Source organism: Coloeus monedula (genome assembly GCF_965178545.1).
Source record: "Coloeus monedula genome assembly, chromosome: 2".
NCBI classification, from domain to species: domain Eukaryota; kingdom Metazoa; phylum Chordata; class Aves; order Passeriformes; family Corvidae; genus Coloeus; species Coloeus monedula.
Window position 1 is genome coordinate 46,137,389 of NC_138782.1, and position 144,179 is coordinate 46,281,567.

General features: G+C 45.3%; 1 protein-coding gene across 1 annotated transcript in view; it reads right to left on the reverse strand.

Annotated features, from left to right (window-relative positions):
• Positions 1-141,830: 141,830 nt before the first annotated feature.
• Positions 141,831-144,179, reverse strand: part of RHOU (ras homolog family member U) — a 7,240-nt gene continuing 4,891 nt past the window's right edge. The window contains exon 3 of the mRNA XM_082302130.1: positions 141,831-144,179. This exon is cut by the window's right edge and continues 666 nt beyond it. The gene's annotated coding sequence lies outside the window, so the exon portion shown is untranslated.

The following is a 144,179-nucleotide window of genomic DNA, read 5'->3' on the forward strand; positions in this document are numbered from 1 at the left end:
AGCAGGAGTAGTAAACAGTATCTGAAAAAAGCAGGAACAATAACATCAATAAAAGCAATAAACCAAATCATATCCATGCATTAGACCTCCTATGCTCATAAAGAATTCATTTACGAGTGCTTTTAAAACTCAGCACACAGAGTTTCCTTCATCTAAAATTGTTGCACGTGCACTTCTGGTGTGCAACACAGCAACAGCAGGCTTCCAGTGAAATCTTTAGGGGAAAAACAAAAAGTAACATCAAATAGTGTCACAATTGAAACAGAGGGGGACATTCAAGCAACGTGTAATTAACCCAGCTGGAATTTGGTCAGGATATCCAGGTTAACACCTCATTCAGTTAGTGGGCTGTGTAGTAAATTGTTGAATATTGTTGTTTAAAAGTCAAATAATTTACTGAGCTCTTTTCATGTGTGGAATATACAAGAAGGTCAACTGACTTTTTAACATCTGGTAGCAGAACCCTGGTGATTTACCTGCACTCTGGTGATTGTAGATAGCCAAGTGATGGATGACTTTGCTAGAAAGCTCACTCTGTTAACTCATACGAGCCCACAAGGAGCCTGATAACTCTGCTTTGAGGAAACATTAAAGGCTTTGTCTGCAGCTTGTGTAGATTGACAAAGCATCATAGATGTCAGCGGGATTCTGCTGATTTATACATGCTTTGGACATATCTCTGAACCAGAAGGCCATTCATTACTCTATCTTGCTGGGGAAAAAAAAAAGGGAAAATAAGAAAAATGGAAAGTACCTTTATTAATTACTTACTTACTAGAAAACATTTTCCTCAGGTTTTCAAATTACTGCTCGAATCAAGTCTAGGATTTGGACATAGCCTGGATGAGGAGAAGACTGGATGAGATGATGCCAGGCTTACCTTAACTGCTTTGCTGCCCGACACATGTGTCTGTAGGAAAGCCAACAGGAAAATTACAGAAACAGCAAGCAGAGCAGTAGATAGTCTTAAGGAGGATCAGAAAACTGATTAGGGGCTAAATCTCCCCTCAGCCTAATGAACCATGCACAGGGGAGAGACTGCCTGCATCTCCCTGTCCCTTTCTGGCTTCCCGCATCTCATGTCAGTTTAAGCACAGCCTAACCACACCAACTGTGCTGACCCTGTAGAGCTGACCTTCCTCTCTTATAGAGGTCTCTCTTTGATCAGCATGTCTGTATTCTGAGACACTCTGAGCACATTGCATTTACTGACAAAAAGTAGTTTTTCAGTCTTGCTGGCAAGAGGAAGCTAATATGGTTAGGGAAAAGGAAGGTGAGTTCACTCTGTTTTCTGCCTTATCAGCAAAACTGTCAGTCTGCAGTCACAGCATGGCAGCTGATGGAAACTGAAGACAGGAAAGGTATAGCATTGCTTAATTTCTTCCCTATCCATAGGCTGAACCTGTAGAATCGGCAATTAGAAAATTCATCTTTTGGCTTAAAATTTTTGCTTCAGCTTCATGCTAGACTTCAGCAAGAACAGCACTCAAGTGTAGTTCTCCACTGTGGCTGACTTGGAGGCAGCATGGGGGGGATGAGTGTCCAACAGACCAAGGGCAATAGTTTTACTGCACGATCCCCCTCCAGATTGCTCTTGTTTTCCACATATCTCAGGATTACCAGAGGATGCTCAGCCTCCACTGATTTACTGTCTTGGCAAATATTGAGCAGAGCACAATCTATGCTGTATGTTGCAAGGAAGCTAACAGGGGATGAATGAGGGTAATGTTTGCAGTCAGGACTTTCCTTTACAAACACTGAATCATGCTGTTGTGAAACCAGGACCGAGTGATGAATGACTCACTGTTGGCAGCACACACTGCCCTATCAGTAGGCTCTGTTCAGGGGATGTGGGGGCTGGTGTTTGATATCATCTCTGAGATCCCAGCTCAGAGCATACTAATGAGTAAGGCACACTGTGGCCTGTATTGATCTGTGATTTGGTTATTCATGAGGCTCTGCACAAAGACACCCTCGTTGCTGGAAGTCCTGCTATTCTCCAACACAAAGATGTTGCTTTGGTGATGTTTAAAAACATCTCTCTTGTTTGGCTGTGATGTTTTCAGCTTGGATCTCTTTTTTTTGAGGATTTTTTTTCCCAGTACGAATGCTTTGTAGTAATAAAATGCAAAACTTCATTGGTAAGGGACAGAATAAGCATGTTTAGATGATTCAGAGAAATGAGAGTGAGATAGAGATCCTTGGGCCAGTGGTTCAAAGTCAGTGCCTGCAGGTTATGAGGTAAAAGACACATCCCCTATTTGAGTTCACGTGATTATATCATATGAGCCGATGCTGAGGCCGGAGAGGACCTGCCTGTTGGTAGTGCTGGAAATGGGTACAGTGCCAGGCTCAAAAAATGGAGAGGGAGAAATGTTCTTTTCAGTGAAAAGGCATCAAGCTGCTTATTCTGCAACTCTTTCTAAGCTATGACACTGATTCACTTCCCAAAGACTCCCTTCAGGTTGTGAGGAAAAAGTCTGCATGTTGAGATAGGCAGGATTGAGAATGGTATTACAGGAAGTCTCCATACTTAACTTGAGATGGTAAGAATCCCTACTAAACCAGCACTGCACCCACTTTTTACTGAGGCTCGGCACAAGGGCTGAAGTCCCAGAAAGTTTATAGAGTGATGTGTCCTCTCAAGCTGAAAGGAGGTGTTCACAGATGAACAATGAAGCATAAGGAAGGTTGGCCTGCCTCTGCCAGCTCTCTGGGATTAAACAGGAGACTTCAGTCACCAGTTGCTGCTGCTGGGTCCATAAATACCGATCCCAAGCTCACTGCAAGGCTCCCACTAACTTAGGCAGACTACCAATCAGGCTGTGAATAAGCACCATGTTTGCTTAAACAGACTGAATGGAATCTGAGAGATAGGAGATAAGAGCTCTTCCCAGGACAGGGCAGAAACAGACGGCCTGGTTTCCTTCACAGAGAAGTCCTGCACTTAAAAGGTTCAGCATTTGCACCAAGGATGGGGAAGGCAAACACACAGGAGTACCTTTATGCAAGGACAGAGGTTAGAGTGTCATTGCAGACCAAGCTGTAGGGACGTGACAATCCTGTCTTTCCATTAAATAGCTGCAAGTTGGTTTAAGAGGGACAAGCCTTACTTTTCAACTAATAATGTAGCTTAATTAATCAAAGAGAAGACGTATGCATTCAGGCTCCAAAGCAGTTTTTCTCTGATAACAGTCCCCTCCCCACGAGTCTGTGTCATGTGGTAGTATAAGTATGGGCTAAACGACACTTAAGACTGAGTAAACAATATGATTGCAAAAGCAACTGGGAAAAGGAGCATGGAAATTGAATGAAGCCCAGAAATATGTTCTGAATCCCCACCCCAAGCACACTGTGGGAGGAACTTGACATTGCCATAAATAAAAATGCATGTTAAAAACCTTTCTATAGTTTCTGCAGAGCATGCTCGTGGGGCCAAGATGGCTGTCCATAGCCAAGAATGCCTTACACTGAAGGATCACATAGGATTCTGAAAAATCCTATCAAATTTTATGGAAACCGATAACATTCCTGCCAGCTTAATGAACCATCACTTCAAGGCTCTTAGGAGCAGTACACCCACTACTGAAATATATGGATGGTGCATGCAACCTTGCAGAAGAGATAAAATCCTCCAATACTCCTGTGGTGCTAGCCAAGCTAAACTATGTTCCATCTCTGACAACCACACAGCAATACTCCTGACATGTTCCTATAAATATTCTGAGCCTCTACAGAAACCTACTGGCTTCAGCCCCAGCCTGTTCTGTAGGTTTTCCTGAAAGGCTTTATGGCTTTACTAATAAGGCAGACCCCAGATTAACCCCCATTCTCAGATTTTCCTTTAAAAAGCCCCCGCAATCAGCTTGGGAAAGCAGACAGCAAAATAATGGCTATCTCAAAACCTCCACACTGCACAGAGGTCTCTGCCCAAACCATGGGCTCATTTGTTTTCCTCAAAAATGTGAAGGCTCTGGGAAGGGGAACTTTGGCACAGAGCTGTTTTGGGAAGAGGTGAATGTGGTTGTGAAGCCAGGCAGCTCAGGAGGAGAAGTGTGGAGTGGGTGCACGACCAGACAAAGGCAGATGTCTGAGCAAACACAGTGTGTGGCCCTGGGAAGAGCCCAGCGAGAGGGGGCTTTTGGGTGGGGGGCTTGGCCAAAACAGCAGGGGAAGTTAGGAACAGAGAAACCCTCTCCTGTGACTTGACTCCTGCTGTGTAACACAGGACTTTGTCTCTCCTTTGTAAATAAACAAAGCTGCTTGCAAAAAACTACTTAAGCCCTGCACTGACTTTTCTTCCTGACTGGAACTACCTACAAGCTTGTGGATTTTAGACAGCCCCATGAGTGGAAAAGGAACAGCAGGGTTTTGCAGACAACCCAGCAATACATTAAAGACATGTATTTAAGGGATATGGGGCAGAAGTGAGCAGAAGACACAGATGGCAGCAGGGGTAATATTTCGTAGAATTCATGAGATCCTCTTTCTTCTTGAAGAAATGGTATCTGATGTAGATAAATGCAAATAGGATTTTCCCCAGTTTTAATTCCTGACTGTAAGTATAGGCAAATTCTTCTGCTGCCTCTCTTTCTTGTGTGTACACACCGAGTTAATGGGGAAGTGTTTGTGTTCCTTCAAATATCTAGGAGGTGGGTTACCACTGGCTTCCTTAATCCAGGTACCTTGTTATCTTAATTAAAAGCCAAAATCAGCTTTGATCTCCCTACAACTTCATTGCATAACCAGTTTCATTTACTATTGTTTAAACTCAGTTTGCTTTCCATGATGAAAAGAATTTGTATTTCACACTGAGCAGGAAGTCCTACTTAAATGTTTCCTGGTTTTGATCTCCTTAAAGGGAATTAAATTATGTTCCTGGTTAAAAAAATTCATGGCAAACAGATTACAGAGTCACCAGACTTGCCAACCATGAGCCAACATGGCAGCAGGCTGGACACCTGGAGGCTGAAGTTGCTCCATTCTCTTGCTTTAAATGTAAAAAGGACTGTGGAGATGGTCCAAACCTGTTTTTTGACCCCCTTTTGTTGCAGTTTTTGCTGCCTTTCCGGTCTGGCTTCTTATATCTGTTAGACTGGACCTTTACACCTTCTCACCCTGCTCCCTCGAGCAGGGAACACAAGCAGGGTTAGTGACAACTGCTCTGGCCACTATGTGGGGTGTGGGAAACCGACGCCTCCTCCTGACCAAGCGATTCTGAGGGGACTCTTTCGACTCCTTTGATTGCTGTAGCACTGGAGATTTTGGGAATGACCAGGCTGGAGCAGCCCAAGAGCTATTGTCGGTTTCTGCATCCCCAGCTTTTCACCCAAGGCGGTTTTGCTGTGTACCCGACCTGCCCTGACCCTCCTCAGTGCTGGCATGCCTGGAAGCTCTGCTGCAGAGCTCTGATCTGGCCAGAAAGGATGTCCCACCACCTTGCTGTCCTTCTGCACGTGTAGAGCACCAAGGTCTGTTGGCTGCCGTGCCCTGGTAGCACAGCCAGGTTCCTGACAAAATCTGTGTTAAGACTGCTGCCATGAAGATTTTTTGCCTTTCCTTTTATACCCGTTACACCTTTTTACAGCTTCTGTATTCTTAGTGCTTTTTGCCTACATTCTTGGACTTGTTTGTCAAGCTGAGAGACTAAACATTTCAGAAGCTTCATAAGTAGGAGTTAGTGTGCCCCAGACCCCAAGGTCCTCTCCAGAACACATTTTGTAAACGAAGATAGAACCATCCAGGGGAAGGTTCCTTGGGGAGGGGGGCTCATTCCAGCCTCTCATTGGGGAATTTTTGATAGATAAGCTAATTAGTAAAACCTATAATGTTATACCCGATCTTTTGGGGTGGATTGCGGTGGGCATTGAGGTGCATTTGACCTGGACATGTGCACCTAAGGATCCTTAAAATAAATACCAAGGTAAAATCCCTTTTTCCCTTCTAACTGTGTTTGACTCTTGATTTTAAGACCAAGAAAAGGCATCAAGACAATCTGCTGCTTTCTGCAGGAGTCTGAAGGGAGCAAGTTTGCTACTGATGACACAGGAAAAAGCTTTCTAGGTTGCTGAGTGGCATTTTAGATCGTTTAAGAACATCGATCTTTGCCCTGCTCTCCAAACATGCTTCAGACTGTATCCCAGAGATTATGTTTCATTTTGCATGGGATCTGGGGAGATCTACTTGTTGATAGCCACACTCATGGCATGGTAAAGCCTGGTAAAGCAAATGGGACTAACGTATTTTCTCACTATGCACACTATATAAATCCAAGGAACTAGCTGCCACATAAAGCACTCAGCTGCCTGTTTTGGACAGCAGAGGGGATCAAATTGCTTCAATTCTCTTCCCTGTTTGCCCTGAGGCAGGTAAGAATCAGCTTTTGTGACTCTGGGAGATGCCTCTGGTTTCCTGCTGCTGCCTGGCAAGAGCTTTTGGCATTTGTGGGGGTGACCCAGGAAACCCCGGTGCAGGGGGAAGGGAAGCCGAGCTCTCAGGGTCTGAAGTGTTCTTGCTTCTCATCTTACCACTCAAAGGAAGCAGGAAAGAAAATGTTGACACGTTTTCCCCACCAGTTGCCCTACATAAAATCAGTTATCTGCTTAAATGGTTACAGAGAGGCTGAAGTTTGCAATGCGTTGTCTCCAAGTTAATCTTCTGTGTCTCCATCAATTGGTGGCACAGGAGTTAACAAGAAGCCAGAAAGAGACAGCAGGTAAAATTTAGCCACTTAAAAAGGAAGTCAAACAAATGTCTCTTTTGAGTGTGCTATAATTTTACAGGATTTGCTTCCTTTATACCCTCCCCTGCCTAGTATGTGATAATCTTTGCCTGCTGTTCCCTCCTCTTTTATCCCATTAGCAGATTGGCCCTCGCAGTTTTCCCCGAGAGGGCTTTGCTTGTGCTTGTACATTGTATTATCTCTTTCTTCCCTGCAAACCCTCCCATTTCCAACCTGTTTAACATGCAGTTAGAACAGCAGCACTCCTAAAGAAGCTCTGGCATGCCAGTGCCCTTGGATATGCTCTGGGTCACACAGTGAGCCTCCTGAGATGTATTGGTGCATGACTGAGCTTTAGTGGGCTAAAAAACCCCAGACCCATTTATAGACCAAGTTCTTCCCTAAATCACTGCCTGATATTGTGGGCTGTTTGACCTTGGGGCAATTAATAGGGAGTAACAAGGTGAAAACAGTGTCTTGGGTGACTGTGGGCAGTGTCCAAGCCATGGGCTAGTCCTGTCTTAGCCGTCATTGTGACTGGTGTGGCCTGCTCCCTGCCTTATTCTGATGAGACCCTGCATGTCCTAAGGCCCTGTGCAATTGCCTTGAGAGCTCATCCCTGAAAGCTTGTCCCAGCCTCAAATAAAATTTGGAGTAGGACTGGGCCCTTAGGGGCAAACACTTGGCTACTGTCTCCTTCCTGTGATGAATTCAGATGATGTGATTTTGTGCACTAATCTCGTGAGAGAAGTAGAGTCCAGTATGCCTGAAAGAGAGAATTTTTGGCTAAATGAGGCAGGAAAGGCAAGAGCACATACAGCAATTATGTCTGCTTGTACAGCCTACACAAATGCTGTGGGCCAGCTGGACAAGACTGCACACAAATAAGAAATTTACACAGATATCTACCTGGCTCACAGACTCAGACAAGTATCTGCACGTACGAGTTCATGTGTATACAGCAGACCGATTCCAAGCCAAACACAAATTATTCCACGAACTCCAATGGGACAAAATTTGTTTGTGCAGTTTCAGAGGCCAGTCAGAAAACTTGGAAAGAACATTTTCCAGGCACTTGACCAGTTTCTGGGTAATCTGAAAAATGGTATCTTTTACAGAGATTTATATAGCTATGAACACACCCTCACATATGAACACGTATGTATTTGATTGCTTTTAGCTTGCTTTTTTATTTGTTTTACCCCCATCCTACTCTAATTGTTAACTCACTCTGGAATGTGATGATTAAGGGAAGTTAACCTGAGTTTCTCAGAGTAGAGTTTTTGGCCTACAGAATGAATAGGAGCGGTTTTTGGGGAAGGGAGGATGCATTTTGCTTCCTACATACACTTAGCACCAGCAGTCTTTAGTTCTACTTAAATGTAAAGGAAACATTAGCAAGGAGGGAAGTGCCTTGCATTTTTTGAAGTCTATTATTAAAATATAACAAAAATCAGACGAAAGTTTGCATTGAGACCCCTTGAAAGATCCATGTCTTTTGGACTGCTCTTGGCAGGAAAAAGTAATTTCTTCCATATGGTTGGGGTTACTCCATTGTGCGAAGGCTGCTGAAGTGGTGGCTCACATTCTTTGTGTTTGTTTTCTTGTGGGATGGCAGATTGCCCGGCACCTGAAGGCAGCTCACCGCATCACCGTCACTTAGGGCCTGGAGCGTGTGGCTGGTGCCAGCAACTCTCCTGTTGCCACCTAAACCATAGAGTGAAAGGGTAACCGAGTGGCTGCTTGCAAGGCTGGCATCCTCACTTCCCACAGGGCTCTTGTGCCCTTGGGTTGGCAGTGTGTGTGTGCCCGGGTGGGATGCCCTTGGTGTAGCGGATATCAGGTTTTTTCTCCTCACCCTAATCTGGCTGGCCTGTGCTCTGGGGTGATGGAAAACAGCAGAGGTCCTTTGAAGCAGGGCAGATTTTCATCAGCAAGGAGGCTGCCCTCCCAAGGTAATGTGGCAATATCCCAGCCATCAAAGGGTCCATACGGGCACCTGGTTTACCTTTCTCACCTCACCTCCAGTTACCAAAGCAAGCAGGACATGACAGTACTGTGCACTCCTGTTGGAAATCCCAGAATAAAACCAAGGCTTCTGGAGACAGCTCCTCAAAAGGGAGATTTGAAAGAGCTTGTGTGCTCCCCTCCAGATGATTTTATCTCTGACTCACCACATGAAAACGAAAGATACCATTGGAAAGAATCCTTCCTTCTTTCCATGTGCTATTTGCTTATTCGTTTCTATGTAGATGGGGTTAGGTTAGGGTTAGGGTTGGCCTGGTAACAGAGGCCACTGTGCTCCACAGCGTCCCCTCCCCTTGCCCAAGTGCATGAAAAAGGTAAATTTAGCTCCTTGCTCATCCTTCTATTTGTGTTAGAGCTAGCACAGTCATCTTGACTCAAAAGCTGAGATATTAAAAAAAAATTATTGTAGGAAGGAAGCATGGCTTAATGGATTGACCAGTGACTTACAGGTCAGGCATTGAACTTTCAGCTGTGGCTACTCATGGCTGACAGTGACCACCCTCTGACATGGCTTTTGGGAGCTGAAAAAGCCCTGCTGAGCATGGCAACACCTGGGCTTGGTGTTGAACACAGGGCAGACTGTCAGCCTCAGTGCTGCTGCCCACGACTGAGCAGCCAGAGCCCAGCAAAGGTCTATGCCAGGGCAGTCAGTTGTTTGAGCTAAAGCAGTGAAAATAGGAAGGGAGGAGCATATGAGAAATAGCTTTAAAAAATGAAAGAGCTTTTAATACATCTTATCAGGGGGTTGATTTAAATAAATAAATAAAGGGTGAGTTCAAATCAATAAAACTGCTGGAAAGGGTGCTTTCCTTTCCCCCTCACTTTTGTGTTTATTTCCTTCTTTTTAATTCCCCTAGCTCTGTCTGGCAGAGTGGAAAAATAGGTAAATGACACAAGGAGAAAAAGAAGGCACACGGAATGCAAAATAAGAATTTTTTAATGGGAAAAAGTACCTAAAAACCAGGGAGAGAGGATTTACCCAGAAATTGTTGTTTTAAAATAAGCACCATTTTTAATGGGGGAGAAAAAGAAAGAAAGAAAGAAAAAACCCACTTAAAACAAATAGTTGTAGCCACAAAACGAGATAGCAGAACTGCGGTTTGGCTTTGCTTAAGGCCTTTTATGCCCAGAAGCACATTCCTGGGGGTGACAAGGAGGAATTCTTGGCCCAGAGGCATATGAAGGTACCTGAGGAAGTCAGAGCTGGTAGGGAGATAGTTGCTGGATTAACATGAAGTTGGGAACACTGAGTCCTTCATACCTGCACCAAGGGCTTCAGACATACACTCAGCAAGACTGCAGGAACTCGTGGGATGCTGTTTTTAATGCAGTGTCATCATATAAGCCCTGATTTTCAGGCAACATATGCACATGAATGATGGGGTAGGTCTGTGACCCCTCTCCTGGGAGGTAACCAAGCAGTGCTAAATGCCTGCATCCACTTGGAGGATGGAGAGGATTTGGTGACCTCCTCCGGGCAGAATGACAGATAACCTCCTTCAGCCCAAGGAGAGCCACGGCTCACTGTCTCAGCATGCTACCGAGCCATTGGCAGCCCATCCTGCTGATAGCAGAGCTATATACAATGGCCAGTTCATTACTATAGCAAAAATGTTTTACAAAAGCTAGAGCCAAATAAATTGAAGCATTAGGATCTCATTTTCTACAGCATTAAAACTATGATGAATGTGAAATCTAATCCCTGCTGGCATCATCAATACCAGAAGACAACAGTGCTATGTGTCAAGAGGTGTTGTCAGAGTCCCTCAGGAATTGTATGCAGTGATCAGAAAACCTTGTGTCTCTTTCCCTCTCCTCACCAGCTGTCTCTGCTTACAGGAGGCCATCTCATTTCCCACCAGTGGAGGACCAACAGTACAATGGCAGGCACATGCTGAAGAAAGAAGCAAAGATTTTTCTTCAAAATTATTTTGGGAGCGAGCTGTTACTTGGAAGCAGAGAGAGAAGCTCGTGTTAGAATAGCTGCTCCAAGAACAGTAACTCTGCCTGGATGAATTTATAATAGCCACTTTAACTGGTGCCAGGAAGACACCGAACTTCCAGTGAGTCATTTTTCCACAGCCTTGAATAGGTCAGGATGAACTTCAGGTATGTGCTTTGTTTTTTATGATCTAACAACCACAGCAAAGTCTTGAACCCCTCCAGTTTTACCCACAGGGAGTGGCTATACCCATCTTTCTTGGGTGGTTTTACTTGAAACTTTCTGTATTCTGCAAAGAAAAGGCTAAGACGTTATCTGGAAGAGCACTGGGTTTGGGTTTTCTGTCTCTCAACACCTGCACACCCAAATTCCACTCTGGTCTAAGGAAAAGCCTTGTCATTGACAAGGGGTAGGGGCATTGGACAGCTTCAAGGAGTTGAACCTGCAGAACTGTAGGTGCCACAGAGTCGAATGGCCAGGTTTGCTGCATATATCAAAGCCTTCTTGCAATCCCTTTTTCTGACTAGAAATTCTCCATACAGATGTACTCTGGGGCTCCAGATCTTCTCCTGTCTTTATGCCTTTCCCCATGTGCTTCCTTCAGCTCAAAGTTACCCTTTTCTCCACGTCAAGGAGAAACCTGTCTTAAGGTGTACCCCGATTTCCTTTACTTCCCTTCATTTTTTGAGCCTTACTTTTTATTCCTTTCTATCACTCCTCTTTTCTTTCTCTTTCAGGGACACAAAGTTTCAGGCAATGCTTGATTTGTTGGGTATTGTCTGGGAGGTATGGGCCACCACCACCTGATAGCTTTGGAGGTGTCTGTGCCCGTTTGCTCTCATGCTTCTGTTACATCCTCTGGGCTTTGCTAAATGTCACCAAAACCTGTGCAGGGAGGGGAAAGTAGAGCAGCCCCTGAAACTTTGGAAGCAGTGTGTCAAAATGAGTCAAAGCTGTGCTTTAATACCCAAACAGTACTGCCTAACTGAGCATAATATTTTGTGAACTCTGACAAGCAGACCTTCATGGTAGTAAAAATCCCACTGCTTTTGCTGAAGCTAGGAGCTCTCATCTCACATCAGGCCTTCTTGTCATGTGCTCTAAGGAATGGGAACTAGCAAAACGGCTTAGATAAAGCAAGAACTGCTTTTAAACTGAAGCTTTGTTGTGGCCCAGAGATTTTTTCCTAATTAGCTTTGGAAAAGCTACGGTTATCTTTCAGTGCTTTTTCTGGTTTCATACACCTGCGGCTTTGCTGTGCATCCCCAAGGATAAGGATCAAACTATCAGCAGCTGGATGCTGCTTCTTCCAATTTAGGCCTGCCCCAACAAAGGTGGGAAAGAAACTTTTTGGGAGAAACACATTTTTGGTGCAGTTCTTGTGCCTGTGGTTTAGCCTTTGGGCTTGGGCGTGACCTTCTGGGTGGAGCTCACAGACTTTCTGGGGTCACTAGGGTGGTGCACACCAGCAACTGGAGACCATCAGCACTAGGAAGCGAGGATGAAGAGGTAATCTTCAGCTCCCTGTTTCTGCCCTGGTTTGCCCATATTTCATGGCCTATCTCCATCTGATCTGTACATTCCCGGCGGCATACCTCCCTGAAAAAGTATCCCTTTGTTTGTTTTGTGCTATACTCTTGAGGAGGGTCCTCCTTATTTACTGAGAGCAGCATCTGCAGCCTGGCAGACAGGAGACACATGCTGTGCTTTCCCCTCCACCCCACTTGGGCCATTCCTGTGCTTCTGTGATCACCCAGAAGGAAAGGACATGATATGCTCTGCCAGCACAGGGGCCAGGCTGCTGGCAGCCAGGACCGGCAGCCAAAGGCGAGGCGTCACATCGTCGCAGGGACTGTAAATACACCACGCATCTTTTCATTGTTGTGTCATAATCACAATGTTCCTTTAATGTAGTTTGTTTAACTGGATGACTTCAGTGCTAAAAATAAGTGGATCTTGCTGTTTCCAGGACAACCGCTATCCCAGTGGCTTATCTCGGCGCCTCTCCTCTGTCAAAAGGATGTTCTAACCAGAGCTGGCCATGAATATTAAAAATGAAGCATGCACACAATAAAGCATTCCCTGGGAAGAGCCCCATGTTTTAATGCTGTACATTATGCAAATAGGACAGTTGCCTCTCAGAGAGGTGCTTAATTCAAAAGCGGCACAGTGTGGGGTGAGATTGCAAGTAAGCAGGAATGTAATGTGTATTTCTTTATTCTGTTTTCTTTTTTTTCTTTTAATTTTTTTAATTCAATTTCTCTCTGGTGCTTGAAGTGGCTCACTAGGAAGCACTTTCTGCCTCTAGCCCAGAAATCCATAAATTGAAACCTTGCATGTGTGTTCTGAGCCCACACAGTGAGATGGCTGCAGGGGGACAGAGAGCTGTTGCCTGGCAGGTGGCACCTGGTGGCAGGGACAGCCTGGCTGCCTCTGTGGGCACGAGAGTGCTGGTGCCTCTTATATTGAGCCAGGGAAGTAACAGCTTGCACAGGTGATGCCTGCCTTTTCTGAAACTGAAATTCAGCTGGTCTTCCCAATAGGAGTAGAGATGAATTGCTCATTTGGAGAAGTCAGGGAGATTTAAAAAACTCTCCTAGCGAGGAAAGGGTTGCATTATTACATGTCTGCATTCCTCCAGCTTTTTATTCTCTATTCCTTTTTCTCCCTCCTTCCCTCTCAAACAAAGAAAAAAGCCTTTAAGAAAACATCAGAAGAAGCCGTAGGAAATCAAAGGGGTCATTTTTAAACTCTGTGTCTGGACAATAAAGAGGAGATAATTTAGCCAGTAGGATTGGTTTTCAAGTACAGGATGAGTGGAGGCTGACAACTGAACAGTAGTGCTCCTGCAAGAACTGGTGAGACCCTTGTCTAGATCATATGTTTTGAGTGAAGCAATTGGTTCACTATTAATCAAACAGTTTGATTCCAAGATTACAAAGAAATGTTCAATGTTACTGACGCAATAGAGCAAAGTATTATACAAAGACAGCCATCTCAGCAAATGCAGCCTCATTTCCTCCATCAGTATTTACTGAAAGAAAATAGTAAATTAGCTTTAAAATATTGCCCATTTATTTCTATCTCTTCAGTTACATTTTTAACAAAACTTTCTATTTACCTGAAGGCACATTTATGCAGTAACTGGCATGAGTGCAGTGAGCTAGACCCTCAGATGTTATACACTGACTAGGATTCACTGCCCAGAATTTAATTTTAATCAGATGACCATCAGGCCCATTGTTAGGAGACCTTCTGAAAACCATCAGTTGTTTATGAGAGCTGACAGCAAATACAACTGTTCAATCCTTATGCACTGAACCTACAAATTTTCAAGGTGATTGACTTGGCTGCAGGACAGCTGCCGTTTTATGAAGTTAGTACAGAAGGCTTCAGAAAAGAAGTGGATCCTGAGCTCCCACGGAGACTTATTGTCTACTTCTTAATATTTTGTTTTTTTTATTTTTGCTCTCAAAACTGATTGTGACTCCCTATGGATATTTAATTTTCTTCATGAACACAATGTAGCAAAAATACTTGCCCTCCTTTGGTCTGAAAATTTGGACTGTGAATCTCATATAAACCAAGTGACTGAATTTTTCTGATGCATTTCAGATTTGTAGTTCTAGCCCAACCAGAGCTCAAAAAGTGAAGGTATGTTGTTGAAAATAATGTTACCTGGATGCTTTAAAATGTCAGAAAAGGCAAATTCCAGGGAGGTGCAAAGTCCTCTGGAGGTAATGCATATCTCAGCTCACTGAAAATATCTTACCTTGGCAGGCTGTGTCATGTCAGAGTAAATAATGCTGAAATGCATTAAAGAATCTGAAGACTGGATCTGTCTTCAATAAGGAAGATCTGTATCACACCACTATTCCCTTTTATCTGTGTTGCTGTAGTAGAGGCCAATTCTTCTGCAAACCTCAGAAATGTATGTCTGGGCCCCCTAAAAAGAGACAGTTCTAGGGAGAGGTTCTTGAAGGAAGATGGTTGGTATAGCCCAGGCTGAAAGGAAGAAGAATTTCACTTTCAGAAGTGTCATTCCATGTAATTTGTTGCAGGGTGGGGGAGAATAAGGGAGTTGCAGATATTGACATGTCATAGGTGATGATGGTAGGAGGGTACAACTTTGGGCACAAAACTATTTTTTAACATGCCGACAAAAATTTCTGGTGCAATGTCCATTGTTTTTCAGTGAACTTCTCTCACCTCGGAATAAGGGGGATTTTGACACTCTGGTTCTAGTGCAGCAGCAGGACCATGGCAAGAAGAGGTATCTGCACGTGCACACACACACACATATACACACACAGGTACAAAAAGATACATATGAATATTTCTATATGAATGCAGAGGGAATCCCAGCAACCCTGTGAGAGCCAGTCAGCTTCAGGAGGGATTAACCAAGTGAGAAAGAAGAAGGAAGAAGAAGACAAAGGACGAGACAACATTGCGTCTCGTTCTGCCTGTTCTGCCTCTTCCTGAGATTCAGACAGATTTGAGACAGTCCACATCCCCCATCACTAAGCAAACGACCTGCTCCCTCAGCTGAGATATTAATAAAGTCAACTTGCTTCTTTGGAATTAAGGAAAGAAATGCAGATGTTGAGTTGAACTGACAGCCCTTCGGGAAGCCTTAAAATCCCCCAACTTTTTTTAAAGAGGAAACAAGGTTTGCAATTAGTGAACTACAGCAGGTTAAAGCATCCAGTTGCTATTAATGTAATTATAATTAAGGTTGTGATAGCTCTAGTGTCCTCTTGAAGACTCAGGCCTCCATTTCATTAAGCCATTCAGTGTTTTTTTAATATTGCTTCTAGCACTTAGTAAAAGGAAACATAAATTTTGGACTGAAAGTCCTGCAGATACGGCTCATATGCTCTGGAGTGTGACTGTACATGTGTCTGGGGTGGGACTGGAAGGTATTTGAGAAACCTTTTGGTATGTCCTGGAGTGAGAGAGTGCATAGCTTGGTGCAGCAGAGGAGCAGCTTCAGCAAAGGCGCTGTAGTGACTCTGCTGTGCAAATCAGTGCTTACACATAAATACTGGGTTAATGCATCTGACAGGAGCAGTATAGAATAACAAGACTATCTCAGTACTGTTGTCTCCAGTGCTTGTGCTGCAGGAAGGCATGTTGTTGCTCTGCACCTTCCATATGGCAGACAATTTAAGAATACAGTGGTTTAACAGGTTCTACTCTTTCCACCTAAATTCCTCTTCTCAAGGGTAAGGAGTGACCCTTTGAATCTTTCAGCTGCAAATAGCAAACCAGTGTCCACCTCAGGCTGCAACCCTTACCCTCTAGCCAGGCAGCACTTTGAATCCTTTCCATCCAGTCACTTGTTTCTACAAAATCCATAGGAAACTAAGAACTCTATGACCTGGGACTAGCTGGGCTCAAGTATGCATGTGGGTTCCGTGATTCAGGCAGAAATACAGATGGACAGAAAATACTGAGCTTTGCCATCAATTGCATTAAATATTGAGTGCAACAGCTTTATTTCTCAGGCTTTCTCAGTAAAAAATATTAGAGTGTTTTGAATCTTCTGATGTTTGGGCCATGCCCACCATCCATTACTTCTTCTAAGCCACTGTCCTTTAGAGCAAAATAAGTTCGCAGAAGTACTCTCAATGGGTGGCTAATATTTGGGCCTAGGGCTTCAGTGCATTTGGGGTTTGGGTCCTGGCTGGGTTGCTGACGTGATTTATGGTATTTACTGTTCAGATTGAAATGTCAAAGACATCCATCAAACTGTACAAAAAGGCCATTCCATCCCTTCTCTCTCCAAATCATGTCTGAAGAGATATTTTTTGGCCAAGTATGGCAAGCAACACACTGCTTAGCTGAAAAAAATGGGACTCCATACATAGAAAAAAGGATCATTGAGATCACAGCATGTACATCATAAATAATAATTTGCTTTTCCTACAAAATGCAAAAGAAATGCCAGATAAACTTATTTTGTTCTATTAATCTCAGCTGAATTCTGCAATTATTTTCCTGTAGTAAGTTCAATCACTTTTTAATATCTTTACTTGTGCAACATTTTATCTTAGTGCAGTCAGTCAGATAGGTAAAAAGACTGATTGATTTTTTCTCTTTCTATATTGAATGGCAAGTAGAGGCATAAATGGACAAAATCATCATTGAAATAGAGACACAAACAGTATTTTCCAAGCTAAGTCCAAAGAGAAGCCAGAGTATCTGCATTTCAAACGAGTCAGGGAAATTACTGTGGAAGGACTGCTCTAACTGTCATTCCTGGGAAAGGACAAAATGGAAATTGTTGGTTTGCTGTTCAAGTGCATCACCTAGCAGAGCAGGGTCTTAGTCCTCTCAGATATTCTCAGAAGGGCTACCAAGCAAATAAATATTCTTTGCCATATTTATTCATTTTCCTGAAACTTCTTACATCCAAAGGCTTTTGAGGGCTACATCCTGACCACGTAGCAGAAACATCCTACAGGAGGGTGCTCCAAGTGTCCAGTGCCCTGAAAGTCTGGGCTGGGAGGTGGGCAAGGTGTGGAGCAGCTGTCTAGCTGATGAGTTTCAGCCAGGTGCCTGTGGTGAGAGGTGGCCTAACCAACCTGGCTGCTCCTGTTGTGGCTGTGTGGCCAGGAGCAGCAGATGTAAGGAATGTGCTTTCTTTCTGTGTGCTGCTGCAGATCTGGTCCCCCAGAAATGATTATTCATCCTACACTTCTGACTTAAATTTTGTCTTGATTAGGCCAGTTTTCAAATCCAGAGCAGCACCACTGGCAAAGAGACTTTTGAAGGTCAAAATTCGTCAGCTTTGATTATAACTTCTGTGTGCCGTATGGCATAAGTATATACAGACACCCCCAAACACCTCCAAATACAGCATACTACCTGCTGTGATATTAAAGGGGCAGCTTGCTAACAAAATTTTATGATCACATTTTAACGAAAGGAGTAAGTTCTTTACAAGTTTCAAAGCACACGAAGCAGTTGCATAGTGAAATCTGTGGGCTACCCATCTGAAATGCCAAGGCTTTTTGTGCCTTACCATGCATGGCAGCTACCTGGCTATTCTGCCTCTGGAGCCAACTTCACTGCCCACTTCCCAACAGAAGTCAAGTTCTACTCAAGCAGGCAGGATAATATAGCCATGATCACACAGCCTTGTAACAACAACAACACGAATGGTGATGGGGAGCATCTCATTTCCTCCCCCTTCCCGAGTCTGCAAAGATGAAGAGGGATGTGGATAGGGACACCCCATGCTCCCATTATCCTGGTAGCTGCACCTTGCTGTTAGGGTCATCACACTGGTAAAAGGCCATGGACAAGCAGGAACTGGGAGTCACACAGAAGACATGCAGGCCCTTAATGGCATGGTGGGGAAGTGGAGCCAGGAGCTAACCGTGTGTTAAAAATCTGTCATGCTCCTTTTACACTTGGTCCTGGAGCTGGGAAACCAGAGCAGGCACTCAGGCTGTTGTCACAGCCCGTGGAGATGTAGTGTGGTGAGGTAACAGCAATGTAGGGGAAAGCCAACCTTGAGAAACTGCTTTAAAATATGGCCTGAGATCAGATGAAAGTCCCTAAGCCTTGCTTGAAAGCCTGGGCTCACTACTGAGGAACATTTATGGGTCATATCCAGGGCTGTGGTGGCGATCCCTACTGCACATGCTGTGAAGGGGAAGACGAGTGGTGTGCTCTGCCATTCCGACGGATGTGTGAGATTTCACTTACTCACAAGTGGTGCAGATGAAAATACAGGGTATAGACATGCCTGTGGTGTGTTGAGGCCTATTGGCAATTGATTTGGGAAAACGCAGGTTTCCAGATGTCTGCAAGTTCTGGTATGTGTGCTGTAAACCAAAGGTACAATAGTGGATGAGGTGTCTGCTCTCAGTGCAAACATTTTTCCTACTTGCATTGTGCCAGGATGCTTTACTGGCTTTAATCATCACAAGGTAGAAAGCCGGTGAGTAAAGTCTTGCCACTTTATGGGTTTGCCTGAAATTGAAAGAAAAGAAAATGTAGCAGGCCAAAACCATTTAATCTGGAGCAAAGTTAAGAGAACGAGTTAACGAAAGAAAGGCAGTTATTTAAAGGTGTGAAACTGCTGAAGAGAGCCAAGATACAAGGGGTTATCCATAGACATGGCCAAGTTAAACAAGACAAGCTGGTGACTCAGGGAGGCTCCACCTCCAGTGTCATTCATAAACCCAGCCTGTCCCTGGGCGGTCACTCAGCTTTGATTTCGTCCTGTTTAACTTGGGCTTTGGATGACTTAACTCTTCCAAAACTTGGCTCTTTGGTTAGGTATCACACCTTAAAACATCTGATCCTCTTTTATAGGTGCAAAGCACTCTTTTATTTGATTTCTTTGTGCTGCCTGCCTGCATCATTGGGTTTGGGTTGGTCCTACCAGACACAGGCATGTTTCTCACTGGCAGAAGATGGTAGTTCCAGCAGTGACTAAGATGAGAGAATTGGACAAAAGTCCCAGAAAGCTTCATCTCCTTTGTAGCCTGCAGGTTATAGCTGGCATCTGGAAGACAGTGGCAGAGGTTTACCGAAAAAACACAGAGGGGAGTCCAATTGCAGAACTGAGATCCAGATGCCAAGGCCTTGAAGACTTGTGTCAGGTGATGTCCGTGGGAAAGGTTGTTTTGCAGTGTTTTGGTAGCCGTATAGAACAAGTAGTGTCGAATGTCACCAGCACCTAAGAAGTTGTTTTCCCTCCCAAGATTATGTGATAAAAATGAAGCTATTTCATTTTCAGTGGTATTTTCCATGAATTTAATGAGGAGAGGTTCTATTAAGCGCAAATTGAAAAGCACTGTCCGGAGCTCAGCACCAGCACTCTGCTGCTCCCCAAGTTTGCAAACTGTTTTGAGCTTTTCCAATGTTTTAACTAAGCCGAGAAAAACGAGGGTGAACTTTAGAGCAGCAAGTTTGAAACTTACACTGGATGTTGCCATTTTGGGAGCAGTTTATCACCTCCATAGGGTGGCTGCCCAGGCTCCTTGATATTCATATGTGAGCAAAATCCACTGGCGCCTCAGACTGCAGGTGCTGAGCCACAGCTCTTGGCATCAATGCTGGGGTGGACCATTGCCTCTCCACTGCCACTGAGAACTTGCGACACGGCTGACTGTGACCTCGTTCCTGCAGCTCAGTGGTGTCTGTCAGGTAGGTACTAGCTTAGCATGAAAGTTGTCTTAGCCCTCTGCTACATTACTTAATTTATATTGCCATGGCAGTGAGAGGAATAATCTTTTATCCACACTGATCTTGGCTCTAGAAACACCCACTGGCTGGATTTATATCAACATTTTGGCAGGGCACAAGGGTGCTTGAGGTGACCTTCTAGGCAGCCTTGCCTGCTGAAGGCGAGTCCTGTGCAGGCTCCTTCCTCTGCCCTCATGAGGACAGCCACAGGCTGAAAGATGACTTGAGAGCTCCCCATGCAATGTTCCTTCCCTGGGGGTCTGACATAGCCTCCCTGGCTGAAACCAGGTACAAAAAATCCCCTTTTCTGTGAGACGAGAGGAGCTGAGAGCCACCGGCGCAGAAATGCTCCAGTCTGTGAATCACCACTAGTCGCTTCTCAATGCACTTGTGGAGTGAGAAGCAATGACAGCCCCTGTGCCCCAGTCTCAAGCAGGAGCTGGGGGATTGCTTGCACATGATGTTGTCATTCTGGGTAGGTCAGACTCTATCATGCTAGCAGCGGGCAGGGTCCATCCCGGCTCAAAGCTAAACCTGTGATGGGTGACATCATGCGGGAGGCACTTCGGGATGCAGCTGCCAGCATGTGTTATTAAGCTAATCATGGTAGAGGAGGAGCCCCCCGAGGCTGAGTCGATAAGGTGAGGAATGCATTCCACTAAATGGTAAATGGTAAATGAAAAGCCCTCAGCCACCTTCGGCTTGATGTCACAGAGCTGCATGCTGGAAATGGTGCAAGTGAGATAAAGTACAGCCACCCCCACGGTCTGGACTCTGCCGTTTTCCTGCCTTGGAGCAACCTGGTATTTATGTTAGGAGCAGACAGCTGTAGAAAGCACAGAAAAACCCAGGACCGTGCTGGGGACTGCTGAAGAAACCACTGCCACAGACTGAGACACCCTGGCTCTGGGGAAGGGTGTGAATGCCTCCCAGTCTTGCCCTGAAGGCCAGCTTGCCTGCCCTGGTTCCTAGTTTGGGCTGTAGTCTGCATGTAATTCCCCTCTTTCACCCTTCTTCCACGATGATTACCCGATGCCTCTTTCCACTGGTTATCAGAGTAGGTGCTGCTCTTGTCCAGGAGGTCCCATCTACAACAGGGCATTCTTACGGTTGGAAAGCTTGAGGGCAGCAGCCCTTCCCCTGTGTCACCTTCAGATGTCACAGGCCACGAGCTTTGCAGAGTCATGGTGCTCAGGAGAAGGGTTGATAGCTCAACTGCCCTGGAAAACAAGTCCGCATACCACCAATGCTGGCATTGGCCCTTCAGGAGAGGAGGGACCCATGCAGAGGATCCTGCCGTGGGCAAGGGAATGAAAAGGCAGCTATATATCAGGCAGTCTGGGAGGCAGAAGTTCAGATCTCAAGAATCAAACTAAAAGAAAACAAGCAAATAAAAAGCCATTGCTTTGGCTTCAGCCAGGAACCCAGGACAGTAAACAGAGGAGGCTGGAAAGCCAATATATTCTACCCTGGGGGAATCGACTTTGCTTGAGCCAAAAGGAAAGAAATGAGTATAAAATAAAGAGCAAAGATGAAAGCCATATATCGCAAGCCCAAACTGCCACAGCCATGATTGGCAGTTTACATATTACATTCTATAGCATTCCTTTTCTCCTCCCTCCATATTTTCTTTCTCCCCATTTCTCTGCTGACAGCTCATACACACGCCTTGCGCTGCACAAATAAGTGCTCTGCTCCTCCCTCACATCCTGCTCAGACCTCACGCCAGTCCTTCCCAAGTTCACAGACCACCCCACCATCCTGACTGCGTGCAGAAGAGACAGCAGGTCAAGGTCTGAGTTGTCACAAGTCCACTGAAAAGATTTCCTGTCATGTGCAAATAAACCCAGCTCCTCTCCTCTGGCTTATTTGGTTTTTACTGAATCCGGTCAAATCATGATTTCCCCCTTCTCTTTCAACAAACAATCAGCCCGTGTCAACTTGATTACGAGCTGCTGATGCAGCATTGTTGAATCCAAGCCCTGAGTGTATGTTTTGGCAAAAACAGCGCTATTTTCAGCTAGGCGTGCAAGGTGGCTTGCCAAGAGGCTCAGCCTTCCCAGCAGACCCAAGGTGGGTTGGAGGCAGGGCTCCCACTGGCTGCCTGGGCAGCAGGACTGGGGAGCCAGGTCCACACAGCTCAGCACTGGCATGCCTGGCAGGGTGTGCACCACCTTGCTGCTCCTCCTGAATTGATCCAGAGCAGGATCTCAGCAGGATCAGATACACCGAGCAGGAAGAGCACAAAAAACCCACCCCTGTGCCTATTCTGACCACTCTGAGGGCAACCACTTGGCACGTCAGCTCCCAAGGAGGTTTACTTTGCCTACATGAAATTCATGGAACCCTTTTGCCTCTCTGTCCAGTGTATGTTCCTGGTGTAGGAGCTCTGAGAGCCCTGAGCTGTGCAGAAGTTGAGAGGCAAGGTTTACACTTTCTCCATACCAGGGCAGGTACCCTCTAAGTCAGCTTGCTTACACTCAGACAACACAGCCTTCATGTCATTCCTCTCTTTAAAGGGTATTTATTTCTATCCAGGGCAATGGTGTATCCCTATCCTCCATTTTTCTCTGGGACACTCATGCTTTTGGTGTCTATTTTTCCTGTTGCTGCTTTCTTTTGGACGGTCTTTTTCCCATGGATTCAGTGGCCGTAGGGGCCGGGTCTGTGAAGCACAACAGTGAAGGCACAGACAAAAAAATAAAGTGTAACACAATTTGGGCAAAGTGACTTCCCGCTTCTCCCATGACATCCTTCTTGCAGAAGTGTCTTTTCCCCATGTGGAATGACAAACTTGCTCCCTATTTATGTTGATAGCATGCAGATTCACAACCTGGCTGTCTATAGCATTCTTTTTTTTATTTCTAACCAAATTACCTTTTATTTTGCCAGCAGTGATGCCGTAGCAGCAGAGGCCCTCGGGTGGTCTGCAGTGGGCAGGGCTGGCAGCTGTGGACAGTGGCAGAGCCCGCTGGTGGAGGGGTGCTGCCCTCAGCAGAGCTGTGCAGGGGTGGCCAAGCACGTGTGTACCTGCACACGAGTGCCTGGCTGTGCCGGAGGCTGCCTGTGCCTGCGCCTGCGTCTCCTCTCGCTGAATTCCAGAGGCGTTACGTGTCCTGCGGAGAGAAGGAACTATTTATGCCACAGGCATAAATAAATCCACCGAGCATTTGCAGTAACACAGGTTGCTCAGGGCCTGAGCTCGATCCCACTCTGGACAGGGACAAAATCTGCCTTTGGTGGGAGGTGGGTGGGGGCTGTGGTGTGGGGATGCTGCCGGGAAGGACACAAGCACAAACATACAGGCAAGGTGTCTGTAATCTCCCTATTAAATGATAAGTTGTGTTATTTGCTCGTGACTGCTGGCACAAGCCAGGGGAACGTATTTCTGCCTCCTCATTACACAAGAAGCTTGAACCAGTGAGTGTTTGCATACTGCTGAGACAAACACACCAGCACCTCTTCTTGTGTGCAGGCTTGACTCAATAGAAAGCAGTGGCTTATTGGTTCATGAGAGATACGGTGGTACAATTATCAAAATGAATTTTTAAAAAATATATTTGCTACACAAATAAATATACATTATCCCATGTTTCAAAGGAAGGAGATGGTACCACTGCTTTTACCAAGGGCAACAGGATACCACCAAGTAACACCTGCACAGAGCTTATGTGACTTGGTAGCTGGTGTTCTTCTTTAGAAACAGCAGGTGCAATTTATTCACTGGCCTTTAGATACAGATGATGTAGGTATTCAACAGCTGAGCTAGAGTCAGGGGAGAGAAACATGCATTTCTGTGTATGGGTTACCCCAAACTGGGACACACCTCTAACATTAGGTGAGTGAATTGCACTTTAGTGGTGTCCTCTTCTTTCTCCTCACTCTGAAGGGGTTCCCAAAGTCAAGTTCAGACATAATATTGCCCATTTGAAAATGTGCATGAAGCAATTTTATTCCTGGTTTTTCCTGGAAGACTTTGATGACCATAAACCTGTGACATGTAAAACCTCCCTCATTTTTCAAACCTGTCTTTTTTTTCCCCCCTCTTTGTTGCCTGGGTGACACTCTGGTGTTCTGGCTGATTCACCACTCCCCTGGCTATTTCCCAGCATGAAATTGCTCTCAGGGAGTGATGAATGAGTGCTCTGCCTTAACTCTGCCAGAGCAAAGGGCACAGCTACCATACACACCACAACTTTCGGAGTATGATGGATATGAGCTTTTACAGAAATCTTTATTACCTCACCTTCCTCACCCTTGGAACCAAACTTCTCATGAGCACTTTTCAATTTAATTTACTTTCTTAAGAAGAAAGAAAAAGGTAGCAAATCAAGAGTGATTCTGTTACAGTGATTTTAAGTCAGTGTCAAACCCAGCAGTGAGGTGCAATGGGCTTCACAGCCAGACAGAGTATTGGCACATTGCTGTACAAGCAGGCAAGGCAATGGTGCTCAGACTGCTTTCAGTGCAGCTGTAGGACTGCACCAATGGCAAAGGCTGTTTGGGAAACAAGCTGGCTCTACAACCTCTGTAAGCATTTGCTCTTCACTGGAACTTGGTATACAAAATCTGGCACACTTATTAAAAAACAAACAAAATTAAAAAAAAAAACCAACCAAAACGGAAAGAAGAGACTAGTCTTGTTTTCTGTTGTTGTAATAACTACAGAACTTAGTAAAACAAAAGAAACAAAGTCCTCTGGTATTTAGTGACAACAGCTCCTTAACAAAATCTGGATGAGATTGTTGCACTTTAAAGTTAGAAGGCAGGGCTAGGATGGGTGGAAAGCAAGGGAAGAAGGCAGCTGTAGAGGAAAAGCATGACCAGGCTAAAGCTTTTGAAGATGTCAGATCAGTTCTTGGCACAGCTGCCAGTCTTGTATAGGACTGTGGCCCTCATCTGTAAAGATGAAAAAAATTTTTAAGTTCTTTAGGGTCTGAAGTCAGAAAGAGTCCTATGTGTGTTTTCTCCAGGGGAAACCTGGCCCTGGAGAAAGCTACTGTGGTTGAGGGTTGATGCACAGGGCTTATGCTGTGACACTGTAACCTGCAGAAAACTGCTCGTATTCTCCAAAATGCATTTATAAAGGCTTTGCATGGCATGTGTCTAAAAATACGGGTGAAATTTTGCCTTTCACCCTCCAAAAATGAAGTGCAAGGGTCATTCATGGGTGGGACTGGATTTTGATAGCCGCCTGCAGCCAGGATTTGGGTTTACTGCAGTAGAAGTGGGAAAGAAGAGGAGCTTGAAGCACAAAGGGACAAGGAATGGACAACTATGAATCTGAAGGCAGGTAACACACTAACATCATAACATGATGATGTTAACAAAGCCCTGAAACCCAGTCTCACCTGGTAACTGGGGCCAGATGCCTAGGACAGGCTGATCCTCCTGGCCATGCTGTGGAGTTGATGGAGCACTTGCTGCAGGATTCAGCGCAGAGGCGTGGGCCCAAGGGAGAATGCCAGCACCACGGGAGCCAGGGATGCTGGAGCACTGCTGGTGTGAGCACACAGTGGCACCCGAGTCAAGGCTTTCTCACTATAGGAAAGGATCTCTCCTGCAACAATGCATCTGTGGATCCTCAGTGGAAATTTTGTGTCCAGCACTGGCAAGACAAAATACCACAAATGGATTAAGTGGTCAGGCCGCTCATTTATTTTCATATACACAATGGCTGTCTTGAACAAACCCCATCCTGTTTAAGCTCAGGGGCTGTGCTGCTCATTCTCTGCATTAAAACTAGATGAACTGAGGAAGTGTCTAGCCTTCCATTTAGCTAAGAGTGAGCTTCTGGACAATGCATCAGGTGCTAGGACATTCTCAGCTGCATTAGTGGATTTGTCAAAGCGTATATTCTGCAAAGGGTTCAGGAGTTTGCATCAGGGATAGGTGACTTCCAGGAGGCTGTGCAAAGAATTTGGTGTTGAAACCTCTCTGTACTCCAAGGCTGAGGTAGGGGGGCCAAGACATTGTCTTGGGTCTTTATTCAAAGCTGTTCAAAACTCTTGGTCAAGAAATCATAGAATCATAGAATAGTTTGGTTTCATTTGGAAAGGACCTCACAGATCATCTACAACCAACCCTTGCTCCCATGGGCAGGGCCACCTCCCACTAGACCAGGTTGCTCAGGGCCCCATCCAACCTTGAACACTTCCAGGGGTGGGTCATGTGTCACTTCTCCAGACAACCTGTTCTGGTACCTCACCATCCTCTGAATAAAGAATTTCTTCCTACTATCTAATCTAAATCTTTCCTTTTTTAGCTTAAAACCATTCCCACTTGTTCTATCCCCACCTGCCCTTATAAAAAATTCCTCTCCAGGTTTCTTGTAGGCTCTTCATCACATGACAGGGCTTTCTGCTTGGCTGTCCAGTGTTTACAACTTCCAAGAGTCTGGATATTCTGCAAATCAAGTTTCTGGATGAGAAAGGCACCTTTTGGCTCACAGCTGTGGCTGTACTCAAGCGCTACAATGATGGGTGTGGGGAAAGAGTTGAGTGATGAGCAACCAAAGTAAAGTTGGCAACTCATCTGAGTTTAGGTGAGTTAATGCACTATTAATGCACTGTCAGGCCCAGAAATATTATTATTGAGATTCCTTGAAATATCTTATATGCTTGGCTCTCTCCCCAGCCAGTGGTGTGAATGCCAACCACTAGGGTCAGAGTTATGGACTGATTTTGTCACCCCTGACCTTTTGTTTCCTAAACAACTGCCTGGTCTCCAGGGATTGGCCTCCAGGATTTGCTAGAGAAAGGAGCAGAAAAGAGCATCTAAATCGTACCCCAGCCTTGCTACTCAGCCGTGCTAACTCAGATCTTTTTGTTAATTGGCACTGTGCACAATCAATATCTTTGTTTAGAAAAAGGCAGGTAAGGAAAAACTGGTAAAAGTCCCTGTTTAACAAAGAGCACTGATGGACCAGCTAAATGAACAAACAAAGAGAGAACAATCTCATTCTCATGCAAATTTTTGCCCTGAGAGATGAGTCCATGAGCACAAAACCTAATTATTGGCTAATGGTCATTTGCATACCCTAGACTATCTCAAAGCACCTCTGAAACATGAGTTCAAAGCATTTTGCTAATCAGGACTGGTCCCTTCCACCCTTTCCCGTGGAGGTAAGTGGTATTTGCCTGCAGAAAGGGAAACTGCAGATTGCAACCTCTATCGAATGAAGAATCACAGCTTCCAGAGGGGAGCACCAAGTGCTCTCACAGCCACAGAGTGCTTGAGAGGAACGAGGAGAGTAGCAAATGACTTGCTAGAGATCATACAGGGAAACAGCAGAAAGGTTTGAAAGAGTTAACCAATGTTCTGTCACCCTCTCAAATGTCTCTCAAAGCTGGTCTAAGGGCATCTCCTTAAGAATTCACTGGGATTATTTCCTTAGTCTGAGATGTCAGGGTGGTACAGCTTCATGGCTCCAGAGATTCAGCATTTGGAAGCCAGGTTTGGTTTCTGAGTTGTGCCAAGTCTACCCATCTCTCCTGTGTCTGACTCCAGGCGTGCCTTAACTCCCTCTCCTCCACAGCCTGCAGAGTCTTGGCTTCCCCCTAGAAGCAGCCAAGTTAGGGTGCAATCCTTGCTAACTTGGTGAAAATTTGTAACAAACTCCTGCTTTAGTTGCTTGAGGAATAGGTTGCTTTCCAGGACTCTCAAGCTGGTTTCTGGACACCTCACAGGAAATGTGAAGGGTGATGCAGACAGCAAAAATCTGAATGAAATTGCTGGTCTTTACCAAAGATATTAAATGATAATAAGCAGAAAGCCACTCCAAAGAGGTGTTCCCAAGGATCTAGTTCACTTGCTTGATTCCAAATATGTATTTTCCCACTGGTAGAGTTTTTATGATGTGCATAACAGAGATGTAATTTAAGAGTCACAGGAACACTAGTGATAATGAATGATGCCAGCCCCGGATTGAACAGACCCTCCACGCCTTGTGCCAGCAGAGTGGTAAGGAACAAACTGCTCCCCAGAATGGCTTGTCACACTGTGGGCTCACTGGGCAGTGTGGGGACAGCATGAAGACGTCGTTCATGGGGTACCGTGATGGCTTTTCTCCTGAGGATCAGTGTTTGGGCTGTGGCATGGCAAATTGTGGCAGTGGCATTGATCCATTCATCCTGGGTTTCAACTCATGCAACCAGGGATCAGGAATACCCCATTACATTGCAATATGCAAGCAGAAGCAAGGCCACTTAGCAGAAGGGGGCTTTGTTTTTGGCCTTTGCTTGTTCTGCTCTCAAGGACCTCCCCCTGAAAAGTGTGGGCAGCAATTCCTCCCCTTCTCTTCATGCCTGTCTGCAGCTCAAGGACAGAAAGAGGTGGGGGTGGCATGCTAAAATCCCAGACTTTGCTTTGGGCAGGTTTTTTATTTGGTCTGTTGCTGCTGTAGAGCCCTGTGCTTGAATGTTCCCTTCTTCTCCCAGAGATGACATCCTCTGGTATCATGAAGGGGCTTTTCTGTCTTCATGGTGGCAGTGACGGGTGCTGGCTGGATCTGACCCCGAGGGAAACAGGTGCTGGCTCAGAGCTGCCCATCTCCAAGCCAGGGTGCCCTTGGCCAGCATCACCCTGCTGCGCTTCCCTCTGCATCTCAATGAGCACCTTGGGATGTCAGGGGCAGATGGGATACACTGATTACTTGGATCCTTCCTATTTTGGGACATGACAAGCAGTTCATTTCCCCCTTTCCTTTCATGTTCTCACAATGCTTTACACTGATCTCCCCTGCACACATTTATCTGCCAGGCAGGGTAATAGAGCAGCACCCAGGGAGTCTCCAAGGCTTTTGTAGGGGTTTGATATTGCTGAGCTGTGAATGCAGCAAGAGGCAGCATGTGTAGCTAATCCTGTGATACAATAACCAGTCCTTCGTGGTGGATGTGAAATTTACTAAATGCATGTTTGTTTATTGTTTGCCTGTGTAATGATGAGCGTGGGACTTGGGCTGATTTGAAAATATTAATAAACATGACAGCATTTCAGTAATGCACCAGACAGAATCCTCCCATTGCTCCCAGGAACACTAACATGGTATGTTCATAGATGGAATGAAAGGGAGTTTTCTTCTGAAATTAAAAAAAGGGCTTTCTATTATCTAAGCTAAGTAGCAAAAGAGTTCACTAGGTTATTCGCACTGGCACACTCCAACTGCAGGTGGGTTCATAAGCTTCTCTCTGATGTAGCAAAATTAGATCAGTGTAAGGGACAAGGAAGCTGACATTAGCCTGTGCTGTCACTGAAAGGACTGCTTGTCTATGAAGAGGAACGCACTGGTGATTTACAGGGCACTCAGCTCAGGCAAAACTGAGCAGTCAGTTTTATCTCAGCCTTTTTTCCTTCATGGACCAGGAGCCTTTTGCTGTGGCTCTTTGATTCCTCTAGGCCCTCTGTGTGGTGGTACGTCTGTTGCCAGCACTGCAGAGAGGATATTCAAAAGTAACCACGCGTGAATGTTTATTTCCCAAAATCAGTCTATTTGACCTGCACCAGGCAAGCTCCCTCCTGCCCTTCCAGCTTGAGTCTGTGACATCACAACTTTTTGGTAATGGCCTATTAATCACCTGCTGCCTGATGCTGTGAATTCTGTCTGGTTTCCTCCAGGATACTTCATCTTCTGCAAGCAGGACTTGGACCAGGCAGGGATGCCCTCATCCGAGCTCCTCCAGATGCTGGTGCGCCGAGCTTTGCCAGAACTGCACGATTTCTGTGCCTGCCATTAGACTGGGATGATGAACAGCTTGGCTGTGAGCACGTGCAGTGCAAACCCTGGTGAAAATCTGGCTTGGGGCCCTGGAGAGCAAGCATCCTCACTGCCATGCAGAGCTGCCATCTGGCAGGTTGGACCTGGTGTCCTCACCACTCCAGCTTCCCAAGCCAGTGGCTTTTTGTTTCCTTTTAAATGAAAACAAATATTAACCTTGGCTCATGGATGACGCAGCCCATGGCTACCAGCAATATCTCTTTGTGCAGGGGTTGATGGGATGAAGGAGCTTAACTGCACACCACACAGTACCCAAAAATAGCCCCAGTGGGTCAGCAATGTGGTCTTTGCGAGGGAATGCAAGTAAGAAAATGATCCTACCTCAGGGAGCAACAAGGGAACCAGGTTGCAGTTTGAGGTGCAAAGCATACTACAAAGTGCTCCTTGTCAGTGGGTGCAAGGTGAGGCACAGTCTATGTGTCCCTATGGCACTGCCTGCTGCATCCCAGGAGCTGTGTGGGATCCCACTGTTGCATTTTGCAGGAAAGGGGCTGCTGTGCTCTCTGCTTCCCCACCCGTGAGACTTGCACTGTGGGGGCCTTTGTGTGGTATTAATGTGATGCACCTATTTCTTGTTTCAGCTGGCTTCATGGGGAAAAAAGTACAAGGAGAATCCAGCTGGGTACAACTGGAAAAAATTTGGATGAGGTTTGTTTAACTGTAGTGACAAAGTTTTCCATTGCCACATGGTGTGGCCTCATATGTTCCTTCTCCATCCCTTCCTTACAAGTTGGTCAAAACTTGGAAAGAAAGTATGTGCCCAGGAGCAGCCTCCAGCTGTTCCATAGGATGGTTATAGCAGAAAATCAGAATGTTTGAGCCTGAAACCAAGTTTTTGGTAAGAAGAGCAGCTGCCCCTTCTGGCTCGCCTTGTTCATTTCACTTCAAGACACAAGCACAGTCCTGGATGGTAGGAATGAAGACAGACCACAGCAGCTACTTTTGCAGCTGAGGGTAGAGAATCCAGGCAAAACTCACACATGGGTTTTTGGAGGGATCATGTCAAAGCGAGACAGTGCCAGGGGCTGTGGCTGTGGTACACACCTTGCAGGCTGCAGTGGCATTGAGTGACTTTACCATTGCAACTCCACCTTGCGAAATGCTGCCAGAAGGAGAAAGGCTCCTTCCTTTTCACCTCAGCACTGATGAAGCTTTCCGGGAAGCACTTTCCAGCATGGAGAGTGCCATCTTCCTCCAGCAGTTTCCTGCAGGGGTTTATTAGTTTTTGGTTGTCCTGACACAACCACATCTGCCCCTTCATCATTCTCACCAAGGGCCCAGCAGCCCTTTTCTGGTATCATCATCTCACAGGTTCAAGCTGTTCTGCTTTTCCATGAGGAGGCCAAAATTCAGGCTATAGGAATTCAGGCTACAGGTCTATACACAGTAGGTACAGCTGTCTTCCATGCTTCTTCCACAACATGCTTCTTTAATTTTACTGAAGAAAATTTTGTCTGAATGACTTTAGCTTCCTAATTGTCTTCATTGTCTGGGATCATCAACCCCCCCTCAGCTTCCTGCCTGTCCCACCTGCTAATTCTATCAGTAGCAATAGTTGCTCCTTCCAGATCACTGGAGGAAGATGCTGCTAAGTGTCAGGTCTAGAAAAGGTCACCAGGGAGCACCACCAGAAGTGCTCCCTTGTGTGCCACCTCCATTTGTGCCTGTCAGCCATGCAGCCCCTCAACTCTTTTATACACTGTCTGGAACTGTTGCAATATTGTCATTCTCCCTCAAAAGTGCTGTGTGTGGCCTAGTGGTGCCTCACCCAGGGATTGCCTCCAGGCAGCTACATGTATCAATCACTTTTTATAAAATCAACAGAAAATAAATGAGATCTGTTTTCCATGAAACAGCGTTAGCAGGCACTGATGCTCTCTCTCTTTTATTTTTGTTGTGCTTGAATCCTGTGTCATATTCTCTGTTGTTTGGTCTGGGGTTCATGTCAGATATTTCCACCTTGTCTTTTTCCAAACATTAGCATACACTTAGACCTTTTCCAGTCCACTGGAAATTTGTTGGGACCCCTGGGGTTATTAAAAATGAATGCCTACAAGCTAAACATCTCCCAGACAGTCCTTTAAGGACTTCAGGGTATAAGATATCTGCATTTTGCAATTTAAAATTGTTTATCCCTAACAGCTGTTGCCTGTCATTCTTCTCAGTGATGCACTGGAGAGCACTTTATCATGCTTATGTCATCTCAACATGTCATCTATTTCTTTTCAAGTACAGAACAAAAATATTAATCAAACTATTCTGCATTATCATTAGCTATTTCACCAGCTCCATCTAGAAATGAGCTAATATTGTTGTAATGACTCATTTTTCATTTCTTAATGGATATCTTTATGGGAATTGTTGAATTTATTTATCTACATGACAATTGTCTGAATGTTTCATGACTTTTGAGTATGTATAATCAACACTGTCTTTTAGATACATCATTCAGATATATAATTTGCAAAACATAAATAATTCAGCATGTTGCTCAGCCACACAAATGAAAGCGTTTTCTTGTCTGGGTCATTAATCTCACCTAGATGAGGTCTAAGGCACAAAAGATGCTGCTCTTTTCACTTTTACTAAGTCCAAGTTAATTGAAATATAAAATAGTTATGCCCACACAGCAATGCTGCCTACAGAAAGGCGATGCAGCCTGATTGGAGAGATAATCCTCAGGTTCAGGAGACATAGATTTTGTTGCTGCCTCTGTTACTAAGTTTCCTCATGCAAATCACTCACCAGTCCATGCCCAAACTCTCCTGCCCAGTAACTGGGACTCAGTGCTATTTCATCTCCTCTGGGAAGTACTCAAGAGTCCATGGAGGAGCAGATCTTCCCTGAGAGAAGCCTTCTGACTTTGGGGAGCTTTAGAAAGGTATTGAATGGACAGGATTAGTGCTTGTTTTGTTCTCCTTGGTTGCCATTCACCTGGCCATTCACATTTGGAGCATTTCATTTCACTGTGATTTACTTTTGGCTTGAAATTTCTGGAAAAGCTGTTCAACGCAAAGCTATGACTTCAGGGCAAGAAAACTTGTTGATCTTTTAATAAACTCTGTCCCCAGAGAGTGGGGTTTAGACCTTCACAATTTCCAGTCTCTTCTCCTGGCAAGTGAGAGGAGTAGGTGGAGAGGAAAGCTGAAACGAGGAGCGATCTGTATCCAATATGTGATTTGTTCTTTGTGGAGAGACCAGCTTTGGCTCGGACTGCTCCAGCTGGTAAAACTTTCACTCTGTAAATTCAGTATGAAACCAAATGTGTTTCTTGAAACAGATCCTTTTCTTTCAAAGACTTTCAAAGACACCGGTAGGTCAGATGTATCCAATTAGTAAGGGCCTGTGACAGCAGGCGAGAGCCCTGAGGGGCAGGGTGGGGAATCTTCCCAGAACATCTTGCCTGCACCGGGCTGAACTTCAACTGAGGTCACCCCGTGGGTTAGAGCACAGCGAGTTCATGGTGGGGTTTTGGTGGCAGAGCCTTCTTTGAGCAGGGCTCATACAGGCAGTGATGTCACAGCCTGTCAGCTCCACTATGCATCTACCTGCACACCTTCACGCGTAGTTAGGAAATGGGAATCGAGGGACATTTCTATTCCTAGCTTTTTAATGTTTCTGTCTTTGCTGGCTGCTGTTTTGTAAACGTCCCCTCACAAGATTTTTAAGCTTGGCTTCTCTTTAGCCATGCTCTCTATCACCTGGGAAGGTTTTACTCCTTGTAGTGTATCTCACCTTTTTCAAAAAGTCTCAAAAACAAGTTTAGAGTCCCTGCAGGCTATGAGTTCAGGACCCTGTCTTGGACCCCAGTGCTGTTGGGGGAATAGCCCTGATACTTGACTCTAAGTACAATTTTTCTCTAAATCTTGGATCTTTGGATCAGCTGTCATTACAATGCAAAGACAGTCCAAACTTTCTCTGAGTGTTGCTCACATGGAAGGCTTGAGACGTGACTTCTATTCATTACTTACAGCCTCCATGCTGGATTACTCACTGGTTAAAATAACCAGGGGGAAGTTTCCCACAGAGATAGCACCCAGGGCCTTTCCCCTGAGAGGGTCCTGGGGCATTTCACAACTCACAGGTGTACACTGCTGCTGTGGAGAGGCAAAGGGTGGCCCAGGGCACTGCTCAGGAGAAGGGTGTGCGGTTGCAGTGGGCAGCTGGGCACAACTCCTCCTGCTGTTACAGAGCTCGGCAGCAGCCACACAGAAGCAGAGATAGGCTTAGTTTGTAAAGCCCCAAATGAGAACTAATGAGAGGGAAGGCGACCTTGGTTTAGGGGGTGAGACAGAGCTGTCAAGCAGCGCTACTTTCCAAAATTACTATGTGAAATCCCCAGTCATTTTCCAAGCTGAAAAGGGGAAAAAGAACACATCCCTACTGGCTCCTGAAGGATGCTGGGATGCTAGGTGTAGTATGAAAAGACCTAACCCTCTAAAGTGGGGATCAGGTTGAAAACTACATCAGAAACAAAATTATCCACAGTTACTATCTATGCTTAATTATCTGAACCTCATCTTTACCAAGTGCCAAATGTTCAATTATAAAAAAGCACTGGGCAATTCCTCAGTCCTGTTCATAAGCAGCACTCAGGTGCTGAGGAACAGGGGTGTACCTGAGCTGCTGGTAGGACTACTTTAGCAGTATTAATTTTGCAACAGCTGCCAGTGACGCAGGAACTGCTCCAGATGTGGGGTGTTTATGAGCTGATTTATGAACCAGAGTAGGATCACAGCGGCTATCTATGTTATGTGTAAGCATACAGAGGATGATGGCTGCCTCCAGCTTCTGTCCCTGAAGATGCACCTCACTTCATAGCTTTCTGTCAGCAGAGGACAGGAGGAGGAATCAAAGTGCAGGAGCCTTTGAGGAAAGGATGAACAAGGCTTTGCATTTTAGATGGGCTTTAGGTTAGAAAAATAATAAAACCTGAGCATTTTAATAGAAAGATCAGCTCTAATGTTGGTAATCTAGACAGACAGCAGTGGGATGAGGAGAGACAAAGGGAATGTTTGATGTAAAATCAAGGTCGTGCCCTGAAAATCAGACACAGACGTGGAGAGAGGTATGTGAACCATTAAAATGAAAGGAAACCTGAGATAGTTGCTCTACCAGCTGCCAAAGACACCATGCTCTGTTTGTGCATGCTGGAGCCTTCTCTCCTCCACATTTGGCAACGTGGCAGATGCCGCATTGTGGTACCATCAGAGGAGAGGAAACCCAGAGGATAAACCAGAAGTGACCTAGGAACATACTTTAAAAATTCCTTTCTACTCATTAATCTGATGCGGGAGAGGGGATTCAAAGCTCTCTGTGGAAGGGAAAGTCCTGGCCCACAAGCTAGGGGGCTGAAGCCCTCTGCTCACTTGCTGAGCTGACACAGGGAGCTCCTCTCCTGCTCAGAGGCACCAGTGAGCAAGGAGCTGCTCTGTCCTTACATGTGACTGGGCAGCAGTGTCTCTGCAGATGCTGCAGAAGTCTTCAGTGGTTCTTCTTGGGAGTGCCTAGGCGCTGCAGCGAGACCAGCAGGTTCTTTACATGCAAGCTGGTACGTTTCTGGAGGAGCATGAAAGTTGTGCTCCTTCTCAGTTTTTTACACCCAGGCTGAATCTGACAAGACCCTGGAGCTGATAGCATTTTTACTGCTGGTTTTACTGGGTGCTGTGACGTCCATTATCCTTGAAACATCTGTTTTTGCAGCACCAGCCTTCACTAAGCTTTCTGCTCTCAGCTCTCAACATGGGAAACTGGCTCCTCCAGCTCAGCACCGCAGTGCAGCCTCCCCCCCACCCCCTGGCCAGCACCTGCCTTTGCTCCTGTGGGTGAGGCTGACAGGCTTCTGACGAAGACAAAGCAGACACTCAGGACCAGCGCCCACCAGGCACTTGCAACTGCATCTGGCCTGGACCTCCCACTGTAAGGACAGCGTTAGATGCTCTGGGAGAGAGGCACAGGCTACCCACTAAGAGAAATGCAGACCTGTTTGTGTTTACATTACTGCAGGGATCACCTGGTGCTGCTTCTAGATTCAAAGCTGTGCAATCAGTGACAGAGTGGCTGAGCCAGAGTGCAGCTGGGGCTGTGGCCTTGTGCCACTGCCTCCTGCAGCTCTGCACTGCCTGACAGGACTGTCACCACATCCTAACAGCACAACACTCAATCCTAAGCAGCTGGAGTGGAACAAGGTTTCCGTGCCCAACTTCCAGATCAGAAAATCCAAATCCACGTGCAAAAGGACAGAGCATGGGAGTGGCAGCATTCAGTCACTACAGTGCCATCAGACACATATCAGGTACTCCTGAGACACTGAGCAAGTTGCAGAGCATCATAAGGGCTGGAGAACCACTCCATGTCAGCTGGGACCATGCAGACACAGTCTTTGGCATGTCTTGGCTGGAACAGATCCTTTGATACCCAGGCTGGGAGGCAGGAAGGCGGCAGGTGGGGAAGGTAACGAATTGCCTTTATACCTTCCTAAGTTCCTCATCTGTCACTGTGTGTCCCCATGTGCCACCAAGGGTTGCCTGAAGCCTGAGGAAGTCTCCATGGGAAGGCAGCCAGCAGCACTGCCTGCAGCGGAAGGACAAATTTTTCCAAGGAGCACCAGTACGAGGTTTCTTCCTCTTTGTACTTGGTCATCTAAACAATGGCTCTGATTAAAACCAGGAGCTGTTGTACACTCAGCCGCGTGTGGACATCAGCCCAGCTATTTGGTCAACAAAATAAAAATTAAGATACTTAATTCTGAGCATCTGTTTTCTTGCTTTGTTCTTTTTTTTTAATTTTGGCTGAGTCCCTGTGAGATTGGACTGTTTTCCTGATGGGTCAGCACAACTAGATGCCTTAAAGCTTTCTAAAGACTGGTTCTTTTACTTGATGATGGCCCAGAAAGCCACTGGGGATGTACAGTCAGCATCCACCCTTTTTGGGAAAAGGAGAGGGTGGAAAGGGAGAGGCCACGGTTCTGATTTGCTTGGCTTGGCGCTCAGGCTTGCCGAGCTGTGCCTTATGCTGCAGCCACGTGATTCGTGTAGCTGTGACACAAAATCATAAATCAATCCAGTTGGGCTAGAAAAGTTCATGAACCCTTACTGAACTTTTGGACGAACATGGGTCGAGTTTCAGGCTCATAAGGAAATCCAAAACCAGGCAGGCTTCAGAAGGATTTGCGTTTCATCACAACCCTTTTGTAGAGCTTTGCTAGAAAGGTGATGGTCAGGAAAATGCTGGGTTTGGTCAAGAAAAAAGGTGTTAGCATGAGAGCCTTTAAGTAGAGCAAGGCTGGCTTTATGAAATAGTCCTACTAACAGTTAGTGAAAAATAATTATTTTTGAAAACTGCCTCTTGTACAGCCAGGAGTTATCTTCATTTCACAGAATTGTCCAGCATGGCTAAAACACCTGCCAGGAAGATCCATTCCAGCATATTTTGCAGATTTTCAGAGAGGTTTCAAATCTCTTACTCTTAAACCTATTAAATTGTGGTGATCTGTTTGAAAACTCCTGCTTTTTTTTTTTTTTTAATCCACCTCATTTTATAGGCATGGAAGTTTCTCAAAAACACCTTAACGCAATACTAGCAAAAGATTTCAAAGAGCATCTTCATTTTCAGATGGTTCAAAAAACATCTGTATTCCTCCCTTAAATCTGAATGCAGAAATGAAGCCAGAAAGGGCTTCCTTGTCATGTTCATTATTGCTTTTCTGGCTGAGGGGGGTTTGGCTCTCCTGCTGCATCTCCTAAGAGAGCAAATATCTTCAATGGATTAGTTTGAGTTCAGATTTTAAATCAGCCTTTGCAGTGTTGCTTATTGCAAGTGGGTCAGGGCTGATAATCAGGAGATTTTAAGATAACAAGATTTCAGGTCCAGTTTATATGCCCTCTTCTATTTGAACCTTCAGGTTCCATATTTACAACCTTTCCCTTCCCAATGCACAGGAGTGAGAAAGCTGAGATCCTCAAGCCCTCATGGAGCTGTACAGCCAATTTCCCAGAACAGTAGAAACACCACAGCTCTTTCAGAAAACAACTCAAGAATTGGCATCTGTGCCTCCAGATGACCAAATGAGCTTCTGACTCCACTGAGCTTTGTTTTTCACCCATTCACAGTACAAATTAGTAGAAGCCTTGTTATACTTTACAGTTTGTATTTCAAATAAACATATTGCCTACTAAGAAACTGCTACGGCTATTCGGTCCAATGTTTTCACTGTGTTTAGGAAGACTCTTGCTTTTGGATTAAATTGACCCTGGAGCAGATCCCAAATTAGCAAAAACAAAATAAAAGCATGGAATTTCTGTCAGTTTAAACACCAGAGATACACAATAAATACTGAAGCTTAACCAGCACTTTGTGACGTCTGTGTCTCTCATAAAGCAAATTGTGTTTGTGCAAACAACTGACCTGTGTGAAAAAGGACCAAAAGGGTCCAGTGTTCTCCTTATTGACAACTTCTTGTGATGATTCAGAGGAAAGGGCTAAAAAAAAGGGAGGATAGTGAAGTGCCTTTCTCAGGAAGGAATACTTTGACTGCCAGATTCTGAGCAGTGATTTTTATTTGGCCTGGGCAAAATTCAATTTGGAAGTTAAGGGGAATAATGAGCTGAAAATCTCTGAGCTATGTACAGCTGTCCCAGCAAAACCAATGCTCTGGGCTAACTTCTGCTTCCACGGAGATGGATGCACCTTGTGTAGGCTGCTGGGAGACTGGACACCCAGCATCAAGAGCAGCATTTTGGGATGCTCTGGACCTTGCTGGACCATATCTGCATTCTTGAAAATCTTCCTTTCCATGAGAGAGTCCTATGGGCTCCCTCTCTGACCTCTGCCTGGTGCATGTAAGTCCTGAGGGTCTAAGGGAAATCACACTGGGCTTATAGACTTACAGCTGAGTTTGGAAACTGATTTGTGGCTTCAAAATATGAGGTCTCAAATATGAGAACTATTTTACTCTGTTTGTCAGAGCAGTGGATTCAAGTCCTTCCATGCCAGAGGGACCACAGGAGTAAGAATGGGAGAGAAGTCAGAGAAGGCAGAAAAACAGGACTGGGCTTGATAGATAATATATGGCAGAAAGACAGTGCTGTTCCTCAAAGAGGACAGGGAACGTGAATTCTTAATGTTCTACAACAGGTTGCCCAGGACCACGTCTAAAATGCTTTTGAATATTTCCAAGTATGGAGACTTTGCTATCTCCCTGGGCAACCTGTACATCAGTGATACAAAATAGGCTTCCTGCCTTTCATGCACCCTGTACACATCTTATCCTTGGACAAGTTTTGCAAGTAAGAGATCACCATGTACTTCGAGCAAGGCCAAAGCAGATGACTCACTGGAGGCAGCTTTCATCCCAAACCATCCATGTTTCAGCACAGCAGCATGGCTAGAAGCTGCTACCCTAATTCACCATTTTCCAGACTTGAAGTTTTCCAGATGGAGGCAATTATTTAATTTCCTTCTACGCATGAAGGAGCCAGAGCTGTGTCTTTGACATTCAGGTGAGCTCCACTTCATCAGAAGGACAGGGAGCACCATTTCAAACATACTTCCACTGGGAAGAACTTAATATGGAGAAAATTGCTCCCAAGGAGCTATAAGAGTGAGAACTGTGACATGAGAAGCTGTAAAAGTTATTCTTTTGCTTGGGTCAAATCTTGGTGGAGAGTAAACACCATTTGCAGTATAACTGATAGCAGCAGGAACAGGAACAAGATGAAGGTAAATACTGCATTTCGTAATGGAAGACTTTCTTCTCTTCAAAATTCAGAGTCCTGTGTGCATGGGACTTTCTGAATGTGTGCATGTGTGGTCCACAGCTCTTTGTTATATGCTGTGATTTTCCCCACTCCTCTACAGAGATAAGTAGGTAGGAGGCAGCTGTTTGTATAAGTCAGCAGCAGGCGATAAGATTATAACAAAGCCATTGAACAGCAGTGGAAACTTTCTATGCCACACGCAGGGTTTTTATCAGGGGTCTACAAATTGTCTTTGTTTCATTTTAAGGGCTTAACTTAAAGCTCATCCTCAAAGCAAAATGGCCTCATCCTTCCTGTCATCTTCCAAGATAGAGGAAGTGGTGAGATGTGTGTGTGTGTTCCCTGTCACTTGATATCACCTTACAGCAGAGCCTGGAAACAGGCTTTTAAATCAGCGTTTTGGGTTTCCTTTCCTTGTTTCCCTCTGTCTTTGGTTACTTTGGCAAAAAGAGCCTCCACTTCCTCCTTTGCTCTGCTTAAACAAACTGGAGGATTCAGAGATGGTGTGAAATGAGCCAACCCTGATGGGACCTAGGCACAGCCCTTCCCGTCCCTGTAAAACCCCAATGCAGGCAGTGTTCACGTCCCCTGCCTTGGTGCCAGGGAAATTGCACATGTATATTCCATGTGTAACCTAAAAAGCCTGAAGGTCACTGGGCAGCTACCAAGGTGGTACCTCAGCCAAGGCTTGTGGACTGGCTTGCAACTACTTAGCTCTCAGCCACTGCAAAAGCGGAGAGACTTTGAGCACAGCTGTGTCGGCTCATCAGAGAAGGCGATTCAAGAGAACCAGTGTCAGAAAACTGATTGGTGGAAGAAATCTTTTAGCTGGGCCTTTCAGATGCTGGAGATGAGCATGAAGGGATTGGCTTGGTAAAATCAGGGAGTGACCCACACTGGAGTTGGGTACAGGCTGGTCTGGAAGTCCCATGCACTGCTGTATGTGTGATGAGCACTTCTGCCCTGTCGCTGAGGGGACCACAGAGCGGCTAGCAGTACATAACATAGCATTTCCTTAAAAAAGTTAAAGTGTCAAACCAAAATTAAAACAGTATCAAACAAAGCAGTAGCTTGAAGTTGAGCACTGTGCCTCTGGCCCTAGGGACCAACATGTCTCTGGAGTTCAAAGCTTCCTTGCAAGGCCAGTCACTGCCCCAGAAGAATTTGCAGAGTATATTGACAAGACACACAATGAATGGGAGAAAAAGGGCTAAGGGCTCCTTATTATTGTATTTATTGGCCAAGAGGACTGAAGAAGCAGAGGAACTTAGATGTGTTCCTGATTTACTTCTTGTGTGTGTTTGTTTTTCAGCAACCATAGGTCTTCCAGCCAGCTCCTTAGCTTGTGCCAGACACAGGCTCTTCCTCTGCCACCAGGACAGTCACTATGAGGTTCTTCAGGAATGCTACTGCATGTCAAATCCTCATCCTCTCTCAGTGAACAAGCATTGCAAGCACAGACAGGCTGTTTCAACCTGATTTAACCAGGTCAAAGAGGAAATGCATAGCAGAACAACCTTACTCCTTGCCCACTGACAGCCCAGTGTTTGACCTCAGGTTGCAGTTCACTGAAAACCGTGAGTAAGAAGACCTATGCCAAATGAAACCTACCCAACACTAAATGCAAATTTTGTAAGCAAGAAGTAAATTAACCAATTGAAAAAAATGGAGAAATGTCTAGACCACTTAGATGGGTTTATGCATTTAAGAAAGAGTTGGCTTATGCTAGCAACTCACCAACCTCAGAAGAAAATACTTTAAATCTTCTGATATGACTTTTTTCTGGGAATGAAGAGATGAAACAAAGAGTGCATCTCACTGAAAACCCCAATCCCAAGCCCTAAATAACCCATTAATAGTCTACAGACCACTTTAAAGTTCTAAGAACTTTTCTGCCTGACATTTGTTCATGCTTATTAGACATGTGATGAAAAAGATGATTTATAACACAATCCTTATATATATAACCTTTCTTCCAGAAAACAATCATTGTTTGTGCAGTGCTGGTAGAAGCATCTGAGTTGTGAAGTGGTTTTGGCTGCAGGGAAGTGAGAGGTTGACTCAGTTAAAAACCTTTCAACATCTTTATTTTAATTCCCTAGTGAAAGGTCACCAAAGGCACACTGAACAAAGGCAGGAGAAGACACTCTTTTTCCTGCTGTTGATGGCCCTCAAGCTACCAGTGGAGAGGAAAGATGCTCTGACTTGCCCAGGTGGAGGAAGGTGCCCTCACCAATGCCAGGGTGAGTGGCCTGCAGCCCCATGGAAGCTCTGCACCTCATTCACTGACACGGAAGACTTTGTCCTTACATTTTGGTGGAGAAAGCAGTTATAATTCATCCTCACAAGCCAGAAGGAGATTCTTTCTATGAAAGACGACCCTCAGGGATTACTGAAAAGATCTGGGAGTTCCAGCAGGGTGTGGTGTTAGGAAAATGGGCAATGAGGGAGTGTCAGGACACCAGTGATCCTTGTGGTCTTCCTGCTCCCTGAAACGGCAAGTCCAGGCCAGCCTGGGGCATCCCTGGACATACCTGCAGAGTCCAGATGACTCATTTTAACCAGGAAAATTGCACTTCCCAAATCTGCTTAGAGAAAGGAGTACTGAAGGGGACAGATTTCTCACAGCTATAAAAATGACCCTACATGGAAACTTCTGTGGAGTATGCATACATGTACACAACTACATGTATATAAACTAAAATGATCTAAAACTGCTTACAGATCAGTCTAAGTGCCAAGAAATGATTTCTGATTTCAAAAGTAGTGTACTGAGAGGGTGGGAAGAGGTCAGGCTAGTTTTAGGAAGAAGGAAGCTCCCATCTTGCTTTTTAGCTCGATTTTTTTTTTTTTTTTTCATTTATTACTATCAGCTGGTAGTTTCATACTTCTGAATGAGCTTTGGCCAAGGAATTCTACACATAGAAATCAGTATTTTTAGTTATGAAGCAGAGACATCGTGGTATTCACATTCTTTGGATCTCCTCTCCTGAGGTATAACCATTGAATCTCTATTAATTGCAGTTGAAACAAGCACAGTACTGCCATTACTTTCAGTAAGGTCAAGGCTGGGTCCATTGCAGACAGAGATCCATTAAGCCCTTTATGTACTGGCCAGGCCTTACAAAATTGGCCTGGCGTTCTTGTTGTTCATTCCTCCTGGCTGCTGTTAATCAATTAATATGTGAAATTGCAGAGTCAAATGGAGACAGGATATTAATATAGAGTGTGCACTGTTTCCCTGCAGGAATCCACGTAAAAGCTGTCATTAACATCATGCATATACATTAGTCCAACAGAAAGCTATTAACTTATGTATTCGTCCAAGCAGGCTCAGTAAGTGCTTTACCATCAACAGTCTTGCTGCACTTGAAATTAAATATGCGTGTCAAGGTTAGCACTTCCTGGGCTGAGAAACTGAACCAGAAGAATATTAACAGATGTTAGCAATATGTGTGTGTGGGAGGAGAAGATCACACCTGAACCTAGTCAGTACTGAACAGTATTTGGAGCCTGGAGCTAATAATCTAGAAAAACCCCACTTTTAAGGAGCACAGACAGAGTCAGTGCTCTCTGCTGATGCCTTTCTCCCCTCAGTATGCCCAAATGGACTTTCTGACACAGTACTTAAACACTGTGACTGTGTTAAAGCCTGACCTTGGGCACCCAGGAACCTGCATGGTCTTTTGCAGCAAGACAATCCAGCTAAAGAAATGTCTCTGGCTGATGCAGAATTACCTATTGTCTCCACCTCCCTGCTGCAGCCTGGTACCTGGGGGTGGGACAACAATTCCTGCTCCCTGTCCCTGAGACAATCCTCTGGTTCCAAGTAGAAGTATTGAAACTCTGTTCAAGGCAGCTGGTTTAAGTTGGCTTTAGTTTCCTAAGACATATTCTCTTTTTAAAAAACAAACTGTTTTTTAGCTGTTGCACAAAATTATTAACAGAATAGGTAACGGATGTCAGGAAAATGCAAACTTTAAACTCTGTTGGAGAAAAGAGCCTGCTCAGGTCTGAGATCAGATTTCCAGCTGTAAAAAGCTCTGTCTAGAAGTGCACCCAGGACTTACCAAGTGGCAGAAATCCATTATGATCCCACACTGCAGACCCTATGGTGTCTGAGGGAGTGTGCACAGGAATCGGGGAAGGAAGCAGTCATATTTGTAAAAGGTCCAAGGAGGGAAAATGCTATGTGAGAACTGGGAATTGGCAAAGACAACTTTTGTTTAAGAAAATAAAATAAAATAGACTAAAGACAATCTGGGAAGCAATATGGCCAGTGAGTTGGACATTTGTTCTGGGGAAAATGCTTGGGAGCCATTTCAAGGGATATAGTGAGAGAAGGGTGACCAAACCCCAGCTAGATTAGAGGAAGCCAGCATAGACTGAGGCACAGGAGGATCGTGTCATGCTTAACTACTCTCCAGGAACCCTTTGAAGATACCACTGCCATGACAGATAAGGGTAATTTAGTGGGTAGCAGAATATTTTGATTTTCCAGAAGCATTTGACAGTTTTGCATGCAGTAGATTAATGGCTTTTGTACAAAGACATTAAAGGGAAGATAAAACAGTGACTGGAATGGAAAAAGAGCTTAAAAATAGGAGACAAAGGTTGGCAGAGGGTGGAAGGAAGCATTTCTGACTGTTTCTAAAATTGACATAATTTCTATTTATAGTGGACCTAAAGATATTTATGTTGAAGCTAGTGGAAGTGTGCCACTGAGATCAGATTTGCAGGAAGACAATGAGAATGGGTGGTGTCCTGCTTTGATCTATGTACCTCTTCAGAACAGCCTAAAAATGGGATGGTAAATCACCTTACTGTATGAGCTGCAGGCAGACAACCTCTGGAAATGCTGCTGACTTCACTTGGAGGTTCTGGCACAGGGGTGAGTTTGCCCATTGAACCTGTGTAGAGGGTCTGAGCAAGCAGCACCTCCTGCAGCCAGGCAGTAAGAACATTCCCATCCAAACCACTGCCTTAATCATTGGGCCAAAAGTATTTCCCTGAAAAGTGCTATGGGAAGACCTGAAAGCAGGGCTGAAGCATCCTGTTTGAGGACACAAAGGGGCTTTTCCTAATCACAGAATCACAGAATAGAATCACAGGACAAGCTGAATTGGAAAGGACCCTCGAGGAACATTGAGTCCAGCTCTGGGCCCTACACAGGACAGTTCCCAAGAACCACTCCATGTACCTGAGAGCACTGTCCAAACTCTTCTTGAACTCTGTCAGGCTGGTGCTGTGACTACTTCCCTGGGAAGCCTGTTCCAATGCCCAACTCCCCTTTGGGTGATGAACCCTTTCCTAATATCCAGCCTAAACCTCCCCTGACACAGCTTCAGGCCATTCCCTCGGATCCTGTCCCTGAGAAGAGATCAGTGCCTGCCCCTCCTCTTCCCCTCACGAGGAAGCTGTAACTGCGATGAGGCCTCCCCTCAGTCTCCTCCAGGCTGAACAGACCAAGTGACCTCAGCTGCTCCTCACAGAGCTTCCCATCTATCCTTAATGCTGCAGGCTTGCACAGCATCGTCCTTAGTGTGTACCTGCAGCAAGACTAGGCCTCTTCCCCATTGGGAGCATTGAGTCCTACCAGTGGGCAAAGTGTCAATGCTGGCCCCATGGGCCAAGTGCCAGTGGGATCTGCTCAAGGTCCAACAGGTCAGAAGAAGTTTAGGAGACAGCCCATGAGCAGCAGATCCCCAAGAGCCCAGCACATATTGTTCAGCAACAGTAATTGAATTTGCTGAACAATTGAACGGTAACATCTCAAGTAATTTCAGTCCTAAACTTAGAAGGATAGGACAGCCTCCAGCCACCTCTTGTTAAACCATAGCCTGCTCATTGCAGGCAGAGCAGTGAGTAGCCCTCAGTGAAATCCTTTGGTAGCCAGTGCACTGCAATGCCTAGAGGTGATGAAGGGTGAAGGGCAGAGGAAAGCTGAGGTCCTGGCTCCATCAGCTCCAAAACTCAGGGTTATCTCAAAGGAAACTGGATTTGAAGTGTCTAAACTCTTCCCTAGGCACTGCAGACAACTCTTTGTATGTATCACTGTCCCTGTGTCAGGCTCCAGGAATTGCCCCTGTTGATGTGCATTGGCAGTGGGAGTTAAAAGAGGCTTCATGAACAAGCATCTGATGGCACAGAAAGCCACAGCCAGAGGAAACTTGTGCCCAAATTACCACCTCATGGAGGTATTCTGCTAGCCCTGCTCTCCCTAAAACTAGGGTGGGTCAGGCTTGATGCCTCTGAAGTTGTTGAATGGGTCAATAAAGTGAAATCCTATGAATTCAAAATTGGTGCTTGTCTTCAAGGTCAGTAGAGTCATGTTGTTCGTTCAGCAGAAGGACAGAGATTTTCCCATTTTTCCAGTTAGATAGGTACTCTGGAGTAGTGTGCTACCTCCCTCTTAGCTGGAAGTGTCTTTCATGTAATCTGATTCTCTTCTTCTTCGAGGATATTTTCTTGGTCAGACCCATAGATCCAGGCCTATGTAAGAGATCTTAAAGGTATTCAACTAATTTCCACTGAGTATCTCTAAATTTGCATTTGCACTCAAGTTATGTTAATTTTTGGACACAGGGCACATCAGACAGTATATCACTAAACAATTTTTTTCCCACAAGACTTCATTATCTCTCAGTCCTAAAAGCAGCAGTCTGCAAAATAAAAAAGCTTTTAGATAACTTTTCCTGAATACTCTTTCTATTCCTTTTCAGTTTTGCTTGTAGCACTTTGTCCTGGCTTTCAGAGTGGGGATAAAAATACAGGAAAAAATATATCATGTTTGAATGCCTGTGGGGAAAACAAACAGCATTTGAAACATGTTGTTCTAAAATATAACTTCCTACCTGTAGTCTTTGTTTTTTCTGGAAGTTTCCAGAATCCTTGATAGCATTTGAGTTCTTAAAAACTCTTAAAAAACTTACTCAATGAACATAAATCAAGATAAGGAATACATATGGTAACAATACTGTCTCCTGCTTGGTTTCAATTTGTTCCAGCTGTTTGCATGATGGTGAATTGCAGGGCCAGGAACACTGTGTTCAAGACCATGTTACTGGAAGTGGCTGACAGACCACTTGGGCAGATCACTACCTCCGTGCAAGCAGGTGAGGTAACAGAGAAGTCAGCATTCACCTTGCGGCAATCAAAAGAGTGACTTCGATATAATGGAGGAAAATCCAGCCCCTCCAGCTCTTTGAGGCCGCCATAGGAAAAGGTCATGCTCAGCAAACAAAAAAGAAAATAATATCTGAGTGTTCAAAGTCTGCCTGAAGTTTGATTTCTCTGCCAGAAAACCCAACACTAAAGTTTAAGATAACATTTAGAGCGAAACAGATGTGCTTGGGTTGTTTATTTGAAATAACTCCTCATACCTCATAGCCCAGCTTTGTAAAATCTTTCTCTAACTTGAACATTTAACGTGGTCACTTCTTACAGCAGTAATCATTAGTGATGCACAGACAACCATCCCAAGGGAGATGTACTTTACACTCCTGCTTGTAACTGACAGAAAAAAGAGCTGTATAAGTGTATGAGCTTAAATACACTACATTAAATTCCTTATTAAATAATGGTACTGAATCCTTACACAGTGCTTTCTTTCTCTTGTGCTGGAGCTCTACAAAATATTCTATCCCTTCCCTCAGTGATACATGCTATCCAAAACAGAAACATCACCTGCTGTGTAATGCGCAGAAATACAAGGTCACTATAGTCAATAACCACAGCTTAAATAAATGGCTGAGGATACGACTGTGCTCATTCTTTCCCTTCTTTCTCTGTAGATCAGTTGTTGGGGAGGAGAGGAGTGTGTGTGGCACCCAGATGTACTGGGAGCTTTCATCAGTGGGGCAGAATGTTTGGCACCCAAGGTTATCACCTGCTGTATGTCTTTCTGGGATTGCCCAGGTATGAAAAATTGTATTTAACATGCCTTTAAACAACCCCACCCACTGCCCTGTGTTTCCTATCTCAGAAGTCTTTCAGGCTGCAATAAAGTTAAAAGCAGGGTTAACTGCTGAAATTAATTGTGAGGTTAGCAGAAGCAAGGCTTAAGGTAGAGCAGTTTTTGTGTTACAAAACCAGGAGTCAGCAAACAACTAACATCACAGCCTGGGGAGAATGACAGCACAGGCCAGGGTTCAATGGAATCCACTCCAGAACAGCCAATGGGTTGTATACTGGCACCTGAACTTCACACTGACTCCCTTGCTCCTGCAAAGTGAGGATATCTGGTTCCCAAAGCTCCTCTACCCAATACCCCCATATTGCTGCAGCACCCATCTGGGGAAGGGGTGCAGCTGCTGCTACTGAATCCCCCTTGGAGCAGGGCAAGGGAGCTCTCTAATTGCAACTTTTTTCCCCAGGAAGCCTGGGCAGAACATTGGGGAGCTTTGATGGGGAAGCAGATATCATGACAAATCTGGGGTCCTGAGCTCTCCTGGACAGTGATACTACAAGGACAGCAGGACATGTAGGTCCATCTCTGGTGTTGCCAGTGACCACATGAAAACTGTGTTACTTTCCCTCCTTGCTGCCCTTTTCTACCTGCTGTACTGTAGCTACCCAAAACATAAACCATGTGATCATCCAGGCTGACGTTGTCCTTCCCAAGGTCTTTGCATTATACACGCAACAAGAGGCATCTTTGCAATCTGGCACTGCTGTGGTATGGATGCTCCATTGGATCCTCAGATTTTCAGTCCCTCTCTGGGCCTAAGTGCTGCATTCACACTTGTAAAATAAATTTGGAAAAAGTGTTGCAAACGCTTAAGGCTGGCCTTTTAAACTTCCTGCAAATTCGTCATGGTAGAACAAATAAATGATATAAATATTAGAATATGATCAAAGCGTAGAAAGGTTCTGATTTGTTATCTGCCTCTGGGCATTAGGGACTGCAGAACCTCGTGGCTGAGGACTGGGATGCAAGAGTGGGTCTGCAGTGTTGGTGGCACCAGAGGAATCCTTACACAAGCTTCAGATGGAAAAACCTGAGATTAGGTATATTGTGCAGGGAGATCTGTGCTCCCTGCATGTTTTTAGGTTTTTTGAACAAAAATTTAGGATCATGAAAGAAGGTTTTAGGGGGGCTATAACCGTGAGTCCCATCCCTGGTCTGCTGTTCCGTGTATGTAGCACACAGTGGGTAATGGCCTAAACAGACCTGGTCAATCTTCTAAGTTAATCTCCAGTTCCAGGTAAAAATAACATTTGTCAGGTCCAAGTACCAGAAGAATTTATAGAGACTGGAAATAATGCTTCTTATTCTTGCTTTGTGAGGGAGACTTAATGGGTGAATAGAAGAGACGTGGCACCCTGCATCCAGCTGGGCTTCCCCCCCCACAGTGTGAACGCTCTCTAGCACAGTCTCAGGGCTCACCAAGACAGTTTTAGTTCTTACTAACAGGGTCTCAGAGCTCACTGAGAGTCTCTGAGAGAAGCTGTGATGGCATCCTCGGAGCAGCCCAACTAGAGGCATCACCAAACAGAAGCCTGCATAAACTCTGCTGAAGCTGCAGGACAAGCCCCGTCTCCTCATGCCCTCTGTGCTCAAGCCACACAGCAGTGCAAATCAAGACAATCCTCAGCCAGGGAAGCATGCATCTCCCAAACAAACACTTGTCCTTCTATTTCTTCATGTGACCATATTTGTTGGATCTTTTCCTTACCAACTGCTGTCTGAAGTTCAAGAGACACTGTATCTTTGTTTTTCTCTGCAGCTGTGAACTATGATAAACATGATAAAGTGATGACCTAACATCTAGGGCTAGTTCTTATGGAAAACCAGCATTTTTCCTCATTGCTGTATGAGACAGCAAAAGTGCATGGTCCTTCTTGGTATGAGCTACCGCAGCTTGAGAGAATCATCTCGAGCAGTCTCTGTCCTCACTGGGCAGTTGCCTTTCCTGGGATGCTGCTGCTTACATCCCACAGCACCAGCACAAACATGTTCTAAATGAGGTATAAAAATACCTCGAAAGCAGGCCATGGGAGATGGCCAAGAGCTGTGAGGAAGAGAAAGCTTTGAACAGTGCTGTAACTGAAGTGAGGTCTCCACCTTCTAAGAGGAAGGGGGTCTTGGAGCTGCCTGATGAACGGGACAGGCACTCAGTGGTGCACAGCAGCATTCAGCAAGGAGCCCTGCCCTGTTCCTCACACCCAGTGATTTCCAGAGATGCCTCATTATCTCATTTCAGGAGTGAAATCTGATTAGATTTAAAAAACAATCAGTAAAATTGAAAACATTCAGGTTTTCCATGTGCGGGTGAGCAAACCCTTGGGTTTGAGTGTTACCGTATGGAGAATACAACTGCAGCTGGCTGTGTTTTCCCCTCCCACCAGGACAGGAGCAGGCTGTGGACCTTCCCTGGAGCTTGCCTGGTTGACTGCAGCAGGAAGCCTGCATTTATGGACACATTTTGTCCACAGTGACCATGAGGTTGTCAGTGACGCATCACAACTCCTCAACTGAAGTCTTTTGGCCAAGCTCTTGTGTTACTGAAGTCAGCAAGAACAATGCAACCAATTCAAGCAGGAACAGAATTTGGCGTGACAGAAGCAAACAGAAAGGCTGGGACAATGAACCCTCTCAATTGCTCAGAAATAATCTTCCAGCTGATGGGCATAAAACAGTATTTACAGAAAAGGCCAAGCTAATTTTCCATAACTCTCCTGTGAGGCAACCCTTTTTCCGCTGCTCATCTTATAAAAGCAGAGAAGCCAGCATTCACAGCACAGCTAATATAAAATAAATCAACAGATTGGAGGCATCTTTCCAAAGAGACAACTGTGTTTATTAGTACAAGATACTAGTAAAAGCACTCTGTAATGACGATTTCCTCATTTCTTTGTTTTATGTTTATTATAGCCACTCCTCTGTTGCAACAAATAAAATTGACATGAGGATTATTAGAGTCAAAGGTAGACTCCGATTTTTTTCTTAATGTGCTTGGGGTAACTCACACAACAGACAGCAATGTAGCAGGAAATGCAAAGGAAGTAGTTGTTTCATGTTACAAGGCTGACCAACACAAATTTATGTGGGTAGTTTCCTGGGAACTGATCCAAAAAGAACCTTAGATGCCACCATCCCCAGCTTCACAATGCTGAAGTTTCAATGTCTATTCCCAGGGCATAATCTCCAGCCTCAAATTAGGTTCTTAGCATGGACAGAAACAGGATGCAAAGTGGGATGCCACAACTCAATACTGAGCACTGCAAATGATCAGCCTCAATGGAAATGAGTCCCCAAAAGTCTCTATTTAGGCACTGAAAATAGAAAACACAGATTAGCAAACACTTTAAATATGTATGAATAAATGTTTATAAATTGTTTCCTTATCAAGAGATGCTGATCAACCTTGTACTTCTGGAAAAGTGATCGGGGGAATATGAGAAATATATTCTGTAGGACTTTCTGACATCAATAAAGGGCTAAAGTATATAAGCCTTTTCCAGGGTTTTAGTAATCAGCTCAGGTTAACAGCTTGAAGCAAAATAACCCATCTGGTTGTTATTCTATGGTAAATACCCTGGGGCAGCATGTGTTGGTTTGTTAGAAAGCAGTGGAAGTGCAGAATCAGAAGGCTGATTTTAAAAATTCCCCTTTCTGATTAATTGGAGCATTTTGTTAATTACATGCTACACGAAAAGATGAGCTTGAATATAGGCAAAATAAAGACCCCACAACATGCATTTATCCTCTGCAAGAAATAAAGTGTGAAGAACTGCCAATACTGAACCTCAGCCGTGTTTGCATACTGCAGTGCTGCCAAGGGCAACAGTGTGAAAATCTGCAAGACCCACATTCGTTCCTAGTGTTATTCAGCTCTTTCTGGTGCAGATACAGCTGGGATAAGTTTGTCTCAATAGGGATAGACAGAGGTGCCCGTCAAGAGCAAAGATCAGTGTACTGCTCCTGGGAGAAGAGCAGATACCAGCCTTCAGCACAGGAGTTCGTAATGCTCTGTTTCTTCCATGTGAAAGTGCAAACCATTCCCAACAACTGGCTGACCCACACAGCTTCGTATCCAGCTGTAGGGTGGTTTCCAGCCTTAACACTGTCTGGCTAGGTTTCCCCACCTGCAAAACAAGAATAGGGACTCAGGTGGCCAACTAGGAATATGAGAAGGGGGCAAATGTGGTGATATTCCCCTGAATACACTTTCCCCTCCTCTATGTGCATTTGTGGTTTAATTTCTCCAAATAAGACTTGTCTTTGCATTTCACAGTCTTTTATAGAGGTTAAAGGAAAGCAAATCCTTTGTGAAAGCACTTCACTTCTAGTGCTTTCTCCTTACACAAACTGCTATGGTTCCTGCCTTAAGCTCCCTAGCAACGGACGCAAGATGCCAGTTTTATCCCTCCTCCAGGTTTCATGGAGATTAAGCTCTTGATCCCACACATGTACATGCATTTGACTGCCTGATCTTTCTGCTCGGTCCTAACAACCCATGTCTGTTGCTTCCATGGAAAAGATGATGAACCACCTGGGACAAAGCCTCAGAGCTGCTTTGAACCAGTACATCTTCACAGTTTCTTCAATGTTTGGATAATTTACCCAGAGTGCAAGTGAAGCTTATGCTGTGCAGACCTGTGCTGGCAGATGCTTCAAGCCTTGAAGTCATCCACCCCAAATTCCTTCTGTAGCACAGATAAATCGGTCTATGAATTTCTAATGCATCTGCCATGCAGCATGGAGATACCATGACATTTGTGTCAGTGGGAGACATCAAACCTTTCCAATGTGTCTCTGTTGTGTTCTGCATTGGGATGAGCCAGCAAACGTCAGAGCTAGGACTAGGACCGTGGTGTAGTTTCAAGTATGTGTTGCTTGTAGTGGGGCATTTTGCAGGGTACTCTGTTAATTTGGCGCGTTGCTGCAGGAGTCCCCGGCAGAGAGGCAGCAGGAGCAGTAAAGCTTATCTGAAGGGAAGTCAGCTCTTACACAGCCCAATAGGCTGGGTTTCTCAGAAAATGTGTTGTTGTTTAGCTGATTGCCATCTTGGAGAGAGAGGGTGCAAAAAAAAAAAAAAAAAAAGACAGAAGTGTGTGGGAAAGAAAACAGGGTTGATATCAGACATTTGGTATGAGAGCTAGCTCTGTACTTGACTAACTTCATCTGTGTGCTGCTGGGAGTTTGGGTAAAGCTGACATGGATTTGAATGAAGAAATTTGGACAAGGGGATGAAATGAAGTGCAAAAGAAATATAGGCTGAATTTCAAGACCTAATGTTTAAGTGTGAGGGATTTTTTTTTAAATAAAGATGTCAAAAAAGAACAAAATGCCCTATTTTTTCCAGCATCTGTGTGCAGTCAGACAATAAACTCAGGAAGGTGCTGCCTTTCCCTGCCCTGTTCATGCCCATAAGCACCCCAGAGTCAAATCTCAGGGAGAAACGAGTCCATGGACGTGCACTACGGATGCATATGGTCACACAACAGGGACAGACAGATGGGCAGGGGGGCTGGGGCTTCACTGGGTAAAGACGGGGTCAGCTCATCTAGAAGTGAACAGATCCATGCTGCATTGCACTGGGCACAGCCTCTGTGATCAGTGTTTGCAGCGTAAAACAGACCCAGTCCAAGCAGTTCAGATCACTCTCACCTAGAGCAAGATACTGTCCAAAGAGCACATCCTCCTCTATCAGAAGCTCAGCTTCTACATGCAGCATCGCATCTGAAATCAAAGATGGATCTTAACACAAGGAGGCAGGTGCCAGCTCTAGATGTCTGTGCCACTCAGGCAATTAACTGACAAATATAAACCAGATCTCCACATTTCAAAGCTCATTTGCATTGCTCCTGAGACAGTCTGTCGGAAAAAGATGCAATTAGGTTGAAGCCGACAAGATTTATGCGTGGGGGGGAAAAAAAGAGAACAAAAAGCGAATCTGTCGAGCACCCTAGGAGAGTGGCAGCACAGGCATGAGCATCCTCTGCAGGAGAGCAGTCAGCAGGACTATAGCAGCCAGGAGAGAGGCACAGAGCTGCGTCCCCCCGCCTCCAAAGTCAGCAGGGAGCGGATGCTCACAGCGATGAGCACTGAAATGTTGCCGGCAGCCTCGGTGGGAGGTTGTTGCTGGCAGTTCAGCTGCTACATTGCGAGCCCAGGCTGCCATCCACCCTTGGCCACATGAGCCAGGCTTGTGCACAGCTCAGCTGATCCTCTGCCCCTTGCAGAATTCAGCTTCTGCTCATCACGGATGATGCACGTGGGCATGAGGGTCCTGAAGGTGTAGCCCTCCAGATAGTGTTCCTGCTCTAAACAGGAAGGTTGTCATTCCAGGACCATGTGCAAGCTCAGCAGCCACCACAATAAATGAACCTGTAGATCAGACACCTGGGATGTACCTCACTCACTTTTGCTTAACTATCTTAAACAGGAAGGTGCCAAAATCTATATGGCTCTCTTATCTCGAAAATGGGAAAACTCAAAGTATATGGCATACTTCTTGTTTAAGAGTAAAATCACTACAGTAACACCACCTGTTTAGCACTCCACACTAAGAAGACTTGGAGTTACTGTGAGATTCATACTTGTAAAGGGAAAAAATAAAGCTTTGCCTTGCAAACCATACTTAAACCTTCTCTGTGGTAAAAAGATTGCAATAATTACATGATTAAAACATTTTAATGGTTGTTGGAGATTGCTAAATTGGCAGGGAAAAACACATTCCCTCTTTCCGTTTTTTTCTCTTGGCACCACTATGACAGGAACTAATGGTGTCTGAGCAGCTCACTTTTGAGTCTGGTCCTTTATTTGCCACTGGGCGGACATTTCAGCAGGCTGTTAATAAAAAGCACTCCTGTTTTCACTCTGCAGGCAGCATGGAACTGGGGCAACCCTGGAACTCTGCCCTGTTGCCACAGGCAAGCCCAAAGCTAGACGGCACAGCTGTATTTTAACCCAGATAGGCAACACTGTCAAGAGTCCTCTTGAGCAACTGAGTCTCGACAGCCAATATATTTGCATGTGAGTTAGGAGAAGACAAAGAGAAGTGATCACTCTTGCCTTTGTCATGCTGGCTCCACTCAACAGTGGTTGCATGGCCCTAGGGCTTGCAGCAGTAGACAGCGAGCTGTTGATTCCTAGCCATCACGCCCATGACACTCACAGCTTTCTAAATCTTTCTTACACCCTCTTAAATGCTACCTTTTTGAGGCTTAACAGTTGTAACCAACCCAGTAATTCCTTGTAAGAATACCTTCGGTTGTGCTGTTTGCAGAGAGGAACCCAGAGCTGCGCAGAGGTGAGCTGGGACCCCCATCTCTGGCAGCAGCATTTGGGTTCCTGTTTCATGCTCTCTTAATTTCCCAGTAAGTCTCAGTATTTAACTGGCCTTTGATTGTCTCTGTGGATGGAGGTGCTCTTTCCAAGGACCTCTCTGCCTACCATCATACACACAAATAGGGGGTTGTCCTCCTCTCCATATGCACCACCTCACACAGTGACATAAGCAGTTTGATTCACAATCTAGATAATTTATCTGCAAGAATTTATTTGCTTTCTTATTCCCAGTCACTTTCATTAGATCCTCTTGCAATTCCTAACTCTCTGCCTTCATTTCAATACCCTGAACAACTTGGTACTGACAACAAATGATAACTCAAGGCTCCCTTCCCTCTCCAGGTCATTTATGAACACATCAAAGAACCCAGACTTTGCACAGATTACTAGCACAGGTAAAAGACCTGCACAGCTCCACTGATGACTTTTGTCCACTGAAGAAAATGACCATTTACTTCCATTTGTCATTTTCTATCATTAGCCAACCATTTGGGTTATGAAGACCCTAGCTCTTGTCCCCTGGTTACTTAGTTTCCAAAAAATCTTTCTGAGAAGACCGTAGGAAAACCAAAGACACAATGTCACTGGCATCACATATGAACTGATCTCACCAAAATGCCCCGAGTGGCTTGTTGGGCAGAACTTCCCACTCAGAAGCCTTTATCACTTGCCTGGTTTCGTCCAGATGTGCACTAACATTATCTTATACCACAGTCTGGGTTAATCTGCCTGGCACGGATGTAAGAGCTGCCATTCTCCAGATTTCTCCACACTCTTCATCCCTTTTACATATAATTACAGCTACATTTGCCCCCCTCCAGTCTTCAAATGCCAGTCAATGAGTGCTAATTGTTAGCTAATTTCTTGAATAAAATTGTATGCTAGATTTCATTTAATATTAATTACATTTAGAATTTCAGACTTCTGATTCTACTGTTAAGATTTTTCAGAATGGAGAGGAGACTTATACAGGTGCTGGATTTCATGAAGGACTCAGTTTTACTCAGGAGCATGAATTAATTACAAATTCACATTGTAAGCATACATATGGCTTATTTGCCTAGCCACACAAGTTGTTAGGCATCCAATTTGCATACAGCAGGACTTTGCTTGCACAGATGCTGTCAAGCATGAGCTAACGCATTCATTTACTGAAAAATCCATCTTGCTATGTTTCATTGTTAAGTACATTGTGCTTTATGCATAGTTTATCTTGTACTTTCTTTTTATTTATATCTCTTGTCCTCACTACACTATTTTTTTCCCCAAAAATCTGTGTTTGGAACTGTTATGTTGATGACATGTTGAAGTCTTGAAAGTAAAATTGACTCATCCCCACTGAAACCAGTGGAATATTTGACAGAGATTTCAACGATGGCAGTTATTTCATCCGGATCTGCTCATTACTCCTGCTAGTAGTAAGAGTAGTAAAATACCTTCCCTTGCAACCATGCTCCAAGGATAAGTGCTGCCTGCTCTGAGGAGCTTCCTGGGGATCAGTGGAGGAGCCCTGAGCTAGAATGCTGAAAGCAATGGCAAAAGCTCACTTAAAGGAGACAGAAGTGGTGTACAAAATCCAGAGACAAAACAAAGAAGCTTTAAAACACTATGAGGTCTTCAGGCAAAAGTATAACAAAACCAGTAAGTACCTCATGTGTGGTGGTGAACTCAGCAGACTGACTAGAAAGCCAGAATCAGCACTACTGAAGTATCATTGCTTATAGATTGGATCTTGACATAATGCTGGGAGAAGATCTAGTTCTGATAAAGACAAGATTATGATGTGACAGACGTAGATAGAGACCAGATCTGTGCTCCCAGTAATGTCCATGGGGAAAGTGTTCTCCAGACATAAGATACCAAGAAGCACTAGAAAATATCTGAGCAACCTGTAAAGCACTCTTGGTAGCTTTGGAGAGTAGAAACCAAAAAAATTAATTTTTATCCACTGCCTTTATGTACTTTCTACCAGCTATTTCTGTCAATAACTTTGTTTTTTGTGCATGACCAGTACAGCAAGACTTCACTGGATATTGCGTACTGCGAATCAGACAGGATGTGAGATCTCTGACAGAGATCTCGGAGATTGCCAGACATCTCTGACAACCCAAACCACCATTCACTCAGATATGGTCAACAGTGAAGTGGTGCTGAAGAAATCCAGTCCTGATGATGTTCTTTCCTCCCTGCTTTAAGATACAGAAAAAAATTATTTTTTTTAAGCAGAGAAAATGTACTTTTTCCAGTTCAGTCTAGATACTTGGCCTCTTACAATTGCCTTTAGATGGAACTGATTTTCATGCTAGATTTGACTAGGAAAAGTAAGCATTTCAGAGCAGGAAGAAGAAAGAAAAGGGTCTGTAACTATGCCTTTCTGTAAGCTGAAGTATAGATCAGTTGCCAAAAATTAACATGAAGGAATCAGAGCTAAATGCCCAGGTGCCAGTGAGTTCTAGGAGAAGCCAGGTGTCTACTTGAGTTCCCCCACTAAAAATAAAGACCCAAGCTTCCTGAAACAAATTTCCTTTATATGTGTCCCAGACAAGCAAATAAAGGGAAGCATGGGATATTGTGAAATAACTCTGAAGTTCTGCATAAAAGTGAGTTTATTTTTATTAGCTTCTCTTCATGTAAGCTGTTGCCTCCCAGGCACCTCACCTCAGACATTCCTGGCAGGCATGGCTCACAGTGTTGCCTCTGATTTATTCATGAAATCCACTTAATGATAGCAGAATTATTTTCCATAGGGAATTGTCATACTTTTGGAGATGGGTCAGAGGGCTCTGAAATTTCACCTGAAATGTCACTGCCCAGCAGTGGGCTGCAGTCCAGTCATGTCATCCCAAAAGGAATTGCATGCCTGTTGTAACATCCAAAGCAAATTTGCATCTTGGATACAACTCCATATCTATCAATCAAATGGATCTAAATCAAAGTCTGGCCCCGTATTTCCATGAACATGGTCAGTTATAAACAATTTCTTGCAGTTTGATTAATTCTAAGCTTTCTTTCCATGTGAATTCACAATTAATTAGGTGGTAATGTGTCCTGCTGTAGTCTCCTTTGGGAAGAGCTCAGCTCTGTGGGCTCATGGAGAAGAGGCTGCTGTGACACTAAAATCTTACCCTGTATATAGCCAATGTGAAAGCAGGCCCAACACACTGAACAAGCTCAAATATTTGACCAGATTCACTCAAGGAAAAGGGGGACATTTCTGTGAGATGCAGGCACTTATTTGGGCTGGCTTTGACCCAAATGGGCATCTGAAAAAAGGACATGACCAGGAACAGAGAGCATCTCCTGCTAGTGCCTCTGCTCCTCTAAGAGCTCATCCAGCTGCCATAGGGTAATAATTTCTGATCAAATCTTCCCAGGCATAGACAATTAGTTTATTTGCAGAGAGAGTTTGAAGTTTCAGAAGGTTCAGGATCCATTTACTTTCTTCCTCCTTACATTTCACTCACGCATGTCCTTCTCGCCAAGCTGCAACCAGGATCTCGAGCAGAGTGCCAGCCCAGCTCAGGGTAGAGAGAAACTTCAGAAACTTTTGATTATCCAGGCAGCCATTTAATTTACAGACAGCAGCTGAGCATCATCCAGGAAAACGAGTTAACTGAAACATAATTAACTACATGTCAGCAGAGCAAGCTGAATTAGTCTGCTGAGGAAATTAACAGGCACACAGATACAATAGGGCTTCCAAAGAGCCTAAAGAAGTCGAATAAAGGCACACAACAACCGACTCACATTTCTAATTAGAGAAGAAAGTATGAATGACATACAAGCTTCTCTCACATCTCACTCACCTTTCGCATGCCCTTTCACAAAGGGATTTCTATGTGTGGGAACATTTCAGGCACATCTAGAACTTGTTTAATCCAAAAGTCAAACCGTGTTGGCAAGTTAGCTCAAGTCACTTTGGGCAGAGGGGGGCCAGTTTCTGAGGCAGTCAGTCATGCACTTGAAGTAATGCCATGGGAGTTAGGAGATCAGCCATGCAGAAAAGCCAGCGAGCTCTGCACAGCAGCTCATCAAAGGATACTCAGAACACTCAGAAGTCAATCCTGATGCTGAAATCCAGGCTCAAGTTTCAGTTTCAAGTAAATTCAAAGTTCACAAGTGGGGATATTTTCTCACAGGTAGCAGTAAGCCTCTTTACTCTGCCTTCATGCTCCCAGGTCAATTTTTTGCCTCGGATAATTAAACCCAGTGTGGGGCTGAGGGACTGTACAATAGGGCACACCCTGGAAAATACCCCAGGAGCTCTGCATGGCTGCCAGAGCTTGTGTCTCCCCCAGCCTCCCACCTGCATTCAATTCAAAGCCCCAGAGCTGCAGCCCTACTTGGGGCATTTCTGCAATCTGGGTTCTACTGACCTGGGACCCCTCTGCTTCCAGGGCTGCCAGCCTTCCTTTGTCAAGGAGGTGGTGCAGGGGAGCCCCATTGTCTGCAGCCCTCTCACTCAGGGCTGAGCACCATGTGTTTTCCTAGGAATTAAAACTCTTTCAAGCCTCAAAGGTAAACACAAGTGTACCCTTTTTGTCAGCTCTAGTGGACACTGGAGTTGTCTTCAGGGCCAGACACTTTTCTCAGACAAAAGCCCTTAATTCCCAATATATTCCAGGTGCTTCAAGAACCATGACATGGCTTTTTACATGCTCAAGCCCTCACTTTCCACACACATGTAAGCAAAGACCCAAAGCTTCCCCAGAGACCTCCCTGGCTATAAAACTGACTTCACAGCCATGTGTGAATGGCCAGGTGAACTTAAGTTCCCCTCCTCACTTTTATTCATAAAATCATGTTTGATATTACTTCTGATAAGAAAAGAAAAATCAACTCTCCAAACATAAATGGAAGTCAGCACTTTGTTTTTCTGATGTGTTTTGCCATAGTCTCAGGTTTAAACCAGACCCTGATGGCTGTGCTTGTTATTCTCCTGTGGGCAATGAGGAAGTAGTTTCTCAAGCTAGAGATGTGAACTGGAGTGATTCATTGTGCTTTACATGCCTCCTGTGCTTTTCCTAGCCAATTTAAGTAAATACAGTATCGGAAATTGGGTTCTGTATGAACAATTGTGACAATTACTGCTAAGAGCCCCATCACTTTTTGCTTCATTTAATATTCTCTGTAATTCTGTTAGTCATAAAGAAAGTCATTCAGTATTAATGTGGATGTCACATGCCCTTCCACAGAAACCTCAGGAATAATTAATGCTCCATTAACACCTTAAGTGTCTTGTTATTATTTATTCATTTAGCATTAAAATTGATGAGGCTGTTTTAGGGAGGAAGGAGTCAAGATATATTGCATGAAATCCTTTTTTTGCGTGTGTGTATGACCACACTGTTCCTGCAAGAGCCACGGGACATTGGTTTAGTGACAAATGCCAGTGGGCCTGTAGCCTTAGCTATACTCTCCTCCCTGCCTGTTGCTGTGCTATAAATAGCTCAAGATTGAACAGGGAGATATGCAAGACACTTCAAGAAAACACCAGAGGAAAATCAGGAGATGATGTCTGGCAAGCCTTTTGGCAGAGAGACTGAAGACTCAGGAAAATTTCATTCTGTTTCCCTCTCTATCATACTTCCAGATGTTTGTGTACAAGCCATGCAGAGTGAGTCCTCAACCTATCAGAAGGTCAGGCTCTCAGCTTAAGAGAGAGCATGGGGTGCCCTTTGTTTTCTTGTTTCCTTGCGGCCAGAGACCCAACATGAAATATTTTGTTCAAACATAACACAATTTTTTTTACTTTTTTTGATCCCCCCCCCCCAAAAATGTTTTTCTGGGATTGGTAGGATCATCTCTGTGTTTTGGTTTTCTCTTTAGCTCCTGGAAAAATTCAATCATTGGCTGGGTCCAAACTTCGTTACTGCATTTGAATTAAGCATCTCAGGGTGTCCTCCAGAGCCTAGTGGATTATCCTTGGCAGGTGGCAAGTGTGATCTGCCTAGGGTCACAGAAAAGGAAATCTGTGGCTGCTGGCAGACAAGCTCCCTCTGGAAACTGTGGTGCATCTGGGATGAGGATTCAGGTCTTCCACACCCCACCCCTGAGTATCACTAGTGGTCTCATCCTTCCTTCCCAGTTGTCTCGAACCCGCGGGCCGCTTCCAGCACTGCATCCGGAGCAGAGTCTCTGTGCTTCCCTGCTTCTATAACGGCTGTAACTGATTTTCCAGCTATTACCATCATCAACAGCCCCATTAACAAGAGACATCTAGGCAAACAACAATTCCCCCTACAGCTGAGTTTAGTGCAGGCTGGAGTTCCCCAGATGAGTCTGGGCTGAGTGTATCCTTCTCACACCACACTCCGAAGAGCTTTTTCATTCTTTCAAAAGCAACATGGACCTCTGCACGCTGCATGACCCCCAGTCCCCAATTAAACTATCCCCCAGCTGTTACTGACTTCCAAAAGTGGATCTGTCAGAAGCGTGGTCATTGTGTTGAGATCTACCACCAAAGAAAAGAAAACCCAACAGTGCCCAAGGAGACAAACATTTGTTTGACACTCCCTGCCATCTCACACATGTGTATATATATATATATATATATATATATATATATATATATATATATGTACTTGCGTACACACAGGGTACCTTGATAGTAATTAATGTCTTGTCACTCACTGCAAAGCCTCGGTTATATTAGACAGAGCCATATGTTTTCTGCACATGCTGAAATGTATATTTATGCTCCTTTTATAGTTTTCCTTCCTTGCAGGAACAGGATGTGCTGCCTCCTTTTTTCCCTACATTTTCTTTTCCTTCCTCTCAGTATCATCTGCTACACCTTCTCTAAGAGAAGCAGCTCAAGCAAAAGGGGTGCTCCTTGCACTACTGCCAAGATATGCTGCCTAGCCCTTGGTTGCAAGGGCATTTCTAGCAGGAACTGAGGGCTCACCTCATGTATTTCCATCCAAAATGTGCACTACTGACACTCATCAAGTGCCCAAGCTGCCTGACAATGGCGCGTGACTTCTGCAGCTTGTCAGGGGGTAGCTTGGCAGCTAGGCCAGGTAGTTCATCACTTCCCACCACAGAAATGCTCTCTCCATGCTGCTTTTCCTTCTATCCTAGATATTGCACTGAGATTGCTGCTATAAAGAAAACAAGTGCAGCAAGGTGCATACAAATTGCAAATAAAAAGTTAATGGTGGCATCTTTCAGCAGTCCATGGAGAGTAAAGGGCCATTAGCCTCATTAAAGCAAGGAAAATCATTTTTTTGTGCTCCAATTTTCCTCTTTACTGCAGTGAATCTTCATGAGCGCACACACATATCTGTGCCTTGGAAACCTTGCTTTGAATTATAGCTTCTCATTACAAGGAGAAGGTGTCAGCTTCAGTTTCAGCTTTCCTTGCAAAGTGTTTTGCTGCCTTTCCTCCACAAAGGAGGCCCCTTGCTAATTCATCCTGCATCTTTACAACCAGAGGAGACAGTACAAGGAACCTGGGTCTGAACCCCTCACCTCTGGGTCTGACCCTCCTGGTTCCTCCCAGGGGTTAAATTCTCTACTATACTCCTCTATCCCAGGGTATAATTCTCAAAATCAGTAACTCCTTCCTCTCCATTTCCACTTCATGAGCTATTCAGAGGATGTGGGAAATCAGATCAATGGCACAACAGCATTAATTCTTGGCTTGCAAGTAGGTTAGGTATCTCTCAGTCTCTCTCTTTTTTTTTTTCTTTTCAGAACAGTAGCACAGTAAACCCACATGATTTGGCTTCTCCATCACTTCGTGATTTTCTGTGGAGATGAGTGCTTTCATTTTTGCAGCTTCCTTCCTTCTGAAAATAGCAGGCTGGGTTTTCTCGTCAGTCATCTACTTGTAGTAAAATCAAAGATATTTCACGAAACCATGTGGACATGGTTTTCACCGACTGCATGGGCTGGTTCCCAACATATGTCAGTGCAATAGAGATTAAAAGCAGGCCTGGATGCCCGGTGACCGTTGACACTGATGGTCCTGCATTGTGTCATGGTAAGGTCAGGGCAGTCCTTATCTTTCTGCTTTGATGTGAAGCACTGAGGATACACATGTGTTACACCAGTTTGGGTCTGGGTTTGGATCTGAGTCTTGAATTTTCTGTCAGAAAGTCAGGATTTAGACCTAGATGGGGTTCTGTCATGACAGATCAATCTCAAGGAGGAAGTTGTGAAATGTGGAGGAACTGAACACAAATCAAGTAGAAGAGAAGGTGGCATTCATCTCAAGGGATTTTATTTTTAAACACAAAGACTCTGGGATGATGTAAGATTCCTGAACACCTGGCTGGTAAATACTTCACTGACTGAAGACTCACAATTGATTACTCCCTACCAAATTTGTTTCTCTTTTACAAAGCAACTGCTAACACAGATGCTCTAGGAGTATGTTCTCTTTGCTTATAAGCTTTATAATGGCTCTTTCAAACTGTTCGCCTGTGTTTCTGATTCAGCAAGCATTTAAGGATATACTGGATTGAATTTTCACAAGTAAAACCCAGTTTTGCTCACGTCTTAATCCCCACCTCATGCCCACCCCCCCCAAAAAAAAAAAAAAAAGAGAGAGACCGAGAGGTACCTAACCTATTCACAAGCCAAGAATTAATGCTGTTGTGCCATTGATCTGATTTCCCACATCCTCTTCCTGGGGAATCAGTCCCTATGTAGAAGTCAGCGGATAATGGCTCTGCATTTCTGAGTGAAGCTTCCTACCTGTGAAAAACAGCTGCTAACAGAGTTTGACTGTCAGGAAGCCAGCAGACAGATGCTTTGGGTAAGGAGTCATGACATGAAAGATGAAAGGATCACTGCTAAGGCATCTGTTACCCATCTCAGAAAAAGGAAGAAGGAAACATTACTGAACCATTTATACAGGAGCTCCTGAGCTCCTGGGGACTTTAATTACCCATACATCTGCTGGGTATGATGTTCCTCAATCCTAAACCAAAATCATTCTTTTATTCCAGATAGGACCATTTTATTGCGTAATTAAAAAAGAAAAAAGTTGAATTATTCCAGATCAAATGATACAGAGGGAGGAAAAAACCTAAAGAGTTTGGGAAGATAGCTGGGTCTGTAATGTTGACCACAGCTTTCTTGAACTGGGTCCATATAAGACAGTTCTGGGAGTGCATGATACCACGAAGGGGTTGGAGAGTGAAAGTACGTGTGGATGAGAGTCAACAGGCCAAGCAAGACAAGCATTCTTCCTGTTTATGCTCTATTCATTTTATATCATAAACTTTCCCCAAGCAGATTGCAATCTTTTAAAAATGAATTGGCTACCTGAGATGGCTTGCTAAATAATTTGAGCAGCCAAACAAAACCCATATTCAAAATAAGTCACTGAAATGAAATGACACACAAAGCAATATGTAACTCCGATTGTGCATTGCTGTTCCTTAATCCAGTGAGTGTAATACCACAGAAGTGATGTCTGAACCCATTTTAGCAGAGATGCAACCTTTTTGTAAAAAAAATGCTTCTTAAACAGTTGCCTAAAATGCACTTTTTAGATGTATTTTTTAACTCCACTAGTAATTAGGTTAACTGTAGCATATTTACAGTCGAGTACCACAAATGAGCTCTAAAGTTAGGTCTACCTCTAAATATAGGCATAGCCTCAGTGCCACATGGGAAAGGAGAAAACTACAAGCTCTGTCTGGTACGCTGCATCTTTCTAGGGAATTGCCAAGACCAGTGTAGTGTGTGTCAATACAATAAGCAGTCAAGCTTGCTTAACTGTTCACTCAAACGTGTGCCTTCCTTCAGCTCTACTGCAGTACAAAGAGAAGGAGTAGCCAAATCCAAGCAGGGGTTACTCCATGAGGACTTCAGGCATGAAAGGTTAGATACCCTGCGTGGGGAAAAGAGATACTTCAGGGTGAAACAGAGAAGGGAAAATTAAGTTGAGAGATGCTAGCCTCAAAGTGAGGTCTAATGGCAAAGTAACGGTGTGCTGTAATTGTTCAGAGAAGCAACTGGAAATACCAGGCGCCCCGTTGAAGACAAAAAAAAAGAGTTAAGGAATATAAGATCAGGCTTTACAGATACTGAGAAGACCAAAGCACTAGAAGAAATATTGAAGAAGGAAATTTCAGGAGAATAAAATGTGACTGAAGCAGCGAGCTGCTTGTTTGAAGGGCCAGGAAGTACAAGTGCAGAGACTTCGTCAAACCTGTGCCTGAGTATGCTCTTTCAGAGGTGCTGAATCCTCTTTTTAACCCATCCCAAAGGCTATGTGTGTTTTACTTGTACTTCTGGTCCATTAGACTTCTATGGTGAAACCTTCAGTCTGAGGAGGATTTGGCTAATACTTAACCTTACTGAGCGAGGTAAGCAGAGCTGAACAAGTCAAGGATGGAGAATTAGGCATGTAACAATGCTTAACTTCCCTACAATGAGTATAACTCAATTATTTCTGTTAATGAGATCCCCCCGTCATGCATAATCAATCCCTGCTTGCATGGGAAGGCGCTGAAGGGCACGAGCTGACAGACATCATCAGGTGAGTGTGCCTGGGTAGCTGCCTTGCAGGCCACGGGGCAAATCACTTGTGACCATGTCACTGAGCTCGCACAGAAATGAAAGGCACAAGTGCATTGCCGCGTGCTGAGCTTCACACATCTCATATCCAACCTCAGAGGAGTGTTCAAGGTGCTACTAAAAGTCTGCACCTTACCAAAGTGCTCTTCTAACAGAACAGGGAAGGCTGTGTTAGCACCTCTGGCCATATCTGGTATACCCTTCTCAGAGAAAAACACTGCAGTGGGTGGTCTTGGGCATGGCTTTCCTCGTTCCTGACTTGCATGAAGCTTTTATATTTATTTGTCATGTTCTTTACGTATTTATTCAAAAGTCTAATGACATTTAAATGAAAAGTCTCATGCTGATTAAAAGCAGGTAGGGGGATAGCTGGGAAAATGAAATGCACCATACATAATCAGATCCAGATGATATACAGCCCAGGGTTTTGAGGGAATGAAGCTGATGAATATAGTGAGCCTCTGGTAATTAGATTTGAACAGCCACGGCAAGGGAGAGGAGGGGGAGAAATGCAAACATGGTATAGATCTTAAAAAGGGGAATAAACAACAAGAAAAAAGAGAGTTTTCCTAACATAGGCTTATAAAAAGCCCACATCACTGACTATAACCCCCAGAGGGGAGGATTGCAAAGTGTTTCTTCAGCTTTCCCTTTCAAACTTTCCATCATCTTTTCACTCCCCACTTCCACAGTTGTGCTCTTTTTTGTTTCCTCTCCTCCCCTTCATCTTCATCCCACCTTCTGATTTTGCCCATATCCCCCATTTTTCTCTCTAGGAGATCTTTAGGGTTTCTCAGGATGAAGAGCCCTTCCCAGATCATTCTTGATTTCCTTCCAAGGTATAACCTCTCCATCCTGCTCTATGTAGTTACCTGAACAGTAGAGGTCCATGCTGTCCCTTTCCTTCTCGACAGCACTAAGTTAAACCTTTAATTCAGGCTAAGTACTTAAAGATGTGCATTTCTTTAACATGTGAGCAGTCCTGCTAAAATCAATGGAGTTACTGGAGTGTTAAGAACCAGAGGGGTTTTTTGCCTGCCCAGAACAGAACCTCAGGCATTAATTCCTTTTCATTCCCAAACTAACTTTGTCCCAGCCTCTGCTGTTGTGTTCAGGCCCAAGTCCTCACCTGCACACAAACCCGGGCACCTGCCCTAGCAGACACCCCTCTGTAGCCAGTCTGACCTGCCACCTTCACCCTTCCCTCTGCTGGAGAGGGGGAGCCTGGCTTTGCTTCATGCCCCTGCCCGGCACATGGGGCTGGAAGCGCTGGCTGCCCCGGGGCTGCTGGGCTGAGGGCATTTGTGGCTCTTGGCTGGTCTCCACCCCGGGCTGATTGTGTAAAGGGCTTTTGTGCAGCCCAGTTGCCTGAGTACACTGACAATAGCCCCCTTCAAGGTGCCACACACCCCGAGGTTAGGAGCCACGACCCGGCTGCGTGGCCAAGTGAACCCACTCTGCTCTGTCCCGGGGCAGCCACGCAAGGGGGGAAAGGGAACAAATGAGTTACAGTTTACTGAGGATTTAGTGGGTTTGGGAGGTTGATATGCTGCACATCAAGCCTTGCTGAGCAGGTCTTTGGATGAATTCCTCACATTGCAGGGCAGAAGCCCACCAAAATCCTGCTGCTTGCTACACCCAGGCAACCCCCTGAACGTTGCAGCACCCTGTATGCGAAGGCACTGAAGGAATAGGATGGCACTTTTTTTTCTTTTCTTTTTTTTTTTTTTTTTTTGGTGTGGATAATGAATTCTTTTCAATTAGTCCAAGAATCAGCATCACTATTTGAATTGTAGATTTTTACATTGAGCAGAAAGTCTTTAATGTCTTTCCAATGGAGTTTATATATAGAGTGTTAGTAGAGCTGTCTGTTAGGCAACAATTCCACTGGAGAAGGAGAAAGTGAGTCTGGATGGTGATAAAAAGCAGTACTTCTTTTTTCCTCTTCATGTCTTCACTAAAGAGTGAAAGTGTCTCTTGGGATCTGTTATTTGGATTATAATCTGAATTACTTTCTGTGAGAGTACTGACTTTGTAGACTAGAAAGATCAGACTAGCACTGAAAAAATAAATTCCCTTTGGGACACTTAACACAGCCCCTTTTTCTCCCCAAAGCCAGAAGAATCCTTTAAAGTTGTTTTAGTAACACTAGGAACCTAGAGCAGACTTCGCACAGATTTTGAAGAAAAGAGCAACATCTCCTTGCAGCACAGTTCATTACCAATGGATCAAAATGATTTGCTGGATCAGGAATATTTCCCTCCCTGGGAGATGTTGATTGAGGCTGTAGGCTTCTCATTTGTATATTGCACAGTGCAACTCAGTTAGTTGGGTTTGAGGCAATCAGATGTTAAAAGGCAATTTGGAGAAAATTGCATATAACTTCAGATGTCATTCAAAAAGGATGGGGTAGTGGCATATGTTTCTCATAACCTTTGAAACATTACACATGTTTCAGAACTATACTGTTTCTTTAGAAGTAAACCATATAATTTCTGGATTTTTCAAAAATTAAACATGGTACCTTTAATTTAAGATATTGTTATTCTAAAAAAGACAATGTTAACCTTTCTCGACCTTTCTCTGCAGTGTAAGTTATTGTTGGCAAGGTCATGTTTGGACACTTTGTCTGATCCAGGAGTGTATTTCATGAATTACCTTATAATTTTAAGTGGTGACTAGACCTGTGTGCTCTAGATAACGTCACAAAAACAATTTATCCAAGGCATTTGACAAAGAAAGGAAAAATTGCCCACTTTTCCCATCAAATATCATTACCATTCACCACATCTAAATGAAGTGCTTGTTGCATCTTTACTGGAGAACCAAAAGCCACTATGAATAGGTTTATTTCTCCATTAACTGAAAACTGGTTCAGGGAAGACAGGGGAAACGGGCTTTATAATTAACCCTCTTAGTGCTCCAACAGAAAACTGATAGATCTGAAACTTATGCTGTGGTGGAATCTTCTCTTTTTTTTTTTATAAATGATGGGAGGCCATGAGGTAAGCCTCTCACCCCTCTCACCGTAACGCAGGGTCTGGCAGTGGGCTGGAATGATGACACAAGGGCAGGAGAACAGGCGAACCCAGAGCAGGGCTCTGCAAGTTTATTCAATTAGGTACTAAATGTTTGGAACAAGGTTTCATTTGCCAACAGCTGTATACAATCATTTGTGGTTTTGAGGCCAGGGTAATTGGCATGTTATGAGCTTTTGCCTCAGATTTTGGCATCTGCCTGAAAACCACATGGAAAGAGGGAAGGTTCTGCATGGGGCTCAGCCAGGAACCCTCCCTAGGGAGTATAATCTCAGGAGCCATCAGTGAACAAACCTCACCCAGGTCTCATAGACATGGGGCAGATGCTGCCCACCAGCACTCCTAGCAAGCCCTGGTGAGTGGGAGAAAGAGTCCTTGCTAGGCTGTATACTACCAGAGCCAAGATTGCTTCACATGCATGGATTTATGCTTTTAACTAGGGATGCCTGTCTTCAGGAAATTGACTGAAGCTGCTTGTTAATTGGAAGCAGTGGGGGAATTTTATTTTCCATTGTGTGCTCAATCCTCAGTGATCCAGCACTCAGCACTAAGTTACAGCTCGGAAGCTGCCACCAATCTTTATCCAATGGTGACATGACATCCCTGGCCTCCCTTTGAACAGTCCAGGACACTCTCTCTTCCATGCCATGTTTCCTTTGAGGGCATGCTAAGAACTGCAACACCCTGCTCCTTGCATCCTCTTCCCCCATTCTGCTTTTTTTTTCCCCTTTCACCAGAGCATTACCACTTTGTTACGGGATGCTCTTTGGGGAAACAGCAACCATTTGCTACACATTTGTGCAATGCCCGTCACAGCAAGCCCTGCCTAGGTCAACAGTTTTTTTGGCAGCATTGCAACAAATACTAAATGCTAATAGCACCATGGTGGAGCCATGCTTCATCATGAGTATCACTAGATGGGATCACAGTACTCCTTTTATTATCACCTGCTACTTCTTCCTGTTAAAGCGGAGTCAGCCTTGAATGGTTCCTCTGGCTCACACTGTCGTAAACAACATCACGTCCTGGTTTCTTAATTGTTTATACCTTAAAGAGCAGTCCTGTATCCTGTAGAGAAGCTCCCAACTGATGTCTGATAATTAACTCAAGATCAGGAGAGCCAAAATATGCAATGCTACTCTGTATTAATGTTCTTTAGTTATAGTAATGGATTGCTTTTTCCCTGTGGTGCTCAGAGCTCTTTACAAAGAAAGAGGAGCATTGTTATTGCCATTTAAGGGATGAAAAAGCTTAAGGGCAATGAAGAAACATGCCTTGCCCACAGTTAGACGGCAAAGGAGAGTCCAATTCTTCATATTTCCCTTGTCATTGGGACTACTTACAAACCTACCAAAAGCTGTGTCATATCCACGCCCCTCAGTGAGAACTCAGTGAGGCTACTTAATAATAACAAAAAGTATAATTTATCCCATATATGTCCAAGAATCAATGGCAGTTGTTCTGGCAGGCACTCACATGCTGTTTGGTTGGGGTGAGTCTGTTCTTAACAGATGCTCAGCTGCTTGTTAACGGGATAGAGAGATGCAAATGAAAGTCTGCAGGCTTCAGAATAAGCAAACTTTGTCCCTTGATCACAGCACAGTCCCTCCTGCTCCTGATAGTTGCAGTTTTATAGTGGGTCAGGTGGACGACAGATGTTCACCTGCTTAACTACAGTAGCAGTAAAATTCTTGAAAACAACCTCTGAACAAAAAGACCCATCTAACTCTTGCTGCTTTGCAATCAGGCAGGAGCCCTTTAGATGTATTTGTCTACACGTCCCATCTAATTTCCTCTCAGAAAGCTCAAGCAGTGGAGCCTCCACTCTTTTCTTGGGCAAATAATTTCTTTCTGTGGTAAGACCCTGCTCCTCTGATGTGGCTTTCCTCCCCCACCCCACATGGCTAATTTAACTTTTCCCTTCCTACCCATGCTCGTCGGCATGGATGCAATATGCACGCTGAAATGTCATCACTCCCCCTCACAATCACACTGTTGTGCTTGCTCATCTGGGGTCCATCTGTGGGGGGGTGGTAATGGAGTCCTACTATGCTGGAGAGTAGGAGGATGGAGGGATGAGGAGCATGGGAATCCTGACTGGTGGGCTGAGCTGGGTGATCACACCCTGTCTATTGGGTTCAGTGCTGAGGCAGCTGTGTGAAGCTCCATACCCTGTGATATGCACAAGGACATCTCCCAGGATGAACTCACACTTTTGTCCAGTGGAAATGCCATGCATATTTTGGTCACCTTTGCTGCTGTTTGCTCTGGTGACTGGGTAAAACCTAAGGGACTTCGGAGCTTAGCATTCTGAGTGCCTGTGCCGTGTTGAGAATAAACAGGACCGACGCAAACATCCCTGTTGATCCATGTTGGTCTTCTGTGCTTAGAAACTCAGGGAAGGAATCTAAGCTAATAGGACCAATGATTTTCTCCAGAGCTTTTATACTGTGTCTGGGTCTGCTGCTGTCTACAACACCACGGAGCTGATACCTGCGAAACGACCATTTTTAGTGACTCTGCATGAACAGAGACTGGCTTTGATGCTCAAAGCTAATGTTAGGCAGCACATGGAAATACGTGGGATTTGAGCTGGGATTTTGTGGTCACACTTTCTGCTGAAACATCTGTCCAAAGCCCAGTGAGAGGCTGACTACTATGAGCCTGAGGGAAATGTGCAGTGATGCTTGCAAAGCTTCTCACAGCAGAGCTGCTGACCACGGGTGGGGCAGAAAGGGCCACACGGGGAAAAGATACTGCTGTCCATAGTAAGACAAAACCCTTGTCTAGAAAAAAGAAAAGTTAAGGAGGAGTTTTTCCTCTGTGTACTCCATATGTAGCCTGAATTTTCGGCTACTCGGGGGAGAATGCCAAATACAATTCATATGCTCCAAAGGAGGAAATTCGGTTTAAAAATGAAAGAGCTAGACATATGTCTTCTCAAAATCAATAGCATTTATGCATCCTAATCTCTTTCTCATTTTAAGACTTTCATCTGACATAAAGCACTCAGCTATGCTTTTATGACCAGGTTCCCCTTTTCCTTGCAAAATCACCACCTCCTTTTCATATTCATCACCAATGGGGATCAAAACCATACTACAACCCAGGAAAGGCAGGCTTCATGTTTGCCTTCTACATCTTTGTTTAGCCCTCTGACAGAGCTCTGGAAAAAGCCCAGGCTGCAGCCTTAGCACAGGGCTGAATGAATAAAGGTCACCATGCTCCAGGATGGAGGTTCATCATCACACAGTGAGACAGACATGGCTAGCTAAGCTGGAGGTGGTTTGAAGAAAAGGTACAGCACTCAGCTGTGCTCACCTTCAAAGATACTAATCTCACAGGCTTGCTCTTGCCTGCAGAAAGCAGTGCTGTGACTCATGTCAAATGGTGGGAGTGGGATCTTATCCATCATGCTCCAGTGGAAATGCCTTTTCTTACGTGATGGGAGGAGGAAGAAGGACACAAAGGGTCACCTCAGCTGTTAGAGCTGAGGTCTTCCATAAGCCATCTGATGATTTCCTTGAGGATGAGCTGGTTAAGCAGGAAAAACAGGATGAAAGAAATAGTAAGCAAGTGCTGCTGTCTTGGCAAAATCATCTAAGAATTCATAATTCAATAGACTCTTTGTGAATTCCTTTGCTTTGGTTTTACTTATGTGCCATTACTATTTTCCTATCATTAAGCAATGTCTGGAAAAGCATGATTAAAATAAGAAACAAACCCCACCAGATAACAGGGAGGCACTGCTAGAAATAGGATCCCAGCTGCCATCTACTTCCTTATAAAACCAAACAGATCTGCTCTTTCTCCATCCTGCACTGAAGAGCTTGTGGATTTGAGGATGTTTTTCATGCCTAACAGGACATTCCACATTTGAACTGCATAGCCCCTTTTCCTTATCCCTACTAATCTTTCTTGCTTTTTCTTGCATTACTTTGCACTCCTCTAACTGCTCATAGACAAGAATACTGGCAGCAAGCATATGAATTCTCAAATGTATTGAATATGAGCTTCAAGAATGAAAATGCAGAGGTATTGCAGACCTCAAGTCCACTGAGATAGCAGTTTGAGTTATGGAGACATTCAGTCTTTGGGCTGCTATCGTAAATTGGTAAATCTTTATACTGGATTATATGCTGGCAATAGAACCGTTGTTAAAACCTAGCACAAAGGAGTTCTCAAATTATTCCCTGATGAAAAGATTGGGTACCAGGATTTGAAGTAAATGAGGTACTTCTTTTGCCCAACATTTCGTTTAAACCATGAAACTCACTGCCAGACAAAGCTGCAAAGGGAAATGCTTAAGCAGGCTCAGCAAAAAATATCATCTGAAGTTGAGAAAGACTGGCTCATGAGCAGTGGTTAAAGAGGATAGGACAGATGGTCATAAGGAAGAATCAGTACACAGAGAGCCCTGGGCAGGCTGGAAGGTTGGGCCAGCTAGGGAAGCATGAAGAATTGGACTCTCCTTTTCTGGAAATATTCATGACTGAATTTGACAGGGCCCTGGATAGCTCAGACCTAGGCTCTGCTTTACATAGACCAGATGGTCCCCAAGATCAGGGACCCAGCCCAGACTTACTGAGATTCTATGGATTCAAGCCTGAAATCAAATAGTCAGGCTGAGGGGAGGATTCTTCTTCCTCAATCTTTGCTTTTATTTTTCTAGGTACCTGCTGCTGCCCATTGGCAGAAATGGCACACTGAGCTGGGTGAATCTAACCTGAAACTGCATCAGTTTTTGTACTCTTATAATTCCTCTGCTGTAAAACCCCATTTTCCTTTCCAAGGAGAATGCTGTAAATTCAAACTTCACATCAGAGGTAGGGCAACCTTTTGACATGGCCATGCAGTCATTGGGATAAGCTATATAATTCAGACGAGTTGTTAGCTGTTACCCAGAAAAAAAAAAGATCAACAGAAAGCAGCTGGGAATGAGAAGGAAGCAAGGGATACATGTCCTGATCCATCAATAAAGCTGTCTCTTGTACATGTGCATGCCTGTATACCACGCATTGCTGAGCTAGAGCAGAGTGCTTAGCAGACAGCGTTACTTGCAAACCCCCTGCCCCCAAAGGACCATCTCCAATCAATCTGAAATGATGGTGGGTTCACTGGGGTGCCTCATGACTTACATCCAGCTGAGACAGCGGCTCTCTCTTTAATGGCAATAGCAGCGTGTGGGCAGGGAAAGGAGGCAGCCGAGCGGAAGGATGGCTGGTGCAAGTGGATCAGCGCCACACGCACTGCATGGATGGAGCCATCCACAGTGACCCTCAGGCCACAGCAAGATGGGCCCTCAGCAGCCAGCACCACCCTCACTCTGTTGATGCCAAGGGATCTGCACTGAGGTCCGTGAGCTGGAGGTGCAGCCTTCTCTTACATTGCCTTGGTTAATAATACAGCTGCTGCAGTGGGTGGCAGCCTGGGCTCTCAGTCTGCTTCATGTTGAGACCTTTGTCCTCACTTGGGCACTGAGGAGACGTGCTGGGTTTGTTTCTGGGCCAAATAAAAGCCTGCTCCAGCAAATGCCACTGTGGCTTACAGGCTTTGATCTCAGGACCTACCTGTTCTGTCAGCTCCACTTGCAAAGCCTGCATAACTCTTTGTGTTTGTTCTCAAAACAAGGATTCAAATACACTCTTTTGTATTTTCTTTTCCATAAGAAAACCAGAGCAGAAGAAACCTGTGTGAACAAGCCAGTAGGAGCTTCCTTAGCTGCGGGAAGCCAACAACAACAGGGGCACCACTTTCAGATTTCCTCACAGCTCTGCAACAAACAACAGGGAGCAAAACAGCAAACCCAGTATGGAAAGAGCCACTGGTGGGGTTTGCTTTATGAAAAAATGCTGTCCTTGTGTCCTGTAGACATTTGTCACAGTGAAGCCAGGCAGCAACCCATCTGTGAGCTTTCCCCCACTCTCTCATGGCCTCACTTCACTAAACCTAACACAGTTCCTCTACAAAGTGCAGAAGTCAGTACTGTGCACAGGTGGCTCCTTTATGAAGCTAAGGGTGGAAGGATGTCTGGGTTCCTGAGAACCTTCCTTGAGTCTCTTGGGTTGCATGGAGCCTTCCAGGGTGCAGGGGAAAACTTCCTGCCACAAAAGTCCAACAGGGTCCCCACAGAGCCTGCTCTGAGCAAGACAGCCTGAACTCAGCAGGGCCATGAGTCCTAGTCCTGGGTGCACAGCCACTAGGAGATGTAACCAGTGGTCTGCCTTCTACAGCCCATGGCTTGTGTTTTCTGTCTGTGTTCTCTGTTTGTCCTCTAACCTCTTTGAACTGCCTTTTTAAATGTCTAAACAGTGCTCAGAGCAGGCCTCTCACAGGATTACCATCCAACTTATAATTATACCCAGACATGATATTAAAGCTGAAGGGCCAAGTACTCGAAAGTTAGGGAACAATAGAGTTTATATTGCCTCTGTACTTTAATGCAAATCCTTCCCTCAGCAGCTGCTGTGGTTTCTGTGCAGCCTGTTTGCTGTGAGTGGGAGAACCCAGGGGCACGTTTTCTGGGTGTCCTCAGTAACTCCCTGCTGCTCCCATGAGGAGTCAAACACGGGGCAGCACCGCACACTCCCATGGCAAAGTAGTCACACAGGGCTGGCTGAATGTGTTGGAGGTATCCGCCTTTGTCCCCCCCGTGTACTCTGCAGCTGTGGGAGCACGATGCTGGAAGGCCAGTGGGGTGAAGGATCTGGTGGATGAAAAATACCTCAGCAGGAGCTAATGGCTTTTTCTAGCCCAGATCACTTTTGCATGAAGCCTAGAGGGGTGGTACAAGGGTGAGGATGAGAGTGAAGACTAGGAAAGAAGGACTTATGCTGGCTTTGCTCCAAACAAAACATTCTTCCTACTTAGGCAAACAGCAAGGCTTGCGTGACATTCTCTTGGAACCTCTTTTACCCTTTACAACTCCTGAGCCAGTGTTTTTTAATCCAAGTTACTGAACATGTTAAGCAAGGGTGGAGGCAGGAGGGGATCTAGCAAAGAGAAGCAAGGTCATGGTTCTGAGTGACTGAGTGATGCCCTGGATAATGGAGTTCTTCCTGTTCAGCACCTTGGAGATGTTAAACACGTTACTCTGTCCAAATGTTTTGCAAGCAGTCACTGCTTTTCTTCCTCATTTTTTGAGTGCTTTTAAGTCACTGCTTCAATCCAGAAGAGCACTTGGACTTGTAGAAGTATATGCCATCAGATTTTGTCAATACAGCCATTAGTCTCTAGCCTTCTCAGATATGGCTAACCTGTTTCACCAAAAATTCAGTCTGGGGCAATCCCCAGGAATGTAAACTTTCAACCTGCAAGGTGAAGTGTTGGAAATGCTGATAAATACCTCAAATCAGGTTCCTGGAATGGGAAGCATTTGGCAAGCTTGTAAGAGGCGAAACCAATCCACAACACTTGAGAATAGAGCTTGTCTCTATAAATAATAAAAAGGAGCAGATGATATCTAAAAAAGTCAGAGCCTGAAGCTAAAATGTCCTCCAGGGTATTTGTATGCACTTGCAGGAATTGGCACACAGCTGGAATGGGTGTACAAAATGCCTCTCTGAGGCTAATGAGGCCTTACCTGTGCTTTAACATGAAAATGACTGGACTTCCATGTGCAGTGTGGAAGGTTGTATTGCTCCAGCTCTCCTTCTTCCAGGTAAAAGGGTGCAGAAGTGCACTGCCTGAGGCCTGTTACTCCATTTGCAGAAGTGATTCAGGCATCCATGCCCCCACGGCATGGATTCAAAATCTAGGGGACTAGGGTTCTACGTCACTGTGGTGGGTCTGGTTCTTCTACTTCACCTCTCAGCTGAAGCTCTTAACGTGATGTAAGTAAAAATGTTAAATCTGACTTTATTTCTAAACTTGGGGAAAATTTGGCTCTGGGTAGTAGCATGTGTTAAAGGTGATGTGCTTGGTACACAGCAATGGTGAAAAACAGACTGTCAGTTTGAGTGTTTTACTGTTGGTTTCTGCAGCTGAGGATGTTTGCCCTGAACATCCCTTTCTGTGGCTGGTGGTAACACTGAAAAGGAATAACTCCTTCCCTTAAATGTTTGGGAGGGAATTGATGGGAAAAGATGCAGATCACATCTGCTGTAACATACAAAGTCCACTTTTCTTTGACAGCCTCCCTGACACCAGGGCTAGAAAGCCTTGGGTTCAGGTGAAGGTCTTCTCCCACTTTGGTCAACCAGCCTGGTGGAGAGACGGGCTTACAGAAGAAATGGTTCTGGAGACTCATGGTAAGGGACCCCCCTGCTGCTTGCAGACTTCACATTTTAGGGGGCTGCTTTCCAGGTGCTTGGGCTTTTCTTGAAGTTGATTTTGACTACATGAAAATGTCTTGCTTTTAGATTTTAAAAATTGCCTTTTATGCACTCTCTTGCTGGTTGCCTTTCTTTTCTTCCGTTCCTTTTTGCCTTTGGGGTTTTTTCTTCCACATTGTAGCCACCACATCCTTGAAGTGGGAGGAGAGAAACTAAAAGAAAGTATGTAATACCTCAAGTGGTTTTAAACCATCAGCAATTGGTAGAAGCCTGACAAGAGGTCATCCTTGGAATTAATCCAGCTGGTGAACTCCTTATAGATGCCACCTTTCCAAGAGCAGTGCCGTTTCCTCATGAGGTGGGTGTACTTATTTATTATGTCATTAAAACTGGTTTTTTTTCAGACAGCCTTTAAATGTCTTCCCTGGGGATTTACCAGACTGGGCACAAGCCAAGTGGAATCCCCCAAAGTTAAGAGCTCAGCTCTGCTGGACATAAACCACTTAACATTTCAAAGATGACAAAAGCGGTGCATATCCAACTTGTTTCCAGTAGGAAAGAAATAACTGGCAAGTAGCACACTGAGCCTATCACAGTGGACAAGCCATGCCATGGTGACTCCCCTTCTTCGGGCAAGAGCAGGGATCTGCTGTATGTCGTATCTACAAATTGTGATTATGGACGCTTCACTCTGCTTGCCCTGGCTCCAGAGAGGCCGAGACTGATGCTCCAAAATCCCATGCTCTCTTGCTGCTATGGTCTCTTACTGCTGCTACTTTCCATTACTGCTGCAAGCCTTCCCCCTGCCCTGCTTACAGGGCTTGAATTTTGGTGTTATGTATCTTGGATGCAGTTGTCCAGTGCTCAAAGGGCGGTGCTGTTCATAATTCACTGTCCCCAGGCTAGGTGGCAGCAGTCACACCTGGCACAGGTTCTTCTTCTTCCAGGATACTCAGACTGCTTTCATACAGGGATGCCACCACAGGTTTTGAAATTTGCTTTCCACAGACCTTCAGCTGGATTAAACTCAGTTGCTGCCAGATTAGCGGAGTGCAACACAGAGGATCAGCTGCAAAGCTGATTGAGAGACAGGAGAAGATTCCCTGGATTTCAGCAGGTCATAGATCCAGCCTGTAGGAGGGAGCTCAACAAATTGTGCACCCTGGTTCTTCCTGTTGTGAGGAACAACACTGATCATCCCTTACTGAAACCAAATGCTTTAGGATATCACAGTCCTAAGGGCAAATGATGTTTTTGTTGGGTTTAATGTCTGGTCCAGCATTTAGTGCAAGATACTTTGGCCTGTTTAGTGAACAGTACAGTCCTGAAAGGCTACCAGCTTGCCAGGAGCATTATTCCTGCAGGGCCTTTCAGATAGCAATGGAGTTTCTCCAGATTTGGGCTTTTGAAGGGAAAATTCAGATCTGATGCCTCAAAACAGTAAAAAAGCATTGCCACCCTCACTGATGCCTCAAAACAGTAAAAAAGCATTGCCACCCTCACCTCTGGGGCCTGACACTTCCTCTCAGCAGGCTGCAACAACAAAAGACAAATCCCAAATTGCCTGGCTGCTTTCCTCACGATGGGACACAGCAATGCAGAGGAGCTGGCTGAAAAAACCTGCAAAGGGAAGAAGGGAAGCAGCTCCCACGCTGGCAAACCCAGCCAGTGTATCAGATCCTAGCAAGAGATCACTGCTCAGAAAAGCTGGGGAGGAGGCTTACATGGAGACAAGACCAGAAACATAGTCATCTATGTTTCCAATGAATAAGACACGGCAGTCCTCACAGGCAGAGGGTGAGGTAATAAGGATAATAATAATAATAATCTGTTTGGTCTCTGTTTCTTCTGGGTTTCAGGGCCTCATTTTACAAATGGTTATTTGTATTGCTGGGGCTGCTGCCTCACAGCTCACACTGCTCAGACTAATGTCCTGCTTTTCTCTCTGCCAGCAGCCTGGCTTTGCAAGTATTCATGACTCAGCAGTAAATACATGCCCTGAAGGTGAGCTGGAGCAGCAAGGATCCCTCCTAAGGGCCAGGTCCCGTGCTGGCTGGCTCCAATGGAACTCAGCTCTCTTGCAGGATTCAGTACCTGCCTGGGGAGGACAAAGGGAAGATTTAGGCTTGAGCAAAAGCCCAATGGCCACCCCAGTAAAACTGAGCCACCAAGCAGGCGCTGAAGAGAGGCTACATCTGTGTCCAGTCAGTCCTGCTGGTGCTTCCAGACTGGTGAAAAGAGTCCAAAAGGGCCAAGCTGGCCACAGATTGTATCTGCACCCACAGCACTTTGTGAGTACAGAAATTCCAGTGAGCTGCCCTCTAGCAGGCAAGGGCAGCAATGGCAGACAAAGGGCAGCAGAGACCCCGTGCTGCTGCAGGCATGTGCTCCTTGGGAGGGAATCCCCACTGAGGTGTGTGATCTTGGTTAAGAGGCAGCCTGTGACAACTGGATGTTTCTGCAGAGTAAGCCTCCTCTCTCCCCCGTTTTTATCTAGTAACAGAAAGATAGAGGTGGGGCAACAGCTGGAAAAGATCCTGATGCTGGTGTTAGAAAGCCCTTGGGGATGACGGGGAAGGGATCTGAGTGTGGAGCCTGCCTGTGCCTGGCACTACCACCCTGTCCAAGGGCACTTGGCAAACTGAGATGGATCAGCAGGACCTCAGGCAAGGGATACCCGGCTGCAGCCAGACCATGAGCTTCTGCCATGCTGGGGCTTCAGTGCAGATCTCCAGGTCTATGCACACCAGGGAACCTCTGCATCAGTTTGAGATGGGATATGAGGCAGAAATTTCTATCAGCCTTGCAGCAGCTTCCTACAGCTCTCTGAAGAAGAGTTCAGCCTCGGTCTTGAACCAGTCCAGTAAGAGCAGTGCAATTCTTGCCCAACAGTTTCAGTGACAAACTGTAGCTGGTTTCCATGTAACTTGCACATTAAAAGGTACCAATAATAGTAAATATGTGAATGGTAAAACAGAAACAATGTTCTACCTCCATCTAACCCCTCCTATACAATGGGCACTGGCAGGGTATTTCAACACCTTTTTGAATCCATCCTCCACTCAAAGGAAGACTTGCTTTCCCAGTCATTCATGTATATTTATTGTGATTTTGTATAAATAAATCCAATAGTTTACAGGGCACGGAAATGTTTTCCCAAACCTGGACTTTTAAAAGGATGTAAAACACATACTAAAAATTAATCTTTGTGGCTTTTCCTCTGCCCATTTCTTTGGGGGGGGGGGGGGGGGGGGGAGGGGGGCGGAGAGAAAAGTACAAAGCATTTTATTAGCATTTTATTTTGAAATAAAGAAAACAATAATTACAAATATTCAGGCTTTTCCCACACCCCACCTTTCTTCCCAGAAAGAGTTTAAATTACAGAATACAGTAAGCTTTCCACAAAATAGAGGGATCTTAGTAAGGTCATTAATAGACATTTAATTTTAACAAGTGCCACTATAAACATTTCTCTAAAATTCACCAGGGAACCAGGATTTTATCACTTTGGGAGCACTGCTTGGCTCTGTGATATGCTATGATGCTGGATAATGATCTAATAAGCCTCACTGACAACAAGCTGGCACCCTGCCATTGGCATGTGAAAACATCCTCCAGCCAGGAGCATGAGAAAACCTGCAAATAATGCCTCCTGATTTCCCAGCTATTAGAACAGCATGGATTAATGTGGCTGCAGCCATCTCGTGCAAATAAGGCATGAAGTAAAGTGCCTGAGCCTGGGCATTACTGCTGATGGCTGATTCTGGCCTTCCAATCACCTAGAAATGTAACTGGGGAGTTGCTTCTTTGTTCCACCTGCAAAATAAATGAAGGCTCACTTAAAAATAAAATAGTATCATTCATTTAAAACGGCACTGGTTTGATTCTGCTTTTTGGTTGTCCTTTGATTAGTAGTGTTTCCTATTTGAAAAAAAGTAACAAATGTCTGAAGTAATGTTATAGGTAGTGACATTTTCTTCTTTTTTTTTTTTAAGGTAATGATTTCTGTGAAATGAAGAGGAGATATTTCAATTTACTTTTATTTCACTTTTATTTTGAGACATTTCATTCAGCTTGTGCAGGTATTGTCTGTCATAGTAGATTCAAAGAGGAAGAACAGTATTAACTGAATTTGTTATCATTTTACCCTTTCTCTGAGGTCTGTAACACTCTGCAAGACTTACTTGTCTTCATTTCCAGGGCTTCTCATGGAAATGTCCCTTTGAAAGTGGGTCATATCAGTAGTGACTTTCTTACCTGTCACTTGCAGTTTCTGTTTCAAATGAAAACAACAAAAAAGAATTTTTGCTTGAAAGTTGTCAAGAAAAATACAAGCTCTCCTTAATTGATTACAGAGGCACACTTCTCATTTTGCAGGCTTTGGATGCAAACCCATGGATTTGCTGATTTTTTTCTGGAAAATGAGTCTCCATTGCTGAAGAACCAATGAATAGGGACATGTAAGCTGAGACCAAAGAAGTGCTGTCTAGGTTTTGCTCCCAGAATCAATCTTTCCTAGGATCTGGCATCAGGTTGTTAATACATTTAAGCAATTTACCCACAGCTCATTGTACATCTATGACAAAAGAACAATGGTTTATGGAGTTCTCATTTGGACTAACCTCTTGATTTGGGGTGAATTAGCCAGGACTAATTAAAGAAATCCTTCTGTAGCACTTCTCACTTATGCTGTCCACAGATAGAGTGACTATCCCTTTCCATCCACCACTGAAAACGGCGCTGACCGTGAAGACACTTGGGAAAGGCAGAAGTTCCCCACCCAGATACCTTCTGCAGCACTGGGTTTGCAGCTGCAATGGTCTCCCTGTTTCCTCTTGAACACCCCACTGGTGCTTCACAAACTCACCCAGAGGCAGAAATTTCCAATTTGCCTGCTGCAAGCTAGAATTCGAATCTCTTCAGAAAGAACCATCAGTGGGGTCTTGCTCTTCCAGGCTGGCCCAATAACAACAAACTTTCTTTTCTAGTCAAGAGAAACAGCAGGAACCTGGCTCCAGCCTAGCCAATCCTGGTAGTAGAACCAAGCAAAACCATAGTCTGACCCCTGAATATAGACAGCCAGCTCTACAAACACAAAAGAGGAAGACAGTTTCTGTTGAAGAATGATCATTCTGATTGCTTGGAGCACACACTTTTCATATGGTTCAGAGTTTTTTCCTAATGGTGCTAAAAATAGCATCATGTGAGGCTTCTTTATATTAAGTTTATTTGTAAATTTAATAAACTGAAAAGAAGAAAAGAAAGCAAAGCAATAAAAAATTAAGACAACAACCAATTAGGAAAATAGAAAGAAGAGATATGAATAGAAGTATTTATCTGGGAGCTAGAAAAAGAGAGAGATAATTGACAGTCTTAATTTACTAATAAAATCAGATTTCTGATTATAAAACAGGAAACCTCTGGCTATTTTAGTACAGATGTAATTTTCATGGCTAAAACCATCCTTTTGCCTTTCATCTCACATTATTTGGGACTAAAATTTAACAAAGTCAGTCAAAATACTTCTCTAGCCAGTGGGCAAACACCCACTGTATGGATTTTGCCAGTGACTGTGTCAGATGTATTAAGCTTATAGGGGGCAGACTAGTCCTAATCAGACACTCAACATCTCTGAGCTTGTCTTTTCCACCTAAGAGAATACAATAAGCTTTTCATTCTTCTCTTATATCACCCCAGAGTGACTTTTCAGCCACTTACCCACCTGGGTCATTTTTTATTTTAATAAATAATAAGGATCAGAATAAGCAAGCATGTGAAGTCTCAATTAAATATTTAAAAGGCCAGTGCTGTGGCTGCTGCAGACTGTACCCACTTTCCAAAGTCCTTTAATGACAGTTTCAATTCACAGAGGATAAACATGAGAATATATATGACATTGTCCTGACTGCTCAAGAAAACCTCTGTGTTGATCCCTCGGTAGGCCTGAGATTTTCCTCATTCAAGCTTAAGAAACTTATAGGAAGGTTCCTACAGCTACATCCTCCCACCCACTTGCTTGGCACTTAAACTGTAGTAGGTCCTTTCCTGACAAGTGGTAATCTTCCTCTTCCCATGGCACCTCTGCCAGACCTCATCACTGGAGCACACAGGTGCTTATTTTGCATGAAAAAAAAAGAAGTGCGGAATGGATTTTATTAAACTTTTTTTTTCCCGGGCCTCAACCAAGCACTTGAGACGTGTACCTCAGAAGGCAAGAGTTATGGAGAAATCTGACTGATAAGAGGAAATTTCCCTCCCCCACCACCCTCACAGTGCTGCTGCAACCCTTTGGCACAGAGAGTGCAGCCTGGGCTAAGAGCCTGGTGTCCCTGACACAATCCCCATGGCCCCGGGGGAGTTTTGTCCAGGAATAAAGGAACGCACCCTAGCAGTGGTACAAGCATCCCCACTGCCTCTAGAGTTTGGCTGTGGAGCTGCCTTTCCTGTGCCTTAGCTTGCAACGGCAGACAAAAAGTCCTGCTGGGGAAGAGCAAGCTAAGAGTAGCTCTCCTGAGGGCCATATGAGGTCTGATGATCATTATGAAGACATCAAATGACAATGTTTTAGAAACATGACTGTACCATAGCCTCGGGTGAGCAACAGGAGCCCTGTGATTCCTGTAATGATGGCATTGTGGGTGTTGCACTGTCTTCTGTCATCTCAAATGCAGGGTGCAAGTTCCGTGTGATGGGGAACATTTTCAACTTACAGTCACGGGCAGCAGCTGCAGTGAAACAGACAAACAAACAAACAGAAGGAAGAGACAATAAGAGTGATCTTTAATGAGGTTTTTTTGTGGTTAAATTTTTTGTGGTCCAACAAAATTTGGGACAAAAGAGAATGAAAAGTCAGAGGAGTCAGGTCGTCCCAGGGCATCTGATGCTACCACAAGCCTTTCCAGCTTTGCTTACATAATTTTATTGTCAAGCACAGCATGATGTTAGGCATGTACATATGTGACACTGGGGCTTCCTGTTCCCAGGTTCATTGCTGCATTAACCAGTGACATCAATTCATATGTTAAGGGAGAAAAAGGAGATATTGAGATTATTAAGGATTAGAGGTGGACTAAAGCAAAATTTAAGCTCAAACCCCATTTTAAGCCTGCAGTTCAAATCTCTCTCTCTCTCTGCTCAAGTCTGAGTGCCTCAGGTTCTGACAACTGCAGTGTCTGGCTGCACACCCTCACTGCAAAATTAAGGGGGAACTGTAGCTATATGGCTGATGTGCTCCTGTCTGAAAAGAAACATCCATCCAGGGTTCTAGTGGAGCCTTGTTCTCTGATATAAAATTTATTTGATAATTTAAGACACCCAGGCACACTTGTTTTTTTGAAGTGTTGCTCAGCTGTCCCATAAGCAGAGAGGCAAGCTGTAATTTTAGGCAGCAGCTCATCAGATTCCCAGCCACCACCTACTAATTAATCTACTGCAGACCTCTCACTTGCTTCCAGAAAAGGGCTGCCAGTTTTTCTGCCTTTTTGTTACACCTCCCTGAGGAGCAATCTAACTTGACAAAGGATTTTTCAGGCCCACCAACATAAGCATCTTCAGTGGGAATATATGAACCCGTAACCTCAGCTGTATTCCCAAAATGGTCTTCAGAGTTAAAGGTTTGGATAGTTTGATTGCATTAAATCCCTGTGCCTGTCTGCCTTTCTGTACAGAAGGCAAGAAGATGAACAAGCAGCACCATCTCTGTTCGACTCTGGAGCAAAAATCAGGGACAACAAAACTACCCCCAAGACACCCACAGCACAGATGTCTGCAGGAAAGCAGCTGAGAAGTGCTAGAGAAATGCAGGACTGTAGCACCTTGCACTAGAGAAGAGGGAAGGGTTGACAGAGAAGTCCTGGGAGAGCTTGAGGGGAAACATGGTGCTGTGGAGAGGAATGAGAGTTGTTTGTCAGGAGGGGCAGGAGGAGGAACCTTCCTTGCCGTGCTGCAGGGCACAGTGGTGGGAAGAGCAGCAGGGATGGCTGCAGGGGCATTCTGGGATCAATCAGCAGGGGAAATCCAGGAGCATCCCATTGCTCTGCTGTGCCATCCATGATGCTGAGGAAACCCTCCAGCTGTGCCAATGCAGATGCTGTGCTGGAGCAACAAATATCCCCACAGCAGCTGGACTTCAGTGTGGCCTCCCACCTGAGCCAGTGCTAACCTGTGGGCTCCCAGCCCTCCTCCAGTCAGGTTCCCTCTCCGCTTCCATGGCAAGCCCATTGTCCTGTGCAGCTGCTGCCAGGAAGGCCATCCTGTTGAGGATATCCCCATCCTGAGTGGTTAGGGATCAAGATGCCCCTGCCAGTGCCTTTGCACAGGCATCCTGAAATCCTGCAGCAAGCAGAGCCTGCTGTCCAAAGGAGAGCTGTCTAGACTCACTACTCATTTGTAATCAGAAAGACAAATATTCGCTGCTGTCACACTGAATGAAACACAAGAACTCATCAGGGTCTGTGCAACCACCCTGTGCCTACTTTGCCAGCTGGGGGATGCTAGACACGGTGTGCTGCTGGGCATGGATGCAGAATGAGATTCTGGGGAGGATACAGAATAAGGAGCCACTGAGTGGAGACCTCATTTCTGATCACTGGGGAATTCCATGCTCCATCGGTACCACAACCTCATGCACAGATGAAATATTACACGGCGCAAGAGCCCCTTCATCGTATAAATCAAGGCAAGGAAGATTGAACAAAGCCCTTTCTGTACTCCTGCCCAACAGCCCCACTGCTTCACAGGGTGAATGCCACAAACTAAACTTCATGACTGAAGCCTTTTGCTAAAAGATGAATTTCATGCTTTTCCCAAGCTGGCTGTGGACTCATTCGTGGGGCTGTCAGAGAGCTAACCTTTCCTTGTTAATCTGTTCTCCACCTTAATAAGGGTACAACAAAGCAGAAGCACTCTTAGACTTAAAACCAAGAATACATTAAAAGGCAGAGTATAAACTGCCTTTCTGCAGAGGCAGTGAGCATCCAGCACTGATAATGATATTGAAAGTGGGGATTAAGCAGCAAAGCGCTGAGGGAGCCAGCATATGGCAGCCCATTGACCTGTCCCATATGCAGCAGCTATTGTTCCCTCCCCACTGTCCCGCAGCAGCCTACTCATGTTTTTTGTGGCACGAGGGCCAGGGCCAAGGCTGGGGTCTGCTAAAACTTGACATTTACACATGAATTGTGCAACACTGCTGCACAGAGAGCCAGGGTGACCTGTGCCACTAAGCAGTGTCTTGGTAATGAGGTTCAGAAGAAAAAAAAGCATTGGGGAAGTGTCTCTGGGTAGGCTGGCGGAGAGGAGCTTGCAGCAGTCCTTCCTGACTTCATGCTTTCTTGGGCAGGGTGGGGTGGGGTAGCATCTGATTTAACTGCTGACATGCTGGGGGTTTGGCATGGTTGGCAGAGGTTGTAGGAAATTAATTTCCAGACCTGCAGGCTCTTTCCCTGAGCAGCAGAATACAGAAATCTTCACCCTACAAAAAAGCAGAGCTGTTTCTAATATGTTTGTCAGGAGCAGAGCAGTCCTCAGCTCTGGGAAGCAGTCGTAGGTGCTTCTTTGGCTCCTGGTTGAATGGTGAGAGAATCAACCCAAATCAGGATCACAATCACACAGGAGAAGATGGTGGTTGCAAAGCCTGAATGAGACCTTCACCTAGGACCCACTGGACTGGAGTGTCTGGTGTGGGGCTGTCAGGAATCACTCGACCGAGTCCCACCTTGCTGGGCACTGCTGCAGTGCCACAGGGCACTGGGGCCCTGGGCTGGGCCTGACCACAGGGTTCGGCCCCATTCCTCCTCTGCCTCTCCAAAGCATGCAGCCCTCTCTCCTTGTCACCACAGCTCATACCCATCACTGATAACACTGTCCAGGGAGTTGCACCTCTCTCCTGATGGTGTTGTGGGCTGCCCCAGGCAGGGGGTAGAGCTGCAGCTGTTTCAGCTGCCCCTTCAAATTACCACAGCCACCAAATGGCAGGACTTCAGGTGACAGCATCAGAGCAACAAAATCCAAACACAGATGAACCCCATGAGCTGGCACACATCTTTCCTTACAGAGGTATTTGCTCCTGATCAACCAACTGATAGGAAGAGACCTCATAGGCAGAACTGGATCCCACATAATCCTCTATGAAAAGTTCATTAATATGTCCGGCTGCTTGTAGTTGTTTCTGGCAGCTTTCATGATATAGGACCACCAAAGGACTCCCAGATTAATTGAAATGATACAGCTATTTTTAAATCCTACAAGCCATTAATCCCAAACATGTTTGTTAGCCAGAACTCTACACATTTATTTGATTTCTACCTAAAGCCATAAACTAAGTCTTGCTCATTGATGAGATTTCAAAATTCTTGAGCCAAGCTTGATCTACTAGGCCTTTCAAGAGCTTTTGAAGCACAGTTTTTATTTAGAGACACCTTTGCCTGAATTTTTCAGACAGCCCTTCATGACATACTGAGAGCCCCACTTTCCTTCTTATGCTTGCACAACTGTTAAGCCAAAAGTGCCCCAAGTACAAGGTCGTGCACATCAAGGAAATAAAAGATGTCCTCCTGTCATAAGATAATATTAGTCACCACGACCTGAATTATTCTGTGAGTCACTGGATATTAGGATAAACAACTTCCTTATGCTTGTGGCTAAGCATAGGAGTGGGCTTCCAGGGTGGATGAGCAATCTTCATTTTCATAAATATTGGAAATTCAGCTGGACATTACCCTAGGCAACCTGGTCTCATTGGCCCTGCTTTGAGCAGCTTCATCAGCTGCAGGTTGAATCCCATGCTGTAAAGGCTTCTTTCCCAGGGGAGACAGAGAGCACAGGGATGGCGCTTGCTTGCATGAAGCTGACCCAGCACTGCGTGCATTACACAAGTCCTGTTGGGGGGCAGAACCTGCTGGCTTGGCCAGTGCTCACAATGCCATATTAGCCTAAGCTGGAGCTTATACATGTCCCTCCTGTGCCCAGCCTGCCAGAGCTTTGCCTGCAGTGTACAATGTGGATATGGTTTTCCTTGCTGTGGTCAAAGTGCAACACAGGAACAGAAACATGATGGGATTTTCTTAGTGAATTCCTGATCAAATTGGCTTAGAAAATTTTGGAGGAAGCAAGAAGAAGCATTTAGCAATCACTATGATGTTTTCTATTCTGTCTGCCTCAAAACTATCCTCTCATTCTGAGTCACATGCTATGCCTGCCTAAACCATAATCCCTCACTTTCACTGTCTGACCTGCCTTTTCACCCCTTATCTTCCAAAACGAAATCACACCCAGTTAAACTCAAGTGAAGTCCCCAACCTCCAGGCCACATTGTGGGGTGAACTGGCAGAGAGAGACTGTACCTGCTGCCCACCATGCCATACAGTGCTGGCAGTGATGCTCGGGTACCACAGAGGATCAGCAGCTCTGATACCACAGGAAGGGAGGAGTCTGCACTGCACAAGAGCAGGAGCTGCAGGCAGCAGGAGCCACCCAGCAACGTGCACAGGATGAAAGTGAGAACAAGGAAACCTGATAAAACCAGTGGGAAAGAGACTCGACTTCACGAAAAGGCAGTCACAAACTACAGGCAGTGAAATATCCTCCTTCAAATCCTGGGGCTGCAAACAAGGCAAAGGCTGCTCAGGCTCCCCCAGTACTGCGCTTCCCGGCTGGAGTGGGTGTGGGGAGCCAAGCGTTTATGTGATTACATACTGAATTAAGCCAAAGGCCGGCCCGTCCTGTGAGCACCGAGGACCTGTCAGCAGCTGAATGGGAGCATTGTGCGTCAGCTGCTGCTGTCAGAAGCCGGGTCCGCAGGCAGCAGCCGTCTGCAGCAGCTCTTTTCTGGCAAGGAGCACTTAAATTGCTCACTCCCTTGGTGGCATGCAGACGCTTGTATCTTTGTCCTCCCCTTGCAGGGAGGGCTTTTCACTGAGGTCTGTGCCGTAGAAGGCAGGGAAGAAAGAGATTTCTTAGTAGGAGAGAGGCAAGATCCCATCAGCAGAACAAGAGCAAGCAGGACAGGGCCCTTGATATATGGCCTTAGAGAACGAGTGTGAAAGCAAGAAAAACAAACCCGGGTTACAAATCCCCAACTTAGATAGATCCAGGCCTTTGGAAGGGTCACAAAAAGGTTTGGAAAACAACTGATCTCTTGAAAACTTTTTCTTTAGAAACAGCTGGGCTGAAGTTGTCATGTTTCTTTGGTTTTTGAATATTGAGACAGCAGATGAACGTACTCGAGCCTCCAGATCAATATACTGGAGGTGGACCTGATGAGTAGAAACTCAATGGTTTTGCCCTTCTTTCACCCCAGGTTTTACACTTTGCTAATTCAGATGATTCTTTTCCAGCCTGATGTGCACCATGAGGGGGGCAAGAAGAGCCAGGTCCTTGGGGACTCTTTGCTGATGTCTCCTCTGTAGCTGAGTTGATGCAACAGGCTGCACTGAAAGGGAAGAGCACTGCCTGGAAAAAAAGATTAGTGGGGAGCCTTTATTCTTGCTGCAACTCCTTTGAACTAACAGGAGTCACACCACAGATTAGTTTGGATCAAGGTTTTTACTTGACCATCATTAGAAAGGAAGGTTGCTCAGGTTTGAGACACTGCACTGAGACACAAAGACACTGCATCCTTTGTAATGCAAATGTGTTTTCTGCTTCAATAGGCTTCAGAGAATGATGGACAAAAAAACATTGTACAGAGATGTCTGTGGCTTCACTCGTATTCTTCTGTGATGTGCAACTTCAAAAGAAGGCATTTTAATTTGACAGATGGACATTTAATCATAAATAATAATGTATACTGGTTCTTAAGTCAAAAGCGCATGTCACCTCTGCACCTGTAGCCACTGTCCCTTTACAAAGGAAGCCTCCCCTCTTCCAGATCATCCCGCTCATTTCTTTTTCCACCTCCCTGGAAAACGTGCCTGCTGTTCCAGGCAGGTCCACCTTTCACTGCTTGCATAGCAGGCTGCAGGGTGGTGAGAAACCTGTTTATTGGTGTGGGTTCCACTTCAGCAGCTTTGAAACTGCCCTGAAAACTGCTTGAACACATCTTGCCTCCCAATTGCTACAGAAGGAGTAGGAGATGTTACTTTGAGTGTTAAGTGAAAGGCTTGTCCTGAGTGGAAATACTATGATCTCCAGCCTACAGCTGGTTTTAGCCTGTTTCCCTAAGTAAACAAGGCTTATAGGATCAAGCTTTGTGAGTTCATCTGCCACTATCTACTGCCAATAGCTTTTTGACTCATTGGCCAGCCATTTTGACAGGACAGTGGAGGTTTAAAAGCTGTAATTTTTCTTCCAGGTTATGAAAATTAACTATGAAGCAATGGAAAAAAAATCCTGCCAGTGTTTCCCCTGGTGAAAGTCTGACAAACTCAGCTCTAATAGACATCAGATAACTGTGCTAGGAAGGATGGAAGGGAGAGGATGAAAGAGACTGTGAGGCAGACAACTGCAATTACTCCCTGAACCGCTACAAACACCTTCCCTTATGACTTGTCTCTACAAGAAATTATTTGCAAAATATTTCATCTCTTCCCACCACAGGCCCAAAAATAGTGGCTAAGTTTTCAAAAGATCATCCATGCTGCCTAAAAATTTGGCCAGAGGCAGCATCCCAGAAGCCACTGGATCCTGAAAACTCTGGAGGGTTCACCCTGTCAAGGGAAGGGAGCTTCCCTGAAACACCCTGTCTGAGCAGTGCAAAACAGCCTGGGGGTGCTTGTTCCTGGCCAGCCATAGCACCTCACCATGTTCATAACAGCCCTGTTGTGATACAGGGTCTGTTGGAAAATGAAGGGGTATGGAGACACTTTAAAGGAATTGCAAGTTTTGGCTTGATCTGAAGTCTTGGAGAGATTAATTTTTCTTTAGAGCACTTGCCTGCTAGTCATGGCCATTCCACAGGGAGAGCAGTGAAAGCCCTGGCCCTCCACTCATCAGAGGAAACCTGCTCACCCTATAGAGGAAGAGCAAACACAGTGATGCCAAATACAGGGACCTGCAGACTCGTTGGTTCCCACAGCTCTGCTCAATGCCCCAGCAAAGGACATAAGTCAGTTTCCTTCCTCTTCAAAGCCTTTATTCCTTCTCTTGCCTCTGCCACCTTTGCAGGACATGAGCAACAGGAGGCACACAAGCACTGTCTCAGTAGCAGCACTGGGACAGTGGTGGGGATGAGGGCACCTCAGCACTGGCCTTACACAAGAAGAGAACACAAAACACTGTGCTCTGTCCTTCCCTTCTAGCACACTCCCCTGTGTCTTCTGTTGCTAAGAATGAGAAATGTAGTGTATTTTCACCCATTGCTGTGGGAAGCTTGAACAGAGCACCACTACTAGACCATGGGCTAGGAAATGTTGTGTCTGGTGTGCAGAGACCACAAGCCAGTGTTTGCTCATGTCCACCTGCCCAGGGCCGTCTGCTGTGGCTTGTCTTGTATTTGAATAATGAGGCTCCCTGGGGCAGAGACAACTTTCCAAGGCTGTGCTTGGCACAGTGGAGCTGCAGTTGGGATTGGGTGTTGCGACAACAATAGAGAATATAGTGATGCAAAATTAAGTTGACACAGATACGACAAACAGAAGAAGAATGGGACTAAGACAGGGTCTGTGTGCAACATCAGGGAAAAAAGGGGACTATTTCATACCAAGATCTGCCCAGACCTGTACATGTGGGCTCTGCTCCTGTCCTTCCCTTCAGAAGTCATTTAGCTTCATGAGAGTTTTCACAGATGGACAACATACACTTTTATAAGATTGAATTTACAGCCAAGTGGTGAGGCAGTGACAACCAGAGAAATTTAGGCTGTGGACTGGGAAGGATGTGTGAGGCCAGCTTCAGCCTAGAGCTGAGATTCGTTTTGGAAGGCACTGAAACCCACATGATTTGTGCTTGCAAGAAGCCTTGTTTCTGGTTTTAAAGGATTTAATTCAAGTCTGGGTCATGTTTTCTAGGCAGTCTGGAGATATTCCAGGGGATTCAGTTTGTGCTATTAGCGCTCACTTAATACTGGGGGTATGTGTCCAGCAGACAGGAAGCACCCTGTAACATGTCGGGTCTGTGTTTAGAAACTGACTGAGGAGATTTAGAAATTTGGTGGATTTGCCTGCTTTTGAAGTTGAATCAACTCGAGCCAAAAAACTTTGAATGCAATCTGTAAAGCCCTTTCAGGGCTTTGTATTACTGTCATGGGCTTAAGGGAAGCCCAGGAATAGCTCTTCCTCAAAGTGACAGGCTGCTGCAGGCAGGCTTTGGCTCCAAAAAGGTCCTAGCCAAGCACGTACATTTCTGTAACTGTAGGAGAAATTTGGATTTGCCTCCTGATGGAGACTCAGTTCAACGGGGTCTGGCAATCCTTGTAAACTATTCCTGGGGTGAGACTTGCAGCACTCCCTCTCCTCCTTTACCCCAAGGGGGAAAACACCATTTTACCTGTTTCCTTTGCAGATGTGAACAACATATTCACAGCAGGAGTGGCAAATTGGTGACAAATAACAGTCTAGGTGGAGCACCATGTCCACATGCACAATGCTTCATCGCTGCACAGACTCTTGCTCCGTTCACTGCCGATCCGAGCCTGCAAGCCCACATGGGTGGTGGGGACACACACCGTGGGGCTCTGCTGGAGAAGGAGCAGTGGGGCTCATGGCAAGGCCAGCCTGAGGGCATGGGGCCACAGAGGTGGTTTTAACTTGTCCTGGTTGTCTTCTGAATTGAGCTCCTCCACGGGAGGACAGGCCCTTCCCACAGCTGGTATATTCCTGGGCTAGACTGAGGGACCACAAGGAGCTTCCCTAGCTGTACGTGCTGCAGCCCACATGCCTCCCTCTGCGTGGTGACACCACCATCCTTCAGGTCACCAGCAGAGATGGGGTCTCGCAGCAGTGCTCTTGCACAGCTGGGCAGTGGCACTGAGGGCCACTTACACCCCACAAGTCCCCCTGGGCTGGCCAAAAATGGAGGCTCTTTGTTGTCTCCCTTTGTGTTTTGTGTCACAACCCTTATGTTACATTGCTACACGTTCAGACTCTTATATTGAGGGTGGTGGAGAGGAGCAGTGGGAATCACAAAAGAGCAGGAGGGGAGGAGGCATCCCCCAACCATGCAGCACACAACGTGGTCCTCATCATCTGGCTCCCTCTCATCTCCCTTTCTCCTTCTCTTTCTCACACATGCACAAAGAGGTTAATATTTGGCTTAAAAAGAAAAAAAGTGGAGTAATTTAAAACATACACTTTGCAGCAAACCAGTGTTCAGTGTAAACAAAGCATTAAACTGAAAAGATCCATATGCACTCGTTATCAGTTATTGCATTTTTTTAAAAGAAGGAAATCTAATACATTTAAAATAAACCCATAGCATGAAACAAAATAAACTATGGTCTTGGTTAGTTTGGTTTGATTTTTTAATTTAATGAGGAAAAGAGCTCTCTGATAAAGTAATCCTTTCAGAAGGAAAGGCCTGGGCAATGGTGAACATGTCAGCCACATGTTGAGGGAAGATTAAAGCCTAACAAGAGTCTCTTTCCCACACTTTTTGAAGCCTTGCAATATTTCTGTGCTTAGGATAGCCCAGAACATCCTTCTGGACAGAGGCCCCAGGCCCTCCACAGCTCTTTGCAGAGGAGCCCTGTAAAAACGACTGACAAGTCCACAACACTTAGGAATGGAGGAGACCTGGTACAAACCGTGCACACACAGACTTCAGGGTTTTGATACAATGAAATTTTTTTGTGAACTTTACAAAGGAGCCAGTGGCAGCAAAGAGCATAAATCCCACCAAGAGTGGGAGGAAGAGATTTACCTTTCAAAGTCTGATCTGACCATTTCTCATTTTAAAAGTTCCTTTATGATGTGGCTGGCACTAACATGTTACCCACATCCCTTTTATCCAGTGCCACAACCTGCTCAGGAGAGGGGAGAATTGCATATGTAGATTAGTTATCAGCCATAGATAAATTAGAAACTTTTCCACTTTTTTTTTCCAAACTTGTCTTATGTTCGGCATTAGGTCAGGTATTTTATGTCCTGATGTGCAGCCTCCTGGTTAGGCCTGAGGAAAAGCAGCCTTACCACAGAGCAACTCAGAGTCAGGCCAAGGCACCTGCAATGGCCAATGGAGCAGCTGCAACCCGGGTTCCTCAGCTTCTGCTGGCAGACTGCACTGCTGCTCGATTTGTCAGAGCTTCCAACCCGTGACACATGTTGGCTTTTCAGCATAAACCAACCAGGTTGCAGCATGGAAAGCATGGCATTGTGTAACCCACAGAGCATCACAGTTTTGGGCTCCTCAGGAGGGGGCACACCCATCCCAGAGGTAATCTACTGATGATCAAAGAAACCACTTCTAACCCCCTGTTTTGTAGCTCATATGTATTGGGCAGCAGGACAAGAAGCGACCCTTTAAACCCAGCAGCAGTAGCCTGGCATCCAAACCCAACTCCTGATGTTTGATTTATGGTTTTGAATTCACCACTTACAATTACATAAAGTCCAGGCTGAAATCTCAAAATATGCTAAGTTGCTCTGATTAGCCGTATTTTTTGCTTTCTGATGAGAGGCCAAGGACGGACTGACAAGCCACAAAGTTCAGACCCAATTCTTGCCTGCCTTGAAGTTCAGCTCTACTTCTGCTTGGGTCAGACTCTTGCATAGGTGTTTCACAGGTCCATCTCATAGCTGAGGCGCACGGGGTGGAGGAGACGTCCTCTGCTCTGAGAGTAACCAGGGAAGGCTGAGGGTGGAGCCTGGTGCTGCTCTGTCAGAATGGGTCACTTGGGAGTGTTTGCGACATGATGCAGTTCAGAAAGCAATAGACATATGGAGCATATAGATATGGATATGGGTACATATGTGGATACAGATACAGACACAAATACCGAGGCGGTTCTGACACACTAGCAACCAAAAAGGTGGGAAGTCTTTAGGAGACAGAAGGAGTCAGGATGGAGCAGATTTTTAACCCAGATGAGCTACCCAGTCCATCACATCACATGAGCCTTTAAATCTTACTCTTTAGTTTTATGAACACGCAGTCAGAGCCAGCCACGTCAACTGTGTTTTGTGGAAAATGTGAGCAATGAGGAAGACTGAAAGCAGGGAAGTGGAAGGTTTCAATATTGTCACAGAGTTAAATGTTTTGATTTCTCAGGAGCAGACTTTTAATGTGACTGCTTTTTAAGGGTTATTATCTCTACTGTAACGTGTCATTAACTAAAAGACAAAAATTGACACAAAATGCTTCAGTCAAACTAAAATCTTTTTTGGTATCTTTCTATCATCTATGGGGATTTTTTTTCGTTGTTTTTTTTTTTTTTTTGCCTGTCATTCCTACCTGGAACAAATGGAAGTGCTGAAGGCCTGAACCCCAGCTGAAGTGAAGTATCTTTCCTTTTCACAACACTCCTGCTGTCCATGGAGCTCTGCAAGCCTCTAGAGCAAGGAAAGCAATAATTGGGAAGGTAACAGAAGATGTCGCAGTCTGATGGCTTGACACAGGTGAGTGGGAAGGGAAAGGAAGTCCACTCCATACTGACAGCAAGGGCAAGGGAATCCTTTTCCTGCCTTCACTATGGGCAGCTGCCCATCCCTCTGTGCCTGCTTGCCCTGCCTGCAGAGCCAGAACAACCACTGTGTTTCCATAATTAAGGGCCTCTGGAGGCACAGGTGAAGGGCTACAGAATAACCCAGGAGGGTAAGTTTTGTCACTGCCTCCAGACACCAGTTCTGTAATGTTGCTGCAAACAGCAGCAGCAAGAGTGGGAGTTTCTGGTTTAATATCTGGGGGCAGAGGTTTGCCTCTTCCTTCAGCCCAGAAAACACTCATTTTTACAGAGCATTGGTGCAAGTGGGCAAAGCTTCTGCTTCTGCTGCCTGGGAATCTTGTGTGTGAACACAAGGAGTGAGTGGAAACACAGACTTCCACCTCATGTAATAAATAAGTGAGGGTAATCTCCCCTAGCCCTGGTGAGTGTAGGGCTACCTGGTCCTGCGACATCTCTGTGTTCTTATGGCTCAAGGAAGTGTATAATCCCATCCCGAAAGAAAGTGGTTTCTTATGGAAAGCCTAAATATCCCCGCCCTGGATTTTGCGTGTGGTTGAAATGGTTGTCCTGACAGATGCTAGCAATTAGCCGTGGAGAGGAGGCCTGCCACAGGGGCCAAGGGCTGTGGGAGCTGTCCTGGAACTTTGGGGTACAGGGACCATGTCAGTGGCCGCCCCGTAATTCTGGATTAGACCAGGAGCAGGGCTGGGGCAGGCTGAGGGAAACTACCCCTCTGACATCCCAAAGTAAAATCTGAAAAAGGAGTGCTCAACCAACACCCCCAATTCTCCTCTTCCTCCCCTTCTGACCCATATGTTGCCCTTGGGGCAGGAGTAGTAACAGGACCTCAGGGGGAGCAGGGCATGACTAGATACCCTGCATGCCCGGGGCTTGAGCATCCCATGCTGGTGAGGGAATTCCCTGTCAGGCATCTGCACTGGTTTTGTCTGGGATGTGAGAGCTCCATAAACCCCAAATATAGAGCCTTTCCCCAGCCTCTGGTCTTGTCTTCCTTTTGAGAGGGTGAAGGGGGAAAGAGGAGAGGCTGAGCCTCATGACTTTATTGTTTCAGGCTATTCTGCCAAAACTGAGTGTTCTTGTGTCCTTTGAAAAAGGTGTTCTTTGAAACTGGGTGTCCTCTGAAACTGGGTGTCCTCGTGTCCAGTTCTGGACATTGTGGCTTTTTGAAAATAATAAAAGCAAAGAAAGACATTGTTTTTTGGTCATAGGGAGTATTTCCTGGCTTGTATCCCCCATGCAGTATGCCCAGCTCACAGGCTATTAAAGGAATTTAGATTAGTCTCTCCCCTGGTCAATGGTTTCAAAGATACAAGGAGGGTTTCATCATCCCTATGGGGAGACAGATCACCCAGTCCAAGGCAGAATTTCACTTGGAAGAGACAGTCATTCTATGAAGAAATTACAGTCATTCTATGAAGTTCACCAGGGACCTTATTATCGTTAATTATTTTAAATGAAAATGTTGGATGCTCTGGTGGTGGGGAAAAGGCATCAGAGAGAAAGGGAAAAAAACACAATAAGCCTGGGAGAGACAGAGATTTCCCAGCAGGTCTATTTGAAGGGATCTGGAAATCCACTCTCAGCTTCCCCCAGCTAGGAAAGGAGAGGGGCAGGTTGAGGAACCAATTCCTGACAGCTCTGCTGTGCTGCTAAACCTTTCTGTCTCCTTGCTTTCTCTGCATACTAACTCTTGTCTGAGGCAGAGATCACAGCCTTAGTGTGACAAGCCTAGATCTTTAGTGCTTGTCACTGCATCATTCAAAACTTTGCTTCCCCCCTCCCACTTAGTTGCAAATTCTGAACAAAGGAGGGCACTTTCACATGGAAATGCTCCAATACTCATTCCACCTGCAGAAGGTATCCCCCATCTCCGCTGCCATTTGCAATTAGTTACACCAAAGCCCTGCAGAGGAATATGCGTGAAGGTGTGCTCTGGAGGAGGGTGCAGGTACAGTGACCTTGGAGCATCCTTCTGTCTCTCACTTCAGTGAATGGGAACTTGCCTCTTTTTATGGACCCATTTGCAGGTGCTAACTGTATTAGCATAACCCCAGCAGGAGATTTCATCAGGAGCAGTAGTAGTAGGATAAGGAGTAATGGGTTCAAACCGAAAAGAGTGGAAATTCAGGTCAGGTATACAGGAAAAACTCTTCACTGTGAAGGTGGTGAGGCACTGGTCCAGGGAAGCTGTGGATGTTCCATCCCTGGCAGTGTACAAGGCCAGTCTGGATGGGGCATTGAGCAGCCTGATCTGGTGGAATGTGTCCCTCCCCGTGGCAGAAGGGTTAGAACTAGATGATCTTTTAGGGCCTTTCCAACCCAAACCATTTCATGACTCTATTCTATGATTCGTCATCTTCAAGAATACTAAATTTTTTAAAGATTGCAGAAAAATAATGGTCATGAGTAAGGTATTTGGTATGTAAATGGCATGGATTCCACAATAATTAATTAAACTTTAGCTAAAGGATAAGTCTAAAGTTAAAGGGACTTAGCTGTGTGCTTCATTCCCACCAGGAGTATGAGAATCCCTGAAAACCACTTTGGAAAATAAGGGAGGAATATTCCTCTCCCGCATGTGTACTTAACTTTGATATGTGTGTGGGCCTCCCAAAGGAAAGAAGGGTGATACTGCAGCAGGGTTTGGGACTTGGAAATGCAAGCTGCAAAATTCAGGTGATAATGATTCCCGAGGATCCGAGCTGAAGGGATTCTCATGACAGGCAGTGGTGACATGGGTTTAACTGTGGGTCCTCCATGAAACAAGGGTTCGGGTCTGCATTACAAACCTTGCCCCTAACAACAGAGGGGAGAGGAGAGCCAGTTTCACCCTATTAACATTTATTTAATGAAAGATGGTAACCAGATAGGTGCACTTTCAGAAGTAGTTCAGGGCACCTTCTGGTTCACACGCATTCCTCTACAAATCAGCTCCCAGAGCTGTGCTTAAGGGATCATAACTGAACGTGTCACATGGATTTCCAAAAGCCTTATCCCTGGAAAGGAACAACTGTGAGATGCAAGCAAAAAGTCTGGCTGTAGAGCTGTCAGAAAGATCCCATACAATAAAGCTTTAAGAATGAATCCTGCAGGATGGTATACATTTGCATCCACTGTTGAGAACATTAACCCTATAGAGGTTTACAGGCAGTGACAGGCAAAAGCTGCCAAGAAGCATCTTGTTGAAATCTCTGATTGAAGCAGAAACTCAGGTTAGTTTCAGATGCCAGCTGAAAAAGAGAACTGTAATAAGAAACAGACACTTGTGCTAGGGCCCTCATTAAACAGGCCCAGCTTTTAGGTTTGGGCTTATTTTAATCACACCCGTAATGTTTTTGCTTTCAGATCTTTTCAGTGAGTATGTTCTGACATAGACACAATTCAATCTGATGTTAAAAACATTAGGATGGTGCCAAACCAACTTGCAGAATATGAGAAGTTTTGTTATTATTTATAAAAAGAACCTATGAAATCTAGGAGGTAGAAGAGCAGTATTATTATAACCTTACAAAAATTATGTATGGCCCTACCTTCCACATTTTTGGAGGATTGTTTGTATCTAGAAAGAAGACAGCTGTTTCTAAAGGAAGTTTACTTCTGAAGGGTGATGGACAACTGTAGCTGAACTTGCTTGGCTGCTTGTGTGAGTTCCTAGAACATGGGAATATGAAGCAGCTCCTAAAGACTGGAACTCTGACAGTTGTAAAATGATTGCTTTTGAGAGTAACCAGGTAAAGGCAGTGAGAAGCCTATCTATGCCATCTTGTTTCTCTACTACCCACCTGTTTTCTTGCCTCTCATTATATATGCCTGAAAAAGCAAGGCTGAGAAAATGTCCTGGAAGGAGTGCATTGTAATAAGACATAGCTTTTGCCCGTTCTAGCACTTGGAAATTGTGTTTTGATTTATTATGTGTGGTTTGGCAAATCTGTTTTTGCAAGCTGCAGGCAATTGTCTGTAGAAACTATGCTCCAAACACAGCGAGCACAGAGGCCTCCTCAGAGACCACCATGAACGGAGCCAATAAAAGAGAATGCCAAAGGAAACATTTGTATTACAGTCCAGGAGGAACCAGACCTCGGTTTTATCAGTCTCCTCAGTCTTCCATGATGGAAACCTCTAAATCTGCTCATCATTAAGTCAAGGTAAACTATCCCCACTCCAGAAAACACAAACTGTATGCTGGCACACCTACAGCCCTGGACTGTCAACATCCTTGATACACGGCTCAGCCTCTTCTCCAGGGGAGAGGGAAGCTCATGCCAGCGGCACAGTAGCTCATGCTGCACATGCCAGAGCAGTGCCCAGGAGGGCAGTGACTTGGTGCCTCTCACACTGACATCACAGGGGACTGGAAATCATCACATGATGAACTCTGCTAAAACAGTCCATGGTCTCAGCCTCATCATGCGCAGCAGGTACTCATGGGCCCTACAACTGTCCTTGCTCCTGGCACTATTTCTGCTTGCCCATTGAGGCTGGACCAGTGGAGGCAACAGCCCTGGGTTGGAGCTCAGGAGATGCATGCAATGCTTTTTGATTTGCTGCCTCTCTGGAAATTATTGGAGAGTGTATGTGCAGAGCAGCCAGCGTGCACCAACAAGCCAGGCATGAGCAAACCCCACGTACCCACATTAGAAACGATGTGGCTGGATGGTTTTCCCAAGCTCCAGACAGCCCCAGAGAGCAGGACCTGCCATGGCACAGCATATTTATGGAAGGGTAAAATTCCTCTCTCTGCAGGTCGAGGCCCATGCAACAGTCAAATCTCACTGAAGTGTATCCTGATCAAAGACCCAGGGACAGCATTTCAGCTCGCTGTGGGAGATACACTGAGAAAAGCCACGCAACAAGTCTCATACTGAGATGTCCAATGCTGATGATGCTGACATAAGAATCCATCCTTGATCCCACCGGGCTCCAAGGTGATTATTCCTGTGGGTGAGATTGATCACGCGTGTAAGTATGTGTGGGAATAGGGCCTTTGGCTTGTGCCACTTAGCAGAGCTTTTCTTACAGGCTCAACTAGGATTTTACTCCTAAATCTCCTTAATGATCCCAATACACTCCCACATTCTGTTTTACAAGGCTAAGCAGAGCAAAAAAGAAGGGCCAAGGAAGCCACAAATGCAGGAGGCTCAGCAAGGCACTTCAGGCACTGGACTACAGTGTTGAGTAGCAGCAATGACTTTTTCTGCTCCTGTATTTGCTATTCTCATAGTTAAAGATTATGGTTGTACTTTCTAGCTAAGAAATTACTGGATTTTCTACAGAGCCATCAGCAGAATTGAGTCTCAGCAGTCCCTGTGAAGTGCTTTAAATGTTAGGTCACCCTTAGCATTGCCAGACCCTGGGAGTGTTTGGGTGCTTGATGTTACTGGTGGTTCTGAACACAGAGCTGTGCCCTGCTATGTGGGCCAAACCAAGAGGAGAGATTGTGCTCAAAGTGTGCATCAGCCTCCACTCGAGTGCTTATCCACGTCATTAGCACTGCACAACAGCAGGATCCTTGCAGGCAAAAGGTCTTTGTGACAAGTCCAAAAGAAAAGAAGGCACTTGTAAGCAGACCAATGAGCCTTCTGAAAAACTGGAAAAATGCCACAAAAACGAAACACACAGGCGCTGAACTCCCTTTTGCAGAAAGTCGCTGTGTTTGTGAATAACTTTACCTGCAGAAGCGGAGTTGTTGCCAAGTGGGGACATTCTGCGGCCACGGCGGCCGATGGGCTCTGTGACGTGTGGGCTGTGTGAGGCTGAGGGAGGAAGCTGCTCACACGCCCCCGGCAATCTGTCATCCCCGGGTTCAGGCTGCTGTGAACGAGTGCCAGCACCACGCACATTTAATTAACCTTTCTGCAAGTTGTAAGATGAGCCATCTCTGTTCGCCACGAGATTTATTTTCAGCACTGCATGATGGCAATAGAAAATAGACCTGACAATTCAACAGGAAAGGGAACAAATATGGGCAACAGTTCCTTTAGGGAAGTTGGTTTAGCACAATGTAGCGCTCTGATTTTTTTACAGCCTCCTCTAGCAAGTTCATTCTGTTTCTCATACATCAAGGCTCCTGAAAAGTACTTGTGTCATATTCATTTCTCCTTAGCACACGTGTGAAATGCACCCAGGGCTGCAGAACTGCAGCGTCAGAGATCCACAGATGTTTCGCCTGCACCATATGGTGCGTTCCCCACCGTTCCCCTCAGAGCAGCTTCTTGCGCTGAAAGTCAATGTTTTTCCCACACATGGGAAAACCAAATGGAGTGGCTATAAAAGGAAAAAAGGGAGAACAAAACACCAACAAATCAGAGAAAACTGGTCTGAAAACGCAACCCATAAAGAGAGTAAGTAGACTTGGCTAACACTGGGCACACCAGTGTAAAATGGTGGGTGCACACGCTTCAGTGTGCCCTGTGAATTTAAAGCAGGAATTAAGATTACATTAGATGATATGCTAAGTTGTATCCCAGCCACATACTATTGTCAGCTTGTACTCCAGCATTCAGGCACTTAACTGCAGAGGACTCTGGAGAAACGGCTTTTTATAACTGCCTGTGTTTTGTCAGAAGTATGGAATATTGTCAGCATAGTTTGCAAATATCATTACTGGAAAACATAGAGTATTTCTACAGCATCTTTCATTTAAATTCACCCAGTACATGTTTCATTTCAATCCACCCAGTTCAGTAAGGATTAATGCATTTGAAGTTGTAAAAAAACCAAACAAACCACAAAACAAATGAATTAAAGTAATTTAAGACTTTCTCAGTCCTCAGCTTGTATGACCTAAGTTTGTCTGTCAATCATATAGACATATTCAAAAAGATTTTCTAAGACAACAGTGTCCATTATACATCTGTGGTAAATCCTGTTTGACCTTTCTGGGGGCAATGTACCCAGCTCCCAGCTACAGCTGTGCAAGCCTCCCTCAGGAGACATATCCAGCCTTGCTCTGCCCATCGCTTTGGGCCACGCTCTAACAGCTTTTCATAAATGTATTCCTGCTGCTAGAAATAGCCCTCTAGGGCAGGATGTGAAGAGCATCAGTTCCAGTCAGAGCTCCAAGCTGAGAGAAAAAAGCAGCTCACACCATTTCCTCCAGCTCCTGTGTTTTCCTTTGAGAATGCACCATCCACTAACTGGCCTAATCATGAATCAGCCCAAACTTGCTGAAGCAGATAAACTTGGCTAGGAGCAGAAGACACAGGCCCATCTGAAACCCTGTGGAACTGCAGCTGTGCCATATGACACTGAATCATGATGTGGGATTTTTTTGGGGAGGCGGTGAAGTCCTTCAGACCTCAAGGAGCTTTGGACCTGATGAGATCACAGGGGCTTCATGCATCTCCTGAAAATATGGCAAAATAACTGCTAAGGAAAACACTCCTAATTGAAAGCTGTGCCTGCACATAGTGAAATACACATATATATGGTTCTCCAGCCCATGCAAATAAAAAATCCACCGATGTTCACCGCATATATAGACTCTGATCACCAGATTCTTTTTGTGTGGGCGCATTTTTTTACACAGGACATCACACAGGCTTCAGAGGGACAAGCCATGCGGGTTTGAGAAAGTGCCCTGTTGCTGCTGGTGTGAACAAGTCGAAGGCAGCAAGTAACAGTTTGCAGCCATCTTTCAGGCATCCCAGGATGAATTGAAATGCCTGAATCATCTCATCTCACATTTTCACTGTTGTCAGCCTCCAGCCTCCACAGCAGAGCCAACAGAGTGACTCTGGTGCAAAAGCAGAGCGATAGCCAAGCCCCCAGGCCCCCCACGCACACACTATCGGAGGGAACTGGTACCAGGCTCTGCTGTATAAACAACCAGGGCAAAGGAGAAGGAGGTGGTGGTGGGGTTAAATATCTGCTCTCTTTTACGAGACCACCTACAAAATGTTGCAAAGACCCCGCAACAAAAATAATCTGCCATGATTCCAGTGTTAGGCAAAATATAAACAATTTAAGTGCTCTGTTGAAGAGAACATCTGGGGAGTTGCAAGCTGCACAGATGTTTTCACAAGTTGTTTTTTAGGGAGAAGTAACCCTGCTAAGTTTTCTGCCTCTTCCATCTTGTCTCTCTTGACTGTGTTTATCAAGCCAAGATATAAACACATTAAAAAACCTTTAGAGGGCCGTCTCATGCTGTATTATTAATTTGGAATTGACTGAAGGTTGACAGCTGGCTTTGGTTTGACCCCGGTTCTTTTAAAGTCACTCCACAGGAATAATTAACCAGTTTGTATGTTGATTGGATTTTACATGCATAAATATATACACACACAGAGACGCACACATATATGTGTATATATACATACACACACACATATATGTATATATACATATATATATATATATATATGTATATATACACACACACACACATATATGTGGCAGTTTGCTAGAAATGACCCTCGAACTTAGCACTGGGATCACACAGGCAGGCCTGGGGCCCTGCCTAGGCAGCCAGGAGAGTGGTCACAGTTTTGGGAGTCCTTGAGGAAGGCAGGTATTGGATAGGAGAATCTCTAGATGAGGAAGATTTATTGCCTGGGGAAGTACAAGGGGTATACTGCTTAAGGCAGTTTTTATTTTAGCATCAAGCTCCTGCAGAATGGAAAGAATTTAGGTTTTTTAGATTAAAAAAATACAATTAGAGTTTTTAGAAAAGAATTTGTCTTTTCTTAATTCTGTAAAAACCCCCAAACAACCAACTGTGATTTAAATATAAATATAAAAATTAAATTAGAAAGTCTAATTGGAGGAGCAAATAACAAACAAATGTACCTACATCTTTGTCTTGGGGTGACATTTTTTCCCAGACCTGGTGGGAGAGGGATGGTTGTAACCTTCTCTCAGAGGATATATTTCCAAATTTGCCCAAACCGGCACAATCTTGAAATACATGAGAAAATAAATTTGTCCACTGGGTCATTAGGAAGCAGAAAAATTCAACAAAGCAGTGATTTTACAGCAGAATAAAGATCCCTTTAAATCTGGGATCACTTTAAAGCTTTTTTTTTCTCTGGTCTTTTCCAGAGAGGGGGCTGGAGAGGCTTATTGCACTCAGGTAATAAAAATAATGCACCAGAAGAGCTTGAGGAAGGTTGAACCTGTTGAAAGAGAAGGTGCTGAAACAAATTATTGAACTCAGTACTGTGTGTCACTGGGCCCAGATGGTAAATACCAACAAGACCTGAGTGAAGAATGCCAGACCTCAGTGACCAAACTCACAAAAACCTGCCCTTCTCTAAACCCAGTCTGTGACTCAGAGGACTGGCAAGCAGTGAAGCCAGCCCATATCTCCAACTGGGGAAAGTCTGGCCCAGTGGGCTCTTCCTCAGACCTGATTATCTGGTTGGGTGCAATCGGGTCTGTTGCTGCAAGACCAAGATTTTTCCACTCTGGTCATCGAGCCAGCCAGCAACATGGCAGCCAGGGATGGTGGAAAAGCTGCTCACAGACAGTGTAGGGTCTCAGAGCCATGGTCTCACTGGCCCCACCACGCCACCAGCAGCTTGAGGGAAAATAAGGAATTACTCTTGCCAAACCAGAGATGTAGTCAAGACCCCAGGGCTGGTGGTTGTATTGGGTGCAGGGTGATACCACCAGGAACATGGTCATGTCCATGGGGTAATGGGGACCCCAAACAAATGCAAAAATGCCTGGCAGTGACACTGGCCAGACTGAGAGATGGGAAAATCAAAAGAAGATTAAAAAAGCAGAAATCTGAAAAGCATTTGAGATCCTTTATGGTATTTTACTACTAGTGATGCAAAAGTGCTAATAGAAACACTATCAAGAGGTTATTCTGTTTTGTTTAATGGGGATTTGTATTATAGAATCATAGAATGTCCTGAGTTGGAAGGGACCCACAAGGATCACTGAGTCCAACCCCTGGCCCTGCACAGCACCATCCCCAAGAGTCACACCAAGTGCCTGAGAGTATTGCCGAAATGCTTGAACTCTGCCAGGCTTGGTGTTGTGACCACTTCCCTGGGGAGCCTGTTCCAGTGCCCAGCCACCCTCTGAGAGAAGAACCTTTCCCTAATATCCAGCCTAAACCTCCCCTGACACAGCATCATGCCACTCTCTAGGGCTCTCTCCCTGGTCAAAGCAGAATTTTCTGTTTTTTTCCTTTTATAGTGCTGTTTCAAAAAACAAAGAGTGATCAGACCATCACTCTTGCGCCTGTCTAGTGAAACCTGGGATGTAGTGTGGAGGAAGACGGAAGGGGCTGCATGATTATGAATAGTGTAACTTAGAAAAATTCAATAAATAAAGTTGCAATAAGCAAGATAGCAGCTATCTGCTCACTACATTATCTCTCTGCTCCTCCTTGGCTGAGCGATTTCTAGGATATCAGCTTGGTGAGGATTTTTGCTTGCCCCTGGGGAAGGGAGAAGCCTCTGCTGTGTGGCCAACTTAAATAAATCTGATTTTGTGCCTGTGCTGGACACTGACTTATTTGGGATGTAAGATGGCACCTCTGGAGAATCAAGGCATTAAAAAAAGAATATTAATAAATAAATAATAAAGTTTTATACACACTGCATAAAAAGAATATTTTTTACAGCCCTAGCCTGCTGTTCCATGTGACCAGAAGGTAGCCTTTGCAGTTTGGGCTCTGTTACAGTCTAAATGAGGTAGCAACATCCATTAAGCCATTAACACGTGCTCTGTTATAAGATAGATCTTGAATTCTCTGCTTCTCTGGGTGACCAGTGCCATGGGGAAACTCTTGCTGTGCAGAAGTGCTGTATCCCCAGCCAGCTTTCTACATTTCAGTGAATGACTCCTAGCACTGCGGATGCAGATTCCAGCCCCTTGTTCTTGCTGTGGCTGGCCAGAGACAAGAGTCACATGGAAGAACAAAGCTTAATCTGCAAAGGCCGTGCAGCTCTCAGCTCCTTACTGAGCAAAGTCCCAGCTGCCAGCAATGATGTGATGGCAGTGCTCAGCCACGGCCTGGGAGGATGCAGAGCAGAGCAGGAAGGACACAACCAGGAGGTGTGGGAGGGGCAGTGCCTGTGCCTGAGCCCCCAGCCACCACGGGGATGTGTCCCCCTCTGGGTGCTGCACAGCCGGGCTGTGCCTGTTGTGTTCTCACCATGGGCACCTGGAGCAGAAGGTACAGTGGGACATGGATATGGGGCTCCTTGGTAGCACCTTCCCAGCACACGTTTTATTTAAACACAGCCCTCAAAATAAACCCCTTGTCATTTTGTGCCACAGAGTGCATGAAGCCTGAGGACTGCACTCTTGCCTGCTGAGGCAAAGCCAGTTAAAAGGAGAATGCAAAGGAAATCCCAAAACTGCTTTGCTGTTCTTTGATAAACTAATTTGTCAGAGCAGCAAGGAACTTCTAAAACCTGGGTATTTCCCTCCTTCTTTTTTTTCTATCTCAAAATCCTGGTGCAGTCACAGTGAGTTGGAGATTGCAGGAGGTGATGGACACTCCTTAGCTCTGCATCACAGCCTAGTGACAAAGGGATTTGCCCATCTGTACCAGTCTTCTGACATTTTAAAAAGTCACTGCACTTCGTTCCTCCCAAAGGAGCAAGCAAGAATCAATTCAATTTGCAATCTGAAAAGAAAAATATCCCTTTCTCTCCAATTTAGGCATAGGAAGAAAATATTGAATTCTGCCTTGCTGACTGTACTAGAAAAAGAAAGGTTTTAATCTCCCTCTCCCCTTTGTTATTTTATTCTGAGGTGGGTTAGGCAGTTTGGCATTTACCCTGGTGCTACGCAAAGTAGGATCAGAGGCTAAATCAGTAAGATTTGTTTATGGTGGGGAAGATAATTTGTCCCCAGAGACATGGAGCAGAGGGACCTTTGGCTGGCTGAGACATGTGGCTCTCCTGGCTGTTTCAGATCATATGCCTCACTGTCTCCCAAGTCGCATGTTTGAGTAAACCCTAAAAACTCCAAGACAAATTTAAAGAAATCCACACAATTTGATCAGGTTTCATCAGGCCTCTTGGACTTGTTCTGTGAATGTTCAAAGAAGTCACGGAATGACCCAGATCTCTTTCTTGGCATGGTCCTTCGCACATTTTATATAGCTGGGTTTGCTTGCATTCATCTTTTCTATCAGCCTTGTGTACAGAGGTCAGGTATTAGTGTCACTGGCCATGGACAGTTACATTCCTTTTGCAGAACCAGGGACAGGGATGGGGACTTTGCAGAAAACCCCACTGAAGTGAGTTCTGAGGTTTTGGGTCTGGCAGTTGAGGGATGGATCTACCCGAGTGCATCCAATGGAGTGACAGGTTTTCCACCTGGGGGATCACGGTGTGCTTGGTCTGGGCCATATGCTATAGTGATGGGTGATGATTTCTTCCTTCCTGCCCTGCAGCTCTAGAGTGGCTCCAGCCAGCCTGTGAATTTCTGTGTCCCTGGGTCCTGTGGGAAGATGCAGAGAAATGGATTTCTCTCTTTAAATCGCAACCATTTACAGAAAGGGACTGTGCAATTGTTTGTGCCATGCTGAGTACAAAAAGGGCCCAGAGCTGAAGGCTGGTGCTGGGGGCTGCTGCCACCACAGGAACAACAACCGGTGGCAGCAAACAATAGCCTTTGTCTGCTGACAACTGCTTTCGATGGGGGCAAGCAGCTCAGCTGCTCATCTCACTTTCATTTTAGGAACGAAGAGCAAAAGAGATCCTTTTAAGGGAAGTGGGGAGGACAAAAAAGCCGTGGGAAATAAAGTGTTTCAAAATCTCAGCGTTGCTCCCTCATTCTACTTTTTAATGGTGTAAGTAAACTGGTGGGAAAATCTAATTCCCACTAGAGCCCTCAGTTTATTGCTTTCAGGCAGCTCTGTCCTCCACCTCCTAAAATGTAGGTGCCTTTTCTAGCCTGGAGCATGAGCCCATGAACCAATTTGTAGCTTGGCTCAAGGTGAATTCTTCAGGTAACTTTGCCAGTGCAGGAGGCTCTCAGACCACCAGCTCTGGATGTGTTAGAATGTTCATGAAAGGTGACGGAAGCTTTGTTAAAAATTCTCTTTAAAACCCATTTGCACTCCCAAGTCTATGAGATATGATGGCTCTGACCTCAGGGAAGAAGCATGATGGGTGAGATGGAAGGCAATGACTAACGGAGGAGAAAGGTGACATTTGCACTAATACCCTACTGGTGCTATTTCGGGCAATGCCAGAACCTGCTGGTAGCACAGCAACCTGATTTACATAATAATCTGTGTGCTCCACACTTCCACCAGAATCATTTATTGCTAAATTGGATGTAGTGAAAATGGAGGTATCAGCATGTCGCATCGTTAGTCTTCCAGCCACTTGCTCCCTGTGGTGCCAGTCACAGCCCCCACTGCCCTGCAAGGAGAAAAAGCCAGTGTAAAAAGGTTCTGTGCAGAGGATTCAAGACAATTCATTGAGAGTGGCTGGGGTTCAGTGGAAGTGGGTAAACAAGAGGGCAACCTGAACATTTGCTCAAAACTCACCCCTGTTACCAGGTTTGATTCCTCCTCTCCTTTTTATATAGCTTGTGCTTGCACTTTGCCTCTTCTGCACCCCTTGTGGGGCTACCTAGATGGACACTAGAAAATATAAAAGAGTTTCTCTAACAAACTTCTTGCCAACTCTTCCCATGCTGTTTTCATGAATACAGGGAGACAGGCAGCTTTTCTCGTAAGCAGACCTCCTAAAGCTAGAAGTCAGTTCAGATCCTCGCTGTGCCTGGTACTTTCTCTACAACCTTAAGAAATCCTTTAAGCCCACCTCAAAACCCATGGAAGCTGCAATGTTTTACCATGTTCCTTCTAATAAAGAGCCATGAAATCCACAAATGGAAGCTGCTGGGGATTTATAACTCTGAGGTCAGTCCAGCCCTAGATTGCGGGAAAGCTTGCTATCTGTTTCTCCAAACGGAAAGTAATCCATGCTATTGGTTTTTTGGATTCATCTTTCTTTTTAAAACACAAAACTTCATGTGAATTTGAACCTAATCCTCAAAAACCCCTATGTTTGCACAGCTGAGTAGAGACCCCACTGAAGATTAGTGGCATGTTTCAGGCAGACAACAAGCACTGACCAGGGACTTGTCTCATCCCTGAAAAACACCTGCTCCTTTGAGGTTCCCCTGCCTGCTGTGAGAAGAGGAGTAGGCAGCAACTCCAACTAGAAAAGCATGACTCAGGAAAGTTTTTTCTGCTCTTGTAGCTGATTTTCACATGTGTTGTATATTACAAAGGATATGAGTTTGATGTTTTCTTGTTCCTGATATAAAGTGAAATTTTTATGTGTTATTTTTATTGGACTCAGCGGATCCCCAGTTTTCAGCCGGGGTCCTGTTGCATTAGTCACAGTACAAGACAGGGCTCAAGAGCTTATTGTGACCAGAAGAGGAATGAATGAAGGACACCACTTTGATTTCAGCATGGGTTTAAATGCCCTGCTAAAGATTTGTAGCTGGGAAAGCCTTACACATGAGGCTCAGCCTAACCAAAAGGAGAGGTAGTCTGATGCAGTCCAGGAACTGTTTTAAATGATATTTTCAGAACACGCCATGTCAAAGAAAAGCAGCAACTTCAGGCAGTGCGTGGCAAGCAGCTCTGGGGCAAAGACAGGCTGAAAGAGCCAGGTCAGAGCTCTTAAATTACTAAAACCATCTCTTGCTGCTGTAACTTCAGAAACCACCCTGCTCTCATGAGCTTGGGCCCCTTGCATGCTCACTGCCCCATGGGCTTTGGGGTTTAGGGGGCTGTGAGCACTGTGCTGCTGGGACAGCAGGGTTTGTCCACAGGTACTGTGAGAAATAAAGAAGTGGGATAACTGTTTTTGAGCTAAGAGAGGTGGGAACACTCCCTAATGCCCACAAAAAAAGACAAAAGTTTCAGCTGCTCTTTTCAGTGATAAGCACATGCTGTTTTGTTCAACAGGAAATGCTTGCAAAGTGCTTGAGACGGCAGGTGACTGTCGTGGCTGCCAAACAGGACCAGGGGTGTAGGAAACCTGCTTGGACGGTACCTTTTTTCTCCCCGTACCGTTTCTTGCTTTTATTTTGGGGGGTTCAGAGAGTTTAGTCACTGTCTGTGATCTGTGATCAGCTGGTGCATCTCCAGTCTCCTGGGAAAGGATTTCTAATGAGGATGGCGGCCCCGGGGCTACGATGTGAAACAGAGACTGCTGTAGCACAGCGGAGTAGATAAGATCAATAGGAAATGCAGATTTGCAACATGTTGGAAATATGACAGATTCCACACACACCCTGGGGAAAAGATTTTTTAAATCTTTTAAAGGAGTGGCAGAAAGACGACTTCTCATATAATATATATACATATTTATATATGTAGGTATGTGCACAGGAGTAAGAAGGAATCTGCCATCTCACCTCTAAAATATTTGCTGAGGACTGTGGAAATCTTCACTGGGTTGGTCAACTAAACCAACTTTGTTTTACTGCAGAAGACCTACTGGTACCTACCCACACCAAAAGAAGCCACGATAAGGAGTGGGAAACAGTTCACAGCAGAGCACTGCTGCAGAACCCACCACAGCCAGCACAGCAGCTCTCTGCAGGGCTGCATCCCAACTCGCTCCCTGGGCAAGCTGCAGCTGCTGTGGCTCCCAGTGGCTGCTGGATCAGCTAGAGAAGAGTGTTTGGGTCTTCCCTGTCACTTTTACTTCCCCAGCATATTATGGAAAACTTGGCAAGCCAGAAGTTGTAGGGTGAAATAGCAAAGTATGAACAAAAAGTGAGGTACAAGAGTTTAGCAGCCAGGATAAATGATTGCTGAAAGCATTCACTGAAGGATGTAAAGCTGCTACATATAAAATTCAAGAGTAAATATTCTAAATTGTCTCTAAAATTCAGCTGCACATTACTTAAGCTGGTGGAGTAAAAACTGAAGTGAAATTCCTGTTTTACAGAAATGGACTGGCTATGTCATTGTGATAGTGCCTCCTGGGCTAAGGCTATAATGTACCAGAAACACCACGAGGAATAACTCAGGTGTTCATCTTATCACCTGGTCTATCAGCATCTGCTTTCTGTCTGCCTGCTGTGTTAAAGGTGCAAGAAACACCACGATCTACATGAAATGTATTTAAAGCCATGTTCATGCGTTTTGTCACCTCCTGCAATGAGTTCATTCCTGCTGGTAGGGAAGCTGCGATCTGCCGGAATGCTGAGTGCAAGAAATAACTGTTATCCATAAATGCCTCATCAGAAAAGGTGTCCCCTTATCACCACAGTCCCATGGGAGGAGGATCTGAGGTTCTGTAAACTCCCACCTGACTGCAGTTCCAGCCCACTGCCACACACACAAGGAGGGGTGTTATCCATTTGGAGATATTCTTCTGGAAAACTTGTTCCAGGGACAGTCACTGTCATTGACTTTGACTCATGGAGATCAGAACACACTCCTACAAAAATTCTGGTTTTGGTATGAGAGGGGTGGAGCAAATGACTTTGTATCTTTCACTGATGTGAGCTGCAGATAGCCTGGTACATCCCTGGGCAGGTGACCACCTTTCCACTCACACACTGGGTGGGTACCTCCATGGTGACACACCCAGTCACCACATTGCTGCATGGATAGTCCATACTCCCCTCACTCTAGCTGAGGTCACAGTGTTAGCCTGGGCACCCTGTGGGAAGGGTACGAACTGTACATCACAGTCACCTTTGCCTGCAAGGAAAGGCTGCAGCAGCTCAGCTCTGTTGGGAGCCCAACCCCCTCCTGTGTTTGGTTTGGGGTTGGAAAGGTTGGTTCTGTAATTAACAGCAGCTGACGTAATTGTCATGATTATGTTATTACTAGCAAAGGAACTAATGACTAGTCCTGTAACACACATAACCAGCTCCAGCACAGGGAGAAGTGCTGCCAGCTTGCCTGGCATGGCTCTCCGCTCCCGGAACTGAAAACCAGCATTCCCGGCAATGCTGGGCTCCTCTTCGGCTCCTGGCCAGCCACCAGGGTGCTCACACTTGGCAAGCACTCTACACACGTCTGTCACATTTCCTAGCAGGAGCTGCAGGGATGTGTCCTGCAGACCTGTAAGTCGAATACTAGCTGCATCAGACAGTGCGTTTGTAGCTAAAAATACCACTGAGCAATTTGCCTGAGAAAGGAGCCTGTTCTCCCTGGCTGGCAGCCAGGTGGCTTTGCCTCGATCGCCGCAGCTCAAGCTGTCGTGCGCAGTCCTTATGTAAAACCATTTCAAATATCACAGCGTCATAACATTGCCGGCAGAGTGTAAACTCCTGAAGAATGACAGCTCTGGATGCTAAATCCTGACAAAGTGAAAAAAGGCCAAAACCCATTCCTTCATTGAGGTGATGAAAGTGTGACCACCAGCCCAGCTTTACACCTTTATGGTGTTAAGCAGGTTCTCATACTGCAACCTCTGTTCTTTGAAAGTGTTTGTGGTTGAGGGAATAGCAAGTGAAATCTCCTGTTTGGTCGTCATTTGTCTCCCATACAGGTAACAACTGCAATACGTGACACTTTGGCAGAACTTTTTATCCTGGAATTTCAAAGCACCTCAATTAAGCTTCCTAACACAGCTGAGAAGCAGGACCAGGAGTGCACCCTCTCAGTTAATCATTAATGAGTTTGGAGCACACCATAAATAGAGGTTAAAAATAACATTTTGTGAATATAATACATGATCTTGATAAAACAGGTAGAAACAATCTTATTCACTGCTGGGCAAAGGCCCAACGTTAGAACAAGTGTGAGGCTGCCTCCTACAACCCCACTGTTTCCCACCTCTCCAAAGTAATGGAACCAAAGTTGCATAAGCACCTAAGAAGAATTAGGGAAAATTGCTACTTTTATAAGCTTTCAGGAACAGAGAGAGAGAGTGCTTTTTACCTGTTGTTTTTTTTTTAATCTGCTTTTTACCTGTGTGCCTCCTCCAGTGAGTCCCACTGGTTGTTACTCCCCTCCTCTTCCATGCCTGCTTGGCCTGGCAGGGGTCGGCAGTGCTGGGGCAAGACAGAGCAGCCCTACAAAGCTGGATGGCCCCAGCTCCTTTGAGACTTTCTGACTCACAGAAGATTTCAGCTAATGTGTGAAGGCAAAGAAGACAGGGCAGATTGTATTGCCAGTGCAGTGCTGCCAGCTCTCATCATGAGTTGTAGGCCATTTTCCTCCAAGCTCTGTTTTCCCCGGGGAGTGGGTTATCCAAATCTCTCCTCACTCATAGAAACAGCAGCACAGATCTAACTCACCCTGAAAAATAAGAAGCACAGAAATCACATATTGTTGATACCTCCAGGACCAGAAAGGCAATTGAAAGGACACCTTGCTGTATGATCTTCAAGCTAGTCTTGTGATGATTTAGGAGTGTGACTGACATTTTTTAAAATACATGGCATTGGCAATCCAGCTTTCATTACCAAGATGAAGGCAAATTTAACGTACAAACTGATTCACACACGCACTGAAGCTATTTTTCTTCATCCTGACCTCAGTCCTTATGCAGATATAAATCCCCAGCTGGGAATCTATGGTACTTAATGTTCTTCCATAATTGGTCTGGAGCTTATCTCCTGCAAGAGCAGCAGCATCCAGGATGCAGTGGTTTGCATTTGTCTCAAGAAAAATTACCAGTATGGGAAGCAGTGAGCTGAGGGACTGGGTAAGTGTACTCTTGGTGGAGTGAGTTAATGTTTGATGGACAGGTGATGGGAGTAGGCTAATATTTGAACCTCTGGAGATGTAACTTCAAACACCCATTGGGATTTGAGTCTGCTCTGATCTGTTATGGCCAGTTGCCACGTCAACGGATTTCTACACAACCAAGCAGACTCCAGTCAGGCTGGCAGTCTCTCTAGCCATCCCCACCTGGCTTGCAGAGGGCAGCGTGTACCTGGTGACCTCACAGTCCTGTCCCAAACCCCAGCAGATTGTCCCAGGGCTGTTGTGACAGAAAATGTGCAAGTGAACTGACTCAAACACGTGAGAAAGGGGCAGAGCCAGCAATGCTGGGAATGAGCTGGGGGGGCGGCTGGAGGTTCTATTTCAGTGCCCTGTTTCTAAAGCGTTGGGTTCCTCTGGTTGGACAAGGTAGTTTGAAATAACACTTCAGATGCATCCTCCAAGGAAGGAATTAGCGTGGGGAAGTCTGCAAAGTGCTAGGCAGTGTTGCTCAGAGCAGAAAGGACTTTGGGATGGCAGTACTCTATTTGTTTTTCTCATTATTTGTTTTTTGAGGGGGAAAAAAGGATGTTTTTATACAAAGATTAATAGGTGTACAGTGTTCCTCCCTGAATTTGCATTTGTTTGATCTGTATTTCTTGGCTTCAGCACAAAGCCAATCTAGTTTATTCCACTCTCTGCACTCCATCTATCTAGCTTTGATGAGCTTCAGCCAGAATTAGCAACCAAAGCTCCAGCTCACAGATATCTGTTTTCTCAGTCCAAATGATCATAAAAACAGGGACGTGCCTTCCAGGCTTTAGCCTCTTCTGGCCAATCTGTACTAGGAGAGCACGGTAGCTCACCAGCTTCTTACTCCTTGTAGGGAGAGAGCCCCAGGATGTGCAGAGGATTACTGGAAGGACCTCTTGTGCAGCTCTGAGCAGGCAACACTGATGGAAAAGAGTCCATTAAAAAAGCTGGAAGGGGGACAGTTTGCACTGGGGTGAAAAGGATGGGTTTGGGGTTTTGTTGTTTTTATGGTGATGCTGCACTTAAATGTGGCTGACTTAGAGGGCAGCATATGACCCATGTGTACCTTGTCACATCCAATAGATCTCATGTGAAAAGCTGAAAGCTTTCAATAGCAGCTGGGCCCCAGGGACCATCACAAGGCTGAGCTCCATGAATTAAACAACCAAGAACAAAGCTCACGACTCCTCTGACAGAGCCAGAACTCTGCCAAGAGTGGGGGGTTGCCACAACCCTGCCCTCCTCTTTCAGCACCCATGGAATCAGACCTTCCCCATATAACTCTCAGTGCTCCAGCAACTCCAGAGGAACTACAATAGTTTAAACCAACACCATGTCTGGCCCTTTGTCTTAAATCTCCCACCCAGACTTGATTTTACAGACGGTCCGGGTCGTGACAGAGTCCTCATCTATCACAGTCAGGTTGCTTCCCTCCTATCCTAAATCAAACAAGCCAAACCGAGGGCAGCTCCTTTGTGGAAGGCTTTCTCGGCTGGTTTTCCCCTTTTCCCTCCCTAATTGTTCGTTAATGAATGTAAATGATTTAACCAAATAGAGGCTAGAGTTTCCTGTAGGAAGGGAACTTTGTTGGAGGAGGGGACAATCCACAGATGGATTTACCTGTATCAGATTCTGGGTAAATATTTATTCTCCTTTCCCTTTTGTTCACCCTTCTCAGCCGCAGGAACAATGACAGATCCTTGCCGGCCACAGGGCAGCAGGCAAATATTATTACTCCCATTTTACAAGTACACAAATAGGGCAAAGGTGACTTAATCTCAGGAAAGTCCCCCAGAACCAGTGGTAAAAGCACCACTGGTTCTGGGGGACTTTGAACAGGAGTAGCTGGAGTGAGCAGATGGAGTAAACAGCCAGCTCCAGCCCGGCAGTGGGCAGGAGCCGAGCTCCAAGGCTGCATCACAAGGCACCCCAGGGAGTGCCACCATGCTCCCTCAGAGGCTCAGCCACCACTGACCTGAGTCATGGTTCCTCTCTAGAGACTGACTTCAGCCCTTCTGACTTACCTTGTGGAGGTGCTGGGAAGTTTCATTAATTCCCATTTGTAAAGTGGATTTAGAGTGCTGCCTACAATGAAATCTTTGTAGCAAGAGCTGTGGCATTTAGCAAGATGAAGAGGGTAGAACACTCCCATCCCTTATTTTTTTGTAGCCTTTTTTCTTGGTATTTTTGCAAAAAGGGAAAAATCAATGTTAGATTTTATTACAAAACAACAGACTACGGCCACCCTTTTTTCCCGGAATAATAATAGTCATAACGCATTACGTTAGGTTAGTCAGTAGTTTTCACTAATCCACAAGACATGCACTGTTGACCTCTGAGGTAATTTTGGATCATGCTCAAGCCAAATAAAGGCAGATTTGTGGTTGCAGGTGAGAGATCTTCTGAGAAACCATAAATGTAACCACAGTGTCCTCTGGTTTGATCTGAACTCAGCCTGGCCTTCATCAGTTTTTCTGGCGCTAGTCCAGAAGTAAGGCAAATTAATGATTTAAAGGCATTACCCTGTAATATGATGTAACTCAGCACAGGGTGGTGGCTTTGGGAAGATAGTTTGCAGTAAGTACCCAAGGCAGCAAACCATGGACCACCCCACCTGGATAGCACCTTGCTCCTTGGAGGATGTTACTGGCTTGGCTGGAATCATTCATGGCATGAATGCGTTCAGTGATTACAGGGGCAAAGGAATGTGCCTTTCTACAGGGCAGAAAATGCCCGTGTGAAATGTTACACCTCATCTTCTGCCTCCTGAAGGGACAGAAAAATTGATTGTGTCTTTGGTGGATGATAAAGAAGTCAAGGGAGAGAAGTGTGCCTGCAAGGGTGGTAGCAGTGCCCATGCCCATGCCCATGCCATGCCATGGAATGCTGCATACCCAGTGAGCTGCTTGAAGCTCAGGCACCAGTGACTCTGTGGCCTGGGCTCTGTGCAGTGTCTTCTGTCATCTCCCCAGCCACTGCTTTTTGGGCTCATTAGATATGTATACCAGGGGTCCACTTACCCACACTGTAATTCCTTCTCCAAGTAAGGTCTGAACCCCTGTGTTAATCCTGAACCTACTGAGAAAATATTCCCCAGCCTGTTATGACTACAGGTCTGCCTGAGCTCTAATAAATCAGCGAGGCTCCAGTGGAGTAGCACAAAGCTTGAGGGAGTGCTGGGAGGGTAAGTGTATATAAAAGGCAGTCCCGATCTTCCTTTAGCAGCCATTAATTACGGCCAGTGATGGGAATAGGAAACAGCAGTCATTCTGGGATACTGCTGTTCGCAACTCAGTCAGGGGCAGGCTGAAACCTGAAGACAGGGAGGATAGGCACTGTGTAGTGGACTGGGAATATATATGAGGCTTAAAAACAACCTCCCCTTGAAATTAAGGGTTAATGCTTGTTTAAACATTTGGTCTATGAAGTAACATCAGTATGGTGAGGCACAAGACCCATCATTTTAGGGAGACACACAGCTAGAGAACACATCGGGGCACATCAGTAAATAGTGCCAGCCCCGAGGGGCAACAGATTGGCACCAGCTGAGCGGCACCCCACCGTCTCCACTTGAAGAGGCACTTGTGTTAAACAGCAGTCGGCAGGACTTTGTTATGGAAAGCAGGTTTCCTGGCGCTGCAGTTGGGGCAAGTTATCTGGAGTTGGCCAGAGTGCTGAGCTGAGGGGGTGTTGGGTCAGGGAGCAGGGAGGCATCGAGGACTTGGGCTGCTTTGCAGCTGATTGTTCGAAAAGAAAGCTTGGGAAATCTCGGGAAAGATCTTTTTTCTATTTATTAAACAGCTTGCAAAGAAGATTAGTCAGTGCTTCTATAGCAACTTGACACCAGCAGCACTGTGACTGTAATTATTAACAGGGAAGGAGAGGTGAGCACTGTGGTGGGTTTGAAAAGGCCTTGTACAAAACTGCCTTCCAATATGCGGTCAAACCACAGGCCCTGCTTCATTTAAGCAACAGCTGCTGGTGTATTTCCTCCCTCAACAAATAATTTTCTTCTCGACACGGTCTAAGCTGAAGAACCCTCACTGCCCAGTGGGAACAAATCAGGAGCACAGGTACAGCCTGTCCTGATGCCTGGGTGGCAGCTCGGTGCTGTGCCATGATGTCTTCTTGGCACACTGCCTTCCTCCACTGGGGTCACCATGCTCCCGCCAGTACTGAAACAAAGCTGTGCAATGGCACAGGCAGACATCCAGCTCCAAAATCCTGGTGTTATCCTGCGATTGCTTTTCCTGACATTCATTCAGGCCAGCCTCAGAGGCTCATCTGGCCACTTTTGCACGGAAAAACTTGTTATCAATTCAAGACAACTTGGTACTTTTTCTGGCGTGGAGGATTTGGCTCTCCCCCTCTGCTCACTAAATTTTCACACTGGTAGCCATTTGGTGTGACTCTGCTACGACTGGAGTGGTTCCACTACCTCTGGACCTCCTTCATGACCACTTTCGCATTTGCACACCATGGGACACCAGAACTAAGTCAGTTGCTGGGAGAATTTGGAGCCTGAAACCTCCTGAGGTCTTCTAGCAGATTTATGCTTAAAATATCTCTGGGCTAAGAAGGTGTTAGGCCCTCTCAGAAGTGCTCTCTCTCCCATCTGCTTTTTCATGTAGAAACTAGAGGTGCCAAAATCTGCTGAGAGGACTGTAGAGGAACGGCCAGGAAAGATGCTTGCAGCTATCCCTCAGGCTCCAGCACAGATGATGTTTCACAGATGTGAAACTGTGTGTACAGTCATAAACATTTTAAGACACACCTGCCAGATAGTTCTGGAGTTTTTTAGTGAGAACAAACCTTCTGTAAATACCAAGGGGGAAAAAAAATCAGGAAGATCCTCATTTTATGAGTGGATCCAGCAAATTTTCTTTCTTTCTCTGTGATGAGCATAGACTGTCATCTCCACCCTCTCCAACAAATTCAGTAACATTTATTTAGTTATGTAAAGCATGAACTATGAGAATATAAAAAGGTATGTTTCTGTCCCACACATGCTCTACTGTTCTTTCTTTCAAGGTCTCTTCCTATCACGCAAATAGGAGTTAAACCAGATGCACATACAGACTTCCATGCTCTAATTTCCCCACTTTTAAGTCTCATTATGGCCCCCACACACCTTGTTCTGTGAGTTATGCTGGATTTGCCTTACTCTCTGTGGTAAGGCTGTCAGCATGAATGGCTCAACCTGGCCTCCCCCCTCCCCCGCCCCAGACACACTCTCTTCTCATTCATTCCTACAAGGAGAAAGAGCAGTGAGGGAGCTGCCAGCAGGCCATCTCCATGCAGTGCCAGCGACCCCATCCCAACAAGGCTCCCACATGCCCTCTTCACATCTCCACCCTGTGTAAATCCCTCTCTAATGGTTGTACCCTGGTGCCTCACTTCCCTGGAGCTGTACACTGAACTGTGTGAGTGTTTGGGTCCAGTGACCTAGGGCTGTAAGCAGGCAGAGGTCTGCCTCTACCAGCTCATCTCCTGGCATAGTTCTCCTTGTCATAATGTGATGGAGAGACGGCTCCTTCCCCCTGCATAATCCCTGATAGCTCAGTCCACCTGCATTTTTAATCACAGTGGACTGGTGGCTGGAGGGAATAGGACTCCTTAATCTGCCTGGGTTTCGGTTTGCTCATCCATGAAACAGGGACGGTCTCTGCCAGGAGCATCCTCCTGGAGCCCTTCCCCTGGGCCAGCTTGCGGTGTGCTGAAGGCCAGCATAGGGCTCAGGGTCTAGGGGAGCCCATCTGTGGGGATTTAAGTGTCACTGAGGCCTTCTGCCGACTAAATGCCTTTCATTAAAACATCGGCAAAAAAGCCCAGAGATGCTTTAACCACAGCTGAAGTGGCTTACAACCTGCTGGGCAGAGAAATGGGAAAATATAATGGATAATGGGAAAATGCAAGGTGTGCTGCAGTAGGGCAGTGCTGGCACTGTAATTAAAAAGTAGTTTGGTATAGCTACATCAGTCATGGGAGTAAATGAAAAACGTTTTATCTCTCTAGCCTATGCTCTTCCTAGTGTTACTGTAGCTACACAGGAAACTCTGTGCTGCTGCTGATACAATTTTTCTCCATCAAGGAACAGGTTTGGACTATACCAGAAGGACAATCTGCATTTTATTTGCTAGAGTGGAGCTGTATATTCACTGGGATAGACCAACAAGTCCTTTTCAGCACAGACAAGCCCTAAAACTCCTACCTCTTACATTGTAAAAGTAAATAGCCTTAACATAATATCCTCTCCCTTCTCACATGCAAGGCCACGCTGCAAGGAGGAGGATGAGGAAAAAAGGGGCTGTGAACTGTTTCCAGCACTGAGCACCTAGCTGCAGGTTAAAGACTTTCCCTTCTGCAGCAGAGGGTTACTTTGTTCACCCTTTTACTGTGTCCTGGCTAGTACTTAACGCTTCGTTCTACAAGTGGTGCCCTTCAGGGAGGCTTAGAGATCATCCAGCCTTGGCGGTCAGCCTGACCTGCTGCAGTCCTGCCAGCTGTGCCAGTCCAGGCTATAGCTCCCTTCCCAGTGGGGCTTGGAGACCCAAAGAGTGAGTGTCCAGTTGCCCCCCACCTCGTTCTGGGGGAGAGGAGCCAACCCAGGAGCTGCTGTCCCAATGCCCTGGGCCAAGGGGGCAGAGTGCTTCAGGGAAACTCATGTACCTTGCTGGAGAAGTGAGACTGCACTCCTCTGGACAGCATCCCACTGTGCCATCTCCCACTGGTCCACCTGGTCTCAGGTGGAGGCTGAAGCCCTTTCAGTCCTTGTTTCCTTCCTCCATCCATGGGTGACCTCAGCGTGAGCCTGGTGCTGTGGAGGTGCACAGCTCCCACTGCTCACCCTCGCTCAGAGGCAGGCAGGCAGCCCCACGGTGGCCCTGCTCTGGCAAGGAAGCAGCGTCTAGACACAGATTAGGCAAACAGCTAAAGCACAAGACCAGACAGTGAAAAAATCTAAAAAGAAAAAAGAGCTCCCCAGCTCTGTCCACCAGTGATTCCTGTGAGATTTGGGGCAAGGAAAGGGAACTTCTTTAGGTCTTTGTCTTCCTCACCTGTCTAGTATGGGATAATATTTCCCTTTCTGGCAAGGCTATGGTCAGAGTTAATTAGCATTTGAAAAGTGCTTTGAAATGGAAGATGCATTTGGAAAACTGAAGTATTATTACTGCAACTGAGTGAGTGGCTCTCAGGGTAGGGAAACTTTTCACTTCTTTTTCCCTGTGGGTGGAATAGCCTGGATAATACTGGGATTTCTTCAGATTTATTAATTATCCAAGCATCAAGTACATATCAGGGATCTAAAACAGAACTCAGTTTGGATTTTTATTCCATTAAATATTGGATTGCAGATTCATGAAATCCAAGCTATGTTGTTCAGACAAATAAATCACATGACACTGGGACTCTTCCCCTACTGGCACCAGCTCTCCTGGCACAACTGCTCAAGGACAGGCATTTAAAATCTGTTTTCCATGACTCCTCATGCAGGATTTTGAAATGTACTCTAGGTTTGCCAGTAAAACAAGCTATTGCAAGAGTCTTCAGCAAGCAAAATGCGGGTCCCGAAACAAGTACATGTGAAAAAAAAATCAAATGAATGAGCTTTGTTTGCTCGGGCCATGATTCTGATTCTGTAGGATACTTTCTTTAAAGTATTCATTTGTAGTCTCGTGATTAATCCTAGGGAAGTGAGTGGAACTGTTTCTGGGCAGAATCAGTCAGATGCTAAAATACCCTGATGAATAGAGCTTCCAATTATTGTCCTGTATTTTAAAGACTTCCTGTGTATTTTCTTCCCCTGTGCTCTAACATGAATTGAGTCTAGGTTGGGAAAACACCACCTCTGTTACCCATGAAGCACATATTAGTCTATTAAAAAATGTGTCACCATTCCAAGAAACCTGCAGTAAATCAAAAATAAAAAGAAAAAAAAAAGAAAATAAAAGGTTAAGGAGCACATTTTCAAAACCTTGGTGTGCTGAGTTGTGGGGTTGGCAGTTCTTAGCTTCATGTCCCTCATTATCTTCTGCTGAAATTACCTGTCCACCTATGCAGCTGTGGCATCACATTCTGAAAATCCACTCCAAAAAAGAGTGGATTCTGCTTTCTTTTGGAAGCAGAGTTAAGTTCCTGTGTAGACAGGATTGATACAAAGCTCACTCATCCTGAGCCCACCTCATTTTGATTCTGTGGAGTTGAGTGGTACTACCCCAAGTGACTCCTGTGTGTACACAAGGGAAATCGTGTGTATTTTATGTGAATAAGGACGTGATGCCAGTATCTAGCAGATCTTGCTGGGAGAGAAGAATCCATGTTGAATCAATCTACTAATCTAGACCCAGGAGTTTCTTTTCTTTGATGGAACCATAGAAAATCAGTCACCAGGCAGTTTTCAGTGGATCAACAAGCTCCACCTCATTTAAGAGAGGCATTGAACATTGGATCATCAGGATATACTTAGACTGGTTACCTAATTGCAGGTCGCCTCCCTGGCTGAGTGTGTGTTTTTTTTGAGGCTTGGGGCAAGGTCCCCACCATAACCAACATGGGTGAAGCCACGCGCTTTGCAGCCACCAGCCCTCAGCCCCAGTCTGCACAACCTGCGTTTGTGTGGAGCCCCAAGGCAAAGAGGCCGGCAGGAGGATTTGGTCAGGGCTCTGCACAGGTGGGTGTGGTGGTCTGCAGGGTCACCACTCCAGATTTCTGTCCTGAGATGATTGCAAAGGGACCTTCAAAGGCAAGCCCAGAGGTATGGCTGCACACCCAAAGGCAGGTGAAAGCCATGGGCACTGTGCCATAGCTACCTGCAGTAGCTGCTACGCTCATGGGTTATATCATGGCACAGGTGATGGGAGGCTCCTTAGCTGGCTGAGCTACTTGGCCGACCAGCAAGTGGATGCCCATGGGCATTCACCACAGAACAATGCACAACATGGCAAATCCAACTTGGGAAGCTCATGTTCTCAGCCCCTAAGCTTTTATCTTCATCTCCTTTCCCCACTAATTCTCTTCTGAAGGATTTTCAGGGAGTTAGCACAGCTCTCTGCTGAACTGTATCTAGACTGGTGGCAGGAGAGGCACTCTTGGCCCTGTATGAGTAGAAGCAAATGCCATCACCTGTCTGCGACAGAGCAATGAGGTCTACAGGGCAAAAATCCATGTTACCTGCTGTGAACTGTAGCCTGGAAGGTGCCCAGGCTGGCAACAGCCAGCTCCTGTGTTGGTCCTGCCATGGGAAGGCATCTGCACCATCCCAAATCTGTTTGGAGCAGATAGCACAGCACAAGGACACAAAGTTCCCATCTCAAATACCATCAACGAAACCCCTCCATTTTATTTTTCTTTCTGTTGTCTGATGTTGGACCTGAGTCCCTGTGAAATGTCCTCTCTGCCTAACCAGGCTTCAGTGCTGAGCTGGATGGAAAGTGATGTGAACACCAAAGCAATATGAATGGTTGTGCCTGAGGCAGTTCCATCCCAGCTTAACCCAGCTTCTCATCTTAGGGACACATGCCTCCCACTTCATCCTCAAAGGCAAAGACAGGCAGCGCTGGTGTAAACCCATTGCTCCTCTGTTCCTCTGACTCATGGTTTGGGCTGTGCCTGCCAGGGTGTGTTTTCTTCCCTCTCCTTACAAAGCTCGCTCCCACTAGCAGTGACAGGACCACAAGTCTGTGCAGCCCAGGAAGGCCCAGCTACTCACTGTTAATGTTTAATGACAGCACTGCAAGCTGGAGATATTCTCAGACTCTATTTCAGCTGGTCAGGCTTCATACAAACTGTTTTCAGCAAACACTGTAAATCTACAGAACAAGTTACTGAGGAACACTGGTCCAGACTTAGGGAAGATTTACAGTAAGCCTGGAGTGATTCAGGGCTTCCAAAGGCTTTTCTTCATCCAGACTTACTATTTTTCACATATGCAAAACTCACTGCCTCTTGCTGTGGAGGCTGAGCAGTAACAAATGTGCATGCAAAGTCCACACCAAAGGGTCAGTGCTGAATGGGACGCAGGCGCCTTCCCTGTCGCTCCCAGAGAGGTTGCTACTCTGTCAGCACAGTCCTGCACAAAGAGTAGTGTCAGATGGTTTCCTAGAGTGAATTAATGCAGCTTCATTATGTTAGGCCAACTGATATCAGCAGAGAATTCACACAGCTAATTTTTAAACTTCTCCAGTTTCTCTTTGGCTCATGAAACCATTTCCTGCTCCGGTCCCTCTGACAGTCCCCTGGTTCTCCTCCAAGTATCTCTCTGGTGGAGAGACAAAGTTAGACATGAAGTATAGGAAGGTCAAAGCTTAAGATCATGCAAATAGGATCTAATGATCCTAAATGCTACTACTTATATGCCCAGCCAGGAGAAACAGTGGGTCAGAACGGCTCAGACAGAAATTTGGACCCTTAGACCAAACTCTGCTTTCATTCTCAACACCAGTCTAGAGGTGTTACAGCTCATGAAGAACATGGTGCCACCACTCTCAACTCCCACCTTGACCAAGGGCTGATCCAAGATGCACCTATTCTCTGTGGATATTATTGGCAACTCACATCCAAGAAAGACAATTGTAATTGAGAACCACTGTGTGGAAATTTTGAAGTACATTGGCAAGTACATATATAAGTATTTGGCTATAATTGCCTTGCTGTTCAGTGAGAACCTTGAAAGACTTTGAAAAGGTCATTGTTCTGACTTCACAAAGAAGGGGAGCTTGTAAGAAATTCTGTGTGGACATGTTGGTGGGTTTGGCACAGGGAATAACTGGGTTTGCCAGCTGTGGATGTGCGTATTGTGAAGCGGCCAGGCCAGTGCCTTCCAGGTGCAAGGACAAAGTGGACAAAATGCTATCTGAGCCAAAAAGACAAGTTTGAACCCTTTCCTTCTCTCTATCTTCCCTCCTCAAACCCCTGAAGTCTATTAAATGTTTGCTGAGGTCTATTTCATCCCCAATTGGAGATGGGGCTGAACAGTGACAATCTGAATATGGAGGAGGATATCAGGGCTGTGACAACCCCCACCCTGGCAAGCTATCTGCAACTGCAAGTGCTCCTGGCCCCAGGTTGCTCGGAGAGCCAGACCCTTTGCTGTGCTCCCCATCATCACTAGCAGGGACAGGGGGGTCCTCCCCACATCCCCTGCCAAGCCACTTCCAGTGATGGGAAAAGAGAGTTCTTCTCTTTTCTCATCACTGGAAGCAGCATGTGTAGAACTGCACATGTCCAAAACCATGCTGCACTATTACAGAATCAAGCTGTGATTGGAAATTGCTTGTCCTGCTTGCTCTGGGACATACTGGGAACATGCAAGGTGGCCTCATCCCTGCTTTCTATGGAGAGCAGGCAGCAAGCTGCAGAGGTGGATTTCTGCCTACCTGGAGACCAACACTTCAAAAGCCTGAGATTTTTTAGACAGACTTCATAGGATCAAATCTGTATCTAGTGATGATTTAAGGTCACAGCTAGGGAGAGATGAAAAATCATGGTGGAGAAGGCAGAAACTCGCTGGCGTTGGGCAGTGGGAGGCTGGCACTGTGGGACAGCTCCTGTGGATGATGGTTTTAAGATTTACTTTTGGCCCCAAATGAAGGTGTTGGTCTGTGCCAAAGATACAGAAGATGTGCCCAAAACGTACTTCTACTCCTACTCTTCTTTTTCCTTCCCTCAATCCTGTCTGAAAGCATCCCTTTTGCAGGAATGAGACACTGTTAAATTTGGAGTGTTGTCAGAGGCCACTGTAAGTAACCATAATAATCTGTAAGGCAATATGCAGCTCTGATGTGCAAATGGGATTTAGGCAAGCCTCACTAACGGGATAACACAGACAGCACCTAAGCTGAGTTTCAAACTGAACATAATGTTTCATTTGACAAATGTCTGGGTTTGAACTTTTTTAAGCCTTCAGGGCTTTAAGAAGGGAATGCCAATCTCCTGCAGAATAAATCCTGAATATTTTGGGCTTTCATTTATGAAGAGGAAAAAGCTCTAAGTAGAGGAGAAGCCAAAAGGAATATCTGATTTCACTGCTTTCATCATAGACCACTATATATCATTTATTTTCTCTCAGAAGCCAGGGGCGTATCTTCTCTGAATATTTACCTACTTTCTTTCTAAGAGCATGTCTACTAGGCTTTGTACACCAAGCATTTTCTACCTCAGTATCAGAAACTAAAGCAGTGACTATGTCAGAGACATTTTTTCCTCCCCTCACTTTCCCAGCCAGGGAGTACTGATTTCTCCATCCTAGAATGGAAACTGAGGCACACTCAGGTGTCATAAGATGGCTCTCTTTGAGGAAGTAAAAGGAAGTCAAAGTTAATGGATCATTTCAAGGCTCAGGATGATTTTGTCTAGTCTGATCAGTACTGTGGGTGGCCCTTGCCACATCTTAATTGAAATTGAGTAAGGATTCATGTTCAAAAGGACACTTTCAGATTGTGACCACAAATCCTGGTTCACACCCCGCTTGTAATAATCACTCATCACCTCAGCAAATTTCCTGCTGCCCTAGGCAAGCAAAGTTTTAAAATATTTCTTTCAAATTTTTTTTGCCCTTTTCTGTTCCACAAGTAGTATCTATCTTGCTCTGCATGATTCTCTTTAGGTTTTCTGAGAGCCTCAGTGTTTCAGTATTTGTGGCACCACCTGCCAACGAAGTAGAGGATGAGGGCTTGGAAGTTATAGCTCTTTTCCCAGTGTTGCCATTGCCTTGCTTTTTGTGAGCCCACTTAACAGCAGTCCTTCTCTGCTTCCCTCTGTAAAAGGTGGAAAAAAGTAGCAACCCCACAGTAACATCAGGATGTGAATATCTCATGCCCTTGGCTGGAAAATGCAATAGAAAAGTAAAGCACTCTTTATTATAATGGGCCCATCTCCTTATCTACTCTTGCCCTGAGAGGACAAATCCAGGATTGCTAAACTTCCTGCCTTTCCTCCATCCCCTGCAGCACTCTGGCTGTGCTCTGTTGGACTTTTTCTACTTCAGCTGGCTCCCCTCTGTAGCAGCCAGAGCTGCACTCCTACTCCAAAGGTATCCCCGAGCCAGGTGCTGCACCTTGCTAACCTTTACTTTTTTTCACTAGCCCCTCTTTCAGAAACTTTGGGAAATACTTAGCATTTAGCTGCCTAAATGTTCTGGCTTTTCTGCCTTTGGGCACCCAGAGGGTGGTTGGGCACTGGGAGAGGCTCCCCAGGGAAGTGGTCACGGGCACCAGCCTGACAGAGTTCAAGAAACATTTGGATAATGCTCTTGGGCACATGGTGGAATTCTTGGGGGTGGTGCTGTGCAGGGCTAGGAACTGGACTCGATGCTCCTGCAAGTCTCTTTCAACTCAGCATGTTCTGTGATTCTGTGTGAAATCCCCAGTCAAGCTCCAGAGCAGATGCCCCACAGACAGGCTGGGGCTGTGCTACAGCCGACAATCTCCGAAGTGCTTGTGCTGCCAGCACTGGCCCTCAAGCTCAGCTACCAACACTTCACCTCTGAAGGGAAGATAGAACAAAGACTTCCATGACCGTGTAGTTAACACAGAAGAAGCATTTCAGGAGCTGTAGGAGCCATGTTTTCAGTTGTTTCCTTGGAACCTAAGAACCTGTTCATTTAGCTCTGTTAAATGGGGCTTGAGCTCTCTTGGGAAATTTGCCTGCGGTCTCTTCCCAGACTTTGCAGTAGAACTGTCTGAAATGTCTTTACATGTGAGTGACATCTACACGTGAGCCAGACACCCTGGGTTCAGTTAAAAGAGATAAACAGGCATTTACAGGAAACAATTCATCTTCTCCTGTGGTAGATACCTAAAATAGCCCACAGCAATCACAAAATGATTGCTTCCCTCCACAAACTATAAATTTTTTCTGGAAAAGCAGCCCAGCCCTCGACTTGTTTTGGAGGATTCAGTTGCCTGGTGCTTTTTGAGCTGCTCCACCTTATTTTAGACATTTACACAGGCAGGCAAGCATATACATATATGTACAGGAGCCTGCAGGAGAAAAATGCCCTTCCAGCATGTCTCCTGAACACCAGGGAAAGGATTCACTGTCCTGTTACCAGCACAATGAGAGTCACTACTTTTGGAGTGCTGGATTAATTTCCCTCCATTGCACCCCCTCATTTATATCCTAAATGTTAATATAAAGGGTTCATGATGGAATAGCTGAAACCCAAGGATGTGGCCCACAGCACTACACAACAAAGCAATGATTAATAAAATAACAATAGACTTTATTAAAAGGAAAAATTGGCTTTATTATAAAGAAAATAAATCATCTGGGTTTCATGGCATCATGGCAACTGCCAGAGCAATGTGTCGGGGTATCATTCCTGTTCTGCAGATAACCACCCCAACCAGGAAAGGTGTGCAAGATGTCACGTTACAACTGTTACATCAGCAGGAAAAAATCTCAATGGCTGATCATTGCCTGAGGGAGATGTCAGTCTTCCCAGCTTCTGTGCTATGAGAAGCTCTTATAGGAATTAACTCTTTCCTAGGTGATGAACATGGCTAGATTTTACCCGTATCAGTTCCACCTTGTTTGCCTAAAACAAATTGTTGTTCTCTTACTTTCCAATTTTGTCTTTCACTCAAGTCATAAATAGTGTGACTTTGCTGTGACAGCTGTCTACCACATCTGCTGTGTGACTGAGGACTTTTTTTCTTCCACCTCACTATCATATTTCTGCTGGGCACTAGTTGTTCACCACACACCCCATTCCTATAGAAGATGACAAACGTTGCTTGCTAAACACATCCCAGGCAGCCTCCCTGTTGTGCAGAGAGCAGCCCATTGTCCCAACATGAAGAAATACTCCCTGCACATCAACAAAATGACCCATCTTGTGGTGATACCCAAGGCAGCATGACTACAAATCATCTTTCCCTGAAATACATTCTGGGGAATGCAGTGATGAAATAGGTTTTTACCAACTCAGAGATCACACATTGTGCCTTGTCACTGCTGATGTTAAGGGACCAGTGCTGCGGGGATCAATTCCCTCTGCAGCCACATGTCTGGGGAGGGCAGACCCTTCCCAGCAACAAATCCCCCCCCTTGTCCAGAGGAGATGGAAGTGATAGTGCCTTTCCCAAAGTTTCCACAGACTCCAGGCAACCTCCAGATCCATTAAAATGTCATTCCTACGTCAAGAAAACAATGGCTATTTCCTTTCTCTGCTTGATGTTTTGTCATAGGGATGCTCTTCTCAGTCCTCAGCAGGTGGCATGCAGGCTGCTCTTCACACTGGGTTGCTGTGGGTTGTGCCCAGACACTGGAGTCCAAACAGTCCCTGCTGTTAATAGAGGCTCTATCCTGTCGAATGTTCACCCTTATGCCCCAGGCCAGGCTCACACTGAGCAGGAGGAGGTGTCCTGTGTGACAGCAGTGCCTTTTATCTCCTCTCTCCCACCTGCATTTGTCCTTCGTTGTTTTGCATCCCTCTTGCTCTCTCAGTCAGATAGGACACAAATTTGTAGGTACAGTCCTTTGTTTTACTGGGTTTTTTTCCTGATGCAGAACTTTACTGCTACATCTCTTGGTCTTGCCAGACTCTCCAAGCTATTTCATGGACAATATAGTCTACCTCCCCATTTACATACAGTACTGAGTTTCTTGTAAAGTTATATTAGGCTGTGGTCTATATCCAGAAAAGCATCAGTTCCCAGTTACCCAGTTTAGCACTGGCATGGTTTTTGCTCTTGTTTACACTGAGAGGTCTAGAAAATTTGTGCTTACTTCCTCTAGAGGTCTTCCTCTCTTTTGTCCTCTTAATCACATCCCTTCTTGTATACAAGTTCTTGAAGAAACCTCCCCTATCACCTCGGTTTTTCCTTTTTGTGCATTCACATACTAATTCTCTTCTCAGCACTCTCACACCTACCTCCTCTCAAGTCCTCAGCTGCTATCTCCTTCCAAGCTGTGCTGTCACTGAGCAGAGTCTGGAGGGCCTGATTTCCCTTCCATGATCATGGGCTCACACTTTGGCTTTTCCCTTCCCTTCCCTTCCCTTCCCTTCCCTTCCCTTCCCTTCCCTTCCCTTCCCTTCCCTTCCCTTCCCTTCCCTTCCCTTCCCTTCCCTTCCCTTCCCTTCCCTTCCCTTCCCTTCCCTTCCCTTCCCTTCCCTTCCCTTCCCTTCCCTTCCCTTCCCTTCCCATCCCTTCCTTTTTCCTTTTTCCTTTTTCCTTTTTCCTTTTTCCTTTTTCCTTTTTCCTTTTTCCTTTTTCCTTTCCTTTTTCCCTTCCTTCTCTCAAATGCAGTTATTTTACTCTCTTTAGTGCTGTGCATGCTCCAAACAAGTGACTTACTTTCCTCCAGAGGCACCAAAGCCCCCAGCCCAGCACAAAGTATATACTGCTCAAGAAGCTTTGAGCTCCCACTGTTTGCAGTTCACAGAGTTCACCTGCATTTTATTCTGCTCATCTATTAAAGAAAACAAAGTGGAGATGAGAGAGAAGGAGAGGTACGGCTGTAAAAGCAAAGTGGGTCAGAGAGCCCTTGTGTTCCTGGTACCAGTTGTGGGCCAATCAATCAGTCTCAAACAGCTCGCTGGAGAGTAAGTGCCCAACTTACCCAAATTTATTTTCTTTAATAACAGAATCCTCCTGTGACCCTGCGGTTATTGCTGACACAAAGCAAGGCCTGCTTGAGCCTGATATCTGCTCCCTTGCTCCCTGCTGTGTGCAGAGCAATGGAGCCATCGTCCCCTTGTTTTCTGCAGACAGCAGCTTTAAATCACTGACAGCCACTTCTGTCTGTGAGGCCTGGGAGAGACTTTCCTGCACAGGTCACTCACTTGTGACTTGTTTGTGTTCACTCATGTGTGCTCAGGTTGGGTGAAGTAAAGACCAAAATGCCTGGGGATGTCTGCTTGCTGTTTGAGTGCTTGGCTCTGCAAGGGCTGTGGACACTATCCAGGTGATAGAGGGAATGGATGATCACACAGACACTCAGCTGCAAAGAAAAGATTGCTGTAAAATCTGTGAGCTCATGTTCTGGCCAAGTGGCATTGCTAGCCAGGAAACTTGTGTGCCCCAAGCAGGCAGACATTGAGACTACACAAAGGGAAATGGAAACTTTGGGATTATAGGCCAGGTCTGCATTGTGGGCAGTCTCAGAGCACAATATCCTATATAATGAATTTATTGGAAACTGGGATCCTTCTTTTGGGAGTGTTCAAAGTCCTTATGAGAAACACGGAAGAATGTTTTTCGGAATTCTGAGAGAGGAATTCTGCTCAGCCCTCCAGGCTCAACCATAGCGCAGGTTTTTAGAAGGTAAATGAAAGTTCTTTAAAGGGTAAATGAAGGTTTCTTAGAGCTGACATAAAACCCACATTGGTCTTTGTGTTTAAAGCTAAAAACATATCAAACGAAACCAACCTTTTTCAAGGAAAAGCTGTATTTTTTCTAAAGCTCAAGGACTAGTTACAAGAGGAAATTTCTTCGCTGTGCTTGTACTGGAGAGCAGATTCTTGGAAAGGAAAATCCACTCCAAAACCGTAGGAATGGCCCCACAAGGCAAAGTTTCAATCCAAACCCAAACCCTTGCACGGTCCAAGAGAGGACGTGCGTTCCCTGGGAGGGAAGGACAGGGTGAACCCTTACCCTGCCAAGGTTAGGCAGGAGTAGGAGTGAGGAGACCGAGAGGAGAAGCTGGAGCGTAGGGAAGGAAGGTCCCTGGGGGTGCTGGGTAAGCCTGTAGTGAGGGAGCACCATGTGGTCTACAGGTATTTCAGGTATTTCCAGGTGAGGCAATGCCCTCCTTTTCTCCTAGCCTGTGTGTGCAGCACACCCTAGGGATTCCTGGACTTCTTAGTGCTGCAGGGACTGGGTATAGCTGGGGCAGCACCCAGAGCAGGGAGCTTGGAACTGGTACGTGTCCTCTGTGCAGCTGTAACCCAGGGATCCAGGCAATTTGGGCTTGGCACATCCTGCTGATAGCCTCTCTGGAGCAGGATGGGGTCTTTTTGCAGGACACATGAGCAAGCAGGGCTGCAGGCATCTCACTCACCCAGAGGGGCTGCTGCTGCTCACCCAGCACTCTGTGAGCAGAGACCCACAGGACTGTCCATGGGGTTGTCCTATCAGTCTATCACGTATGGAAGAATCCATGGACTTCAAGCTAAAAGTTGGCACAGACTGTGGACAAACGTGTTTTTTCCAGCCATTATCATGTTTGTGCTTGGATGCAAGCCAAAATGCATAAACCTTCCTGGGGACATTAACTGGCCTCTGATTGCCTGTCCCTCAATATGGTGGGGGGAGTGGGGCTGTTTGGCTTTTCATAAGTTTGCTTAGTCCCCTAATCTTACGTGAAAATTATCTGGCATGAATTCTGCAAGTCAGAATGGCAAAAGTATGATTAATTCCCTGTGTGAAGTGAAAATAGCCAATTTTCCACAGCGTCAGATTGAATATCAACAAGTCATGGAAATAATGTGCAAAAGAAGCAGACAAAATTTGTACACACACACCAGATACACTGATTTTTTTATGGGGCAGCAGTGCTTTATGTGCTACTGGATAAAAATGTCAGTAGAGACCTGAAGAGCTCTTCATACCTGGTATGTAGTCAGCTGAAAGATTATTCAGCTGAAAGATTGGAACAGCCTTTAAAGACAGCCTCCTTTTCTGATCAATATAAGGAATTTGTTGAAAATGTATGCTCATGTAATTTTTTTTCCTAGACAGTGTCATTTTTCAGGCAAGTCCACCACAGATATCTCAACATAGAATTGTAATGATTTTTCTCTAACCAAGGATAGGGATTTAAAAGTAAAACATTTCTGAAGCCCAAGCCCATCCCTTTCACTGCCTGAGGCTTTCTCTCCCTATAGCAGACTCTGTGCTTACGTGCAGTTTTCCTTCCCACCTCATGTTTGCTCCCACCTTGCTGGTCAAGACCTGGGCCCCCAGACCATGACAAAGTTATTTGCACAATCTGTATCCAACTTAAACTCTGACAATCCTAACAGAGGTCTTCTTTCCTTTTTGATGCCTCAAAACGCATAGTGGCCACCACAGGCTGTCTGGCTTGGATAGCAGGAATATCTGGAAGCCTGTTAAAACAGTCCCTGAGAGTTAATATTGACCCTCTGACCACTGGTTGCTCTACATGGCTGATAACTTGATTTGAAGAGGATGGGTCTCCAAACGAAAACCTGAGCTGCTCTCATGCCAGGGAAGCCACACTGCATAGCTTCTCCTAAGGTGTTGAAAAACACCTCTCAAGTCTCCATCCGTTGTTTTGCTACAGGTGAATTGCAAAGCAAAGAAGAGAAGCAAGTTATGCTCAGATAGTGTCAAATACAACTTATTAGCTGGGCCCTGGTGAATATCTGGAACAGATGTTGCAGATACATGTATCACCTCTCCGTAACCCTCTTGACACTTCCTGTTACATTCTGGGACAGTGGGGAAATTAAATAATCACCACTGATGTCACAAAAGTTAGCATGTGCAAACAGTAAACTGAAATGTCTTATCTTTCTCTTTATTTTCTTTTTTTCTTTTTGCCACTACTTAGAATAATGACTGGGTAGTGCAGGTGTAGGGTATATGTTGGCAAATGTGAATTTTTGGGTGCAACCACCCCACTAGGTATTACAGTGACAGTGTTGGTGTTCACAATGTCATTTTCTGTGTCACGGCAAACCAACAATTTCAAATGAAAAGATCTAAGAAAGAGGCTGTGTACTTACTAACCATTTTTCTTTCCTTTACCTGTATATAGCCTTATTAGCGGGAATAACAGCAGGAGAAATCCATCTTCTTCTTTCACCCATTTCTACTTTACACTTCACTCACCCCAGAAGCTTCCTCACTATCACAGGGACCACTCCACATGTCTCTCCTAGCCAAACAAGTTTAGCAAAAGGCCATGATAGCTCTTTGTGTACATAAAATGTAGCAGAAATATTAAACCAAAGATCAAAGGCAGTTCTGTTCCTCAGGTATTTTCCCTGATCCTTTAAACTGGCTGGGTGCAGAACGAATAATAAGGACCAGACTCTGTCATCAATTACGCTGAGTTAAATCCAGAGTGGGCTGTTGTAAATCAAGTTATTTTAGAGTTACACAGTGTAACCGGGAGCAGATTTGGGACCCAAGTCTGCAGGCCAAAGCACCAGACTGCAAAGGGAAAACCCCACCTCTCTCCCTCTTCGTTTCACCTAAACTCTCCTTCTCTTCACATAAGCAGCCCCATCTGCCTGCTTAGAAAAGCGCACAAAGCTAAGGCCTTCCTAAGCTACCCAGAAAGAGGAATCCCACCTCTAAGCACTGCCAAATGTATCACAGATAAATCAGGTTTTTATTTAATTAATGCATCAAAATGCAGCCCAAAAGGACCAAACAACATCTAATTTTTATCAGCAGCTATAAAAGGTGGGGGCATGAATTGCTTGGATGCAAAGCTTGCTGGAGGAGAAGTAAAACAAAAAGACTTTGAGTGTTGAGTAAAAAGTGTCTAGAAGCACATTTATACAATAAATTCTGTCTCTTCTCTTTCTCTTCACATTACATGATGCTTCTCCCCCTCACAAAAGCCTAGTGCTTTAATCCTGCTAAATATTTGCAAATTGGCACCATGTTGGATTGAGACAATAGAGGGGGAAAAGCAAAGCGATGCAAGTCATGATATACCTCTTATTACAGAGATAGCATTTCACAAGATTAAAGAGGATTTTCTAGGCAATGGAGACAAATCCAGCACCAGCTTTATTGAGCAAGTGTCACAGATGCTTCACCTGTTAACATATGGTAGTGCAAACAAAGGAGATTATCTCCTTTTCCAAATGAGCACCATCAGTGTTGCCATTTCATTTATTACACATTTTCCCACTCAAGTGTTCGCTTTTGAGAGGCTATGTGTTTTGGCTGTGGAGACCTGTGGGAGGAAATGGAATAGTCTTTGAAGCATAAGTTCCAGCCTGGTTGCAGAATCCAGTAAAATTATCAGTCTAGAATATTGCTCTTGGGAATAAAACCACCAAACAGAATAGGAAAAGATAAATGGGGAAAAAAAGAGCAGTGCCAAGCCCTTCCATTATGGAGATTTTATGGGCAATATGTCCTGAGAACCTCCACTCTGGTCAACCCAGGGAGACAAAGCTATTTGTAAACACCAGAGTGTGCTATCTTTCTGCCACCTTTATTTCTAATAATCAGAAACAGAAGTGCCTGGATGAGAAATACAGTGTTAGGGGAAAATGAATAGGAACCTGTGCAGTAACTGCTGTCCTCCAGTGGAAACACGCCTCTGACGGCAATAGGCTGGACTACAGAGCAAATGAGGGCTTGTGTTAAACCAGGACCCTAGGATCTAGCATTCCCCAGCCCCAAACACTTTTTTATCCTGTTCATTATGGAAATGACAACGTCAGGACTGTGAAGAGCCCCAGCAGTTTCAGGGCTCTATTTGGTTGCAGCCCAGACCCTGCCCAGTGCCACTTCCATTTCTCCCGCTGCGCCACTCTCTCCTCTGTAGTGTTCTGCATCCAAAGCACAGGTCAACATTTCAAGCCTCATAAATGTTAAGACCTCTGCTGTACAGAAAAGTGACACAAAGGACCCTTCATAAAGCTGCTGGGACATGTGGATTCACTTTGAACTGTTGCAGATCGATGAGGATCTGGGGCTGCTTCCTGGTCAGCCAGTCCTGGCTCACGCCACAAAACTTAACCAGCAAATGCAGCCTCCAGTCAGAACCACCTGGTCTCAATTAGGATGGATTTGTGGCACTTTAAAAGGGTTTAGTGGCTGCTTTAGCTGACACTTCACATGAAGAACTCCAAAAATCTGGCCTGGATCCCTAACAATAATGGTGCTTATCAAGGCATTCTTCCATCATCAGGCTTGCCAAGTGCCTCATGTCCATTTCTCATCATTTTGATTTTCTTGCTCCCAAAAGCGTTGAATGTAACCGTTGCTTCTCTGGATTCACAGAGGTAAAATGCCTGATCACATCCACAGGCTGCTGTCTGCATCCTGACAGTAAGCTCCTGACGCAAAAAGGGGAAGTTTCACCTCTTTAAAAATAAGGTTAGAGTCCAACCTGCTTGTTTTTTTTGCATTTTTCTGCTAAAGACAACAGCTATGGTAATATCATTCTCCATTTTTTCCTTGCCTAGAGCAACAGTATATCAAGTGTCCCCATTGCCTGAAGTCAAGTTAGAGCAGTGGTACATTGCTGAAAATCTGCGATCACAATCACCCAGAAAGTTAAGAGTATTTTGAAACTACTAGGCCAAATCTGCTCTCCGGGTTGTCACCATAAACATATTTGCACAAGTGCCTCTAACAACCAAATCTATGACAGGAACATTCTCAATGTAATTTTCGTAAAATGTAATGAGTCTGAATTCTAACTGGGCAAATTGCACATCCTGCATAAAATATTTGTCCAACGAGTCAAAATCAGTTTAAGTTATACTTTGAAGAAGGACAGGAAGACCTCTTTCTCAAAGAACTTCAGCAGGAGAACATTATTTTGTACTGCTGCTCTGCCTCCCGCCTCAGGCACCACAAAAAATTTGTGGCCTCCTAAAGGCAAAATGCAACTGGAGATTAATGCAATCAGACTAGAAAAATGATAAAGGGACTTGATTTCCACAGAGTTAGTGATCAACAAAACTACTGAACAGTCCCTGGTGAGCTATCCAAAGTGGCAAAGACTTGTATCACACTTGAAAATCTCAGCCGAGGGCACTGGAGCCTTATAGCACTGTGGTGCAGTAGGAAATTTTCACTACCTGTGTCCTCCCAGTGGAGGGGATGATGCAGAAAGCAGTCACTTTACTTTCACACTTGTCAAGATCATAGATCCATTGAAAATTTTGGATCAGAAGAGCCCCTGGGCAGTTTCTGCTTCCCGGTACCACTCTCACAATGGACTATTTCCCGTATGTTCACACGGAGCGTAGATGCTACAAGAAAGAGTAACATAATGGACCACATGGACAATATGGTCTGCTGGGAAAGTGCCAGTCTGTCTTCTCTGAAGGGAAATGCTTCTGGAAAGATGCTGCAGTTCTAAGCTCTACTCTCTTCAGGAGTAGGATGGTGGAGCAAAGGTAGACCCAAAGGGACAGCAGACAGCAGACTGAGAGGATGGAGAAACCCTCCTACGAGAAGTTGTTATATAAAAGCTGGGACTCTTCAGCTAAGGAGGAAAAAAGCAAACACAGTGGTGGTTTACAAAACAGAGAAGGCAGTCAGTCGAGTCACTGTGACATTTTTCTTGTCACCTGGCCAGCTATTTACCTGTAAACTGCTCTTCACCACCTCCTACAATGCTGGAGCCAGGGATGATGTGATGGAATGAATGGGAGCTCAGTTTAAAACAAATAAAAGCAAATTATTTTTTACATAATACTTCTCTACACCCAGAGGTGTGGGACCTCTGGGGCTCACTGTCCTGGGCATCCACATGAGCAGCAACAGTCACATTTGTGAGGGAGAAGGCAAATTCATGAGTAACAACTCCATGCAGATACTGAAAGGGTGAGGGAGGGATGTACACATGAATGCCTTGTTCAATTGCAGATTTGAGTCAGATGCTAGAAAATTGATTGAGTTAAACTTCGGAACCCCAAAGTTTGGCATTACTTTGCATTTTCTGCTTAGATCCCTGCATATCTTCTCAGGTGTCAGTAGCCCAGGTTTTGGCCTCCTTCTGGGTTCCCCAGCCTAGATAAGCGTACGTGCTGTTAAAGCTGTTTCCAGGAACGCCTTCCTCTCCCTGCAATCTCTTATCTCCCAGAGGAGATTGTCAGAGGGTACTTCAAAGCCCTTTGAAAATGGCCAGGGCTCTGCCTGTAGCCCAGCAGATACAGGCGCCCTCATCCCAAGAAGTCAACAGCCGCCCCTGCATTCGAGCCACCTTATCACCACCACAACAGCGAGCAGCAGGAGAGACTTTACCCCTCGCTATCACAACCCAATCTTCAATCTTTGCTCTGCAACACGCTGCTCATCATCTCCCCACATTCACCCAGGTGGGTTGTAGAAGATTACATGAAAACAAGCAGAAAATAAAAGGAGTGGGTTTGCTCAGCCCTGAGGAACAGGGAAGGCTGAAGCCTGCTGAGCTTGTAATTAAAACGTGGAAAGGCCATGACAGAGCTCAAAAGGTGGAAGAATGGGATACAGGCAGCAGAAAAATGCTGAGCACCAGGCTTTGGGCAACATGCCGTTTTGAATTAAAAATAAATGAGAAAATTGCCTATAGAGAGGGGAATGCAGGGGAGGGGCAGCTGTGGAAAGAGAGGGTGGCGGAGCAGGGGCTATTGTCCAAGCACTGCCCTCAGATAAATCTTGTTCAGCGTTTCTCTACTGAAAGACTATGAGGTGCAGTGAGGCAGAGGAAAACTGTGCAGCTATTTTATGGTGTTATTATCCCTGCTGAACCACGGAAAAACAAGTGCCTGCCAGGAGAAAAGGCAGGACACCATGTGTGCAGTTCTCACTCCATCAGCAACTTGAAAATGGAAACACCAAACATAAAAGTCACATTTTTGCTTGGAACTTGTTTTCTGCTACTGTTAACATCATCTCAGGGGCTAGCATCACTGGAACAGGCTGCCCAGGGGAGTGGGGGAGTCACCATCCCTGGAGGTATGTAAAAGATGTGTAGACGTGGCACTTAGGGATATGGTTTATTGGTGGATGTGGAAATGCTGGGTTAATGGTTAGACTTGATCTTAAAGGTCTTTTCCAATCTAAGTGATTCTCTGACCAGGGACACAGGTCAGGCGGCCACAGAGAACCCATGGCACACGCATGGCCAAGGATGTTCCACCATGATAGGAAAAGTAGCAGCTGTCTGGACAAGGAACATGCTGTATCCCATGTCATATTTATTCCATCTATATTAACCCAAATCGTTCACTGCTGATAAAATTACCCTCCCAGAGAGAAGGCCTTTAGATAAATGTTTGGAGTTAACTGAATGAGTTGTGGACCAGGAGTCAGAAACATCAGATAGGTACATGGGAGATTCGTCCCAGGATAGCAGAGAGAGCAGAAAAGTCTGAGCAGCAGGAGAGGATCAATATTCCTCCCTCCCAGAGAAGCCAGAGGGAAAGTGCCACAGAGAGGCAATGTCATTATAAGCGTACCTGCAGTGCCAGAAGATCACCAGGGATCCCTGTCTGCATCTTTTTCAGGCTACATAAAGTTTTACAGGTCTGCAGCTCTGCTGACCTGGGTGAAATGATTCCTCCTTTGTCTCCAAATAATAAGATCAGGATCCAACCTAAATGCACAGAGCTGGGGAAGAAGGGATGTCTGGGGACACTCTCAGCACTAGAGTCTGAATCAGTGTCTAACGCAGGTCTCCTTCAGCCAGGAGAGTTCTTCAGATTGGTACAGTCCCTTGCAGATCAGCAGGGCTGCTCCTCATGCTTCCTTCTCTAGACACATTTCCCTTGCTGAATAAAAAGCTGCTCCAAGCTGAGGTTTTGGGCCTTTTTCATACACATCTCTGATCAATTCATCCTGTTTAAACTGTGGAGAAATAAATCGGCCATGCTGAAGAATACTCTGCCTCAGATGGTAAAATTCATTGGATTACACAGCTGCTTGTTCCCCAGGTTATACATAGAGGACTGCACTAATGGGGTAATGAACAGCCCTCACCATTATATCTTCCTGCTGGCATTGCTGGCAGCAATGCGGGAAGCTAAGGCTTCAGAAGGTCTTGTTGGATCTTGGGGCCCTGTTGTTGGCCTGAAACACATCCTGCTCTTTCAGAAACATTAAGTAGACTGGGATAGTCAGGCTGATTGGTGCCAAAAGTCCACCTCATCCCACATCCTGTCTCTAGTCAGCACAGATGCTTAAGGAGAGAACGTAGAACCAAGTAAATGCTGAGTGATTTTTCCCTATTGTGTGCAGTGATTTTTCTCCCAGCTTCCAGCTATCCACAGCTTTGAGACTTCCTAAAGAAAAGGCTGTATTTTAATACCTAACAGCCCTCCTTGGGGCTGTTCATTTCCTCAGGCATGACTCTAATTGGGTTTTTAATCTGCTTATGACTAAAGTAGGTAAAAGTAGTGCCTATCACTCCCCACTGCCCCGGAGTCCCTTTGCCAGTTCTCCCGAGGTTTATAGTGTCTCACTCTTTCCTGAGCAGTTGTTTTTCCTCTCTCCTCACGTTGCTGCATGCCAGGGCAACACTAAAGGCAGAAGTTGACAGAGATCTCTTCTGTACAAACCCCTGAACACATCAATTACTAGAGCTCAGAAAGGTTTCTCAACTGTAGGGGCACTCACATGCTTCAGCAAGGTTCAGCGTTTAAGCATAATACTATGACAACATTAGGTCAGCTCCACGTGGTCATATAAAAACCCCATCTCCTGCAGCTGTGCCCTCCCTCTCCGTGGTCAGTAACTGGTGTCTAGAAAGAAAATCAAAAGCAAAGTAAGAGTGTGGTGAAGTGTCCATACAGACACCCTGTAAGGACAAACTCTCACATTCGTCAGTGTCTCAGCTCTAGTCAACCTTCAATCATACCCTAGAAGTATGTCCAATCCACAAAACACAGGGGGAAAAATGGTAAAGGGGACTTTTCTCCATTAAAAAAAAAAAAAACCAAACAAACTTTCCTAGAGGACTTTAATTGCGTACGAAAGAAATCAAAGTCCTGTCTTGGGAAGTTCCATCCATCACAAACCATCAGCTATTTCAGTATTCCTGGGAAACCTTATGTACAGTGGGCTACTTCAGTATGCTCTTATCAGCCTCAGCTGCCAGCCCATCCAGTAAGTGAAGCAGGGCAGCTGAGGGAACCTTTTGATCACAGCAGCACACCCAGGCACGAAAGTCACCCTGGGGTAAAGGATAACTGAACTGCCTTAGCCCTGTCCAGATGCTGAGATGCATAAGACAGCAGCCCACCTCAGCAGAAAAGCAATACCCCACAGGTAACAGAGGGATTTTTGTGCCAGGATTCGGCAAGAGCAGATTCTGGACTCTAAGCTAGCACAGCCCCTTTTCCTGCAAAGTCAGCATGCAAAGGTGGGGTGACTTGGTCTCCAGCCAGTGCACCCCGACTCTGCCCCCCACAGCACAGAAACCCCATGGAAGTGATTCTCTGAAGGCACCAGCATGGGCAGTAGTGACTCAATCCCAGGTACTCACCAGAAAGGAGCCCGCTGGCAAGCTGGGCTCTCGGGCACAGTCGCTGTGCTGCAGGATGACCAGGTGAACCAGCCTCCCAGCCCGGCATGGCACTTAAAGTGGAGAAGAAGCCAAGGCTTTGTTCCAGTGAGGAACCAACCATGAGAAAGAGGAACAGTGCATTGATCTCCTTCCTCTACGTTGTGCAGGTTGTGTGCATTCCCATGGCTGAAAATGGCTTGGCCTTATAACCCAAGAGACAGGTGGCATGGGAGGGCAACCTGGTATGCCACTCCCACATGCCTACTCCTGTCAGCTCCCAGAAAAACAAACACAATGGGGACAGCTTACCAACCTTGGTCCAGAGCAGAAGTCCTTCTCTGGAGCAGTTTTGGAGCAGGACACTGGATCCGTGGGAATGCCTGGAGGTCTAGATGCTGCTCCCCACTCGGCTAACTCAGCCTTCTGTGCCACAGCCATTGAGCTCCTGGGCACGAACAACCTCAAATGCCTTGGCCCTGGCATGAGGGACAGGACCCAGGAAAGAGTGACAAGACCCACAATGCCAAAAGGGAATGGGCTCTGGCTCCCCGAGGACACATGTGGCAACAACATGCAGCAGGCAAAACACCCCAGTTGTGCTGTGCTCCCTGCTGCTCACCCACTTTCAGGGCCAGGCACAATGAGCCTGTCCGTGCCTCACAGGGCCACAGCAAGACGCTGCTGTGCTGGCAGGGAGACAGAAAGCTGGCCATCATAGCCTTCCCACGCAGCCCGGCCCCCTGGGGATGGGGCAGTGCAGGGAAAATGCTGTATTTTCTGGGCAGAGGCCTTTTGCTGGGGCACTGGGAGAGCAGTCCCTCCCTGCCGGATATTGGCACAGTGCGTGGCCAGGGACTGCCCTCCAGCTTCCTTGAGCAGGCAGCAGAGGCAGACACATACACAGGTCAGAATTTATTTCCAAATACTTCATTTATATCATTCTCACATGAAATATTTCTTTTGGAATATAGCCTACACTTAGAAAACAGAAGAGAGTTTTTTTCATAAGGCACATCAGATTATAGACTACATAGAGACATCTCCCCCTCATCTGCGCTCATAAAATATCGGTAATTTTAAAAGTAATATTTCTAAAACCTAGACCCTGTGTAGCCCCATGTAGAGCAGTATCCATAGAGTTATTAGACCTCAGTTTACACACACCTAGTAAAGGGCTATAACAAGTTGTATATAAATCACATCTTCAGAAACAGTCACAGCTGGCTACATTTAAAAGTAATACTACTCCAGACTATGAAACAGGCTGCTAATAAAGTATAACCTACTGCTTCCAGTACAGCATGATATCAAGCAAGTATGATCTTGCAGAGGAAATTTTGTTATTTTTGTAAATGGAAGCTGCTCCAATTCAAGCCTGTCTCCTCCTCAAACCCATATTTTTGATCAACCAAGACTGTTTTTTACAGAGAATCAAAGCACCCAAGAGAAATCTAGCTTTCTGTTTTTCTCCAAGATGTTGGTATGACTGCATATCTGAAATCCTGTCAAAGCATTTGAGTAAGAAATATAAAGGCTCAGATGTTAACTTCAGGACCAGTAAACATTAAACCATTACCAACCAACCAGATGCAACCAAGTCAAATGCATCCAGCTTCTGTGCTATGGAAACTGTTTTTCCAGGCTCTTCCAGTGCAGAAGCCAACATATTTTTATTGAATTGGGCCCTAGGTAAAGATTTCCATCCCATTTTCAAGTTTTCAGTGATGGAACATTACCCATTCTGGACTCATTCTTCTGTAAAGAAGGAAAAAATACTGTCTGTGGAGCCTGTGCCAATAGCCCAGAATCCATTTATATAGTGTCATTTTCCTTAATGGGCCAGGAGGTCCTGTGGTCACCTTTATCAACTCAAACGGCCTCCATAGTTCTTTATATCAGGCGTTGATTCTTTTCGGATGAAAAAAGCTTCTGGCCTTCTGTCATTACAGTTTAGTTTAAGAATAAGGAAAAGGTCGTTTCAAGGCTAGGGCCAGAGGGAAAAAAAAAAAAAAAAGAAATATAATTTGATCTTGAACTATCTAGGGGGAAAAAAAAAGTAGTTGTGGCCATTAAAAGGCAGACAGCCAGCATAAACTAAATGTCCTCTGAAGAATAGGTTTAAATACTGATTCTTGCAGAGAGTCACATTATCATTCAGGTCTCTCAAACTCACTAGAACTGCAATTAGGCTTAGAGTTCAGTAAGAACCAGATTCAGTCAGAGAACAGGTCACACTCAGCTCTATGTTGATCCCTCAGCTACATTTTAGGCACATTTCAGTTAATTTGTTGGACTGAACTGGAGGAAAAAAAATAATTATCAGTTACATTTCTGGGGTGGCCTCAGACAATTTCACAACTATGAGCTTGGACAAGATTCAACCACAAGAGACTGTTGCCTTTAGAAGGGAAACATTAACTTGGTTGGAAACAGCATCATGAAGAGGATGCAGCAGCCTCAGTTTCTAGAGTCCAGTTTGTTATAAATCTCAATCTGCCTGATTTGTTATTTTTTTAGCAGCCTTATAAGGTAAAGTGGGGCATCCTGAAATTCTTGGCTGTAGACTTAAAACCAGATGCGGTTTATATGGTGCTGCACAGATATTTGTTACATTGCTTAGGAAAAAAAATCCAAAAACCCCAACACAACAGTATTTACATTCCTTTGAGCTGAAATAGACGAACTGTCATCATGTCTGCAAAAACACAGAGGAAATCGCCACTGCTCGAGGTAACGAGTTAAAGCTTGGTCATGTTCTCAGGCTTCCACTCGGCTTCCTGGGAAAGGCAGGGGAAGGAGGACAGAAAGGACTTTCAGAAAGTCAGGAGGTGACAAATGAGATGTCAGCTCCGTAAGGGATTAGGTTCCCTCACCACAAGCTGAAGGTATATTCATGACCTTTTTAACCATGGCATTTGCGGATAGATTACACCTCTTGCATACCCTTTTTAAAGTGATCCCTAAGAGCATTGGCTTGGGAAGACACAAAGAGAGCAGGAGTGGGGTTTTAAAGCTACAAATGTCAGTTAGGAGGCACAGTGTTATCTTTCCCTTTGATCGTCCATGTACAGAGCTCTACATTTCCACCGTTGCTTGTGCATTCCCCCTGCAAAGTCCTGGCAGTGAAGGCCTCTGTTGTGCTCCTCCCCATCACATACACCTTACAACAGAAGAAGTTGAATCCTTTGGACAAATCCTTCTACGTTCACAGACACATGGTGCTTTTTTTTCCTTACTGAGAAGTTCTG